This window comes from Electrophorus electricus, chromosome 8, assembly GCF_013358815.1.
Source record: "Electrophorus electricus isolate fEleEle1 chromosome 8, fEleEle1.pri, whole genome shotgun sequence".
Lineage (NCBI taxonomy): Eukaryota > Metazoa > Chordata > Actinopteri > Gymnotiformes > Gymnotidae > Electrophorus > Electrophorus electricus.
Genome location: NC_049542.1, coordinates 12,126,554 through 12,255,122, shown reverse-complemented (window position 1 = coordinate 12,255,122; position 128,569 = coordinate 12,126,554). Strand labels below are relative to the sequence as shown.

Sequence of the window (128,569 nt, the reverse complement as noted above, 5' to 3'; positions counted from 1 at the left end):
AGGTGTATTAAATAAATACAACAAAATCCTATAACAAAATAAATCCTTACAAAATCCTATCTTGTAGAGAGAAGTTTAGGTTTTCATAAAATTTGTGATTTCAGAATTACTCTCCATATCTTTTAATTTAATTTTGGGAACATGAAGTTTTTTTTGGGGGGGGGGGGGGGGGGGGGGTTGCAACAGTTTTGCACTTTGTGTGAAAATTGTAAGGCACTCATTTCAAAGCACTACTGTCCCTTTAGTTAGTTGCAACAAATTGTTCAAAATGTTGTCATGCTTCTTGCCCCTTTTAAATAAATCTATTAGCTATAAGCTTCAGGTACACCACAATTATTCATTGGCGTTTTAGGCTAAACAGGCATTAAATGCTTTGTAAATGAGAAGCTGTTACCCCTGATGTGTAGGTCATATGCAGGTTCTGCAGGTTATGTAACACCAGAATATTTCAGTGTTTTGGATTTTTAGGTCATGGAATGAAATATATCAATATACTTTATTTTAATGTCCCAATTTTATAACTTGCTAACAAAAAGTTAGACTAGATAAAAAGATATGTACATGAAGTGCAAGGTAGATACACTTACGGTAAGTACTGTTGAAGACTCTTCTCTGTTGCTAACAAGTGTACTGTGTTTTGTACATCATCCTTGTAGTGTAAAACCAGTCTTCTGATAGTGCTATGAATTAAAAAATAAGAAAAAATGGTCTTCCATGAACAAGAAACACACCCACCCAATAAATAAATAAATAAATATCAGTGTTTTACCTCCACATGGTGTATTATGGTTCTCTATCAAAACCATTGCTAATATCTAATAACCAGTATGGATAAGTTATCTGCATATTGGTTCACTCTAAGGTAATTAACTTTAATAAGTGCTCTTAAGAACTGTTGTTTCTGTACTATGATGAGACTGAAAGCCATACTGGAAAAATTCATTTAAGCTACTGGAATTGAGATAATTGTAGGAGGGGAATATTCAATTTCAAATATTCCTTCCTACTACTATCTCAATTGAGAAAGGTTAAATGAGTTATTCCAGTAGTTGGCTTTAGCCTATAGTTGTGTTTACGGCTGCTAATCAAGTTGTATACAACAACAGTGGTATGGAAAAAAGAAAATTGTTCATTGGCAGTATATTTGTGTCATTTGAGATTTATCATTATCCTGAAGCATAAGAATAAAGAAAACTCCTCAGCTACAAGCATAACTCCTAAATAGGCATCAGCATGATTACAACTTCCTAGCTTTTAGTTCCACACAAATGCACACTTCAGCTCAGAGCGTATGGATGCATTTACATGTCATTTGAGGGAGGTGAGTACAGTCTTCAAAGTCACATGTGCAAGGCAAAGTAAGTCTCAAGACTTAACCCTTGAGTCAAGACTCAAGTAATGCAACTTTGAGCTGCATTGTTAATGTATAAAATGTGTATTACAATTTTTTTTTAATTATATTATTACTATTATTATTATTTCTATAGCAAGCTGTTTAAATGTAGCATGCTGATGCTATCATTAAGTGTTTGAGTTATCTTATAGTAACATGGTTAACATTGATATTTATAGGCTTTTGGATATGGAAAATTTGTATTTTAAAAAAAACATGCAGATGTACATATAAGTAAATACAAACAAAGCTTACATATTTCTAAGTATATACAAAGCTTAATCTCAGTTTAGTTTACTTTCACTTCACAAAAAATGCTCAAAGATAATTAGTAGAGCTCAAGACAAAGCCACCCCTACAGCAAAAGACAAACAAATATCAGGAAGAAAGAAAGAAAAAGGAAATATCTTCAGTTAAAATTATGCTGTCTATTACCCTGCATAGAGAGTGATGTACTCTCTAAATAATATTTGGTACCAAGTGATTCTGTGGTCAGAAACTGAGCAGTGAGGAACAAGGGGCTAAAGGGTAATAGACAAATTGTTCATAACAACAAAGGAGGTGCATCCAAGTGTTGGCAAGAAAGAAAAGAAATCAAATTTAAAATGTGATAGTTATTTTTTAGTCCCTCTTAATCTTGGATCCAACACACTGGACTTACCGTACTGTTATGAGTAAATCATCCTGTACACCTTTACCTCTTTCCTCAACACTGATTTTATTGGCTGTCTCTTTGAAGCAATTCCAGTAGCCCTGGATTGCAATTCTGTATAATAACAAATTGGGGATTTAAGTATCAATGCTTTGATTTAATTATTGCAATCCAAAAACATCTATTAGGTTATATTGATCTTACCTGTTTGTTCTCAGCTGGTTATTTCTTACCATTCTTTCTGTTACTTCTCTGACTTTGTCCAAGTAGCTCAAAAATACTTGGGCTCCAAAATCCAACATTCGATCAATGTTCTCATAGTCTTTATCTGACATCCTGAAACACTCCACTCCTTGATAAAGATTCATATTATTCATTAAAATGATCACCCACGCATTAAAAAAAATGCACACATTTTTTCCTATTGCTAATCTTAAGTAAGTGCAATCAACACTAGCTCACTTGCTCATGTGTAATAAGTGTCTCTTAGGGGCAACCAATAAAGTGGTTATAGCAACTATATGTCGCAACATATCTAGTTACTTCCCTCTATATTCTTCTGCAGCATTAAATATTCAAAAGTGGCATTTAAGGTATGCCATACCCACTAGCATGTTCCACCCACTACACTGTATTTCATGTAAAATGTGTATTAAAATGTGTATATTTTATTTAAATATAAAATTAATGAGCATTATTCATGATTTTCTTAAAAGCAGAACCAAATGTCAAGATTATAATATGAACATAGCCTTTGTGATATACACTCTTAACCCTTTCTGGTCTCCACAAATTTAGAAAACAAAATTATGATTTAAGTCATTGAATCTCAGCTTTCCAATCACCAATTTTCAATCTGTAAACTGACAATATGTCATTGGCTAAAGAGTTTGCATTACAAAGCGGTTTCCATAGGTAATGATATGTTTGAGGGGGTGGCCTACTACACTCATAGAAGATGCCTGAGAAGAGATCATTGTAATTTCAGTTTTTATGCCATCAGTTTTATAGAGGTAAAATATTTTTTCAAAATATTCAAAGTTTTGTGACTTTTTCATATTTTTGCTGGGAACACCTATTAATTCTGTAAGAAATTATATACAAGCACTAACATTTTGACACAACATAGCTGAGGCAATGCTGACTGATGTTCTACGTTCAGTTTGTCAAACAGGCCAGTTACACACTTTTAACAGAAGTTGCATCCATGTAGATTTTTAATAGATCCTTTTAAGCTCTGTTTCATCTCGTTAGCTAAATGGTTAATAGTTTTACACTGACAAATGACAAAGTTATAAGACAACAGGTAGCTACACTATATGGACAAAAATATTGGGCAATCTACAGGAGTTTTATGATATCCCATTCTAACTCCACAGGCATTAATATTGAGTTGGTCTCCCCTTTGCAGCTATAAGAGCTTCCACTATTCTGGGAAGGTTTTCTACAGGATTTTGGATTGTGTCTGTGGGAACTGTTGCCCATTCATCCAGAAGAACATATGTGAGGTCAAACAATGATGCCAAAGGTTTTTGATGGGGTTGAGGTTAAGATGCTGTGCAGGCCATTCAATTTCTTCAACACCAAACTCACCCAACCATGCCTTCATGGACCTTGCTTTGTGCACTGTGGTACAGTCATGCTGGAACAGAAGGGTTTTCCCCAAACTGTTCCCACAAACTTAGAAGCATACAATTGTTGAAAATGTAAAGCATTAAAATTTCTTTTCACTGCAACGAAGGGGTCTAGGCCACCCCTGAAAAATAACCCCATAGTATCACTCCTCCACCAAACTTTACAATTGGTGGTTAAAGTTCTCCTGGTATTTGCCAAACCTACACTAATCCTTCAGAATACCAGATAGTGAAGCATGATTTCCACTGCACAATAGTCCAGTAGTGGCATGCTTTACACCACTCCACCCAACATTTGGCATTGTTCTTGGCGATGTTAGGCTTGCATGCCAATGTTTGGCCATGGAAACCCCTGCCAGAAGCTACTGGCACATAGTTTTTGTGCTGATGTTAATGCTAACTTGAGTCAGCAGATCGTTTGCAACTTTTACACACTATGTGCCTCAGCATTCAGTGATCCCACTCTGTAACTTTATGTGGTCTGCCACTTCATGGCTGAGTTGATGTGGTTATTAAATGCTTCCACAATAATACCACACAAAGATGATTACAGAATATTTACCAAGGAAGAAATTTTGCAAACTGACATTGTTGCCATGGTGTAATCCTATTACAATAACACACTCAAATTCAGTCATCTCTTTATGTACCTGTGGCAATAGTACTGAATTAAACACATGAATTCAATGATTAAGAGGTGTGTCCCAATACTTTTGTCCATATAGTGTAGGTTTGAACATGAACATGTGATGAAGCAACTATGCATCCAAACTTCTGTCGTGGTTCTCAAAGTGGTATCTTCAGTCACTATTTTTGTAAAGGGTTGGTCTGATTTATAAAATATTTCTCTAAGATTTGCATCTTTCTTGACCACCTTATTGCTAATTCAATGTTCAGTGCCACACTTTAAAATGAGGCTTTAACAGTTTTGCTAGAGGAATTCAAAATGTTTTAATATACATGTCTAATTTATTAAAAGATGATGAAATGTGCATTTATTATTTTGAGACAGCTGGAGGGTCAGTCCACCCCATGCTCCACTCCTACTAGTGGAGGAGGCACATGTATGCTAATATATTTTTAAATTATTTTAAAAGATTTTAAAATGTTTAAAAACTGTTTAGTGTGTCAGCCTCTTCATGGTGTATATGTGTTTTAGTTATGTAACAACGTTTGTGGCAATTACAATGATATTTTGACAATTTTTCAGTTCATTTTAAAACTTTGTTTAAATATGGGTTAAAGTGGATTTAAATATAAATATATATCATTTATATGATCTTAAAGAACTGATTCTGTTGATAAAAATGGTATGTATATATTGTCTCCGCAATGTACAATATTTACTCAAGAAGCTTTTTTTCTGCTTTGCCATCCTGTGCCAAAAGTGCAATGTTCTGCATAGACTGGAAATGGTTACATAAAATTTGTCTTTAAAGAATTCTGTCAATGGTAACACAACTCACCGCAAGACAGAAATGCAGCAAGGCTCACAACAACCAAGAGTTTCTTCATCCTGAAATAAGTGCAATGAAAACATAAAAACAACATTAGGTAAAAGGCAATATATTTTATAAGAACTCTACGTATATAACAACCAGTTTAAGAAATATCTTCAGATTACTTAAATTCTTCCTGTTCCAAACATTTATGTGATCACAGTGGAAACTACTGGCAGAGGACACTTGTGTTTATATACCTGAGAGAGAGAGAGAGAGAGAGAGAGAGAGAGAGAGAGAGAGAGAGAGAGAGAGAGAGAGAGAGAGAGAGAGAGAGAGAGAGAGAGAGAGAGAGACGTAAACAGCTGTCTGATAGGAGCATGGCCAAATACATGACTAAATAGCAAAAAAGATGCTGTGCAGACAGAATTGGTCTTTCCCAAGATGTGGACCCAGTCTGTGTGCAAAGGGTCAGATTATCTGGCCAAAACAAAGGTGCACTTTTACCAGTGCCCGTTACACAGTGCAATTCCAAAGAAATACTAAGAAAATGATAAATAAAATAATAATAAAATGATAAATGCCCATTCACTGTAAAGGATGTGACATGCTCTTTTCACCTCCTAACACACCTCCTTTACAGTTCCTAACTGGATGTAACTGCTCACATATCAAAAATAGCATCCACACCATGTTGCAATATTTCTTACTTTGATGACAGCTATTCTCCCTGTTGTCATCCTCATCATACTTTAAACAAATGACATTTTTGTTGATATATGTTCTGCTGTTATAAATGTCATGTCTGTTATGACTTTGCTGAACTGATCCCTTACAAAAAAAATTGTAATATCGCAGGAGTACCACACACAGGTGGCTTTCCCAGTAGTGAATAATGTTAGGAGTTTATGTACAATTTTAATTATGAGGTAATTTTAAGAATGCTAGTTTTGTGAGTGTTTCCCAAAATCCATCTTAATCTTAAATATTATGAACAGTTTTATGCAGTTATTTGTTGACTCTGCCTTGGCAACTGCTCTGGAATAGAACCGCAGTAGACAACCAATCTATTTACATTTTCTAATGATTAAACCACAAAAGTACCATTAAAATTTAATAATGAATAATGGATAATATGAAAAAACAATAGAAACATTATATTTGAAATTCCTACCTACTGCATTTCCAAAGCTTGTGGGAAAGAAATGACATGACTAAACTTGCCAACACGGCCCAGCAGCTTTCACTGGCAGATTTTCATTTTATCAGACCATCTATTTCCATGACAATTATGTTGCCCTCTCAACAAGGCAAGATACGTTTAGCCAAGTAACATTTATATTTACAGCATTTGGCAGACGCTCTTATCCAGAGTGACCTACAAAAATGCTGTCATTTACTCATAGAATACATCCTAGCCAGTACAGTAGGTTAGAGTCCAAGATACCAATGAACTAGAATGCTGTTGAAATACAGGGTTCAATGCTGATGCCTAAAAGTGCATAATACATAAGCTCTACCTCAGACAACAATCAGTGCAATAAACAATAAGTACTAGAGTTTCAGTTAGTCAACAAAGGAGCAGTCAACATCACTGCAATAAAAAATACCCAATAAGTAACAATAGTAAATGTGAATAGATGTTAATGACTTCTGGCTAAAGGATTTTTTCCTTCCACAGCCTAATACTACAAAGTGTAGGCAAAAAATATTTTATGAGTCTTATAGGAAAAGTACAATAAGAAATACAAACAGAAATTTCACATTTTTCATTGATAAATGAAATGGGATCCCTGATCAGGATACAGTTTCTTTCTTGGTCAGGTGTCCAGTACTGATGGTCCCAAACAGGTCTGGAGTTTTTTCTTGATATGATAAAAAAAATAAAATAAAAAAAAACATGTCTATTATTAAGAAAAAAATTCCAAATCTACAGTACTCTTCAATATGTTAACGTGGTAGAATTCATAATTGACGTCCCTTTGGCATCGACATCTTTCACAACAAATGCTACACCCTTGGCAGAAATGCTCTCCACAATAAAAGGAATTCAGCAAGGTTATTTTCTCCATCTCTTATTGTGGTCTTAAGAAATAAATAACACTTCACGAGCACAGATTGTGTAGTCTTTTTTGCTTTCTCTTATGGTTATCATACAGCTTTTGTTGCATTTTCTGTGCCTTTAACTTAACCCAGAGACTTTGTGTTCAATATCAGTTTAATCATTACATAGACTATCAATTAAATACAACTCTGTGGGACTATATGAAACATCCTAACCTTTTAATTTGAAATATTTCACTTCATTTAACTGTGGTGTTAACATTGATATGGTGTCATCTTCAGGATCTCTATTTTCAAGTATTTCTTTGTTCCATGGGACAGGTGTTTATAAACTCTGGCAAATAAGATGTCAGTGGAAGAATAAGGAATATGGTGTATGCGTGGTGAAACACTGATTAAAAGAATGTTCAGTATTCAGACAAATCAATGAGATAAAACAGTAATAAGATTAAAGATTATACCAAAATACCCATCTGCTTAGTAGTGTTGATGGCACACACCACCGCAGGTAGATGCAAACATTAATCACTATGGTTTTCATTTACATATTTTCTCAGTGCACATTTAATGTTTTAATGGTAAAAATGTACAGGATAAGAGAACAAATTAGAGTTTCAGGAAAATGTTCACATGCCTGGTACAAATCAGGCAGGTGACACAGATCAGGTACTGACAACTCAGGTTTATGTCCAGTAAACCTGTTACATAGCAAGTTGGCATGTTACAACTAACCTGCACTTATGCAGGAAATATGAACTTTAATCCCTTGCATTGCTCATGTTTTTGGAGACATGAAATACTGCTATTCCTACATGTTGTTGAATGTTGCACTTAGAAAAAAAGAGAATTATGCCTGGAGGATTTCATATGCACATTCAACAAGGAAAAATGTCTCAGAATCATTGGAATATTTTTATTATCTAAAGACTCAAACGGTCTGAAGTGTGCCCAGGCCCAGACCTTCTTTGTTGGGCATGCTTGTGTGACCTGGAGGGCCTGATAGTCTGGTGCTTTTATTATTTAAAGGGTTAAAAAGTCTGAATTTTGCCCAGACTTAAAGCTGCTTTGCTGGGCATGTGGTTGTGAGTCAGACCTGGAAGTGTGGTTCTTTTAACTAGCATGAAGGGTCAACTGGCATCAGTGAAAATCAGTTTGCATTTGATACTGAAAAAATCTATTTCACCAAATTAAACATGGAGGGGGAAAAAAGGGTGGCAAACGTGGAAAAAGCTCTGCTTTAAATAAAAAAAAATTACGAAAAAGCCAGCGAAGGAGAATATATTTTTGGAAATCAGCAAATATTGAATAATTGCTTCATGTAGTGTGAGGCATGGCCTTTGAACAGTGTATCGATTGTGGCTTGTGGAAGGCTGTCCCACTACAATTCTGGTTTTCATACCTATATCAATATGAAAAGCGGATTCAAATTGCAATTTGTACATTTACATGCTTGTTACTGTTCATATTAACATTCTTCTCCAGCAACCTCCAAGAGGTACTCCACAGGCAAGAAGAGGTTGCAGAATGTTTCACACCAAAGGAACCAAGAGCACGTTCTTCGAGATTGTGGTTAACTGAAAAGACTAAATTGGCAAGACAAAAACAATTATAAAAAACAAAGGCAAAGTATTAGTGCCATTCAGAATGCAAGTTAAATATATTTTGTTCAAACATTTTAGGATCTTTATTATGTTTGGTTCATCATAAATAAAAAGTGCATAGAAAAATTTTACAGGGTTCAAAATCTTTGTACAATTATATACATATGTGCTAAATAACAAGAGTTCATCATGCTAAATTTAGGGACTCAATCCTTACTCTTCATGTCAAGTAAACAAAACATTCTGTACAAAAGCACAAGGAGGGAGGACCTAAAGCCTATTGAAAGCAGAAAACAATTATAATCTGCAGTCATGTTGCATAAAATAAATGCTAGTGTAGAACCAAAGCAAACTTTGTAAATTTGTGCTACAGTTAATTTTATTATACTAGCTATCACTGGTCATAAGCCACTGAGGTAGTAGACCTGCGGAGGGTATGGTCAGATGTAAAGATATTTTTAAAAGAAAAACACATGGCTATAAAAAGCAGCTGTACATTCCTGTTTTATACTTTGACATTGCAATTACGGAAATTGGGTACAGCTGATAGGTTTCATACCTTATGACAAATGTAACTGAGTAATTCCCAAAGCACTGTAAAGAACATATAAAAACTAACGTTTAAGTGGGGATGGGACGGGACATTTAAAAATAATTTGCCCACAGCAGAACGTCAAGCACCTCCCATTTAAATACACAGAACTTAAATTCCTCACTATTATGGATACCCTTTGAATGGGCTAAAAAAAATTAAAATCTGTACAAGTACCCAGATGTAGTCATCCAAATTCTGGTGTCACAAACTGGCTCACAAACCACAGTCATCACAAGGGAAACAAAGCTGTTTAGAATTTAAAAAGCGCAGTGAAAATATTTCTGGTGCCTTCATTAGCACCTTTATTAAAAATGTTCAATGAAAAACTTCCAGTAACAGGTTATAATAATCTACTGCTCTGCAATAAAATACAGAGCAACACTGATAAGGTGCTAATGGAGGACTCTCAATCAATGAGCTCTTCCAAATCAGTAGCAAAAATACAAGAATGCTGTTGAATCATAATATTGAACTTACACTCAGGAGTACTATTGAACTTAGGAAGTGCACTACAGCTGGGAGCAGTCATTAAGTCAACTTCAGGAAATGTATGAGCAAAATATGTTTAATAATTATGCTGAAAAGGGGCTAGATAGCTAAGCAAGAACTAAATAAAAGGGCTGTGTTTTCAAAGGTTACTGATATTCTGTAAGAAAAATATTAAGCAGGACAAAGTGTGAACGGGAAACTAAACGTAAAAAGATTATTAAATTAAAAAACAAACAAAACCACCACCACACAAAAAAAACAAAAAAAACAAAAAAACCTGTCTTCATTTTTTAAATGATCGGCCAGATGTGCTGGTGCTTGGTCCAAAAAAAAAAAAAAAAGGGTTTCACAAACTAGGCAAATTTCAAAGTCATAAATGGGTGTTAATTTAAGCTAAAATGTTTCCTTTAATGCACAAATTCCTCCCTTATTTACTTATTTCCTATATTACCCCTGAGTACCTTCAATATCTATAATATGGATCCCCTCATTCAAGTTGTACATGTGAGAGAAGTAAGTACTCCTAGTTCAGGAAGCGCCTGCAACGTCTAGCTCCACAGTTACAGTGCAACTTGTTGCTGGCATCTTCAATGGGAAATTTGTAATCGTAAGTGAGCTCCTCTCCACGGTAGATCTTCCTCAGGGCAAATATGACAATGTGCTTCCGGCCTTCCACGTTAATGACTCGTGAATAACAGTTGGGCTCACAAGAGTGGTTAATAAAACGTGCTGCATTTCCATGCACGGTGGCATCCACCACATCAAAGTCGTCGATGCGGAACATGTAACAGCCAATACCCTTATTATTCATAAAGGGGGGGGAAAGAGAGAGAGAGAGAGAGAGAGAGAGAGAGAGAGAGATACAGACACATTAAGGGACAATTTTCAAAAAGGAGATGGCAAAAAGCATCCATCAACATGACAGAGATAAAGACAGAAGAACATAACAGGTCATTTTTCATACTGTCATTTAGAATCAAGTTTCAACATAATTATGGTGCTTTTGGCTAAATGAACACATTACACCATGCACTAAATATTTTTTAAAGAGACCGGGGGATCACCCTTGTTTAATTATTTATTAGGATGATTTAACATTATTAACAAAAAGGGTTAGTGACAAAGGTTGATGAGTAACAAAGGGTTAGTTAAAAAGATTAGCAGGATGAAAACACTGCTGACGAGCCACCGTATATAGCATACCTTACTGTCGTAATATTTCTCCCGCATGTCAGTAAGCACTGAACGAATGACATTACCAGCATACTCAATCACCATCTCTCCAGCTTCTATGTTCCTCTTGCAGAAAAGTCCACGTCCATGAATGGCAGATCTATGAACAAATGAAAAAAATATGAGGACAATACTTGGTCAGGAAACTTAGCAGGGATGCCATTTCAATTTATGTTACATAATTCATTGCATGACAAAATTAAAATATTTACTTCAAATCTATTGTCTATTTCAGAGTTGAGCAACCTGCATCTAATTTGGCTGCCTTACCTATAAACCCCAACAGCTTCTTTAGATGTTTTCTCAAGGTGTCGGAACCTCATTGCCATTGGTAACTCCATGCTGGTGGCACGTCTAAAGAGGTTTTGTAATTGAGAAAATATTTTTCTTGACATTACATTAAGTTCAGGTAAACAAAAATCTATTTGGCATTGCACTGACCACAGACGATTAGGCTTCAACAACATACTGACCTGCTAGATTTGAGCTTGACTTCGTCCTCATCTTCATCACATGGCCTGCTCTCTGGGAGCTGGCGGTGTTGAGAGGCCAGGAAGTTGAACATATCAAATGTGGATTTCCTGCAGGACATGAGACCAGTATCCCTTGTCATAAGCCTTGAACTTTCTGCACATGAAACATCTGCCCATACAAACAGAACAATAGCTCTGGCAATTATTGTAAAGAACAACAAACACCCAAGCTGGCCCAAGTTAATTCTGCCCTAGATGCTTTACTAACCATGCTTACGATCTTAAATTAATCAGCAATTTATCTATTAAAAACATTCCAACTATGTGCTCATACCGTGAATAGACTTCGGCGCGAGCACAGCCGCTAGGGTTTACTGGCAGCTCTTGCTCAGGTTTTTCATGTTGATGGAAACGGAACTGGTGCTTCTGGCACTGGGCAGCACCCTGCAGTTGTTCCAGCAGGAACAGTACAGCATCATGAACAACACCCAGCACCCTGGCTCCACTCATTCCTCCCAAAGGCAAGTGCTCAAGCTGACAGCCTGCCCGTGCCTCTTGGACACCATCCACCACCGCCTTCCATGCCACTAAGGAAGGAGACAATGACAAGAAGAGGAACACAGATATTTACATATCATTTGATCATGGTTCACTCTAAAATGTGCTGACGCAAGAAGATACTGACCCTCTATGCTGTCTGCCTCCACACTGAAGCCATCATCGCTAGTAATTTTGAAGAGCAGATGGGGCTGGTCGTATGTGGAACACCCATCCTGCTCTTGTTTAAAGGGTGATGGAGAGTCCTCATCTGAGCTCCAACCTGAGAAAAAAGATGAATATTTGATATCTCCTTTGCAGTAAAAGAACACTGCTTGTAAGCCACTGTGATCACAGAGGATAAAATTAGTCTGGAATCAATTCCAAGTTTTGTACTTGCAAATGTACTTGCAAAACTGCTCAGAGCCAAATAGAAATACTGAAAGTAGATTACAATACATATGCACATGTTATAAACATATGATACCTGCACAGGGCCCCCAGTCAGAGAGGTCACTGTTTCTGGAGCTGACCCATACATGGGTTTTGCCCTGACCACACTTTTCTCTTCCCTGGGGTTCATCAGGTTCACATTCCTTTGCACCAATTCTATAAAACAAAACAATGATGGGTTCTGTGTACATTAATGCAGTGTTTGTAGATGTGAGTGTTTGAGTGGCTAACCTTTTGCTCTCATATTCTTTGGGTTCATCAATCTTTGGTTCTTCCACATTTTCAACTTCATGTTGGTCATAGTCTAGCACCTCCTTAACAGTTGGGGCCTTAATGCGGACTTTATTGGCTCTACAGTTAAAAGAAATGATGACAGTTCATGGTTTGGATAGGTTCCACATACATCTGTTTAATGCCAATTCAGTTCATACCCATAGCCCAACTAACCTGTTGAGCTCATCCTGAACTGTCTGCTCTGTGAAGTCCGTCCTGGATTTTTTTACACCAGTTCGATCTGACACTGAGGACACTCTTTTGACCCTGACCTGAGACCTTGAATGGGACAGAATGTCAGGTTGATTCTGGTGATGCAATCTCAGAGACTGTTCAACCAATTCAGGAGAGTGGATCTTATTGAGGTATGGGTGAACCTGGTATTGGCATTGGCTCAGAACACCAGGGATTGCCATTTCCCGGTGACTTGCCATGGCTCTCTCAATTATAGACTGTGCCTCATCTCTTTGGCTCCTTTCTGATATTGAGGAGTCTAGCACAGAAACATTCTTGACTCTTACACCACTGGTTCTTCTCACAGCCACATTGCCACTGTTCATTCTTGCTTCTGAAGGTTTCTGAGGTAGCCTCCTGATTAAAATTTTACTTGAAGGTGCAGGTCCATTAGTATATGATACTACATGTGTGGTTGGACCTTGGCTGAGGCTTGCCTGTGGCACAGGTGCTACAATAACCCTTGGGATAGATCGTGATCCAAGGTTACGACTGTGAATGATCTGAGCAATCTGGCTAATTTGGGTGTAGGATGGTGAATTGGCAGTAGGCATCTGGTAAGTATTGGTCTGTGGGTCTTTTATTAAAATCTGACCAGAACGGTTAACAAGCAAAACTTGTGGGGTGGAGGCTGTGTCAGCCACACTTGGTTTTCTGGCAGGAGCAATGCGAATGGCAACAGTTCTGCTCCTTGTGGTATCCTTGGGAACAGTATCCAGACCATTAATTACAACCGAAGAACTGACAGCAGGGGTATTTTGTGCAAAAACTGAGGATGCCAATGAAGTAGAAGCCATGCTCACAGGCACAGATAAAGGAAATGATGTACCAGCAGGTAAAGTCATTCTGACTACCCTGTGCTGTGCTGTAGGCTGTGGGATAATAAAACTCCTTTGTGGGGGTAGACCTGAAGCAATTATTTGCACTTTTCCAACACTGTTAAAAGGAAGAGCTGATGTCTCTTTTACTGTAGGCTCTAGCAACTTGATCTGTTTTGGCACTTTTACATCCTGGTGTAACAAATCCAGTGACAAGGAATCACATGCATACATTATGCTGCCATCTTGAGCAGAGACAAAATTACCACTGGCAGGATCTAATAACACCTCATTTAAACCCTCTATTGGTTGATGGTCCATCAAAATGTCCTCATGTCTAGTAATAAGGTCACTGCTTGGGTCAAAGGCATGGGAAGAGGACATTGAATCTTGAATTTCTACTACAGGTTCCAGCTGCGATTCTTGCACCATTAAATCCTCCATAGACATATCTTCTTGTGAAGAGAATACTTCAGTAACAGAGTCAACAAGCATCTCCTCATTCTCTGGTAAAGGTTTTGACACCTGAAATTCCTGTATTTCACAACTTTGTTCTACCAAATCTGTTTCCAAAATGTCTGGCTCACTAACATCGTTTGTTAATTCTACCACAGACTCTGCTGTGCTAGTGCAAACTAGCTTGCTTCCATAGTTATTTTCCATGCAAGGGGTGATGCCTTTCAATGGCTCAGTATATTGTCTATTATAACTACTGACTAGTTCCTGAGTATCACCTCCACTGGCTTCGTCTGCATCACTTTCTGAATCATTGTCTGCTCCATCCAACTGAGAAATGGACTGTGAGGTAGGAAGGACAGTTAAACTTGTCTGTGGAGAGTCCCTGGCAGACTCACAAACCAGTACTGTGCGAGAGAAGTTAATGTAATGCCCAGAGTCCTCATCAGCTGAGTCTAACTCAATCTGCCCTTCAGGAGCTGCAAAGCCAGGACTGTCTTCAGGAGCTGCAAAGCCAGGACTGTCTTTTACACTAGAGTTGTATCTAGTGCTATCTGCACCTGGATCTTGTCTTTCACCTAGCAGGCTGTTCTCTCCAGATTGTGCTCCATATGCGACTTCAAGATCCCGTGTTACTGCTCCACTGCCATGTGGACCACTGTGCAAAGGGATGTCCTCATTCAGCAGAACTTCATCAAATTCCAGCTTTGCATTCAGCATGGAGCCTACTTCCACATCAGCATCTGCATCAAAGTGTGTGGAGAGCAACTCTTGATCCGAGGAAGGTGGTGCTGGGTCGTGATCAGCAATGACTGTAATCATGGACACACCCTCTTCTGGTATTCCTGCAGCATCCTCTGGCTCTAACGAGGCACAGAAATCTTGAGGTACCTCTGCAGTTTCATGTGGTGTAACTTTGAAATGTTGCTGAATCCTTGGGGAGTGGCATTGGGAGAGGAAAATGCTTGGGGGGGGATCTCCAGTGGCTCCTTGCCGAGGGGAATACGCTGAGGTAGCACCAGAGGGGGAGGAAGGAGGGCGCCCCCTGCGTCTAGGTGATGTGGAGCTCATGGGGTTCTCAGAAGCACCAAGTGGAGAAACAGGGGAACTAAATGGAAGTGATCTAGGATGAAGGGTTCCTCCTGATCGCAGATTCATTGGGCCCGAAGGAGAGGTATGGGGAGGAGAACCATTTCGGCTTCGAAGGGAAAGTCTCCTTGAACGGCGCGTCTCATCAAGGTCACAAATGGTCAGGATGTGATGAGAAGTAGAAGCTGCAGTGCCTGTGGAGGGGGAAAGCTGGTATCAAGCTCTGTGATATATACAGATATTCACGTGTTTTTAGAAGAAAATGTACCTGGAGAGGGCAGCGGTCGGAAAGTTCCACCAGCGGGTCTCCTGTTGTGTGTGTGGCCTGGAGTTTTACATCCTGCTCCTGTGTCCAATGTAATGTTAGGAGACAGGGTACCCTGGCACAGCTCAGTGGCAGGACCAGTCTTAGCAATGTCCACATCTAAGACAAATAACCTTAGTCACATTCAAATTTAAAAGGGAAGAGTCATCTTAGCTGTCCCCAGGTCTACTCATCTACCCTCAAAATATTTGTGCAGTCTTTGTGCAAAGATCCTGCTTTATTGGCTTAAAACTGTTGCCCATTCTTTTGACTGAATGATTACTGCAATATAATTTAATTCATTCCAATAAGCAAAGTTGCCAAAACATCTGCAAATGACATCAGGAAATAAGTACAAATTCTCTTAGATTTAAGAACATCTACTACAACCAACTGCATAAACCAAAACAGGACAGTTTAATCCACTTAGAAGTGTCTGATAGTGCAACTGAAAAGAAACACATCAAAAATTTATAGCAGTATTTACAGTTAAACAGTAAAACAGCAAAACTAACCTTCGTGTGGTTTTGGGCTGTGTGCAATGGTGCAGTTCTCCTCCTGGTTTTGAGCTGAATTCTGAGCACCCCTTGGTGATGATGGTCGCACGTCAGTCACTTTACAAGTGTACCGGCATCGTTTTCTTGGGTCAATTGTGCTCCAGTACCATCGAGTGCATCTTGAAAAAAAAGACCAAAAAGATGAGCCATCTTTGGCTCAGATTTATTACATACACTACAGAACTTATTACATAAGATGATGTTGCAGCTATGCATAAACAAATCCTCTAAACATCGAAAATGATTGGGAGAGACTTTAGACTGGATTTCTCAACTATAGATGAATACTTCATTTGCAAAATAATTTAGGATTTAAAATGGAATGGAAATACCATCCCCCTCCAATAAGCCAACTCAGTCAAAACTTCCAAATTTTTTATGTTTAATTTTACTTACTGGTAACCCACAGGATACAATTTCCCTGAATTTGCAGAGAACTCTGTCAGCACACCTAATTTGTGAATCTGTAGAGAGCCTGCATTGAAGAAACATACGGATGAGATGGTTGTCACAGCTGCAAATGGGCACAGTAAAATATGAAAACCACTACCTACTGCCAATTAAGTATGCATGTGTAGTATGTGTTCTTCAGTATGTCAATGAAGTCTTCAGTGCTTTACTCTAAATATAGTCTGGCGTACTCAAGGTTGTGCTTAATAAATCGAAAAGCTAGAGGGGAAAAAAGTGGTTAAAAAGATGCACATTATTAAGTGCGCATTATTTGCATCACTACACACTGGTTTACGTACCAATCATCATGTTGATGCACTCTGGTTCCAAGCCAGTTAGAAACTTTCTGCGAAGGTTAATACCCTCAAAGTCTACGTAAACCCGTCTCAAAACCTCGAAGCCATTCGTCGTCTACGAATGAGGAAAAAGCATGAAATTCTCAGAGCTCATTTGACAATGGCCAAGTTAGATATGAGGAACATAAATCGCATTTCAAATGAACCTTGTTGTTGATGAGGTCCCGGTGTTTGTAACAGTAGACCTTTTTATCACACTGAAAGACACAGTGGCTGGCGCGAGCACACATAAAGTGGTAGTTACTCTGACATGAAGAGAGACAACAGCCCACTGTTGCTCCTGTGTGACCACACCGCTCACATCGCTGTGAAGAAAAGAGGGTAGAAGTTAGTCTGAGGCAAGAGCATGCACTGCTTTGAGGCTGTATAGAGGAAATGAACTCATATGCATCCATTTACTTACGTACTGATTTTGAACTTTTGATATATTTAATGTCCTAAAAAAATAATGTTTAAGACTGGAGTTTTACATTGTGCCCTGTGTGAGCGAGAGGGGGAGAGACAAAAGTTTTTAACAAAACACTAAGTGCTACTTTGGAGAAGTTAGTGTAGTGTTCTGCTTATTGAAGTCCCATATTGCTTTATTAAAAGCAAATGTAAAATGTGTTGAGCAGAACTGTATACTACAGTACAGTAAGACAGAAGAGCCAGTAGTTTATGGATACACAGCTGCTATAGACAAGGCTATCCATGAGCCGCGAAGGAGAAAATCTGGACACAGCTAAATTAGAAGTACAAGAAAGTATTGTTCAATGTAAAAGAAGGAAGCTAGCCCATCATTACAGAAAGGAAGTCTTCGCATATAAAATGATATCTGAATTAAAATTATATCTAATTAATCAATGGATGGTGTAACCAGGAGAATTGAGAGAACATCAGAATCCAGTTGCTGTACTCACCTACTAACCAATTAATCATGTATAACAATGTTAGCAAAGGACTAGGTGTTTTGACTGTAACCTTTGAGATGCTTAATGCTTGCAGAGAATGCACTGAGTACTCTCCCAGATGTAACCTTAAAATATTCTTGGCAAACTCATTTTCCTTGACCCACTGGTTGTGGCTCTCTCGGAGAAACGCACTACAGCTGCGTTGGAAAGCTGTGTAAGCATTTGCAGCCTAGCCTTCACCAACCACTGGTTTGCCCAAACACACCTCTTAAATAATTACTTTTCCATGAATCAAAATAGTATTCACCATGAATCGCCCCCTGGCTACAGCACTGTGTACATGCAACAAGGCTCCTTTAATCTCCTGCACCTCTGCTGACCAAATGCAGCAGTTCACATGAGCCCACTCATTCTGTCCCAAGTACAACAGCCTGCCTGCCTCCTGTGAATACAACAAAAAGAGTGATAAGACAGCTGAATGCAGAAGGTACAACACTAAAGAAAGATCAACAGTCTTGTAGAGAGCCTGCATGGATGACAGACTTACACTGGGTTTGGCATCACCCTGCTGTTGGCAGAGAGAGCACTGTCTTTCATCTACACTGGGCAGAGTCATAGTCTGAGGATCTACAGTTCATTGGGACAAAAACAGAGCCATTAAAATAAAAGCTAAATTGTTAATCTCTGTCTGTCTATAGCAGGACTTGACAATGACTTAAGAGTCGATATCTGGGCATTTTTACCTAGTGCTTTTAAATAGTTTTCTTGGGTCTCTCTTGCCCTGGTAACACTGCGGTCCTGCCGCTCCAACCACTGTGCATAAGTGTGCTCATCAGAGGGTGGAATTATCGCCTCAGCAAGCATACCACTGTAGAGCAAGAGAGCACATTATTAGAGCAGGGATAGAATAAGCTCTCTCAGCAGTTATGCATGTGTTAAGTAATTATGGATTGGCACAGAAAAAGCACACACTAGTAAGCAGCCAGATAACAGATGCAAAATACAAAACAGTGTTAAATTATATAAGCATTTTATTTTCCAGTATCCTATTAGCTACATTAAAATACCCTGGGAACAACTAAATCTATTTTCAGCTTTATACATTTGATCACAGTACAACTGGCTACATGTCATAACGATGGAAGTTAGATGCTGTGTCTAGTGTAGTGCTCGACATCCAAAGTAAGAAAAGTGGTAAATCCAAGATATTTTCTGGCTATATTACATAATTCTGAGATTATGCAACAATCCTGAGATTGATGGGTCCAATGTTTTCAGGTCATGCCTAAAAGGAAGGGCCCATTCGATTTGGGACTGACAACACCACCAATTCTAGCATTAGACAAATTGTTGCAGGTTGTTTTGACACATTAAAAGTAAATACCTTGGGAATTCCTTCATAATGGGTTTCCACATTTTAGGGTCCTGACTGTCAAACCAACTGAAAGCTTGCTCCAGTAACTGCAAAGAAAATATACACACACACACACACACACACACATTCATTCAGAAAAAAAAAACCCCACAAACATTTTGTTCAAAACAGAAAATCCCAAATCACATCTAACATGCACAACTAACTGTGCAGGTCAACAGCAGTGTGGAGCTCTGACAATGCTATACAGAGCCTTTATCTACCCTCGATTATATAGTTCGGAACTTTGGCTTACCTTTACATATAAGGCCTTGGCTTGGGCTGTGGGCCTCTGACCCTCTGGAAGAGATGCTTCATCTTGAAGCCTCTTCATGAGCACCATCACCACATCTTCGTGAAATACTTTCTGTATAACAAAATCAGAATTATTGCTACTTCTGATAAATTAGTTGCAAATTAACAACTGCAGAAAATTCTTAAGATTCAAAACAATTAGTCTTATGACACAGGATGTGGTTGGTAGAAGAGACAGCAAAAAAACAGCATCACAGAAAATTAAGCCAGGATGTAAGACAAAATGAAAGTTCTAGACACATTAAATAAGATCACCGTAGTGATACATCTGTAGTTCCAAGTAACAGGAAACTTTAGAAAATTTTACTGTATTCTGTAGAGTGGTTAGTGTGTACACCTATGTTAGGTTTCCTAGGCTGCATGAGCATAGCTGAGCTCACTCACCAGTGACATGTACTGGCCTTCCTCAAGCTTTCTTCCCACAGCATGAAGATCACACACTGCCTTCCTGGCCTTTATACTCTCAGCATCAGGACATGCCTTGCCGTGTTTGAAAACATACAAAGTGAATTGTAATCAATGACAGAAGCCTGTTACACTGAGCTGTGGCTAAAGCAACATAAGAAGAGCTGAGACCTCCAAAGCAAACCTTGTCTTAAGGTCTATAAGCTGGTGAAGAACTTTACCTGTGAGCAGGTTTGCAGGTGGCAGGTAGCTGGGGAGGTCCGCAAGCCATTCATGACTTTCTCCAGTCCGGAGCGTAGCACGTCCTGCACCACATCCTGCCAGCCGCTGGGGAAACTCTTACTGCAGGCTGCACAGGAGAACACCAGACTCTTCCCCCGCAGCCTGCTCAGGATCTCATACAAGTCATCTTGGGGGAGGAAAAAGAGAGGGAGGGTGGGAGAGAGAGAGAAAATTTGCAAAGAGTTGGTTACTGCAGTAATTCTACAGGTGATATCAATCTGGTGCAAAAAAGTGCAAATAAAAACAAACGAAAACTGGTGAGACACCCTAACCTGTGAGCCCCTCACACTTGGGATGTACCCAGTGAGCACAGCGAGCACATTGCATCATCTTGCTGTCAAATTCATGCTCTTCATAGCACTTAAGACACACGATGCAGAAGTTACCTGCAGAACAAGGGGAAACAAACAATGACAACACACACACACACATACAGAGAAGAGTCAGGATATGCTGACAAAGCAAAGCTCTTCAGTATATCCCCAAAAACCTTTCAATATCTGGATTAAAAGTATGACCCACACAGCCGGCTGTAACCTACCTGCCAATATCACGCTCTCCATCTAAATGGAAAGTTTCACAAGCTTTTCTGCTCTACTCAAATGAACATGACTGCAAGGTAACAGCTCAAGCAAAAAAAAAAAAAAAGAGGAGGAGGATTCCTAACTTGGACATAAATGTGTCAAGCAGCAAGGCTCTTGTTTATTACTGCAGCCTGAGGCAGAACTAACCCTGGCTGTGGAGGCTGCTGCAGTCAGGGCAGAGATCCAGCTCATAGTTCCAGGCCAAGTCCCACGATTTCCCCGGTGTCACGCCGCAGCTCTTGCACCGAATACACAACATGCAGACCTACAAAGAAGCAATGTGCAAGATTAATTATGAAACATTCTAGGATACAAATCTTTGGAGCTCGTCTACACGACAGGTGTCAAATGTTGCTAATGATACTTTCTTTCTGTAAATAAGAGCAGAATTAGTCTGAATTCTAATGGACATATGCAAATGCATGTGTGGATGCATAACAGATTGCTAGAACCTTACCCATGGTGTACTGCACTTTATTGGTTTAGGATATGAGGGTCCTAGACAGGAGGGGTGGTAGCAGTACAAGCACCTTCTACACTGCAAAACCGGCTATGAAAAACAGAAAAGGACATGATGGGTCTGGGTTTTCTAAAATTACAACATTTAAGAAATCTATAAAAAGGGAATCGATATAAATCTGGATTCACTATTTAATACAATATTGTTAGTGTAAACTGCAGTTAGGCATTCCTTATGTACTATAGTATTTTAATCCTGGTCATATGGAAGATGAAACAGGGTGCGGGGAAATGGAGCAGATAGGCAGGGTTGTGTGAGTACCTTTCCCTGTTTGCTCTTGCGGCCACAGACGTGGCAGAATTTGCAGCGCCTGCAGCACCAGTTCTCCTTGTTGGTCTGCGGACGGTCGTCCAATGGAAGACAGAAGCGGTGGAAGGGCTCACAGCACATTTTACAGAAGATCATCTGAAAATCAGGAGGTAGGATAGTTTCGCTTTAGTTTCCCCTCATATGCTCAGGTTAATGTGGATTTTATGTTACCACAGATATTCCTTAAAGCTTTCACACATCAGTTATACACCCCCCAGCCTGAGTCAGACTGCATCCAAATAAATAGAACCACCAAACTAACAATGCACTGTGTACAAATGTAGTGATGTATTCTACTACAAACTTCAAGAAAAAGCGATCCAATAGAAACAACAAAAGTACTGAATGAAATGAAGGATAGGTTGTTTGTTACTCCAAGTAAAAAAACACGCAAGCTAAAAGGTGAGCGCTTCATTTACCGAACAATAAAGTTGTATGCACAATTTCTAATCAATTATATGCATTTGATTAATAACCCCAAATTTTTCATTAATATCTGCTCTTACATCATGGTGGCCTTTACTAGCGCAGAGCAGACACACATACTCGGCTGTCATTGGAACCGATGTGAGAATACTCAGCCCACCCATCGCCCAAACATTCTGAATGTTACAGTCCTCCTGAAAGCAAAAAAGTGACAGAAAGCATTCATCAGATTTGTTTAATTTTAAGGTTGAACAGGCTTTATTATGCTGCATGCCTCTTGCTAACCTTAAAGTCCACACGGATTTTGTGTGCCGCCTCTCGTGCCTGTGGCTCCCGTTGTGCAAAGCCGTTGGCCAGGGCGGCCAGGACACTAGGCGGTGTGTGCTCCACTGAGCTCTGAGAATGAGGAAGACAGGGGAGGTCAGTATGGGTTTGTCTCCGTGCTCCCCCCTTCTCTGCCTGCTCCCCTAGGTCCTCCTCCTCCTCCTGGTGCTTTTTCTCAGCGTCGAGCGGGCGCGCCATGGATGCCTCGGCCGCTCGCACCACGCTAAGTGGCAGCCTCTGTAAACGCAGCTGGAGCTTGAGCCGGAGCTTTAGAGACGGACTTCCTGCCGGGCCGGGGGGGTCACCGGGCATGGGGGCGTCACCGGGCTCCAGGGCCTGTGGGGGAGGGCAACGCTGAAGCTGGGAGAGGAGGAGAACAGGGGGGAAAGGGGAAGGAGCATTACAGGAGGACCGCAAAATGACCACAGGATACGTAGAGCAGGCGAGGAGGAAGAGGAGCAGGAGGAGGAGGTGCAGAGGGAGGCAGCATTGTCTCTGAAAGACGAGGGAACAGGACAGGTGAGCAGATGGAAAAGAGGAAAGAGTCCAAATATTCCAGAATTTAAGACAAACAGTTAAAGATGCCAAGCTAATATTACAAAGAGGGTTAGAGTGCAGCTGTGGAAAAAATATTATGGCTTTCAACAGACAACTTATGCCAAAAAAGCAAATTGGCTTATTCAAATTCAGAAAAATGTTTAAAATTCATGCTGGTGACAAATGTACTATCCAATTTTAAAATAATACAAAATATTTTTAAATGCAAATGACCTAAAAACATGACTTTACAGTTACTAGTTATTGGGATTTGTACAAAAGGCAAATAATTACTTAAATTCACAATAAGAATGTCCATTTCAATGACATTTTGAAAATACAAAACGCATTTAATTCAACTTCCAATACAAGCAAGGTAGCTGGATAATTTACTAGCTTGATGCCTTATGACAAATATATGCATGTTCAATTACACAATGTTCATTATATTCCTAATTCGCTTGCTTTGGCTACTTCATGGGTAAGAATTTGAACCTTCTAGGTACTGTGGTAAATCACAGCAACTATTTTTGAAATAAAAACTACAGCTTTGAAAAGTAATGTGCACAGTTTAAAAGTGGAAAAGGTGGTGCATGCATTAATGAAGAAAGCCCAAATCTGCTCCCATGTAACCAGAGACACAGAACAAAATTTCACATCACTCTAAATATATGAATATCAGGAATGTGACCATAAACATGCAAAATAAATGCTCAAACAAAACTGGCTTCAAATTAATTTATGTTTGCAATGTCTGGGATTCCCAAGAATCACTTCTTCACTGTCAGCACATTATTGCTCTGGTAGTAGAGGAGAGATTAAGGTGGGAGGGAGGTTAAGGTCGGACTGTCCAACACTGTTCCATTAATGTATACAATCTGACAGTATCAAATGACTAAACATTCCCTTCAAATGTACAATCTGCAAATTGAAGGCCATAGCCTAAGGTATAGAGTTAGTTTTCTGTAAAAACCAATGGCACCTGAATGTCGGAAGAAAAAAAATTTAATTCATAAAAATATTCAGAAGTGCAACACATTCAGATCAGATGTATATCTGATGTAAATCAGATTTTGTAATTGCAACATGAGAATTGCATTCACATAACTATGGTTACATAGATCCAGGTTTCTGAAGCTTATTATGCTAAGAAATTCAGAAAATTAAGACCTCACTACATTTATGCACTATTACAGGAAAATAATTCCATACTAAACAGTTCAATATAATTTTAATAAGAGGCTGAACTAAAGATTTTAACAATCAGAATCTAAACATGCAGCGCTATTAAAAGCACACTGTACTCTAAGGGCCATTCAGGCTTGGACAGTCCAACAGCAAAATGTGAAGAGCAAAGTTATATAAAGATCAAAACATTGTGTTAGTATATTATAAAGTGAGTCTTCAAGAGCAATTTCATCTCAAAATACCTTATCGATTCGACGACGGCCCCACAGTCCTCTTGTCAGACCTGGCCTCCGAGGTTTCACTGCATCTTCTTGAGCATCAGTAGGTGCAGTGCAATCTATCAGGAAAACAAAAAGAGTTGAGACCAGACACAAAGCACTCAGCAGATCGCAGCCATCCCAAAGTCAGAACCACCTTTATAGGAGAATGAACATTTAAGAATCAGCATGCACTGAGCAGAAACAAACCTGACATTAAAAATCAACTGCATTGTTATGAAGCAAACACACACTGGAACCTGACAACAGCAAATAATCTGACACATCAGATCAGAGTAATTAATGACAAAAGTATATTTTCAATCATAAGGGAAAAACAGCAGAACAGATGAATAGACAAGAAAATGATCACCTAGCAGTAAAGTTTTGGAGGAAAAAAAAAAAAAACAACAACAACCTCCTCACCTGTAAAACGGGTTACATTTCACACTGTTGAATTGCAATTTTTTGCTCAGATACAATTATTCTGACTTGGTGGTTCAGATAATTGTAATGGATCCATCAGGACAGAACTCTGCCCTGAGGGGATCAGAATTAGCTCTTCTCACTCACATGAGTTTTATGCTGTTACTTTTTACATGATGATGTGCAGGTGCTTTGAGAGGAGCCAGCAGTGTTACTAATGACCATGACATGCAATGTTGAAAAAATAAAATGTGCATATGTAATTAAAAGCTGTGTGTTGCCTTCACAGGCTGTCACAGGGTACCCATCCCCTTGCAATAATTTTTTTTTTTTTTAAACACTTAGATAAAAAAAAAATAATTCTCACAGGTAAAAAAACATTTAATTTAATTTGTGCCACTTAAGTCTGATTGAACCCATGGTGGCAAACATTTATGGCTGCCAATACAACTGGCTCTTACGTCTTTTGACTGCCAACAGCATTACATGAAACAAAACTAAATGTGGTATTACCCACCCAATAACTTACAGACCACTGTACATACCATAAAATGCTTAATCTATCACAGTAATGAAATACATAGCTCCCAAAAAGAGCCATTTGTTCACATTAAATATTGGAACTGAAATATATTTTCTTCTCATCTTTTGAGCTTCATAAAGCTAACTGCACAGTGCAGACATAACCCAAATCACTTAAGGGAAGAAAAATAAATATTTTTTTTTTAAAAACCACACACACAAAGGCACATTGGAGGGTATCACTGGGGAATTAGGGGAAGTTCTAGCACCTTAGGACATTTTCTTTGCACCAGGATAAAGGCTGAATGAGCATGTACAGTCTATTGTGTTAAACCTTTAATTTTCAATAACAAAAGATGTAGTCAAAAGTTCAAAACTCAAAATTAATTTTTTTATCTAGCAAATCAGGAATTTGGGTAGGAATCAACCAAAGCTTTAACAGACATTGCTGTTCTGGTCTGGTTTTTCAGTAACAGAAAACAATTAAAAACTCATACCATCGGCCTGATTACTTGGCACGATGTTGCTCTTTTCTTTTTCTGCCTCTTCGCTGGGTGCCTCTGTATCAGTGGAGTCAGATTCCAGCAGGTCGCTATAACATCTTGGCGTGACCTGCCGCCTCGGCTGCCTCCGGGTGGGACTTGGAGCATTCAAGGGGTCCTCAGCATGTGACCTGACCTCTCTTGAATCATCTTGCTCGCCCTCTTCCCCTCTGCCACCGGATGCGCAAACCGTTGCCACGCGCCGTCGCTTCATCTGAACTGCGGAAAAGAGAATTAGTCAAATAAAAAGCTCAAGTGGGGAGTGGGGTAGATAGCAGTATGCACACAGTATGAGAACTCTGGGAATATGGTGGTGAGGGGGTGATTGCAGCACATACAGTATGAGAAAGACCAATACAGACTTAAAAATACACAATCAACAACAGTTGACAATTGTCAATGAACATTTCAAATGAGATGCAACAACAGGAATGCAGGTTAAATAATTTTACAATTTTAGTTTTAGCTCATTTTATGTTGACAGTAGAACATTAGACAATCTGAAGGGGAAAAAGAAAATCAGGCTTTTCTGGATCCTCCTAATGCCATTTGCAAGAATCCAGCATGCCTGAATTAAAAACAGCCAATCAGAGCCAGGAGGAATGTCTGGCGGAGTAACAATCATTGCTAGTGCACCTTATAGACAGTATTTGCAAGAGGACTGTGTCTACTGTCCCCTAGTGGCTGGCTGCAGTACAACTTATCCCCAGTCAAGTAACAAGCAGACTACAAGCTTTCATTTAAAATTACACATCCAATATTTTTTTGGCAGGGGGGACGGGGGGTTTGTGTTCTGTCAATTCCATAAAATTCCTCTCACATCAATATCTCTCCAACTACCAAGTTTATCAAAACGTGGCTGAAGTATTTGGCATCAAATTTTAATTTGGGTTGAGTATTAAGACATTGTTATGCAACATTAAACAATATACTGTTTAGCTTAAAAATAGGCAATTATTAAATCTCTCATCTTGAAGGACTGAATATGGAAGCTGCAGTTAAGGTACTCCATGTAAGGTTACTTGTTAATGCTAAATGTCACTTATTTTGTTGCCAAGTCACCTAGATATTTTTATGACCAAGAAATTAAAAGTTTCATTCCAGAACAGTCGATGGAAATGAAGGCATATGTTTACATATGATTATGTATGATCAAGGCTCACTATCTAATGTACAAGAGAACATATTCTGTTTTGTTGTGTTTGCTCCAGGCATTCAGAAATAGTGGGTGTGCACTAGCCAATATGACCAAGTTTTTTGGGTGCAGATAGTATTCCACCTACAGCCTGGCATCAGTTCTGATCTACTGAACAAACTCACAAGATGGCAGTTCCCATTTCGACCATCTAGGTGGTTTCAAAAATTCACAATGGGAGTCAATGGACACACACCTTACATTCATATAAGTCTATGCAGGGCTCCAGCCTGCAGCTAAAATAGTCGCAATTGGAGTTTCAATACTTCAGGAATTAGCATGGCTTAGGTATAACAAAGCAGACTATGCACTGTGAATTCTGTTCAAAAGTAAGCAAAGATATAGCTGGGAAAACAGATTTCCTAAAAGGGAAGAATCATTTCGAAAAACAGACTGTGAAAATCGACAGTGAGATTCAAAGGCATAAAAACATGCAATTGCTTTATCAGAGTGCGCCAAATAGAACTCTTAGCCCACGCAGTTTCCAAGTGCATTCCATGAAAGAATTCAAAGAGCTTAATATAAAATTCAGTGCAGCCTACTTGAGTGCCAAATTCTCCTCCCAAGTCTTGTTAATGGAAAAAAAAATGAATTGGATATGTCCAAGACACATATTAATGACATGTTAATGACATGTGCCGAGTTCATAGGATGCATTGCAGGTGACGTCAAACCACAGACAAAGAAAGAAGCCCAGAAGGCTAATTAGATCACTGTAATTGCTGACTGTAGTACAAAAGTGTCCAGCAGGGATAATGTAATTTCTTATTGCAGATACATTTCTGGAGGTGTACCAGTAACCGGGCTTGTAGGTTTGGATGAACTTGAGACCAGTCATACTTACTGAATACTGAGCACAATTAAAAGCTTGTTTAAATGATGCCGACCAAACAAATCTTAACCGGTGGAAAAATGAATTCAGTGTATTTGGCACAAATGGGGCCAGTGTTAACATGGGTGCCACAGGTGAGATTAAAAAAAAAAAAAAAAAAAAAAAAAAAAACAACCTCATTTCAGTTTTCCCCACAAACTGGAACTAGCAATGCTGAACACTCAAATCTCTAGCAATGACTGAAAACAACTATGACTTACTAAAGCTGCTATGGAAAACATACCATTTTAGCCCCACATGCAAGCAGCAGCTGAGGGCAGTTGGTGTGGAGTTAAGGTGTAGCATACGCACACCTTCTGCATTGAAGACTCAGCAATGGTTGCCTTGCATTTTACGAGCACTTTCTGTATTTTTCCACTCAGATCACACCACAGGTCATGACCAGTATAGAGCTGTGCACCATTATATGGAACATCTTGCCACAACTTCCAAAAATACTGAAATTAGAGAAAGAGCACATCATATTGCACAGCAAATGGGAGAGCATGCTCTTTGTTGGATTTTGCCACTTTCACCATGTAAAATTAAGTCTTACATTTCAGGAAATTTTCCAATTTTGCATCAAGCACTGGTTGCTATTGTACTGTAACTAAAGTGGATGATGAGCAGACCACTGAGGAATGGAAAGCTGCACATTTATATGGCACACTGTTCTGGAATTAAAATTGGTTTTTTTGCTGTAGCACATCACGCAGACTGCTAAAAGACGAGGAAAGACAGCAAGTAGTATCTACATGGGTTTAACATTTCAGCATATTCAGAGAATATTTACATCGAGAGATCATGCTTGTTTTACCCATCTCTGCAGCTCAATATGAACATGATATTTCAGCACAGAATCAAAAATGCGCAATTCACTCAATGTCGCAACCTTGGAAGATTTGGTAAGGATCTGCACAGGGGGACCATCACAGTTTGATCCTGAACTCAGGGTTAAATACTTACAACAAGCAGAAGGAAAAGGAGACCAAACTTCACTAGATGGCCAAGTGACACTGACATTGTAATGGCCAGTTATACAGTTTCAGAGTCCGAGTCCACACTTATTTTAACTAAATGGATTTAAGATGAATGGTTCAAAAAGTAATCTATATGAATACAAAAAGAGGAATAAAAGGACCCCAATCAAGCATGTTGAGAGGCATCAATTACAAAGATGACCAGAGGTGAGATCTTAATAGTTTGCATATTATTTGGCACTTAAAAATAGCTATTGGTGCCAAATTTGTCTCTTTTAGCAGCCAGTCTCCTTAAGATGAATGTTTGTATGGAGCCCTGCTATGGTGCACATGCTTTCACTCAGCCATGCTCAATCAGTAAATGGCTTCAGCAGTTTCAAAAACAACAGCAGATAAACAACTATCAGTGAAAAAAATTCAAAATTGTCCATCTCTCCTTTGCCATGAACATCTCAAACAAAGACAAATAAACAGAAGATGACAAATGAAAAGCAAGCTAAAAATAAAGAATAAGAGATTAAAAAACATAGCCTGAGAAACTGAGGGTTTTTTCTGACATGGAAGGAGCTACAGGACCTAAAAAATTCAAAAACGAGGTCACATTTCTGCTTGATGGGTCAATACCCCTGCTTGATTTATTTTTTAATTTGATTTATGAAAACATTAACCACAAATCTTAGATGGTAAAGGTTAGCAACACGCTCGTGCATTTCTCATTTTGCTGTAATGTTACAGTGGGGCTTACAATAATATTCCACTTATTATAGTTTTTGTTGCACAATTGGTTGCAGCTGCACCTTAATTATATAAAAACAAGGTAGAAAAAGAAATAAAAAAATATTCCAAATTTTAATCACCAACTGTAGAAAACAAATTTGTGTTAGTCAAATAAGCACAACAAGCAATATTATCTGAAATGACCAGCTAAAGGACTGGTTTATGGATTTTTTTAATCAACCTGTTTTATATCAATCAATTTCTATCATAAAATCCTTGTGCTGTATTGTTTAATAAAATTCCACTGGAGCAACCAGGAACTTAGAACACATGGTTCCAGAATGGATTTAGGCGGTATCTAGGTACTACGTAATGATTTTCAATACCATTGAAAATGGATGCTTTCTATTAAACTGGAGAGGTTGCACTGAAGTAATGTAGCGCACAGCATGCACCACCAAAGGGCTATCTACTGGTTAAAAAGATGTTTACTGCCAGTGGTGGGGATAATGTTCCAGGACTAGTAAAGAAAAATGCCTCTGTCCCCGTTTGGGAGCATTTCTGGTTTCATACCAACGAAAGGTGAGCCAGCCATTCAAGATGAAACTGTGTCCACTGGTTGCCTTATGAATTAGTGGCTAAACTAGCATGTGAAACCTTCATTCACACCTCCAATAGCTGCTCAAAAGTGAAGCAATCATCAAAAAGTAACCCAGATACAGGATTTCTTGCCACAGCTGTCAAACCTATGATGAACCTATATGAACCAACCACAACAGCTGCTTTTTCTAGATTAACAAATGCCACAAAAATACAAAAAGGAAAACCAAAGATGGACAGTAGGTATATAGCAAAAGCTCACACACTACAGAGAAAGGGGCTTTCTGTGAGATGCTAAAAAACACTGGATCTTCAATGAGTTTCCTTGAAGAAAATCTCAACCTGTATAATAAAGTTTGAGAAGACGATAAATCACTTGTGTTGGAGGCAATTAACTATGGTTTAACAGCTGACGTGGACATCAGAGGACATGACCCCCATGTGTCTTTAAAAGCACACCATCACATTTTACTGGGAACTTGAATCAAAATGCCAGACTGCCACCATGACCCGCACATCATCTCCATTCAGCCCGCTGAACACCGCAGCAGTGTCACTGGCTCCTTCAAAAAGATGTGCTGAAACTATGACCTATGGAAGAAGAATTTTATTACCAGCACAAATACTGTTATATATCATACTCCAATGAAATGTCAGGAAGGTATGAAAAAAGTAATACCACCCAAGCCTGCTCAGAAATACATATTCAGTATTTGGCAGATGCTCTATTCCAGGGTTCTTTACACATTTATCAGTATGAAATCTTGCTCCCTGGAATCTAACACAATCTTGATGTGGCTAGCACCTCGGTCTACCATCTCTACCAGTCGTGATCCAGGAGGACATGCAACATATACAGAAATAGGCTTACTGTAATCCAGAGGTTCTAAATCCAGTCCAGGGGGATCCCTAAACAGTAGAGGGTTACTGATTTTACCTGGTTCATGTGTATAAGGAGCTAGAACAGAACAAAAGCCTAATCTGCATAGGGTTCTGCAAGGACTGTAAGGAAACTGATCTACTCCATTCTCTAGTCTGACAGGATGTTAGTGAATCTTTCTTCTCATGTACCGAAAGTAGATAAAAATGAATAGGCACTGTGCCAAAATAGGAACAGTTATTCAAGCGCCATCTTTTCTCTCCAGATTTCTTTAACAGCTGCAAAGATGTACATAGCCATACCTTTCATTCGTCTCATTTTGTTCTCCTCAATCCTTGAGCACTTCTTATAGCTGTAGAGCACAGAAACGAGTGGTAGTATTTAAGTAAAGCAAAAAAAGATCACAAAATAATTCACAAACTATAGGAGTATTATCTATTAATTACAAACAAAGAATAAAGCTGTCTTAAGAGTGTTGCATCAATCACTGTATAACGGTGGTCCTCAAACTAAAGCTTGCCCTTTCAGTTTAAGACAAATGACCTTCATTGCATACACATTCTGCTACGCATTAAAAATGCAGTTAACCCTGGCATCCCAAAAAACGCAGCTCTCATCAACTTACATGCAGCTCTGGCGTTTCTTATTGGGCCCTCCGTATTTTGGCTTGTCCAGACAAAAAACACACGTCCCACAGTCCTCTTCCCGACAGCAGCCCCTGCAGCGAAGGCAGCGTTGCTGCCGCAAGCCGAAAGCCTTACGCCTGTACACTGGTCTGTGTTCACCAGAGCCAGTGCTCTCAGGTTCTGAATGAGAACCAAGATCTGGATGGTGGAGAACAGAAAAAAAAAAAAAATCTAAATGACATTAACAAAGCAACACAATTAACAAATACTCCAGCTAGTAATACAGATGCACCTCAAGACCGAAAGCCTTGCAACTGATCCTTTAGTAAACCCTGCCCTAAGAACATAAGTGATCAACCTTACGATAGAGTTGGTTCCACAGTGCTGGACAAGTAGTTTTGGAATGAATGTCTGTTTATACATATATGTACAGACACACACAAAAACATCAAATCACTTATATCATAACTTTAAAGACGGAAAGTGGTGTCACATGCCTCACATTTTCTTAATGTGAAGTGTCTAAAAAGAATACTATGAAAAACTAGTATTCTAGTATATATAGTATTCAATACTATGTGCCAGTAAGTGCTCTAGCCCCCATAACTAAAAAATTTAATAATAATAATAATAATAATAATAATAATAATAATAATAACAGTAGACTTGTATAGAGCTTTCAGTAACCTAAAGATGCTTTCAAAATATAATATGATAATATAAGCCAACAAAAACAAAACACCAAAAAACCCAGAGCAAGCAAAGAGTCAACAGAAAACAGTATGGGAGGCTAAAAGCAGAGACAGAACTACAAAAACAGAGTGGATGAATTGGGGACAAAGACAAAAATGAAAGTAACAGATTAGACATGGGGCAGGTTGTCTGCAAGAAAAAAGAGAGGAGTTTTGAGATTTAATTTAAACGTAGAAAGGAATACAGTCTGACTTGTTGAGGGGGAAGGAATTCATAATGCAATGTGGTTGTTTTAATGTGAAAAGTAAGTCTAGTTTTTAATAATAGCTTCTCTCCCCATGTGTCATTGGTAGTCTAAACGCTTGATGGACACAGCAAAAAGTAACTAAAGGGTTAGAAATGAGTGAAGGGTCAATAATATTAATGAACAACAATATTTAGAGGAAATAATATGATTTATGGACATATGCATTTCATAGGCACAATGACATTTTTAACCAAAGGACCAGAGGGCAGGGTTTGAAGACTTGCAAATTAAGATTTGGGGTGATAAGTGGTTCACAGTACATGAATTAAAACAAACATTGGACAGCTATGAATAAAGCCAACATCCTGAAACTGAATGGCTACAAGTTCAGTTCACCCTAATTAATGAGGAAACTAAGCAGTCAGTGTACCCTCAGTGTCAGGCGAGGGTGTGATACCCTCTCTCTCATGAAGAGGCAGGGCACTGAGTCGGGGGATGTCATCAGGCACCATTGCACGGGGCTGGCCTAGTGCTACTGCAGCGGCTCGACATACATGTTTGATCCGTGGACCGCCAATCAGATGCCCCTACAGACAAAAGACGAGAACCAGCTTATGTAACATAATATGCCAGTACGATTTGTTTTTGAGGACCATGTCAAAAGGTATGAACATTTTCATTTAATATAAACAAGTAATAAAATATTTTACATAAATTAGACAACTGTATGTTTCCAGGGATGTCAAGCACACATGCAAGCATGTGCACTCATGTTACCTGAGGAGCTCCTTCCATGTTTGTCCGATTGCCCAGTCTCCTCCTCCTCATTCTCCTCTTCCTCATGACTGTAATGGCACCATCCCCAACTCTAATTGTACCAGACAACAGCTGAAAATAACAGAAATCACCATCACCCATTTTAACAGGACTACTAGAGAATTAACATTTTCAGTTACCTCTTCAACGGTATCTTGGTTCATTACTTAAACAAGCATAGTGGTTTGTTATTTAACCCATTTCATTTCCCAAACTTTCTTGAAAACTAGGACAAAATGTCAGAACAGAAAAATACAAACCATTTGTATAAAAAGTACAGCAAATAAGAGATAATAATGGTAAAGTTTTACGATTTATAGCATTTGGCAAACACCCTTATTCAGAGCAACTTACATACTTATCAGCTTGATGGCGCATGTGCACCCTGTGTGTGAGTCAAGCCCATAACTTAGCTCACCTTTCAGGCCAGCTACAAAAGCTACATGATGCTTACCTGACCTGACTTCAGCTGTTTCTGTTGGTCAATTTTAATCAGCTGCACCTTTGCTCTTTTCAGCAGGTGGAGCATCCTCTTGTTGGCACCAGAGAGGTTGATTTTGTGGATGGAACTACTTGGTTCCACCACCACCTGAGAATCTTTTGCATCCTGATTTTGCACATCAGAGCCCTCCAGGTTGGTACTCTCTGTACAGAGAAAAATTCATATAATCTACGGGCAAGCAGTGCTGCTAGAGGTGAATGCATCTAAAAAGGCTTCAAATTGCCAAACTAGACATCAAAAGAATTTATATCATGTGATTAAGTGTAAATATAATTTTGAAAAAGCTGCATTTGGATTAGTAAATCAAAAGAGATACAGATAGACAGACATGATCCTTACCAGTTCGTTGGGATGCATCTTTACCTCTGTCAATGGAGGCAAGTGCTGTCTGCCCAGCCATATCTCCGACATGTATAGCTAATTTGCGTATAACCCCTGGAGAATTCAAATCCTCCATCTTTATATCAGAGTTTTTCTCTCTTTTTGCATCTGGAGAAGCTGCAGGTTCCCCCGCAGCCTGGGCCTCTCCCTCAGGCTTCTCGCCATGGGCTCTGGAACGTGTGCTGGCCATCCTCTGTTCTCGCCTTTGAGCCAGGCTTGCTGTCAGCTTCTTCAGCCTCTCATAAATTTTAAGGTGGCTTGAATCGTAAGCAAGTCTCCCCTCCTTCTTTCGTGGAGCGTCTGAGGATGTACTGGGTTTTCCACACCGAGTCAGAGGCTTCGTTTTCCCAACACAGTTGCTCTCATCTTCGCCAATGTTACGCAGTCTTGTGCCCTTCCGTTTGCTTTTCAATTCCTCAGTTTGGGAGGAATCAGCTGCCTCTGATTCACAGCTGGACTCGTCTGGCTGGACTTCAGTTTGAACAGGCTTCTTTACAGGGAGCCCAGAGACAGCTTCGTCATCCATGAACCTTCTAGGCACCTTGATCACTCTGGATGGCCGAGCACCAACCACAGTGCTGTCCGTGAGACCTTCCTGACTCGCTTCCATCTGTCCTAGTGGCTGTTGCTCCTGGTCTTGACTCACCGGTGAATCCACAACTTCATAAGTGTAGTATACAAGACGCCGTCTTTTCCTGGGGATCTTCCCCAGTACCTGGGCCCGAGACTCACGCATTTTGCGAATCATCTCCTGCTCTGGTTTCCTCCGGTAGCCATACAAAGACTTGCGCCGCTTTAGCACGCGTGGAGAATTGTTTTTGGGTAAAGGTGGAAAACTGGCACTCGACGCTCCTGTGCTGCCATCAGGAGAAACTGTGTTTCCCTGTTCTGCCTCAATCCCCAGTTCAGGAGACACACCGGTCACCTTGTGGACCTTCTGTTTCCCAGTGGTTCTGGGAGAGACAGATGCAGCTTTGTCAGTAGTGACTAACATCTTGGACTTCCTGACCTGAGATTGGCGTGGAGCAGTGTTAGCACGTCTTCTATAGTTTTGTTCCAAAGGTTTCTTCAAATGTCTCTTTTCAGAAGCTTTCTCTCTTCCCTTGACCAGCGTTAAAGTCCACACAAATTTCCTCTGCTTCCTTTGACTCTCTGCTACATTGGTAGAATCTTGCCTCTCTGCCTCGCTTTCAGTTCCTGCACATGTCTCACCATTGTCGCCCAATTCATCCAACACCCAATCCTCCATGGCCCCATTTTCTTCTCTTGCTGAAAAGTTAATCCCTTCTTTCTTGTTGGGTGTTTTCTCTTCAACCCTGCATGAAGAAGTCTTTTTCACTTGTTGACTACCTAAAGCATTTTTCTTGATAACCTTTTTGGTGGTCAGTTTAACAACTTGTTTGGATCTCTTTGTGTTAAGGTTAGTTTTGAGACCTTTCCCGCCTTGCTTCTCAGGTTTCTCTGATGGACATGCACCATCCGTCTCTGTACTGGCCCTAACCTCTCTTTCTGAAATAGTGATTTTTCTGTCATTTGCAGGTGGATCGGGGGCCAGAGAAGGCTTTTCAGCCAACAGTAGTGAAGATGACTTAAGAGGACTGCCTAGTGAGGGACAGAGAGGAAAACATCAGCACTTTACCATCATGCCCCAGAGCACAAAATCAGTACGGGTTTCCAAATATCTCAGGGGGATTTTGAAACAATAAATTCAATAAGATACTGCAGATAGTCTTTTGAGCACAAAAATGACGACATGAATTGTCTAATTACACCAGGTAGATAAACTTCACAATGAACAATGTTATGCATTATTCCTTTATTAAATGGCTAGTTTATCATGAAAACCAAATAGAACACACAAATAGTTGTCACTTTAAGTGCTTATTATTACTGCCAATAAAGTCAGGGTTTCATTTTTCTGAAAACTAAATTACTATATCACAAATCACAGCCTTAATGTCCTATAAAATAATCTTGCAGTAATTAAGCCATGGAAATCTTTGTAAGTATTTACTCTGTGAAACGCCTTGTCCAGAGCGCAAGGACCACCGCCTGTCTGCCTGGAAGCCTGTGAAATCTCCCTCCTATAAAACAAATATTAATTCAGTGGCTATACGAATCCGTACACTTGTTTTGCAATACTAACATGCAGTACACCCTGTAACATTTACAATGGCAAAATGTAGTATGATCACATTAACCTGAACTATGACATTTGCACTGTCTTGTCAAACTCTGTTATACAAGTCAAGAACTGCTGTTTTAGAAAAGTATTTCCTGGCAATCAAATGTTTGGGTCATGGCTTTAAATGAAGATTTTTCGATCGTGTTGAACGACAGCATTTCATTAGCAAGGTATTCTGTAACTGCTAATATACATGCCTTCAATGTCCCTTATATATTTTGTGGATTTGGCAAAAGAACCTGTTACCGTTCGTTGCGACAGTGCTGCTGTGGCTTTGCCAGCAGTGACCATGTGGCTTTTTAAGGTTATTAGGCATCAGGATCTAGTAAATAGGCCAACTTGAGCATGAACACATTACCCAAATTACATTTTAATTAGAGAACAGCTTGATATTAACAACATGCTAAAAGAAATTAGCACAAGCACCGCAGCTGTATAAGTGAAGCGCAATAAGCTGCATGAAGTGATTGTTTATGTACAAAATATAACTAGCTGAGTGTCAAAAGATACTATGCTCTTGTATTTCCATGTATTTATCTGACAAAGGTACAAGCATAAAAGATTATAGCCTTAGCTTGGTAACTCTGACTGCAATAAAAGTTGTCTGTTACATGATACACTTAACATTAGCAGCACAGCTCTTCTGAGGGATGCAACTCATTTAAAAAATAATAATAATCTGACATGACAATGAACCTCTTCCTAAACAATTACCAGAGAACTATCCAGGAAAGAATACAGCAGTACACCAAAAGATCTCCATGGTAACTTAATCCATGAGTATTTTGTCAAAATGAAAAAACATTCAAGGAATGGTAATATGATGTTGGTTAAAACCCGACGGTTTTTTTTTTGTACGGTCATACACATAGTTTAACCCAAAACATACTCAGCTTCTTTACTGAGATGAGGTTTTTTTTACTCTTTGCATGATGGTTAACAGTGCATCAATGCACCCTAATTTACAATCTTAAATATTACATCGTCATGGCTACAATTATGGATGGAAAATGCACTGCTTTCAAAAAAAGCTTGGAGAACATCTGAGAAATTCATACTTCCTAAATCTCAAAAAAATTTAAACTCCCGTCTTTGTGTGACCAATGTTGGTTGCATTTGAATGAACTTGAACAATTTATGGGTTCATCTGATCAAGTATGGGACACTTGGAAAAAAGAGATGACATTAATAACTAAACACCTCCACTTATTTTGAAACTAGACAAAGATAGGAGGAAGCATTTCAATGCCTCTTTCAATATCTATACAGCAGATAGAATCAAGAACAAAAAATATGTCTTGAATGTAGATTTCTTTAATGGAGTGTTGGAGTTTAAAACAGTAATGTTATACATATACATTTTTATATGAAATTCTTTTTGATAAGCTGTTCCCATCGCACAGAATGCCATCCTTGTGCTTTTTTTAGAAATGGTTGTGCTTTTTTTAGAAATGGCTGGTTACGGATGATTTAATTCGTTTGATTAAGGGGAAACTGTTGTAGTTTTCTTCCATTTTATTGCTGCTACTTTGCGTACCCTTGGTTTTAAATTCCGACAGAAAAAATTTTGGAATTATCTTTGCATCAATAAAAAATTCCATTAAATGTCTAAAACAACCTCAAGCTATATTTAAAAGATGATAGCTAAATAAGACCCACTTAGTAATTGTGCAATTCATAATACAAATAGAGGATAGATTATTAAAGTAGTCATTACTTGCAGCCCTAATATTCATGACATTACAACAATAGCTTACAGTGAGAATGTTATAAAAAACAAACAATGTTATTCAAACTTGGCTCAATCCTGCAGTGGGATCAGCACAGATAGTGAAACGGATGCCAAAGGGTTGTCTCTATACACAAGACTGGCTCCAGAACTGAGCACTAACAGAGTTTTTTAAAAAAAAAAATTAAAAATCTTCACAAGGACACTTGTAATGAAGACTTCTTAGAAGCAACCAACCAGTGACAAAACCGCTCACAGCACTGTTATAAAGCCTCCCTCTTTGAGCATATTTGAAAAATTAGGTTACTCCAATTTATACTTTCTCTGCAACATACCAGAAAATTCAGAAAGGCTTCAAGCTAAAGCCTTCAAGCAGCTACAGAAAGTCCTCAAAATCACCATATGTATGCTACAGTGTAGCATATGGTGAACAGTCATTTAGTCACCCCTGCTCTGCCATTGTTTATTGCACATTAGCTATGCAGCTTTTCAGAATGACCTGAATACACCTGAATGTTATTTTCTTGCTTTCCTTCTCTCTGGATCCAGGAAGGCAGCAGACCAGGAGGTTTCACTCTTCTTTGCATAAACTAAATCAGACCAAAAAGGTGCTTCCTTTTCTCCCAGGCAAGGAGGTGCCAAGTATCAAGTGACAACTGTCCAATTGCTCAATTAATTGTTGCTATAATGTCTTTTGTATCTAACTGTATATGAAGACCTCACTCTGTAACCTTAAGTTGTGTCTTTCTGTAATTAAAAGTTACCTGCCTTAAAATCACCTCACCTGAACTGGCTTTTGCGTCCTACAATTGAACCATGTCTGTGCTGTATCTTGCCCAGAGATGGATATAGGGTAAAAAGGAAAAATGTGAAGGATTTAATATTTTAAAACACTTCAGGTAAATTCATGGGCCCATATAAATATCACTTCATAATAGCTTATTGTTATATGACTATCAATATGTAAGCAATGATACTGTCAATAATGTATGGAAGCTGGAAAAAACTATATTTTTAAATGTATACAAACAAATCAATCAATCAATCACCTTACAGAGCAATTGCCATAATGAGATACTGCAAACTTACTTTAGTAATTGTTTAAACCATGTCACTAACAACATTACTTGCCTTTCTCTATAAAAGCTGACAATGCATTTAGTACAGTTCAGCCCAGTAACTAATTTAGAAAAGTATTTCCTTTACTAAAAGTATTTTCCTTTACTAAAAACATTGCATACACTGGAGGTCAAAACAGTACAAACTGAAAGGGGCAAATCCCAGCTTCAATAAGATGCCCACACTGGATAGCATGGGGAACGGGAATTTTAATTAGGAGAGGTATCTACTGTGGTCTCTGAGCTTCTTAGTAGGATTCTAAGAAAACTAGAAAATTACAATACAAATGACAGTTAATACATTTTTACAATTAACAACTATAAAACCAATACATTGTTGTGACTCTAATAAACTGATCTTGAAATTTATTTCAAAATGACTGCAGTGAGACATACGGCATTTGCACAACAAGCCAGTGCTACATAGCTAAAAATGCACATTAAATAACTAAATTAAATAGTAAGTTTTACATTTTGAAATGTAACTTTTCAGTAAATGCAGTGTGTTGTCATTAGTGGCCACCATTTCTTGCTACAGCACTTTAATTTTTAAGACAAACAAGACGGAAAAAAAATCCTTATCAGTTTACAAATCAACATATATTAAAATACACTCAATCTAAACGGCATCTTTCCCTCCAATATCTAAGCAAATTTCCTACAACGGCCACTAGGCCGCACTGTTCATGAAAAAGTAACGCAAATGGTACTATATAATTACACATTATAGCCAATGTGTTTTCTCAACAATTACTTGGAAGTACTTGATATTTTAAATAACAAACAAGACAAATAGAGGTTTAAATACACTTAAATCAAACATTCTTTGCAATCGTCCACCATGATTTATTATTTATGACTTATTTATGATAAATTGCCCATTGTCCATTCTAATTGCTCATTCATTAAAAACCCACAATTTAAATAAATGTAAAACTAGATACATAGCAATAATATAAATAACGCTGTATGCACAGACACACACGACATCTCTAAGGCTGACCACAGGTCTCTTAAGCATTTTCATTTGTCCACATCGCACAGTCATCCAGACGTCTTAAGTCTGCACCAGTGTGATGCTGAGCAGAGAAGAGTCTATACACTGTGGCTTAACATTACAACAATATTGCATCAGTGCAACAGCATGACTGTGATGTCACAGTAGAGCTGACCCAGGATTTGGGTCCAAGTGGATGTGACAGTGAAAATACAGATTAGACTGAATCCTGAATGCTTGGCTTTACTAACATCAGTATGTATTGTAATTTACTACATCAAAAAAAATGAGAAACCTTTCAAAAAACTCATAACCATGTTTGTAATTTTTGAGATTGTTTTAGACTGTTTCCACTTCACATGCACAGCTAATAACTTGTAAATTGACACAGGGAACTCTGTCAATTTCCACTCATGAACATAAACCATAACTCCAGATTCCTACTATTGCCATAAATTTTAACCTTGAATTTCTCAAAAGATGTGCCAGGCCTAAACACTTGTTATATTAAATGTATAGCAAAGAGAGGGAGAAGCCAGGCAAAAATAATCTGTAACTTTTACTTCACGGGAGACAAGCAAGTCTTCCGAACTCGTTTCACATAGCTACAGCGACCATCAAAAGAACCTACCCATACGTAGGTAAAGCACAGGATCATTGAGCTTTACCAGTCTTAGAATAAATGCAAAACATTTCGCCAGGAAAAAGAAAAAAAAAAAACTTAAAAATAGATTTTACAATAAATTGGTGCATTCTATTAATTTATTAAGCTAACGTAAGGTTTAAAAAGTTGGAGCAGCCAGCACTATAAAAGTTAAGCAGCTAGTTAGCCTGGTCCATCGTCGATTGTATGTTTTTAAAGGGTAGTAAAGTTAGTTATTACCGTTAGCATTACATTTTGCGCGGACCTGACTAAATTAATCGTATCCAGACCCCGACTTTTGATTATCTAGTTACATAACGCTACAAACCTAGATAGCTCAGTGTTAAATCGCCACCTAATGATCCCAAAGCACGCTACTAGGACTACTAAACTAGGTTAACGTCTATAGCTAGCAGTCTAGAATACTAAAATAATCAAACAGGTTGCCGCTACTAGCCCTTAGTAAGTTGGTAATCGATGAATGATTAACAAAGCAACTTGAATTTCTAGCAAGCAAACGTGGTTGGGGTGATTGGCGTTATAACCTTATAACCCGCCAAGAGAGAACGAGAACCCGGCAAATCCACCCACGTCAGCTCTTTAAATGCTTGGCCCAAAATTGAGCCATCTTAGCTAGGTTAGCCAGTTAGCTATCTTGCAAGAAAATAGCCACCTAGATAAAATAGGTAATATTCAAAGCATTACGGAACGTTCCTGGTGTGCAATCCAGACTCCATGACAGTACCCTGCACGAAACGATACTGCATTTAACCCATTTCGGTTTACACGACAAAGGAACGGTTTGGCAACTAACCTCATCGCTCTCGCTTGTGCAAAAACCCGCCTCCCTCTGGCGCCTAAGTTTCTCAGCAAGCCCGAGTAAGCGCAGCAATGATGGGTCCTCTCTCAGCGTAGGCTCAATGTTGATGGGCCTTGGCCCTCTTGACCGAGTCACTATGTCCTCAACTCCCAGCCTACCAACTTTCAAACGTTTTTCCGTCTTCACTTGACTGCGAGATGTCCATGGCCGACCTGGAAAACGACAACGTACTGTGGCCGTCGTATTTGTGCCTGCAACGACAACCGAGGCTGATAATCCGCCTCCAGCTGCCGCCATTATTATCTAGCTACCACAACAACGACGGTGCTGCGCTTTGGGAGGAACAAGATGGAAAGGCGCGAGATTGCACGCGTAACGCTGAGCTTGACGGGAAATTGAGTTTGCGCAAGTCACGTTCTTAATTAAGACTACATTTGAGCCTGCGTTGTTCCTCAGCAGCATTGATGTGCTTCTCCCATTTTATGTTTATATATTATTTTATAGTTAGCATATATTTTCTGTATACTGCAAAGGGAGTGTGGCCTCTTTTTATTTTACGATGTAATCTATTACAGTACAGGACATCTCGTCTAGTTTCTTCAGTTCTAAAACGGTTAGCTTGTTTGTTTGATTTATTGGTTTGGTTGGTAACAAAAGCATCTAATTACCCTTATAGTGCAAATGTTTTAGTAAACGTAATTCCCTTCCAATTCACGTTTCCCTCAATTAATATAAACAAAGACGCTACGTGAAATTATCATTGTTGTTTATTATATATTGCATATGCTTGACCTCTGGGGGGGGCATTGCAACTGCAATAAAATAGAACGGAATAGTTGTCCCCAGTAAAATAGAAAGTCATGCTCATGCGTGATGGTATAAGATATTTACTCCGATAGAAGTTCATATTCTGAAGTGTTTATCAATTGTACTATCTGTGCTCATGTAGGACACGCTGAATGAAAATAAAAGTTGAAAATAAAAGTATAATGACATGGGAGTTAAATAAATAATTGCTTGATTTATATTTTGAAAACAGGTTATACAATATGAAAATTATGTCATATTGCAAAGATGCTGAAAAAGCTAAATAACAGCTAAAAAGCTGGGGAAAAAAGCTAAAAATGTAACAGTCAGATCTAACATAATTTACAAACTGTTTACAATAAACAATTAAATTTAAAAAAAAATAGTTTATTGCAACTATTATAATTTGTGCTTTCTCAGCCTAATTTTATTTATCTCATGTAATATCAATGATTGCAAAAGAGTGCTGGTTCAGCACAGACAAGTAAAGCAATTCCGGTCATGTCTACCACTTTGCAGTGTTCCAGACCATTCCAGACCGCATGTAACGCACCTGCTTGCACTGAAAATCATCTTGCAGTAGAACAGCTATATCTCTACCTGTCCTGTTCACTTGTGAGGCATTTATAAAAAAAAATATTTTTAAAAATTTGGTAGAGTTGATTCAGTTATGTCACAGTGCATGGAGCTCTATGCATGCACACACACTCACTTTTCCCAGTCCCAATCCCCTGATTATTGATTGCCTTCATAAGTCCCTCATTTGCCTTTTTTTCATCCTCTATTTAAGCCCGCTGGACTACTCACTACTCATCCAGTGCCAGGCATTGTTCCCTTGGTGCTGTGAACTAGACAGTGTGTTTACTCCTGCATCCCAGTGCCTTGAGGTGAACTGGCAGTGCTTTTGTTTTCTTACACTTTTTAGTTAACTCACTGGTGTGCTTTGAGTTTGCTTCATTATGGAGAATAAAGACACTTCAAACGTGCACTAGTGTCTTGCTTCCCCCTGCACCTGTCACAAAATATCACAATTGCACTACTACATTCATTTTCTATGTTTCTTTTAAAAGTATAAAATCAAATAAATGACTTACTATTAAATCATTAATCAAGAATTACTAATTTCTAAGAGATTTGATATTGAGAAGAGTTATTTCATGGAGCACGCCTGGCTCTAACAGTTGTGACTCACTGTAGATTAGAGGAATTAACTGTATTTGATGCATACACTCTTCTCACTGTTGCTGATAAGCACTGGAATGGTAGACAGGGTCCAGGCATGTTTTGGGAACAGATATGGATGTCATTATTACTGTAGCAGTGGGTAGCAACAAATATCAGGAAGTGCCTGCAACATTACAGGGACTGCAGCTATTAGAACTGCATGACAGTTGTACAGGAACCTCACGGAGAATTTCATTTTCCTACAGGTATTGCAAGGGACAGTGATGCCCAGATAAACACACCGAGGCAACTGTAGGAAACAGCAGAGAGAGATATCAAGTTGCAAAGCACAAGCAGTGTGGAAAAGACAGTAAGGAAATCAAAATATGAGAAATTCAGACTATATAATGTATTATAATATTTTTTATGTAATCGTTTACATAATGACCTTTTTTTTGTGAATTGAAATACTAATGTGACTGACTGCCTACATACCTAGGATGGCTAATGCTTCTAGGTAAAACGAGAACCATTAGTATAATAAAAATAAATAAATAAATAAAAAGTTTCACTTTTTTTTCGCTTAAAGAATTTGTCATCTTCTACAAAGTCCATTTATTGATCATAATAGCTTATAAAACCTCAGTATTCAAAAATTCTTTGCACAGTAGTATTTATCACCTGGTTTCAGCTAATGACTTGTTTTCAATACAACAATTAAACTGTCTTTGTAAAAATTTGTCTTAGGTCATTATACTTAAAGAAAAATAATCAGCCCTTTTAATTTAACAACTAGTGATTCACATTGCTGTTTCAAGAACCCAATCTTGTTTAAATCAGTAAGTAGAAAGACAATCACCCAGAAGACCCTCATGAAATTATTTCATCTCAAGCATTAATATCAATATCAATTAATGAGTCAAATAACACCTCTTTACATAGGTTTAATGGTCCATTAACCTTTTCGTAACCTAGGGTGTGATTTGTTGAAGTTTATTAGGAGTAATGTAATTGGAGTGCTGCTCTTAACCATGGTTCTTGTTTCCCATGACTTTTAACTAACCTATTAGCCATACAGACTATGACCTCAATGGTGCCTTGATGTGTGCTGAAGATAATGTCTTCTGCCTTTTGTGATTCTGCACCACATAAAGAGACTTGTTAGAGGTCAGAGCTTACTAGCATTTCACTCTTCCTTCTGCTTTCTTTGACTTTTTGAGTTCAATTACCTAATTTCACAGACCTACCAGATTCTTCAGCTGGACTCCAGAATCTGATGTGTATCCATGGGTTCAGTCATTTTACCTTTACACTGTAGCTGTTGCTAGAATTACTTTTTAGGGTCACTGGAGCCTCACTTCCTTCATCCAGTTTTGTCAGGTTTCATTGGTTCTTTGTGGGGTAAATTGGTTTCCCTCATCTCGTGACAGACTGGTGTATAGAAATTAGTATTTTGACAATTCAGTCTCCAATTGTTCCAACTGCTGGCCTATATACTCTGGCCAGGCCTAAGGGATTGGTATTTGTCTCTGAATTCTTGAGCAACTCCTAGTCATCAGGCTAAGGGGTAATGCAGGTACACAATTCAGTCCAGTGTCCTGGAATCTTTTTGCCAGTTTGGCAAACAAACATATGTTTTCCACAGAAATGTAAATATATTAACAAAATATATTTACATTTGTGTGGAAAAAATATGTCTGACTGTCCCATTTGCTCTCTCCAACCAGTCCTGCTAATTGTGGGAGGTACACACAGGAGAGCTTGTCTTTATTACCGGGTTGTTTTGTCAGACAAAATGGCTGCCATTGTTCAAGCATACCATTTTGGGTATTCCAAATCTCAGGATAATCTGCCTTGCTAAGCATTTGGTGACTGTCTGTACATCACTGAGGCTGGATGGAAAGGTTTAAATCCATCTAGTGAATGTCTACCAACACAAGGCAGTATCTTTTCCCCTCCTTTCTTTCTGTCATGTCAATGAAGTCCATCTAGATATGTTCAAATGGGCATGACGGGCTGGAATATGGCCTGTTTTGGGCTGAAAAGTCTTTTGCATATTGTACTTTCTGCAAATACTGACAACTAAATTGAATATGGTTCATGGAACTTTATTAACAATGTTCACACAAGATGATACAGCAAGTTGGATGTTGATAACAGTTCAGGTATTTGTGCGAAACACTCATTTCTCTTAAATAATAATGTAAGGTAAGGTAAAGGGGAGCAGTGTTTTAAGAAGACACTGCAGAGAAAGAAGGAAAAGAAGTTTACACCCGGGCTTGCTGTTTCTGCTGGAACTGTGCAATCCTGCTCTCCATAATGGGACGGAAGTGACGGATCAAGCCCTGTGGGGCAGCACAGAGGGAGATTGAGTTCAGACCATATGCCATAAACTTCCCATTTAAAGGAAGGTGTGAAATACAAAATGTTGTGTTTCAGGTTCCTAAAGTGTCATCTGCCATGCCATACCTGTACTGGCCATGCAGCTCCATCACCCAGAGCACAGATGGTGTGGCCCTCGATCTGTTTACTGAGTTCCCAGATCATGTCAATCTCTGCTTCCCGTGCATCTCCCTTAACAAAGCGCCACATCATATTATTCATCCAGTCCACGCCTGAAGAGAAGGAAAAATCAGGGGGTTAGGGGAAACAGAATTTGAAATTTAGACCCAAAGGAATTTTAGTAAATCCAGCTGAAGTTAAAATGACTGGTTTTCACTAGGACTCTGTATTTTGGCAACATCAGTTTCAATATATTTATTTAACATATAAAGTATAACCAGAAGACAAAGAGAACAACCTGCTGCCATCTACACAAACTGTTCTGCTCAACTGCCTGTTAACTCATGGATTTACCCATTTTTATTTACAGCACTTCGCAGACGACCTTATCCAGAGCGACTTACAAAAGTGCTTTGTAGTTTCTATCAAATACACATCCTGATGTGACTATAAACAGGTCAGTGTTAAGAATACTATCAAGTTAATGCCATGGCTAAAGTGGAAAACACAGTAAAATATTTCTTTAAGATCAAATTTAAGCGCTTAGCGACTCAGTGATGAAGTCAGTCTTCCGTCTTCATTTGAAGACAGTCAGTAACTGAGCTGTATGGACAGCCATTCCACCACCTGGGTGTCAGGACAGACAACAGTCTTGATACATCTCTTCTTTACCACCATGCAAACATGTCAGTCCAGCTAAAATGTTCCAAGGAGTGTAATTTACCGAAGATCTGTTGGTCAGCCCTCATCTCCAATCTTACAAGGAGAGCTTATAAGCACTTATTGAGGAAAGACAACCTGTCCCCCCAGCTTCCTGATGAACTACTACAGACGGATAGTGGAGAGCATTCTAAACTGTAGCATCATGGTGTGGTATGGCAGATCCACAGCCACCAAACAAGTCTCTACACGAAGTAGTGAAGACTGCTCAGTTCATCACTGTAAGCAATTTCCCAACTGAACAAGGCACCTATAGCTAAAGACATCTGAAGAAAGCAATTGGCATTGCCCATTGTCCTTGTGATAAGTCTGTACGATCTGCTAGCATATGGAAAATTATTCTGGAGCATTCAGTCCAGGAAGAGCATTTTCCTGCAGGCTATCAAGCCGTTCACACCGCAAAAACTGCAGACAGTCAACCTCCCACTCTCTAAGAATATTCTTATTTAGACTTGCTAATGGCCTTGAATTGTCTCTCAACGGTGTACTGTATGCCCAGTGTCTCAGGTGCGTGATATGTAATGTCCTGCATTTAGTGTTTTGCATTATATTTTTTTGCTGCGCCTAAATATTTGCACCAAAGGCCAGCTAAATTACATCTCATCTCATTATACTGTACACACCTGTGGAAATGTAGAATAAAACTAAACTGAAGTGATTCAGCTTTGTGGGATATCCCTTATGTTTCTATGGATTAATGTATAAAGCAACCTGAAAATGCTACTCATATAAACATGAATGGGTAACTATTATGATATTCAGACTGTCAAAGGAAAATTTCCAATGTAATGTTCACTATTTTGATTCAGAAGTAATTAATTAGATGAGTGTAAATAGAAACTTCTGATAGAGATGAAGATGAAAGTAATGCTGTAACAAGACAACAATATAATATATACCAGAACAAATAAATACATGCAGCCTTTTAAAGCGATTAGGCCTATGCGCCATGAGTGCAATGTGCAACGTTCATGATGTGCAATTCCCTCACCTTCCCTGCAGGGGGTGCACTGGCCACAACTCTCATGTTTATAGAATTCAATCAAGCGTGCAATGGCTCTAATTACGTCTGTCTGTGAAAAAAATGAGATTTTATTTATTTAGTAAATTAACAGATTTTCAGAACCTGAAAATTTCTTAATCACACACCCTGGTTGCAAATTCCACTTTGTCCTGTTTTTAACCTCCATGCACTAATAAAAGTAGTTTGCACATAGTCATTTTACATAAACTCTTTGAATTTTGCATATTACCATGATTGTGTAAGTACTCTTTGTTGAATAATCCCCATCTTACTGGTTAATACCTTAAACCGTATAAATTAATGATCAAAAATGTGCTCCATGGCCATAACCGCAACAATACAACTAGCAGGAAGTTTGCGAGATTCAATATGGTAAACCAGGTTAATAACTAGATATACAATGCATGTGATAATGATAAGAAATCATTAATGAAGTGGTAGTACAATAAATAAAATTAACACTTGAAACTGATGTCCTTCACATTATTAGTTAAATGATTAAATTGGCTTTAGTGCATAGCAGTCTTTGATTCCAACATATATACCCAAATGCTAATAATCAGGGTCCTATATTTCCACTACAAGGACAGTAATAAATCATATCTCTATATGGGAATGTCTTACCCCTTCCCCAAAACAAAAGGGCTGAGACTTAAGGCTTTAGAGGGAACCTTCTGACCCCATTATTCTTCTGCATCTTACAGCAGCTGCTGTGTCCATAGCTATTTAATTCAGCCATGCAAAGCAATGATTGATTTCATTAGTAAGGTACTATCTGATCATGAAGGAGTGTTCATTACTGAATTCAGATCCTTTAGGGCACAGAAAGTATTAACAGCTGGAGAAACTTTTATTAATGTTATATTTGCCTTTAACAATAACCACTTACTGATTTGTCCATTACTATGAGGGCTGCAGTGCCCAGGCCAGACTGAGCCTGAATGAGGGCATCAAAGTCCATCATGACGTCTTCACACACATGACGAGGGATGAGAGGTGTGGAAGACCCTCCAGGAATCACACACAAGAGGTTCTCCCAACCCCCACGAACACCACCTACAAGAGAAGTTAAGACTTCTCTATTAAAGTGATACTGGAGTTGAACATGTAACAAAAAACTGTCAGCCTGATAGACAGACCTTTAGCATACGCTATTGGTAAAGGATGTTCAGAAGAAAGGGCAGAGGAAGAGCATACCTGCATGCCTCTCGATTAGCTCTTTCATGGGAATAGACATCTCCTCCTCCACGGTGCAGGGGTGATTCACGTGGCCCGAGATGTTGAAGAGCTTTGTACCAGAGTTCCTCTCCCTACCAAAACTGGCAAACCACGTGCCACCTCGACGGCAGATGGTTGGCGCCACAGATACTGTCTCTACATTGGCGACTGTTGTTGGGCAACCGAACACACCTGCAAGCAGACAAGTTTTCCCCTTACACATTCAGTTTCACAGAGACAACAACTATAGTTTACCAGCTAATTACAGCCGAACATTATACAAAAGTCAAACCTAAAATGGCTTGCTAAAGTCACCTTGTACAATTCAGGCATTTAATCTCTTTTGTGGAATGTCTTACCCACGTCAGCAGGGAATGGGGGCTTTAGACGTGGCTTTCCCTGTTTGCCCTCAATGGACTCAATCAGAGCAGTCTCCTCCCCACAGATATAAGCCCCAGCTCCACGTACCACAAACACATCAAAGTCATAGCCTGAGCCACAGGCATTCTTGCCAATTAGTCCTGCCCCATACGCTTCATTAATGGCCACCTGGGAGAGGGGAGTCACACAGGCACAACAGTTTATCACTCATTAGTACTACAACTTAAATTCACCAAGGTTCCAAGGTCTGCTGAACTACTTTTACCAAAATATCATAAAAGATGTTCAGGGTTAATTTCCTAGTGGACTTGCAGTGTGCCTCATTGTTCTAAGTAAGAATGCGCAAAACACAGCACAAGTAGGGCTATGCATATCTTCCAGTGACTTAAGAATGTAAACTTTTTCTACAGATAACAGCCCCTCAATTTAACAAGATCAAATGTCCTTAAACCATTTACATTTCTGCTAACCATCTCACCTGAAGGTTGGAAGATTCATTGTAGAACTCTCCTCGGATGTAAATATAGGCAGCACGCGCTCCCATGGCCCTGCCAGCAACCAGGCACCCCTCCACCAGCTTGTGAGGGTCATGACGCATGATCTCCCTATCTTTACAGGTGCCAGGCTCTCCCTCATCAGCATTCACCACAAGATACTTAGGCCTGAGCAGAGAGAAAGAATAAGAACTGAGAAAGAATAAGAATTGAGAAATTGTGTCTCTGAGCAAGACATTGACCAATAATCCTAAACATATCCAAAACCTTGGACATGTTACATCACAATGATTCTGATGGTATTGGTGGCATGTGTTGATATTAAACCAGTGTAACAGTCTATGCATATTAGATGGAATCCCCCTTCCACCTTATTTCACATAACATCTTCCATTATTTACTTGGAAGTGTTACAAAGCCAGATGACTACAGTCATTCTGACAAGAACTTCATTTGGTGACAGATATTAATAATCAGCAGTTGCAGTGCAAAACTGAAGAAGCTGAAGGGGTCAGAGCTTCAAAAAGATAACAGAGCCACAAGGATGCTCCCAAACACTACTGTTTCAGACCTGCCATCACTGGGCTTGTTCATGAAGCCCCACTTCATCCCTGTGGGGAAGCCAGCTCCTCCTCTACCACGCAGGCCTGACACTTTAATCTCATTCAGGATCCAGTCTACTCCCTTGTCCAGGATCTCCTTGGTCTTATACCAGTCGCCACGACTCAGCGCACCTTTCAGCCTGTAACACAACTGAGACGCTCAGCAAATCCATTTACATATCAGACTAATAAGGATTCTTAACACCCAAGTTCATTGCATATACCCTATGCAAAACTGTCATGTTTAGGCAATCCAAACCTGTATATCTAAAAGCTACAACCCTGAAATACTGTTAAAACTTATTAAAGAACAATCAAATTCAAAGTCATTGTACAGCATTTAATGACACTGGATCTTGTTGTACAAGAAGGAATTTTAAGAAATTATCAAAAAGTATACAGCACCTCCAGTCATGTCGTCCATACAAATTAGTAAAAATTCTGTCCTGGTCAGAAAGAGGTCCAAACTTTGTCTTCTTGGGTTGATCCTAAGTGACACAGTAAACTTGTTTGGGTATGTTCTAAAACTATTGTCAACAGTAACTACCTACACCTTAATGTTTGACAGTTAAAGATACCTGCTGAGCAGTGCTGTTGTGGCGCACCAAGGCCATGCAGCTACTTGTAGTGATTGAGGTAGAGGCGGCGGCGGCAGCACGAGCAGTTCCAGAAGCAACAGCGGGGAAACGAAATGCCCCGGTGCTGAGCACCCGGCTCAGGACAGGACAACCAACACAAGATAACATGTTTTTTTTTCCCCTGTCAAAGGTAGAGGACAAAAGTTCTTCAGTCAGTTCCATAACGCATACATACTTCACTACTATAAATTTCAAAACATGTCTTCCATCTAAATCTCATTTTCAATCAACACTGAGCTACGCTTAAACTCATGAATAATAGCAAGCAATGTTTAGTGAAATTCACCAAAGCTACTAAACTAGCTAGTTAACTAGGTTAGTTCATTAATCTAGGATTACTTTTGTAGAGGGACATTTTTATTCACGTTATGTCACGAATTTTCCCGATGGACTATTGTTTTAAATTAGATTGGATACCTAATTTGAATGACGTGTAAAACACTAAAAAGGACAGGTAGCTTGCTAGACAGGTTACCCATCTTAAAATAGCTAGCTAACCGCTATATAGTTTGTTGGATATCGACAATTTCATAGCAAATTAAGCATTTAAGCATCATAGCATTTAACATCTTGTGCATTTAATGTAATCTGGGTGAATGAAAATGGTCCTAATTAAAAGGAAGACATATATCCTTTCTATCTAAAACAAAACCTCACGAAATGAAATTACTGCAAATTCGGCTAGCTCTAAGATAGAGAACTGAAAACAAAACAGTCTGTCAGAGCTGACTTGCTATCTGAACCCTTGACGTTACTGCAAATGTTAGATAGGACAGCTTTTCAAAAGCTTGGCTAGCTAACGCTAGCTAACTGCCTGGCAGGCTAGCAGGCAAATCCACCCTGCAAAACAAAAACAAGACAGTTAGGTTAGCTAACTAGCTAACGTAGTCCACACTCATTAACACATCCGAAATAGCTAGCTAGAAAACAAACTAGTAATATCTAGTCAGCTACTATAGTTAGTTAATGTAACTAGGACAGGCAGGATTAGTAGCTAAATAGACAAGCCTGGCAATGACCTCTACAATCACATCACTGACATAGAGACGCATCCACCCAGATGATAACTCCTTTCACTGGATTGTACTATTTGCATTAACTGTTTGCCATTCGGAATACACAGTAAGTACAGTAAAAATAAATAAATAAATCAAAATACTAATAAACACGCAAGCCACAACTCTTTACCGTCGTTTGTGCCCCGGATCTCTGATTACAAAACGCTAATCGGAAAAGCCATGCTGACCCGGAAACACATACCGTCAGCGCTTCTTCGATAGTGACTGCAAGCAGTAAAATCACAACATAGACTGCCACTTATCTAATAATTGTGATGTAAAATATTGGGAGTTAATCAAACATTAAAAAAAATCCCAGTCTACCTAACTGTCCCCAGAATGCGAATGCCATTGTATGTCTACTTGCATTATTTGTCTGTTTGTCTACAACTGTTTACCACCTAAATTATCTCTACTTGCTTTCTTGAGCTAAGGTCTCTGACCCTCGCATGCATATATGAACGAACACACTTGTCAGACAAATGAAAACGGGAAAGAAATTATCCACTGTAATTAAGTAAAAAAGAATCAGAAGAAAAACAAACATGTCACGTACATGACATCTTAATACGCATCATTTTAAAAGGAATGCCTAGAAAACAAGTGAAAAGTTATAGGCCAATACTATAAAATTCTTATCTGAAATTTTAGAAACATTTGAACTGTGTAGACTGTTAGAACAGTTGTATATGTGTACTCTGCTTACCATTGTGAATCAGTTTACATGAGGTTAAAGGAAACTTCTTAAATTTTTTTTTTTTTTTTTTTTTTGGTGGTGGTGATGGTGGTGTGTGTGTGTGTGTGTGTGTGTGTGTGTGTGTGTGTGTGTGTGTGTGTGTGTGTGTGTGTGTGTGTGTGTGTGTGTGTGTGTGTGTGTTTCATTTTGTTTGGTTTGTTTGTTTTGTTTGGGGGGTGTACCCTGAAGTATATTTTTATTTTTACCCAATTAGATAATACTGAAAGACATTACTTAACTTTACTTATTATCTTTTTTTACATAATAGATCTAAGACAGGGGTGCCCAAGACTGCTCCTGGTAATCTACCGCTATGTAGAGTTTAGTTGCAATGCTAAAGTGATAACACAGTACTTTGGTACCCTCTTAATATTAGAGCCAGGTGTGCTAGATTAGGGTTGGAAATACACTCTGCAGAGTAGTAGATCTCCAGTACCAGACCTGGCCAAGCCTGCTGTAAGATATTGGTAGTGGGCCCATCTGGCTAAAAATGCATAACACAATTATTTTAACCAGATTAAATGTGTGCTTTGAAGCAGTTGTTTTCCCCAGTGATATTTGAGATGCATTACAGAAGGACAATTGATATACAACATAAAAAATATTTTTGATATATTATATGTTTTGGATTTTTTTCCCCCTCAATAGGTGTCTCGTAAAACATCAGTCAATCAGTTAGTTCAATTTTAGGAAGCTTTATGGCTTTGGACAGGTCTGCAGACTATAACTACTTAATGAATTTTTAAAAATAGCCAATGAAAACATTGTGCCAATGTATGTGTGTGTGTGTTCAGGCTCAAAGAGAGCATGCCTCTTTTATCACACTGAACACACACTCAATGCTATGTTGTAAGACATCATGTATTAAAACACACACACACACACACACACACACACACACACACACACACACACACACACACACACACACACACACACACACACACACACACACACACCTTAGACCACATCAAGAATCAGGTATGGCTATGTATTTGAATATGTCATATCGCACGATTCCTCAGCACACTTCAATACCCAGCAGGCTGTTCGATACCCAACCCAGGACTCAACCAATCATGAACGACATGTCAGATCATCATCACCCGAATATTGAAATCACATGTATATCATTTAGGAACAGGTATATACGCTGGTCTACAACTTCATCACGTTGTGAAGTATTGCCTCTAGATTTCTATGCATACCTAGGGTTATTTTGGCCTTCTGTGAACCAATCCCTGACTTTGTATTCCCCGTTTCTGATTCTTGCCTGCCCCTTTTGGATACTGCTGCCTGGATTTTTGGATGGTCTTTCTAGTTTTTTGACACAGACTGTTTTCCCTACATTCGAGCTACTCCATTCCTTGCCCATTTTTGTTTTGTGACATTTTCTACTACATGTTACTTCAATAAAGCCCTGTCTTTTATCTGCAAGCATCTGGTTTTTGCCTAGCCCGTTACAGAATGATTAATATACCTAAGAAGAAAAATATGAAAATAACAATTTTGCCAGCAGTCAGTGAATAGAGCCAAAATGGCACAAATAAATATAATGTCTTATTCAAAATAATTGCACTTGCTTACACCTTATGTAATTAACTACATTAATATATATCTTGTACCCTAGAAATTGACTATAGCAATGTTGCAAACTATTATGCAAAAGTTAAAGTGTGGGAACTGAATTGGCCTTAATGCTGATATATGCTTCTAGAGTTATTTATGGCTATGAGAGCCATATGTATTAATTTACATTATCTCCCATAAGGAATAAATAGAACATTAGAGTATTTTATTAGTACATGGTACAGTAGTGTATCTGACATTCTTAACAAATTGACCGGCCAGTGTTTTCACTGTTTGTGTATTCCCTTTACATATCCATACAATGGAATGAAGCATGACCCTGAAAAGTTCCTGTCCCTATGACCAGTTATCTGGAAAGGCAGGTTTAACTACTCTAATCTGTGATTATATGATTCACATGCTGTAATACCAGTGTAATTATTTAAGCTCTTTAAAGCAGGAATTAATGCACAAGTTGTATGTGTATGCTGTATTCTCAGAACAAGAAACAACTGGTGCTGCCAACCATAATTGCCTGTAGAGCAACCAAAATTTATAATGTGATCAAATTTGAATTATAACCTCAAAAAGTACACATGCCCAAATTGTGGACTGTTATTTTAAAGACAATGCATAACAGCTAGACATGGTTGTATTTAGTTGGAAAAGGCCAATTAAATGCATTGTCAAAAAATGTTCACCTGCCAGTGACCCTGTGACTTTAATACTGTATGTGCTTGGCTTACACTGGGTGAGTTTATTTGCATAATGAAAGGGTAAGGTGAAATTCAATCTCTATGTGTAAGCAAAACAGCAGGCACACATAAATTTAAAAGCCATATGTAATTGCCATTAGGAAACTGCACCGTTTGTTATCTGATCATAGAAATGGACGTATTGTTTACATTTTAATACCATGTATAAAAAAGTTCTAAAATACAAACACTGTAAATGGACATCAAGCCATACCCTTCAGGTCAGTAAAGTCTTCAAGTAACTGGCACCAAGAATGTGGTGCTTTAAGGGTCCACTGGATTTTATTAATAATGAGCTGTCATACCATGGAGCAAACAGTTAACATTGTGGGGGGAAAAAAGGACAGTCAACATGATAGAACAGCATTCTCAAGGCATTGCCTAAAGTTCTTGAGTGCAAGATTTGTCCTTCTTTATATAGTAAGCTGTGATGGAGAATCAAGATCCCATAAACAGCCATTGTCATTACTCTGATCATTTGTGTCTACTCATAATGATGTTGAGTTTGATTTGGGTGTTTGCTCCATATGGGCCAGATGTTCTATGGCAACACTCTCAAAAGCCCTCCTCATGATGGGATGCTCTTCCAGAACCTCATTAAAGCTGTCAACACTGAGAGAGTAGAGTCTGCAGTAGGTGTCTGCCTTCACAGTGGCTGTGCGGCACCCATGGGTCAGCAAGCATATCTCTAAAAAGAGGAAAGACTCTGGCACAAGCTGTTCCCTATCAAGGATCATTTCATCATATTTTGGGACTATTTTTCATGTGTGAAGAAAAGATAAAGAAAAGTCATATGAAGACTGTATGCTTACCACCAAAGTAACAGCCATCGCTGAGAATCTTCTCCTTCATGTCTGATGTGACAATGGTGACAAAGCCATGCTGTATGAAGTACATCTTACGTCCCAGTGTGCCTTCACGAATAATTATGTCACCTGGAAGGAAGACCTCAAAGCGTAGCTTGGTCAGGAGGACGGTGACGAAATGCGGGTCAGCATTGCTAAACAGCGGCATGTTCGCCACCAGTCCACGACAGTTGTAGCTCACTATGTCCTAATGGGAAGGCATAGAATGTAGATTTGAATAATTTCAATGTTTTGTAGTGTCCACCAATGTATTTATTTATATGCTGAAGAGTTTTAAGTGGCCTGATGAACTAATGAAACATTAAAAAATACATTTATGGAGCAACTGGAATGGTGTTGCAAAATTACAAGTAGCATAGCAGAGTTTGTGGAAACAAGATGCAAAAGAATGCCAAGAGAAGCAACTCAAGAAAGTTATAGGTAAAGTAGAAAAGAAAGATAGGAAGTTTAACATGATACTCATGTAAAAAAATTCTAATACCTTTAGTACTAGTACTAATAGTTATATTGTTTTATATTGTTACTAATAAAATAACAGTATAATCAAGTAGACTCCCCATCCACTAAGAACCAACTAGAACACAAGTAACAAAGGGTCATCTCAGCAATATACCAGTATAGTGGAAGTATAAGTTATTTCCTCTTAGGTTTCAGAGTTGGATCTTAACAATATTATTGGTACTTTCACACTGCAATTTATTATTTTTCTCAATTTGTATGTTTGTGGACTACTTTAAAAAATGGTTATGCTCAATAGACAAAGGTATAACCAACAGACTAGCCATTTGGGTGATAAAGGCAAAAAATATAGTAACCATCCACTTCTGCCAAATCCCCAAGGACTAATATAACTAATACATTGCTTTGGAAACCAGGAAATGGAAACAAACAACAAGACCTCTTTAAGCTGGTCACTGAGTTCTCCCAGGATACTCTCCTCATCAAACATCTTCCCCTGGAAACGGTGTTCATAATAGTCATGGATTCTCTGTCTCATATCAGCAGGAAGCTTATGAAAGGACATGTACTGCTCCACTTGCTTATACTGTAACAGAAATGACAAACAAATATACAAACAAATACTTAATTTTAGAGATGAAGAGCAGAAAACTATAAAATATATCATGGAGGACACATAAGATATCCAACAACCTTCCTAAGTTTTTCTATTTATCCAGTTAGCTAGTTAGAGTAGCCAAAACAGGTCAACAAAGAAGACCAGAGCTACAATGTTACATGAGAAGCAACACAGATGAATCTGCATCACAGTAATGCCACAGGTACCTTCTCTTGGTATTGCCGATGGGAGGCATCCAGTGACTGGATCAGGTTGGTGGCATGGCCGAGAAACATAGCATAACAAGTGGCACCTGTGATCATGCTGATCATGGTGAGCCAGACATCGGTTAGTCTCTCAGGAGCTTGGGCACCATATCCAATGCACAGCATGTGGCTCATAGCCATGAAGAGGGCATAAGAGTACTGTACATCCCAGGTTGCATTCTGTCAGAAGATAATAGTACAAAGAGAATGAAGTTCAAAAAAGGAAAATGCCATTAAGTCCCAAAGAAAAAACAAGCTGAAAGGAATTGTGATCTTTATACCAGGAGGAACATTAAAAACAGGCTGTGTAACATACCACTAGTAACTAGTTAGTAAATGCTACATACAGTATATAATGAAGAACATCTTCACTATCTACAACCACTCTTAACCTCCTCACCACCATGTTGTTTTTGGAAACCCAGCAGTTTGAGGGGAAATCCTGCAGCATAGGCACCAAGAACTGAAGACAGCCATCCCAGTGACACAGCAAAAGCATTATGCCAATCAAATTCACTATCCGAATCACTGCACTTGCCAGGTCATATGTCATGTGGAACATCTGAGGAATAGGAGTTAGAGGAGGATCAAAAAAAGGTGTTTTCCCTGTTGTAGAGTATTAAAATCCCTCCTTAACATCCAATTGTGAATTTCATGTCTGAGTCCAGTTTATACTGAATAGATGTACTTCTACTTATTGTCTTTCTATTGCCAGCATAATCACTCTATTCATGCATCCTAGTACTATTTTCTTACAAATCTTCTTAAATCTTAATCTAAAAGGGACCTCTACTGCCACATTTTCATCTTTGGTCTAGATCAGTATATAGATGTATGGTCATAATCACCGAAATATTTTAAAGGAATTGGAACAAATTGTGTAACTAGCCTGCCATATGTAAAGTTAATTAGGTCTGTTATTTTGTATTTCATGACATATAGTAATGTTAGTAGTTGATCATTATATACTTTGTTTATAATCTTTGCTATGTAAAGCACATTTAAGATTTTGGCTTCAAAAACTGTAACGTGGTCTATAGTGTCTGCCACTCTCTTCCTTTTAGTGCATCTCTTTCCTACCACTTGTCTTTGTCTCTCACCTCTTCCCACTGGTGTATGTAGCGAATAAGCCTGGATAGACGGAGTAGTCTGAGCAGGCTTAGGATCTTGGTGAAACGGACAATCCGCAATGCTCTGGCAGTGCGGTACACTTCTGCAGACTCTATCCGAGCCTCAAGGTCAACTGCCAGAAAAATGTAATCCACTGGGATGGAAGAGATGAAATCCACAAGAAACCAGCCCTGCAGGTATCGGCATCGAATCACTTGTGGATCCAGTATAATATGGGTGTTGTCACCCTCCAAGATCCCTGTGCGGAAGTTCAAGATCAGGTCAATCAGGAAAAGTGTATCTGAAGCCATGTTGAAGACCATCCATGGCAGCGTGTTCTGATCATCAGAGAAGGTAATGCCCCATGGTAGGATGACCAGGTTGCACATCATCAGAAAGAGCATTATCAGGTCCCAGTAGAAACTAGAGATTAAGAAACAAGATATGTTTAATTTTAAGAAATTGTCATTATTCTTTTTATCAGTTAAGTAGTCAAGAAGCATTGGTACATATTGCTATATTTCCTGGTTTTCACATTTAGCTTTCTTTTTCTTCCTTGAGTACATTTCTTGGCCCATATCACCATTTAGAAGACTGATACTGATGTTCACACATACAAGAAATATCCCCATTTAGCATAATCAGGCCAAATAACCTAATTTGGGTGAATGGTAAATACTTGCGAATGGCTGGATGTGCACTTACTCAAACTGTATTTATTGAGAATATTGAGAATTCAGTTCAAACAGATAAAAATATGGAAGGTATGTATCAAGGGATAGACATTCTTATAAATCTCTACACATTAATGCCAGACCAATAAATATGACCACTAGTACTCAGTGAAAGGAACTCTTCTATTGAAACACACTCTACCAGCAACAGATAAGTAGGGCAATTCATTAAAGACATATTGAGCCAATGACATTTCACTGTAGAAATGAGTGGAAATGGAATCTAATCTCACCATCTGTTCTGGCCAACACTGCTTGACATTACTCTCAAAAAATGGTGACAAATAGTAAAATCGCTCCCCATGTTTAGCACTCATCAAATATTCATCACCCTTAGACACTGCCCATAATTAGCAGAACTATTAGAGTTAGTATACTACAGCCTTCTTCTAAGTAGTGGGCAGTTGTAATTTCCCAGAACTTTTCACAATGTCAGAGTCCTAAATTCCCTTATAGACTTATTTTGCCCTGTAAGAGGCCTTGTAGCTATATTGTTTAATATTTATACTTACAATTTTACTCTTTCTGGGAAAAATGGATGGTGGTATCTTCTAGTAATGTTTGATTATGTTGACACAATATTGAAGGGCAAAAAAACCCAATTATATCAAGTTGACATCCAGTATTCAGATGTCTTGTGGAAACCTAAGCCTTGGTCTCAGCTCAGCACACATGAAAGAAGGTGAGTTTTCATCTGGATCTTCTTACCTGCGGAGTACTTTTTGTCTGCCAGTGGTTTGAGGTTTCCTCCTATGGTAATTTTTTCCAAAGTTGTGTCAATCAACACGGGCCTCTTTGCCACCGGTGACCATGCCCCTAAACCTGACCACTATGCACACAGTCTAATTACATTTGTCATCCCCCAGCAGCTATCTGACTCACATGAGAACAGTCGGCATCCAGCAAAGAGGTAAGACTTAGCATTTCAGGCTTGCTAGGGTTTGTTCTCACTCTCTGTGCACAAATTAAGCTATATGATTATTTCCTTTTCTGAATTTTACTTGTCACTCAAACTGATATTTACCCACAGAACTTAATGATTACTACCCTTACAAAGACAACATAAAGAAGATTCAACTTAGGACCATGATCTCCAAATGTGGAGATTGCATTCTACCAACAAAACTTTGCAAATTGCAATTAGACTAGGAAACATATATAGAGATATATTTGGTTTTCAAAGATTTTCAAAGATTTCAACGCTTTCAGTTTTTATATTGAAAATTTCACCTGTGACATTGTAGAAATCTGGATACCCCAAGCCCATTTTGCCCTAAATCTTGCTGAAAATGTCAGACCTAAACAGACATGCACATTGTAGTTAGTAAACTTAGTAAACTAGTCAGATATACATTCAGGTTCTTCCTTGTGATGACTGACAATGACTGACAATCATTAACAATGACCACACAATCCTAGCTCCCAAAATCAAACTAAATAAAATTACATTTTTTTATGAGTTTTTTTTTAAAACCCTTTTTAATGTTTGTATTTGTTAGTTATTTATGTCGTTTCGTATCTTAAATATCTTTAGTCACAATACTACCCATTGCACCACAATGCACAATAATCAGTTTATTTTTCATTATTTATTGGAGTAAGTTATTGAAAGATCTTCATCTGCTATCAAAACTGAATCACAGGTTCTAGCTTCACATAGCTCTCTCTAATTAATTTTAACAATGCTACAATGTTTGATCAGTGAATAAATGTATTAGGCATTGTAACACACACTGCTGGCCAAGTATGGCACTCATTTTTTTGTGATCAAAACATTCAAGCATCAGTCTCCATTTTCTTTTTTTTCTTTTTTGGTAGGATTATTACATAAAGAATAAGAAGCCTCATTAGACAGATGGCTGTTTATATCTGTTATATAGTCCTGAACTCATTGCCACCACAAAGCTACCTTGATCTCCAGCTTTTACCACTAAGCCAACATTACACTACAAAGCTTTCAGCATTGCACACTCATCCCCTGCTCAATTATTTGGACAGACGTTGCTTACCATCTTGTAGTATGTTACAACAGTAGGATTTATGTTTCAGTTGGGAAGGAACACACATCTCTTTAATGTTTTAATCCTTTTGCAGAAAAAAAAAATCAGATATAATCAATCTTACACTAAGTTAACTCAGTGGACTGCTGAACAAGAAACATCAGAATTGTTTGAGTTTCCATTTGTTCTTTGTTTTATGATGAAAATATGATACACAAATCTACAACAAACACCATAACACATTGTATCAGGGGTTAAAAGACACATTGTGTCAGGCTATTGTCTAAGAATGCGGACCTTTTCATTCAGAGCAATTAGTACCAATTCACTAATGTGAAAGTCACCAGATGTAAGTCAATACAAACACTAGCTTCAAATATAAACAATTAGGTGGATACATTAACAATATTCTTTTAGAAGATCATTTACAAGGCCAGTCAGATCAAGCATCTAAAATTAAACTTCTGAAATCAAGCTTCCTTGCCAGCTTCTATGCAATTTCCTCAGAACACAAAATTTGAGAAAACACTTGATGTGTGTGCTTATCAAAGAAGGCATTCAACATACGTTCATGTATAGTACACAGTAAAAATTATTGTATATCGCTTATATAACCTTCTGTGAATTACATTATCTATTTACTGTGAGGGATTATATGAGGGCAGTGTCACGAATGGCCACCCTCCTCACGTCCCTATCATGGTTTCCCTGTCTTCCTGCACTCCCTGGTTCCATGCCTTAATTTTGTTTTCTCCGCCCCTGTCTGTTCCTTTATTCTACTCCTTGTTTTAGTTTCCATTGTTCCAATGTTCACCTGTATCTGTTTAGTGTCTGATTGTCTTGCTTATTTAAACCCTGTGGTTTTGTCTGCTGGTTGTTGGTTATTGTGGTAAGTAATGTTCTTTTGTCAGGTCTGGTTTATACTCGTGCTACTGTCGTGTGTTACTTTACTCCTTTGCCTCTGTTTGTTTTACTGTTTGTGTTTCCTCATTTAATAAACCACCTCCTGCATTTGCGTTCTACTTCTGCCTGTTGCTGGTGGGATCGTAACAGGCAGAGTGTTTTATGTATGGTCATTAATGCTGATTGTGATGTGTTGCCTCTTATCTTCAAAGATCAAACTATTAGTTATTATACATAAATTCCAAAGATGGTCACTTTCAAAGTGATTGGCCTGTCGTGAAAGATTGCAAACCATGGTATGCATGACAATTTAATAATCCAGTTCTGCAGATGAATCTTCATGCTTTAAAGATTAAGATGCTCCTCTTTAAAGATGGCAGAGTGTTGTAAGATTAAAGTGTCCACTTATTCATTTGTAAAATACACATGTGTAAAAAGTGCCATCTGCACCAGTCTCAGCAGGTCACAGGTATGTTTTATTTGCAGTAAACATGTAGTTGTACTTGCAAATTTTACTGTAAAACATTTGCTAGCAAGAGTTGAAGTAGATACAGGCTTTGTCTCCATATAATAGTGGTTTTAAAAGGTTATACCTTTGGTCATGGAAAAATGTCTTTCTGGCTAATGCAAAAATCTAGTCTGAGTAAAGACAGTCTCTTCTAGAATGTGAATCTGGGCATCTGGACTAAGTGAAAAGATTGTTCCCAATTACCCCTCTCTCCAGTTCTAAACACAAACCCACATTTACCTCTATACTTCCTACATCCTCTATACACTACAATAATTCTGACCACATGGCATCAACTTTACATCCTAAGGACTCGATGGATCTTTTCTACTATTGGTGCCCATATATTGCACTATTAGCCTCATTGACTCATGGTAACCCTGAGAGAAGAAATTGGTAACTTCACACCCGTAGTAGTGTTTTTCAGTGAAGATTGGGAAGCCCAGTAGTGAATGTGTTTCAAGGGCTTAATTCAAGGCCCTTGGGAAAACCACTTGGTACAATTGCAATTTGATTGATGTATACATATTTTTTTATTTCTAGGCATATTGCTATTATAATTAGCTGTTTGTATTCCTTTACTGATGTGGAACACCATCAATAACAATACTGAATGCTTGCTTTCCACAATTAATTGCAGCCATTTGAAGTTCTTGTAAGATTGCAACTTTTTTTAAAAAACAAAGTCCCATATTTCCTCAAGTTTTTCCTAAATTACTTACCGAAAATTACTGTATGGATGTATGATCCAGACCCCAAAAGACTTGACTCTCTGCTGCTCAGCTGCAACTCCTTTGGTGCTTCCAAACATGCGCAGGGAAAACTTGTTCACCCCTGGCTGTAGCATTGAGCTCAGCTGCCTCTGGAGGTATGTAGATTGATCCTGAGAGTCAAACTCTTCAAAGCCCATGGTTAACGTGCCCTCACAGTGCCCAGCTGCTTCGAGCATGGTTTTGCCGAGGCAGGAGCCTGTGTTCATGCTGGTACTCAAGTTCAGTCCGTCAGCTCCTGACGGCATCCCTAGAGGTTTGGAGTTGAGTGCGGCTGGAGAGCCAGTCCTGTCGCTGTAGTTAATGAGGGAGAGCAGCTTCAGGCTCAGATCCCTGGTTCACTCCCCATGCATGGATGACAAGCAGAACTTGCCAAGCTGCCTGGAGTCACCATTTGGGGCAGAACGGTCCTGTTTACCTGCTGCTTCAGCTGGTCCAATACCATCCGTCATATTACAGTTATATTATAAAACTTTTAAAAGCTGTATATGTATATAAAATGTCATAAATATACAAAGTGGTCAATAATAACTGCTCCTAAAATAAGCAAAATGTATAGCTTCCTAAGTGAAAAGACACCTAGAACTTCGTCCATCCTGCACGTCTATCATTCCTCTTGCGTGTTGAGAAGCCAAACTTCATGTTCGAAAAAGGGCTTTTTCAATGAGGAAAAAAATCCCGGAACCAGAAGCGAGAACACTTGCGAGAAAGTTTATACTGGAAAACATTTACTTAAATTGAAAGGTAATTTAGGTTAATAAATTGTTGTCTATTTTAAAGGAACATATTATTTTGCTTGACCTAAATGAAGAGCATTGTAATTTCGCGAAAACCGTAGTTCCCTCAAAATAGTAATTACATTTTAAGAGTACCTTAAAGTTGTGCATCCGTGGCTTGCGATAATGAATGGTGAAAGCTGTGTAATCGGCTTGCTTGCAGTCGGTGCTTACATCTCCCTCTCCTCTTATGCCCGAGAGGGCGTACGTACCGAAAATATTCTATTCTATGCCACATGCTGATAGGCACAAAAACGAAGAATAGCCTAACATTACATTATAAATCGCTTCGATCAGCGTTCGGCTGCATGAACTTAATATGACGTGGGTGTCTAGTCGACGATCGAATGCACAGGTCCGCACACGGGGGAGTCTAGTTTCAATAGTCATCTAGTCTCTATAAAGCGCCAGGTGTCTTGTTCCCGTGTCCGAGCATGAGTCAGATGCTTTGAATAAGAGGAAAGGATGACTTTAATTAAGGACACGACTTTGTTGCTATGCGTTCTAGATCGCGAAACATTTTGTCAGCAGAACCGAAAAAAAAGGAACAGCCAAGGTACCTATGAAATAGGTCTTCTGATTTTAGCAGATAACATTTTTTAATGTTATTGAAGCAATGTAAAACGTAAAATGTTAGTACTAATATATGCTTTGACATTTGCAACCAAAAAGGATTTTAAAATCTTTAAAATAATAAAGGATTAAATAAACGGCAAAATGTTTAATATTATTTACTTCTGTGATAAGAATACATATGAACTAGAGGAGGTTACCAATTTCGCTTGTGGGTGTGGAGTTTTCTTCTTACCCACTGGTTCTGATTTGGAGTGACTAATAGCCTACCAGAAATTTACATGTAGATTATATCAAGTACTTTAAGGGTCAGCAGTCATGCTGAACCAGTGACCATGCCTTCGATCACTAGGCTACAGTGCATTTTTTTTTTATAGAAGCATGTTTCTTCCATCAGTATCACATTATTAAGGTTACATTTTGGCTTGTGCATCCAGCATTTGTAAATTAGACTTACTGACTTGCATGGAATAAAAAAATTAGAACTACCTAAATTTTTCCATCCATTGTAATAAACAAGTTAACCTAGTTTACATATATTCTTCAAATATTAAAACCAAAGGAATTTATTTATTTTCTCTCAGCACCTCTCTGAAGATGTTGGGCCCAGACTGTTTTGATAGATTTGATAGCACTAATGCATATAGCATCTCTTTTTGCAATATTCAAATAAGCACAAATTAAACAAAGCACCAAAAAAAATGTATCAAGATGCAAGTGTGCATGTGTCCTGAAGATCTGATGAATGCAATATTGTATACAAGATCTCTTAGACTAATAATAATAATAAGAAGAACAACAACAATAATAATAAAATTTTTATGAGTTGAAAGCAACAATAGGCAAAATTTTAGTACATGTCCTTCTGCACCTATAAGGAATAAAATATAACTTATTTAACGTATATATTTTATTTTACATATCTGTTTTATTGTTGAACAAACAGACTTTGATATTATTGCTGTAACAAAAGCCTGCCAGGATCAACAGTACTGATACTTCCGTATCAATATCCCCAAACACAGATAGCCAAATGACATGCATTTTACTTCTGCACCTTGGCAGCTTACTGCTAGGCAGTGAACAGTAACATCACTTATTCTGGGCCAAAGATAAGTAAAGTAATCTTACCCAGAGACCACTGGTGTTGATGCAGGTTTTCTTTCCAAACAAGCAGGAGCATACTTGATTCCACTTGTTAGTTGTCATTAGTCATTACTAGTATCCAGTGTGCTCCTGCTTGGAAAGAAATCCTACAGGCACACTTGCCCATTGCAAGATATAACACCGGCCCCAGTTCTAAGGTATTTTTGTAATGGAGAAATTCCCATATGTCACATTCAAGTTTATTCCTTTCACTGAATGTGAGACAGGGCTATACTACATATTACAGTGTAACAGTTTAGCTATACTACATGCTACAGTGTAACAGTGGATTGGAACTACAGTCTCACACCTCAGTTCAGGAGAAGTCACTGAAATAATTTCCCTGGAAACAAAACAAAAAAGCAATGTAATGAAGAAAGATGCAGAAAAGATAAGAGTTAGGGTTAGGGTACTTGGGGGTGGAGGGTGGTTAATCATAGATTAACATAATAAATAAAAAAATAAATATATTCACAGTTTAACAGTATAACAGGCCCATGCCCTGGAGCCTTATAAAAGGTTAGGAAAAAGCATTTCACTGTTTCATTTTATTATACGTGTCAATCTTGTGAAAGACACAATCTTCTCACACACTTATACACACACACCCCACATAAAAGGAGAAAAGGTTTATGGTGGCTTTGTTGTTTTGCATCAACATCTGCCCCTTTTGCTAAGAGACAAGAAATATATGTGGGAACAGGAAGGATCCATGGGGGAGATGGTCATGGGGTGGGTGGGCGTAAACACATTAACGGTTAAAAGCATAAGAAAAAGGTCAATCACTGTTAGCTATTTCTACATGCAGCAGGCAAAATGGGAGAAATAGGAGAATTTAGACCAGAGAAACAGGAGAATTATAAACAAGAGAAGTTAGAACACCAAGTAAAGGCAATAAAAATGGAAAGTCTCCTAGTAGGGATTATATATGGAAAGGAAAGGCGATACACAGTGAGTTTTATTTGTGTGTGTGTGTGTGTGTGTGTGTGTGTGTATCTCTCTCTCTCTCTCTCTCTCTCTCTCTCTATATATATATATATATATATATATATATATAGAGAGAGAGAGAGAGAGAGAGAGAGAGAGAGAGAGAAAGAGAGAGAGAGAGTGCCCTTCACTTAATGTCATGGAAAAATTATATAACAACACTGCATTCCGGATGCAATAGTTTTCAGTTCCTTCACCTTGATTTTGGGTTTTTTTTAGCATAATTTTAATTTGCATTCATTTGCAAAATGTTTTGCTTTCCCTCCCAAATGATCTGCTTTCCTTAAACATAAAGGCTGTTTGCCTAAGGAGTTCTGTACTTCAGCTAACATTAATGTAATCTGATATATCAAAGGTGATTTACCATAATTTATGAAAATGTAGAGTTCCAAAATGGAAGTGAATAAGAATTCCCTTTGTGTGATTCTCTTTTCCACAGCCCTGATGCTGTTGTTTGTAATGCTTGCCTGATTTTATGTTCCCCAGAGAAGCATTCTCAATAACACATTGTCTAAAAATTTTGCCTTCAGTAAATGTCTTTATAACCTACATCCTTACGTCATGATGCAAGCTCCTCTCCAAGTGTTTCCTCTTATTTCTGGATGTAAGTGTGACGTTGGCACGGGGGGAGCAAGAAACGAATGCATCTGAGGAGAGTCTTTATTCTTCATGATAAGGAAAAAGAGCATGGCGTCGGGTTGGCTATCACAAAATGAACCAGATAGACAAAAGCAATAAAACAAACATGCTGGCAGTAAGGCTCGTGGTGCAGGACAGAGCGAGCTACTCTGAAGCAGCGTCTTCCAAAGCGTTGCTGGTGAGCAGTGCGCAGCACAGGAGGAAAGCACCTGTGGGTTTTATACAGAGAGGACAAATAAGGTGTTTGTGATTTGGAATCGGGTGATTGGTGATTTGGAGCAGGGCCAATGCGGTGGGCGTGACTCTCCTGCACACTGTGATTAGGAGTAAGGATTATGTAAAGATTTCTGTGTTTCTCTAACCCCCAAACTCTCGCAGAGTAGCAGCTGTTTGCCTTTGATTGAAGGATACTCTGTTACAAATAACTAAATATTCTCTGAGAATGTTTGCTTTTCAAATATATATTTTTCTGGTCATTTTTTGCTGGTAACTTGTATCAGTAGACAGAAGAGAAAGTCCATACTATTCCAGTCCACTATAGGTGACAATACATAAAACATTTAAAAACAATAATATTGAGGGGGAATAGAAATAAAATGATCATACTTCCCTACAATCGGGGTTGTGATTTAAAAAAATATTTTTTTTAAACAAACAAACAAAAAAAACAACCAAACAAAATACAACCGATGCCGCACATTAAAGGCAGATGTGTCTTTACTGTTAGGGACCCACGGAGCTTGCCTCCACCAGATATCGCTGTGGAGCAGGGCATGGCATGTTCAATAAATAATTCAGTGCAAGTAGTAAATGTTTTTCTTCATAAGTAAGATTATTGCTAACTAACTGACTTATTTGCTACATAAGATATTGGTAGCATTATACAATATTGGTAGCAAATTATATCTTCCTGCATCTGTTGTGAAAAGGCCAGACGATAACGAGGATAACGGGGTTGTCCAGTAGAAAACACCACGATATACTCTGTCAGTGATCATGAGATAAAAAATAATACGGTTGCATAGGTCTAGACGTTTATTGGCTGCGTTGCTTTCACAGCCAGTGGCTTTATACTTAATTATTAGTATTAGTGTATGTTAGCGAGTATTTGTGTATAACTTATTTATTTAACAAAACACAAATTTGTTTGGTTTTAAAAATACTGCTTTATGAAATCTTCTCTGAATGTGCGCGACAACCATCCATTGAAGCTCGGCTATACCTGGAAACTGAATGTAAAATTGAAAATTCAGAAATGCCGCCTAAATCAGATGACAGGGCGGTCTAACTAAAAACAACTGCTTTGAGTGTATTTGTGTTTGAGTAAGGAATTGGCTGTGGTCGAAATAGCCTACTCCGTACTACTTGCGAACTGATTGGGCTGTAAAATCACTCTGCTGTATGCAGTATGCAACCAAAATAAAACTGGTTAATATAATGATAGGCTTATTTTCATTTTGCAATCTACAGACGTTATTCAAAAATTCTTAAATTCCTGTGAGCATTAGAACATACAGGAGTCAGAACTAAAATGCTTTACTGTTAAAGAGATAATTAGTCAAGCTAAGGAAATCAATTCTATAAGTAATGGCTAAAAAGTATTATTTATGTCAACTGCCAAATGTATTAAATTATTCTAACACAATGGCAGTACAAGTGTACAGAATGTATGTGAATTATCATTTGGTCTGTGCTCATCACATGACTTTGTGAACTAAGAAGTTTCCATATTTTATAGCAATGCATATATCCTTATTTAGTATAGTCCAGATTTGTGAGCATACTTGATATATCAGTAATATAAACAGTAAACAGACAGACCACAATCAGTACGGGTGGGCAACTGTGTCTCATCCACCCGCACCCTCAGCACTGGAGTTCCTCAGGGTTGTGTCCTAAGCCCCCTGCTCTACTCACTGTACACCTACGACTGCGGAGCCACTTCCAGCTCCACCATCATTGTCAAGTTTGCTGATGATACCATTGTCATGGGCCTGATCTCAGACAACGATGAGATGGCCTACCTGGAGGAGATTAAACACCTGGAAAACTGGTGCCAGGGAAATAATCTCCTCCTAAAGGTCAGCAAGACAAAGGAGCTGATAGTGGACTGCAGCAAGAAGCAGGAGCGGTACTACCAGCCTGTGAGAATCAGTGGATCCACGGTGAAGAGAGTAGACAGTTTCAGGTACCTTGGAGTTCACATCTTGCAGGACCTGTCCTGGTCCCACCACACCAACTCCCTGGCAAAGAAGGCTCGTCAGCTTCTTTACCACCTCAGACACCTAAGAGACTTCAGACTGCCCTCCAAGGTACTGCGGAACTTCTACACCTGCACTATTGAGAGCATCCTCACGGGGAACATCACACTCTGGTTTGGGAACAGCACTAAGCAGGACAGACAAGCACTCCAGAGTGTGATGCGTTCAGCAGAGCGCATCACTCATACGGAACTTCCTGACCTGCAGACCATCTATTACAAGGGGAAGGACCCCACCCATCCTAACAATAGGCTCTTCTATCTGTTGAGGTCAGGGAAGCACTTTCGCTCCCTGAAGACTCCCAGAGAGACTGAAGAGGAGCTTCTTCCCACAGACCATTCGGGCCCTGAATCAGGGCAACTGATAAACTGTGGGGACCACCACCACCACGTGACTGTAAATCTGTACATTTGTAAAATGGAATTGTACATTGTGTACATACACATATATTCATATATACATTGTACATTGTGTATATATACATATTATACATATATTGTACCTACATTGTTATATATTTTTTGTATTTTTGTATATACATATTTCCTTATGCACCCCTGTTTCTTTCCTCAGTTTGGACAGAGCACTCACAAAACCATTTCACTGCAAGTTATACCATGTATGACTATGTACATGATAAATAAACCAAACTTGAAACTTGAATATACCAGATCCATAGCTAAATTCAGAACCTGGAAAGTGAGGACAAAAAATTCTGTTTAAGATTAAATTAAATGTGATCAAGTGAAGGAATTAAGTGAAATAAATTAGATTTCAGTCCATATAATACAATTCATTTCAACACTAAATTTAGCAGATTTTTTATACATGCACAAACTAGGCTGACATAACTGCAAACTGCTTTTGTAATTACAGCACATCACTTACAGTTAATTATATTGTACAGAATGCAAGCACATGGAAATTATTGCATGCCTTCAATATTATTATAAATTCATTGAAGCATTTGTCAGTTTTCTTTATACAAAGTTTAAACTTATTCCCATGGTGAAGGCATGTTATTAAATTAAGCTTTAAAGGAGTTTCTTCATGGTGTTTCATCAAAACATCAGTTAACATTTTTCCAGATTGGCAAAGATCAGCAGATTCTTACACAAAACCCAAATCTGAACAGCAGCATACTTCAAAACAAGAGAATCTTTACATACCTGCATTTACATACCTGCATTTCTAAGACATTGACATGCCATCCAAGGAGTGTTGTCTTCTTGCTCAGAAAGCTATGCCTCTTTGACTCTTAGTTGTGTTGCTTCAGCTTGCATGTTTTTAAACATAGCTCCCCTCCCAATTAACCCCTCCAATCACAAAACGACATAATACTTTGTAATCTTGTTAGTAACCATGGGGAATTCCAAATGTACGTGACAGTGGAAAAGGTATTATTACTTTATTTCACAAACACCAGCCAAAATATATATAGATAGACCTTTAATGCATTAATACCATTAGTTTTAGTTTTCAGCAATACTTTTCAACAATACCTGAGAATACTGATGCAGAATTAGTCATGATTCGCCACTGCCCCATTCAAATTTCAGCTCTACATAATCCAGTTGCATTTGACTTTAACATGACAGACTGCTTAAGGAGTGAAATCTGTTCTTTAAACAGATGGAGGTGGTGAGCAGGGGAATAGGTAAGGGAGGGTGATATGCTGGAAGTGTTAGGGAAAGGCCTGCAGAGGTTGGTACATGGGGTATGATGCACTGACAGGGTAATTTATATCCTCTAACAACGGGTGCTACCTTAGAAACAGAATATCCTTGCACCCTCTTATCCTTCCTCCACATAATATCCATTCATGCTTCTTTCTATAGGCCTTAATGGCTGTCATATTAATGTTAACTTCATATTATTGCCATTTTCTACTTCCAACAACAGAACAAAACAAAACAAATCCTACTCTAAAAAATCTTTGAAATTTGCGAGTGAAAAGAATGAGTGATTCATTCAGTGTCACAACCTAAAGGATGAGATATGTTATGCTTTAGATTTTAAGAAGAATTTTATGTTAATATATATCTCCAGATTTAGGTTTTGTTTCTGCAAGCATGCTTGGTTCTGGCTCAGACAACTGGCATCAGCATCAGAACGGTGTAACATACTGAGTGGCAAAGAGTAAATAAAGCTTCGTGAATGCTTTTGCATTGCTTTTGCATGTAAAGGCTAGTTACATGTTGAGCATTAAGACCATTACACCAAACACTGTTAGGCCAGAAAAAAAAATGTTTTCTATTTATAAAATTGGTTTCTTTTATACATTATTGATGAAAGAGCAAATATGAAGAAGCCTGTCCAAAGACTGTCATGTAACTCTATGCCTTCATAAAGGGAAAGTGAAAAGAGGGGATAGAAAAAGAACAAAAGAGGAAAGAATGTCACAGTACCAGCTGTCAATAAAACATATTTACAATTTTAATGCAAAATGTTTAATGTTTAATTTTAATGTGAAACTTTAATGTGGGCCTTTATGATTTATATGCAGCCTTGGTTAAAGGAATAATTCAGAAAAAAAAAAATCATTTACACAATTAACCCCAAATGAATTCAGCCAAGACATGCCCAGAGTCCAAGAATGTACTTTTCTGGTTTTTCAGTGAAGCTGAGATTAACACAGCAAACAAGTAAGGTAAACAAGTTTATACCCCACGAATTAGCATCATGCAAACACTATGCTGAAATCACCATACATTTGCCTCAAACCGCAAAATCTTGACCCAAGACATGTATTGGCAGATAGACTTTATTTAGGGTGTTCAAGTTCAGTGTTCAACTTCAATTATCTTAAAATCTGACTTTCAGATGATACTGAATAGACATTGATTGGATTAGGTCTGTTAGATTAGGGTTGGAACTACATTTTGCAGGACAGTAGATCTCTAACAGCTCAACTTTGTATGTATATATGCTTGCATATATTCAATAATTTGTCTATTACAAACACCTTCCAGTTAACTGGACACAGTTATGATAGTTACAACATAGTGGGTGTTGCAGTGGAAGAAGCATGCAGGCATGCACTGCTCTTTTTATCTTTCTGAACCATTCTAGTCTGGTTTCCATCCTTTCCATAGCACAGAAAGTGTGCTGGTTAAGGTCATTAAAGATATTCTCCTGTCTGCAGATGGGGGTGCAGGTAGTATCCACATCCTACTTGACCTAAGCCTTTGACATTGTATGTCATGCCATTCTCCTGTCAAGACTCTGTAAACTTGACATTGATGGCTCTGTCCTGGACTGGTTCACCATCTGCCTGAGAGAAAGTAATTTATCACTCTCTCTCGTCACTTAAGGGGTTCCAGAAGGCTCAGTCCTGGGACCCAGGGACATCCCTAAAAATAGCCCCCCAGAAGAACTGCAAAAATGAAAAAGAACCATCCAATAACACCATCCCTAAATGCTGCATTTTTTAATGCAAAGGTTGTTTTTATTTTGATTTTTAATTAATGTTACATTAGCATTCGTTCATCAGTTGCTCTGCTATAGCTTAATGTTATATTCACTAGCATGTAAATGTGATTTCATTTTGGACAATTGTAACAGATATCCAAATTATGTATTATCCAAATAATGTATTATTTTGTAATGTTGAAGATATAGTCATCAGTAACATTCTCTTACACAGAGAACCTCTGTCCCGCAAATAGTGGGACACAAACTGTTTTAGATTTTAGCAAAGCAGTGCAGAGCGATCAATATTGGTGTCACAGATTGCCCAAATATTAAAATTAAAATATTCCCCCAGTTCAAAATATGGGTGTTATTCTCAACACAACTCTTTCATTTGATGACCATGTTTCCACTATCGTTAAAACATTTTTCACCTATGCAATATTGCTAAAATCCACCCATGTCTCTCAATCTGCTGCTGAATCTTGGACTACTGAATCTCTCCTTGCTGGCATTAACTCTTTTCTCCTTCACAAGCTTCAGATGGTTCAGACCTCTGCTGCCCATCTTCTCACCCAGTTGCACCAACATATTACACCTATTCTCCAAAATCTTAATGATTTTCAAAATCATCCTTCTCACATAAAAACTCAGTCATTTCACACCACCTTGTCGGTCTGATCATCTTCACTACAAACCCACTTGCTTTCTCAGGTCTTCAAATGTTATGCTCTTCAGTGTGCTTACATCCAACCTTCATAGCGTTAGTGATCAAGCATTTTCAAGATTTGCTCTAGGCCTCTTGGACTCTTTTCTATGCAAAGCACCCTACTTCTCTCCAAATTTAAATCCATCCTGAAGACATACCTTTTCCCGTAGCCTTTGACTTTCCACCAGCCTAACTTATCTTCTTGTCTTATCTAACTTGACTTTCCACTCTTTACATGCCTTAATATTGTTATTCCTATATTATTCTTTTGACCGTTTGTCTGACGCTCCATGTACTGCATATTTGTAATTGTAAACATATTTGGGTTCTTCAAAAGCACTATATAAATCCTATGTATTATGTTAAATAACAGCACTAAAGCACTACCTACATGTTGACCAATAGGCTGGAGAGAGACAGTTAAGAACACCAACACTGCGCAGAGATACTCTCTCAGATGCCCCTATAAGTACTAATGTTCTCCCTTTAAAATAATTTTCCAACTCAGAGCAAGGTTGAGAATATGATGAATCTTATCTTGACCAAATTCTACTTTTGTTCTGCTTGCCTACAACAGACTAAAAATGATCAGATTGGAGTATTCCGACAACCACTACCAACAGATATGACAGCCAGTTATATCTGCTCATGCAAGGTGTACCTCTAGAGATGTTTTTGAGTGGTTTTGTATACTAGTCCAAAAACTAAAATTACTATCCCCACTACTGCAAGAAGTACATGCCAATTGTATGCAAACAAGATACTGCAAAACTGCATGTGAACAATTTGCTAAATGAGAGATCAGTCACGCAATGGTATACAAAAGCTAATTCATTGTAAAGCATGATGCCTAATGGAAAATGTAGAACTGTTTTAATTGGGAAACTTTATAGCTTCTTGTTGAGAGCAAATGAGAAGTCAAAAGAAAAAGGGGAAACTGAAAATTAGACCTTCAAAAACTGTATATGTAAAAAAGGCGGGTAGGGAAAGGATAACTAATCCTCATTAAGTCTAAAAACACAGGTCTTTTTTATAGATTACCCTCTGAGGTATGCAAGACAAGCTGCAAAATAAGTCAACTAAAACAATGTCTAAAAGAAAAACACAAATCTCATTTGATGCCTGTATAGCTGCCACAACTTCAATAAACATCAGGCACATGGACAGAGCCTTTATTCTATACAGTCATAGATACATATATTTATATGTACAGATTTACACAGTTTACTTCATACAAAACACAGACTGAATTAATGCTGAGTTAGATGTGAAAATAAATACTGTAAACCTGTGCTGGCAAGAATGACAGGGACACAAAAGCTCTGTGCTTGAGAACATGGACAAAAATCTTGAACATTATACCAACACAAGAGCATGTGTATGCATGTCTCAGCCTTGCTAAAACATGTGAGACAAAGATTTCAAAAAGTGTCTTTCAAAAAAAAGGAACTACACAGTAAAACTGTAGCTCCTGGAGAGACAGTTGAAACATCTTGTACGAAGAGGAGTGCTTGTCTAAAAGGCAAGTGAAGGAAGGTTATTTGGCCTCAGTGATGGGCTGATAGCTGGAAGAACTGAGCTTATTCTGATGGTATGGCAATGTAATCTAGCATGGCAGAATGGAACCAAGGTGCTCAATTTGGGGCCCTGGATACATCTGAAATTCAATACATTCCAAAGAAAGAAAGGGGAAAAAAAGGGGGGGGGGGGGAACACCACCATAAACCTCGTTTTTTGTTTTGCTACAACAAATATGCTCCAGGACATGATTCTCTTGACCACTTTGCTCTTTTGTCCAGTCATATATGCAAGTATAGACCGGACTTTTCTCAGTTTTGCCATGGACTTTGCACCTTCTATATTGGGTAAAATTCCTCCCAATTTGTCCTTGGTCTGTGGAAGACTATGCTTGAGATTGAGACATTTCTTCAGATTCCTAAATTCTCATAAGGATTGGATCTTATGGTACTCCTACCCAAAAATTGTACATTGAGTTGTCGTTACTCGGGATGTACATGTAAATAAATAAAGCAGTACTGCATCTGATCTGCAAAATAACTAAGCAGCTCCACTTTAAGACAAAACAAGCCCTCATTGCATGACCCACATCATTTTTCATGTAAGAATTCAGTTGATAGAGCAGTGCAACCCTATAACCCAGCCTTTCATAAAAGTACTTGGGTCAACGAGTTTGCTTTAAAATAAAGAAATGTTTCACCAGGTTAATACCAAACTTGGCATACAAGCTCAGTTCCACCCTAAATCTCAGCACCTATTCCATGAGAGCTAAAGGTTTTTTGGCGCAAAACGAAGGCAGATGGGGTCCAACGTCACCGGCTAATGTCACGGTTGCCCTCCCAGCTCTTGCCTGGAGGCTGATCATTAGCATTGATTGGGCTCTGAAAGAAGGGGTGTCTGAGGGCCACAGCCAGAGTGATGCGTTTAGATGGCTCATACTCTAACATGGCCTCGATCAGGTCAAACAGCTGGTGATGCTCCTCAGCCTCTGACAGGATATACCGCTGAAAGACAGATGGAACAAAGGGTGAGATGGAAACCAAGGACTACACAAGACAATCTACGCTGCACATATAGTAACCGTCTCTCACCCGCAAGGGTTTGCAGTTCTCTCTAACATATCGTCCTGCTGAGGAATTTTCATCCCAGTCCAGTCGCCCACGGTAGAAGTACTTCTGTTTTCTGTTAGAGCAGGAATTCCAAATGAATCATTAATAAAGCTTCAAGATTTGATTTTTAGAACACCAGGAAGAATGCAGACTATATGTATATGGGTCAGCATCAGTGTAAAGTTTTTTGGAGGTGGGAAAAACTTGGCCAGCCTACCTGGTTTTGCGGATCATCCTGGATGGAACAGGGCCCAATATTCTCTCCATCATTGCTAAGTGTTCCCGATTGTCATGAGTCTGCAAAAGAGAAGAGTAAATGGAGAAATCACACTCAAGCCACAAACTGAATAAAATTCTGAAATCTGAGCACAAGATCTGGACACAATGATATACATCATTTTGAGTGGACAATACCATACTTTCCTCCCAGTCTTTACATAGTTAACACAGTTTGAATATGTGTGGGTAGGTGTTCTAGTCAGCGTGAGAATTAGTGAGAGCATCTGTGACCTTAGAGCAAATGGCAAATGTTGGCTTTAGAGTGGGCATGCACACATGCATGCTAATGACCCTTGATCAACTCATGGTTAACCTCTTTAGATGAAAATAAACTGTGTACCTTCTACCATTACATGGAAGTAGAGAATATGGAGGAGTGTGTGTGTGTGTACACGTGAGTGTGTATGGGGAAAGAGAATACAGAAAAGCAGCAGATCAGTGCTGTGTACCTGGAAGAGTGTGAAACCAAGGTAGTACTCAAAGAGAATGCAGCCAATGCTCCACACATCACAAGGCTGACTCCAGCCCAACTCTGCATGGAAACACAAAATATACATACCAATATACAGTCCATCCTATACTGTGATTACCACTTATATTTACAGTAAAAAATCAAGAATATTCTGAGCAAGAGTTTTTTGACTTCTATCCAAGTCCTTTAGAGAACGCACTCCAAGTTCATTAAAATGTAGTAAATCAACCTGACCGTTTCACACTGCAGCCAATTAGGCCTTTTAACAAATCTGTTACACACACCCACACCAGAAGATTCCAGGTGAGTAACTGCAGTGTACTGTAGTAAAAGATGCAGATATAATCAAACCTGTAGTGAAGTTCACTAGGTTGTCAGAGTAACTGGACATTTCCAAGGTCCTTAATCAGCTGTGCAAGCAAAGTGCTTCACACACACACGCTTCTAGAGAAGGGCAACTGACTACAATTTTTAAATCTCTCTACACATTTTATTACAGTACACTTTCATTTGCAGTAATCACACAGTCCTGAATGAAACAAATTAATTAAAAGGATTACTGTAGTGGGGTGACACCTGCCTCTTATTTCCTTTAAAAATGTGTGTCCCAAATTGTGGATGTTTTCTACACCATGACAGCTAGTATAGACAGAGCTCAATCAGGTAAAAAGAAATTGCTAGCAAAGGACTGAAATTTGATGAGCCTCAATACAGTCTATAACAATCAAAATATGGTTCTGATACTGATCATTTCGATTAGGACAGGGTCATCCATAGTAAAATATACAAGATAGGACAAAACCTTTTTTTCTCTGAAAAAGATGAAGCATAGCATTGGAGTTAATTACACTCTCAATAAAGAAGCTCTACTTAAAACAGAAACAAACAGACCAAGCCTTACCTACTCTAGGACTAGCTTCTAAACACTTGAAAGATAGATAGAGAGAGCTAGAGAAAGAGATATCTAGAGAGATAGAGAGATAGCGAGATAGCTAGCTAGATAGATAAAAAACAAAATCAAACCAAACTAGTTTTTGGGAAAAGAGCCACCCTGTGACAAATAGCATGGCACTAAAACATGACGTCATTACCTACTGCTCCAGAAAGATCCCTTTAGCTGTGACCTGAAGTCTTGTTTTTAAACTTACTAATATTGTAGTTGTGAAAAAGACAATCTCAAAAGAAGAAAATCTCTCAAGCTCTCCCAAGATCCCTCTGATCTCATCAGCCTCCATGCCACCCCTTGAGCTCCAAAATAGATAGTTTTAGTTGTCCCATATTCTACACTGAGATCAAAAGATGACCAGACCTTGTCTGACTGCTCAAAAGCTTTGGAGGTTTGCTGTTTTTATTTAAAATGACCCACCACAATAAACATTCTTAAGTCTTTTTTTTTTAGTAAATTTGCATGTGCATAAATCAAGTTGTTTATGGAAGCTGAGGGAAAGTGTCTTCCACAATTATTATATTGCTCTGTGCATTTCATGAAGATAACCAGATGCCCGATTTTACCACGATGACTAAATTCAATCCCTGATTCAACACCAATTCAGCATAGGAAAGTCAGATCTAAGATTTTGAGAGACCCAGATTGCTTATAGAGTAATATATATATATATATATATATATGTGTGTGAACACAGACACTGACCTAGAATGACCTCAGGTGCACGATAATGTCTCGTGGAGACGATTGTGCTGTGATGCTCATGGTCGAATGTGGCGCTACCGAAATCCACTACTCTAACTGCCGTACTCTTCACTGTGCGCTCCTCTCTCTTCTGAGACACAAACATTAAAATTTAAAAACAATAAATCAACTTTTCTAGTAGTACACGTCTTAGATATTGTTTACAATCAAACAAAAGAAAACTATAACTTGCTTGTCTGTACTTGTTACTTTCTTACCTTTTCTATATTGTATGTTATAGTGAAGTCAGAGTTGACAAAGAGGATGTTTTCTGGTTTCAAGTCTGTATGGGTCAACTTGTGATCATGTAGAACTGCAGGTATAAATTAAATGTTATATATGTACAAAGAGCACCGTGAAAGCTCAATCTCCTCAGAAATGTTCAGGCAGGTAGTATAAAAAATGTTATACACAAACTCACACTACTGCTGGCATCAATAAGAATATTAGTTGATGCAGATGCAAATAAATATTTTCATAGAGTACTATATAATTCATTTGCAACTCCATATTTTACTGAAGTACTCACATTTCACAGCAAGGCAGATTTGGTAAGCCATGTGCCGGACCTGACTGATGGAGTAGGGCAGGTAGTTGTTTTCCTTCAGGAAGTCAAAGGTGCTGAGAGCCAATAGCTCAAAACTGAGACACATGTGCCCATGGTAGTCAAACCAGTCAAACATCCGAACACAAAGACTGAAGGGGGGGGAAAGGGGATGTGGTTCAAACAGGATGAAGAAAACCATTAATGGATGAAATAGGCTTTGTGGGGTAATTTATTAAATTATTGTTTGGTCACAGACACTTCAGTTATAGACACTTTCCTACTTTCCTTCTCTGCCACACACACAATTTTTTTTAAAATGGCTTGTTCAATGTCATTCGCATTGAACAAAATGTCATATGACATTTGTTCCAGTCGCCTCACTTTTTATTTTCGGGGTCTCTCTCATTGATCCTCTCCAATACATTGATCTCCAGTCGCGCGGCTTCCTTGTACTTTTCAACATTTTTAATGATCTTCAAAGCAACGTGAGCTCCACCCCTTGATGAAAAGAGAAGGGCAATGTGATTAAAAGTCCACACAAAATTAACCATATGTCCATAATCTAACCTTACCCGATTGACCTTACAAATGAGTAAAGACGTTTCAGGATAACCCAACAGTTGTGCATATTTTACTGCAACATGCCTCTTTGGGATGGTACAAGGAAGCATTATTACTAGAACAGGTTCTTTGCTTAGATGCTTTTTGTGACAAACCCAAGGTGGGTTAGGGATTACAGAATGAAGCTTCAGCCAGCCCCATGACCTAAATCCTACTGAAAATCTGAGGGTGGGCTATAGAGGAGAGTTCACAAAAAAGAACTAGGACTCCATATGACATACAGAGATTGCATGTTGTATGATCTCAGACCTCTTATTCCATGCTTTCACATCTCATTAAGCATTAAAGAAGACTCAGTACCTTCATCTTGAAAAAGGAATGTGCACAAGTACTAATAGCAGGGATACCAAGAGCAAAATGAAAAATTACTCTAGATATCTTTTTTTTCTGATCACAGTAAGGCCATAATTTTAATACTACTGAGCATAAAAAAATAAACAAAATTTGTTTAAATAATATTCATAAGGCTAAAGCAGTGTTATTATTATTATATTTATGATTAATCAGTTGAGATTAAAGAACCAAGGTATTTTTTTTTAAATGCCCAAATGTTTGCAAGCAGTTTGGCAGTGTGTTATGACAGCAGGAATTTACCTGCGATGGTCGATGCACTCCATCACTCTCCCAAATGTGCCCTCCCCCAAAGTGCCAACAATTTCATCTGAGAGGAGGACAGAGGGGAAAAAAAAGAGATAAAGAGAGAGAGAGAAAAGGGGACAAAGGAAGAGTATTTAGAAAGGGAACATAGGGGCATTGCATCCTTAAGGCACGCGGTAAATGTTCTAGCATTTTTGGCAGTGGTCCTCTATTTGCATTGGTCATTACAAATTAGCCTAAAATGGACAATCATCAATTCCGCAGATCTTCAACACAATAAAATAACAAACCAACAAAAAGTCTGAAAAATAAATGCAAGAAATCTCTTTCCAGCCCTGAAAAGACTAATAAGGCTACTCAACAGAGCAACAAAGACGCCCCCATGTTGAGGAATTGCTGTGAATGTGCTGGGGCCAAGTTTTAAATAAATAAATAAATAAATAAATAAATAAATAAAAAGGACAGTGAGAGACACCTGATCTCTCTCACCCCCCACCCTCAAACTAACTGATTACCCATCGCTGTCTTAATTAATGTAAGCAAAATCTGCTTAAACGCGAAACCCAGTATTATGCGGTTAATCTGAGAAAGGCTCACTGAATAGAAAAGGACCTTAAAAGGATTTTAAAGACAAGTATATGAAAACCTGTCAACCCTGAACTTTTATACATCTTTGTGATGCATCTGGACACCACTACCATGACCCCATCAACATTCAAAAAGAAAACAGCTAAAATAAATAAACAAACCAAAAATAATAAAACACATTCATTGCACCCTTCAACATTCTGGTCTATTCTGACAACAGCAGAGCGCATTCTATAATGGCATCATCACAACCATCGTCATCAGCATGACCTCTTGCCCTCCCATGTCTGAGAATGTCTGCTCTGTGCTGGAACTAATAGGGAGAAAGGTTACGATATAGGAGTAGAGGAGTAGTAGTAGTGGCAGTGTGTACATCTCTCTTGCAGGACGTCGCCACTCCGACAGATCAGATGACCCTCCTCGTCGTCCCTCACACACAGCGCCCGCGTCCCGCTGTCACTCCGCTGCTTTCGGCCCCCGCCAGGGTCACAGGTGAGAGGTCACAGCACGACCGCAGAGGGAGGAGAGGGGGGTGGGCGGAGAGGGGAGAGCGGAGGGGGGCAGCCGTAGCCACGGTGACGGAGAGAAGCAGTGTTGTAGGTAGGTTTGGTGATCATGGGGCGATTCGTATGACACCACGTGAGGAGATATATATAACGATAGGGATATAGTGCAAGGGAACAAGTCAAAGATCACATTTCGTCCCTCTTTTCCTGCTTTTTAAATGCACTCCCCCTCAACCCTCTGCCTAGCGACCCTGACGAAAGTCACATCAACCTGCATCATAAACATTAACTCATACAACAATACACTTCAGCAGAAACACTGGTCACTCAGAGCCATCAAATTAAACACTTTGAAACAAATTGCACTACCCAGTGAAGAAAAAATGAAAGCAAATGATGAAGGGAAAATCTAAGCATGTTCAACAAATATCAAGTATACTACACACTGTTTCTCTTTCAACTATAAGTTGACTAGAGAAAAATGAGTGTGTTGATAGAAAAAGTGGTTTTGATTAAACAATACTTCTAAATGAACCAAGAATATCTATCTGCAAATACTGAATAAAGATAAAAAATAATTAAAATTTTAAATATGAAGTTAGACCAGGACTAAAACGCACTGGATCCAAGGACTAAAAGTAGGAACAAGCATTAGCCTCTCTAGTTACTATCACACAAAAATTAACAAAATAAATCAAAAAAGAAAAAAAAAAAAACCCCAAAAAAGCCAAAAACAAAACAAAAACAAAGGAGTTCATACTTACCAATTCCAGGGGCTATGAAGAAGAAAAGGTTATATAGAAAAAAAAGTAAAAAAATAAAAACAAAAAACAAAAAACCACCAACCAACCCCACCCCCATCCCACCCCCCGCAAAAAAAACCGAGAAACAAAGCAAGAGCTAAACAGACGGAGACAGGTGAATAGAGAGAGCGAGGATCAAAGAGCGAGTCTCCGGTTGGGAAGTACTCACCGAGGAGGATGGGCTAAAGGACCTGGTTCTACGCCGCCTTCGTTTGTGCTTACGCCTGCTGCCTTTCTGCCGGCGCGAGTCTCCACGGTCCCGCTCATGTGCGCGGCGGTAGTCATAGCTGGGCGAAGCGTCATGAGAGTAGTAGTCATCCAGAGTAACGCGCTCCCGCTCTCTGCTGTGGTCCTGTCGCCGGTAGCTCTCACAATAACGTCTGTTGTACGGACGTCGGTCTGGAGAACGGTTGTCATAACTGGGCAGGAAAGAATCAAGCATAAATATTAACAGACTCCTCTACGCAGATTTAGAGAAGTACTTAAAAATATATAAATAAATCTGAAAACTAAATGTAATTATCTGAAGAGGCTGTAAATAAGCTCCATAATTATGCATTTTTTCTCTCATATGAATGCACCTGCTTACCTCCTGGAGCGTGCGTATCCACCCTCCTGCCGGTGTGCTCGTCCCCGCCTCTCTCGGTCGCTGCTGGAGGAGAAGGAAGGCGAGCGGCGGTGTCGCTGCTTCCTACCTCGCATTCGGTCTCGCTCACGATGCCGTTCCTGATAGCTGCTGCGGCTTACCCGCTCTGTGGACAGGTACCGCCTGGAGTAAGGCATCTGGAGGGATACAAGACCAAATCTGAGACATTGTGCTTATGGTTGTAGTTACTGACCAAAAGATAACTGTACTTTGTTGTTTGCATGCCTGACTGACAAACGCATTTCAGAGCAACTGACACAGAATCTAAAATCAGTGCTCATTACAAAATCTAATATTCCAATAAATCATATACAACTTAAAAAGTATCTTACAAGTAATTTCATGACTTGGATCATTTCAAATCTTACATCACAGATGTAGACAAGGGAATAAGACTAAGATCACACAGTACCAGCTTCACAAGGAACTGCACAATAGTGACAGGAAACTCCAAGATCCAACCCTTGTCAAAGGCATGATCTGACACTAAGGCATTTTAAAGAATTTGACTGGAAGGCATGTCTGGAAAAATCCACATTAGGGACGTCCAATGTTATGGTCATACACGTCGGTGACGGGTTTAGTCTCAGCCAACTTGTGTGAATTTTAAGTTATTATTGAAATTGAGAATAATTTGAGAGCATATTTTACAAATACGTTATATGTTCTCATTTGACATTTGTTGAACGAATAAAATTAACGTTATTTGTTTAAGCCATGTTGATGCTTCCACCATCCCATTTCATTAAAAGTATTTTAAAAAACAAAAAAAAACCAACAAAAAAACGGTACTGACCCCTTCAAATTACTGAATTTAGTGCATGGCTTCACACTGTCGCATTATACATTAGTAATGTAATGTTAGCAAGCTAAAGGCATAAAACTATAAATCGTGTGAAATATTAGGCGCTAGACCACATAACTATATTTGTGGATTTGAATGTAGCTAACTGGCAGCTGTTAGGTAGTGATCTCTACCTAACGTTAGCTAAATAGCTATTCTGCAAACGTTAGCTGAGCGGCTAGCACTAATTAGTTCTAAATTACCAGCGTAACGTTACCATAAAACAGTTCCGCTACAATTCTATAGGTGTTTTATATATACATATACACACACACACACACGCACGCACGCACGCACGCAAGCATACATACATACATACATACACAGTTATAACCTCCTAACAACCATCACATCTGCTCACTTTAGGTGGACGACTAGCTAAGATAAGATAGCTGGATTTCGAGAAATATTTAACGTTAGCTACCTAGCTACACAACGATCTTACGCCGACAGAAATTTAAAACTTTAATGTATCTAGCAAGTTCCTTCACGGCAGAATAATTATCGCTAATAAACTAGTGGCGGTTAGCTAGCTAGCTAGCTAGCGTAGCTACTTGATACGAACCAGACTTCTAATTATGTAGCTAAAACTAAACACGAATGACAACTCAGTTATTTGTTTTGCCAGCTAGCCGACGATCTAACGTTAACCTGTTAGCGAAGTGCCTGTTTAGCCATCCATCCACCCACGTAAATGTGAGCTTCTTCCAGTCGCCATCTTGACGGCAATCGGGGTTCGCTAGTAGAAGAGGGTTTGCAAACGATTGCTAGTTAGGATAGGTAGCTAGCAAACTACATGTTACAAACGAGGAACGTTGTTGCCTTATATGAAACCATATACATTCGTCATCAGAAAAACGGCTCATTCCCATACCGTTTTAGCAGCGAGGCCTGTGCGTTTGTCCCAAAGAAAATCCGTGTTGGCGCTTCAGCTCTCAATTCCTCTCTGCCCAAATTTCAGTGAACGAACGACTAGCAAAGCCTCCTCCCCTTCTTCTGCTGGACTGCGCACGTCCATGCAGCGTAATGAACTTTAGATTTCACTCTCCACTCAAGTTACAGCTATAGAACATTTCAGGAAGTATGCCTTGATCCGATCCTCTCTTCTAGTGACAAGATATTTTGGCACATTTTCACAAAATTAAATGACAATTTAATGAAAAACAGTTTACTTTAATGAAACGTAGTTTTATTAACAAACAGCACATTAAGACAATGAACAAAATTTAATGTCCTAGCAATAGTGCTCGTATGTGTTACAATCTAACTAACAAAGTTTATGCTGAGGGTAAATCACTCAGAACCAATCAACTAGTTTGTGAACAACATATCTACAGGACACAAACTAGGCATTCAAATCCCTAGTGGTTTTGGTCCAGCAGTTTGCTGGTGTGATATACATTTGAAACAGAGTACTCCATTCTGAGATTTATTGATTTCTTTTCCTCAAGCAGAAAGCCCTCAGAGTAGCCTCCCTGTGCACTCATCTGAGCCACAGCAGCAGAGCAGCACCTTTCCTTCCACGCTGCCCACCTCATAGCTATAGTCCCATGTGAGCTCCGTGCCAGCCTTGATACGCCTGCAAGAGGTGGTAGAGGGGTCAAAGTTAGTGGATTCATGAATGAATCTTTTCAGAAATGTCTCATGTCCTTGAATGTGAGAAGGCGGTGTAAAATGGGGGGCCCCTCACTTGCTGGTGAAGAATGCAACCCAAGGGAAGCGGAGGTCATGCGTGTCCACAAACACATTCTGAACAAACAAGTTAGGACTGCAGCTATGCTGTGGAGATAGGGAGACAGGGCAATGAGTGGGCAAAGAAAATGCAGAGGGCACGCATGTTTAAGGACGTGTGCTGTTCTACAAATTAAACATCTGCAACATTCCCATAAACAGGTTCTCAATGTTTTCTTAGCAAATTCACATGACAAATTCACCGTTATTAGCATTTCACTGATACATCTAAAAACCTTTTAACGGCAGTAAATTTTAGGTTCACTTGTTTCCAAAAATCTGCTTGAAGGATTTTAAACTGATCCATCATGTGGGTTCCAAAAAGGAAACCGTAAACTTGATTTTTTAAATATTTATTTTTCTATGTAGGTTATTTGTACTCATTGTTTGAGCATTTTGCAAGTCATGGTCTGCACTCCTACAAAAGGTTCCAAGTTTTGCTTTGCTAATTTTTGGAGGTTAATTTATGGACCACTAGTGTAGCCTTGCATGTATAGTTGGCACATCCAAATGCAATAACATTGTAAGGCCAGTTGTATTTAGAAGTTAACCGTTATGTTCAGGCATAGGCTAACAATGTTTTGCTATAATGCGTTACAAAAAATAAACATAGCAACAAAACTGGTCATATTAAGAATTATATTCATATATGCACAATAATTTGGGCAGTGATTATATATTTAATGAACAAACAGTATTACTGACAAGTTTCTCTCTTCCTTTATCAGAAGCAAGATGTTCTGATCAGCTGCTCTTGGCTGGTCATAGGTCTTGGCTAAGCCTCAAAGGTGACAGACATATCTGCTGTCTCCACTTTTAAAGTGAGACTGAAAAAAAAAATTCTGGTTTGCTTTTTGAACTGTTTAGTTTTGGTTGAGTGTGCTTTTATGTAGAAACTGATGTTATACAATAAGTTTTATGAATTTACTGCATACACAGCACTTTGGCTTTAAATGTGTTACAAAAATAAATACTCAAATTATGCTTTTTTTTGGACAAATATTATTTTCATTAATATTACCAACAACACTTACTCCACTGATGCCAGTGACAGTGTACACAAGTTACATAATAGTTGATCTACACGTCACTGTGGTACGCTTTTTGCACACCTTGTTTCCCTGTAAACTCAAATTTCTGGTTATGCTAGTGTGGTTGACAACTACTCCCTCAATCACCTCTCTCTGCTACACCTTCGTCACAACCTAGGCTCCACCTCTGCACACACATTTCCAATCCCCTAATTGTTTTATATATATATATATATATATATATATATATATATATATATATATATATATATATATATATATATATATACACACACACACACACACACACACACACACACACTACAAGGGTTGCAAACCATTGAAGATGGTCTCAAAGTGCATGTACGCTTCACTTTATGAAAAAAACTGTACTCATCCATTCCACATTTCCCCATATAGAAAAGCAGCTGATTTGTACCCCCATACCAGCACGAAATTCAGCTTCTTCCTTTTCAAAATGAGGTGGCAACAGACTTCCTACTCTCTCTGTTTCTCTGATGTCTCCCTTTTTCTCACATTGATGTAGCGTGCTATGTTGCCTTCCTGCTTGGCATTGATAAGGTAGCAGGCCTTCTCTCCACTGAACAGGCTTCGAGTGTTCTTGACGCATGTGCTCCTCTTCCCCTGCTGGGTGGGAACCTTCCTGTGAATGGACTTGATGGCAAAAGGACGCGTGGATTTCCTTGCAAACCCCATCGCACTATGTCCTGGGCATGAGGGAGGACACATTGAGGGACAGCAAATTCAGACTTATGAGTGCCATAACCACATAATATATAAGAGAAGAACAGCAATGAAGTCAGACCCTTTTTTCTCATCTGTTTGGCCATGAACGATGTCACCTCTGTCTGGTCCCCTGAGAATTTGGGGATTGGCTTTGGAGATTTGGGGATAGATTGATTGGTCTCAAGCAGCATGTCCTCAAATGCTGTGAAGGTTTGAAGCAACAAAACATACCAGTAATTTGGTCCACGTTCTATTAATTCTTATTCCATGTATACAATAATTTTAATTATATATAAAATGTGATCATCCCCTGCTTTTTCATTTTACCAGTTCCCTTTTTCTTCTTCTGTTGGTTTGTTTTTTCCTTTTCTAAGAAAACATGGAAGAGAAAGCAAACTGATTCCAGTGGAAGAACCAAATATGTTAAATGTTTCTGCATTTTCTGCAATAGCACACTTACATAGATTCAAATACATGCATACACATACACTACCTTCACCACTGCTAGAATCAGAATCTCTTCTGAACTTAGCATGTTTCTTTAATGCTCCTGTTGTCATCGTCAAAAGAGTCTTCTTATCACTCTCTCCCTCTTTGTCAGAGCAATAGGCTTCGCTTTCGTAACCTTCCTTTAGTTTCTCTACTCCTTCAATGAAGTCCAGGTTAGCCAGGAACTCATTGCCAGACAAGGCATTATCCATGCTCACCATTTCATCCGTGACTATTTTACCTGTGGAGAAGAAATGCGTAGGTGTCTATAAATCAGTTCTGCTGTTGACTGGGTACGTTTACACATCTCTAATTGCTTGAAAAATTATGGTCAGGCATATATTTATAGCTTATATATATCAGAATTGTTAGAAGATAAGTAAAATCAACTTGTGAAAAGGTTATCAGGTCAAAAACACTAGGTACAAAGTTACTCAGATTAAAGACCTGCAGTATAATTCTTTAATTCTTGACTTTTTCCACATAAGACTTTGCATACACCATATTTTTTATTGTGTAAGAGTACTGGTTTAGTAAAAGGAGTGACTTGCTCTTATAGTACTGTGTAATTCATTAATAATATCTTTAATAAAACTAAAATCCTTAATACTTCTACTAGTCCAAAAAAAATCTAAGCTATGAAATTCAGCTATTGTATTAAACATGATTAATGAATTTCATGGTTAATGAATTTAGATCCCTCACACCTGTGAAAATGCACACAAATGTCCCTTTGGCGAGGTCATCCAGGCAGCGGATGCCCCATCCTTTGTGTTGAGTCATAAAGACCTCTAGACGCAGCTGCAGACCGTGCTGCACCAGCCTGTTGCAGCACATCCATGGGTCACAGCGACACAGAGGGTTACACTCATACACCCTGCAAAGAGACACCACAAATACAGACAATAGTGCTGACAGATTACACTGCCCAGGCATCCTGTGCATGCGGAAGAGGAAATCCACAGACAGGTGAGAAAGCAGCCCTCACCCACTCGGCAGGTCTCTGGTCAGCCGTTTATGCAGATATCCGGCATTGGCATCCACAGGGCCACCCGTGAACAGTGATGTGGCTTCTATAGTTAGCTGGTGACAGGAGCACGTTGACCTGTGTCACATGACCAATGGGAGAACCACACTAGATTTGGACATAAACTCATTTCTAAGCTCATCAACTCAAATGCTCACATGCCATCTAGCCCAGCACATACACTAGAATCCTGATAAAACACAATCTGGCACACAGTGTTCACACAGACCTGTCTCGGCAGCCGTCCATACAGTCACAACCCATCATGAAGTCAAGACTGGTGTTGATGAAGACACCAGGGCCAGGTGTCCTGTGTCTGGTGTAGGTCACAAGGGGCAGAGGGGTGGAGTCAACTTCATTAACACAGGGGACAGGTATCACCTCTTTCCCTTCTGAGATGTCCGGAAGCATCAGGTGGGGCCGGCAGGTCATGGAGGAGGGGAGCAGGGCCCGTCTCACCAGCACAAAAGGGTCCAAGCAGAACATGTCCAGGAAAAGGAAGTCGCAACGTGACTCAAACAGGAAGTCCTGCACCTCTTCCATATTGCTCATGCTCCGTCCGCACGAAGAGCGGTAAAAAACATCGAAGGACACCTGGAGAGAGAGCAGGGAGACTGTGATGAGGACTTGTAATACTCTGGGAAAGCAAAAACATAAAAAAGGAATTATTAGTAAAATCATCTTTTCACAGTCCAAAGACCAAATTGCCCATTTAAACTTTAGAAGTACAAAGTAACATTGCTAAAAGTGCAAATCAAAGAATCACCTAAGAAGGAATCTGCTGGATTTTAAGGTTTTCTGTGGTGACATGGGAGGAAAATATGCGGAGTTGTGCTGTGTGGCGTATTTCACTTCTAAAGTGTTAAACATCCACAAAGTGATATACAGTGTGTTTGAATATATAAAACTGAATAGGTTATGAATAGGTTAAATGTGCACATCACATTACAGATCACAAGAAAAAGCTTTTTAGTCAAAACAATTTTATTAAATCACCAAGATTACAAATTCTTAATTCTTTAGAGTGAATACACACATACGGTCAAATTCAAATAGTAGTCTAAATGTGACATGCATAAACAGGAAAGAAAAGAAAACAAATATATACATATATGCACACACATATCTACTCTCAATACATATTGTGCACGAAGATAAAAAGGTTGGGCTGCAAATGGGATGAAAGTGTGCATTCTGTCCTTCCTGGCAGCCCACCTCTAAACAGGTCCGATCTCTGCAGCATCTCTCTTGTCAATGTGAAGGTAGCAGTGCCATTCCTCATTTGAGACTTGGCATAGCTTGGAAAAAGCTCTGAGTGTTCCTTCTTAGACTAACCACCTTAGATGGATGAAACACTAGAAAAGCTTTGAAGAGCTCCAAGCAGGGGTTCCTCTCCATCACAGCCTGTAGCCTTGCAGAGCAGCCATAACTTCCTTGAGATGAGAGCTGGGAACTCACTCTTCCTCATTCAGATCCAGTCCTCAGCAACCTGCCATGTGGCCATACTCAAACAACATCTGGAGGTCATCTAGTTGACTATGGATGGTGACAGTGGATGGGTTGAATATCTCTTCCAGTTTGGTGAGGGTAGTCAGCATCTCTGCACAATGTTGAACAAAGAAGATGGCCTGGGCCTTGAGCTCATCTCCAGTAGCTCTCATGAGTCCCAAAAAGCCTCGGTGGACAGTGGAAAGGTTGGCATTTAAAGGGCCCACATACTCTGCAACATTCTTGAGAAACTCAATTCATGAACCCTATTTGAACAAGACTGCAAACATTGGCATGACAGGAGACAAGCCCAATGCTTGCATGTAGTCCCACAGCACCAAACAGTGCTGAGTTGCCTTGCAGAACACCCATTCCTTCATGAGGCCAAAATGTGCCAAACAGATTAGTGTTAGGAAATAGTCCATGAAGAATAGTGTTTAAAGTTTTTTTCTTGTAATTTGCCAAATCTGTGATAAAAGTCCATAGATCACTGAAACTGATGTTGTAATTGTTAAGAGACTGTGGTAAATATTTTCAAGAAAAACAATATCTGCTGCCAGAGATGGCTTTCTAGTATGTTGCAGAAGAACAGCAAGGACACAATTATCTGTTGTCTTATCTAAATCAACACAGATAGACTTCCTCTCCTCTGCACACTTGACATCCTCAACATAGTCAGGGAGCAGTTTACCAGGTGAGCCGGAACGGAGTATTTGTAGTAATTCTGCAAAAAAAGCAGCCAGCCTTGGGAATTTCTTCAGTGCAGTATCTGCCTCAACAAAAGCCCTGTTGAAATCCAATACAAACTCCTTCCTCTCAGCAATGGATGGGGTCTTGGAGAAGTAAAAGGTATCAGTCTGAGTCCTGAGTTGTACTGGACAATAAAGAAAAAAATGTCAAGAAAAACACATTAAAATCAAATAACCATGCAAACAAATTCACACAAATGTTCCTAATATCACAAGTAACATTTCACTAAGCAAAGTTTTTGCAGTAATCATCAATTTAAGGAGTCATTACTATACATTAGCAGAAGTATTTTTGTACATACATAGAAAATATATACATAGAATATATATATATATTTATCTGCATATATATATTTTTCTCTATGCACCCGTTTCTCTTCCTCAGTTTGGACACAGCACTCTCCACCATTTCACTGCGCGTTATACTGTGTATGACTATGTATGTGACAATAAACCGAACTTGAACTTGAAGTAGTAAAGAATAGTTCTATTAGACAATCCTCATTTTGTCTTAAATAATACAGCTAACTTGCAAAAATCCTGCAGACTGTCTCACAAAGCATATTAAAGGTTTCTTCCTCATGCTCTAGGGAGATTTTCCTTGCCACTGTTGCCCTTGGCTTGCTCACTTGGGGCTTGGACTCGGACATTTATAAAGCTGCTTTGTGACAACTGTTGTAAAAAGCATTATACAAAATAAATTGAGAGATAAGTAATTCGCTAGCCACACCATCTGTAAAGTGACTGACACTCCCTTATTTCTTAATCATAAATGAAAACACATTTGGAACACATTTAAAATGAATTCGGTATATTAGCCAGTGAAGATAGTGCTTACCTAAATCACTTTGCCATTTTTGCACTTGAGCGACTTCAGAGGTTCCAGCAGCAGCCATCTCTTCAGGTAATCCACCAAGTGCCGACAAACTTTACAAAATAACACTCCCTCATACTCATAAAAGTAATTAGAAAATTACTACGCTCTGTCCCTCACAAATATCCATGGAGATAAATGTGGTTTCCTCCTTTGCAATCCAATTTAAATCTAATTTTAAACATGTTGTCAAGTGAGCTACCAAGCTTATACTGAGGCTTTTTATTTACCTCAGAATGAACACCTCTTATGTAAGCACGGCAGTGACAGCTTCATTCAAATTCAGCAGAATTTTTGTTGGAATTCTGCCGATGGAGATTCTATTCATGCCTGCTAAATCACTCACCTTGCCCTCCAGGCGTTTTCTAGCCGTCATACGGCGAAAGCCGTAGAGCAGAGGGATAAGCAGTGGGTTCTTGCCACGGTGCTCGTCCTTCCTCATTGGCCTTGTGTGATTCAGACAGGCTGGGCAGCAGCGGTGAGGCACATACTTCAGGCGGGCCTCAAAAGCAAGGGCTTGGCTAGTCTGGAGGTCCTCCTCAGTAGCAGGACGTTTAGTACTGAGAGACAGGACCAACTTTTTTTAAACTCTCATTTTCAGTTGTTGCCAGTTCCGAGTTTGAGAAAATAAGGGGCAATACATGCTTCCTTGGTGACTTATGCCTGTCAGCCAGCTCTAATTTGTACACAGACAACATTTACCCATGACACAATGCTGAGTCAAACTAAAACATGCAAGCATAAAAACCTACCCCGTTTTAGGTGAACAGGTGGCTGCAGGTTCTGTAGGTTGGCTGGCTTTCGATACGGAGACCACTGGTATGGTGGATGTAGACAAATTAATTCGATGGAGTGTGACCGTAGGTTGTGAAATAGGTATGGCTGCCTTTGCTATAAGTGATGAAGATGTGACTGTGGCAACAGCGTGGGGCACACTTTGAGAAGCAGACGGTTTTAACACAACTGTAGTTGAAGGTTGTATTGAGGTGGCAGCTGTAGTAGTAGGTAAATTGTTCCTCTGAATAAATCGACCTGAATGATGGACAAGATGAGAGAAGGAGAAAAAAAAAAGAAGAGTGTTAATAAACACAGTTTCTCTCTCTGCCATGAGACAGATAAACACGCATAGACAACCTTGGTTTGAAGACTGTTCCTTTTTCTTCTCAGCCATTTTCTTCTTAATTCTTTGAATGTGCTCTAGTCTATTTGAGCCTTTATATAACCACTCCTTTTCCTCATTTTTCTGAAACAAGAGACACAAAACAGTCAAACACACAGAGGTAGATTTACATTGACACTGTATCTCATTTGGCAGAGCAAGTAGAGCAAGCTACTAGCAACAGCAAGGTCATGGGTTCAATTACCATGGAGTACAGTGTCATACTGATAAATATTGAAGTCCCTTTGAATAAGTCCCTTTGAGTGCCAATTTTAAAAAGGGGAAAAAATGCTTACTCATGAGAAAGCCTCACAGTCTAACTCCATATAAAAGCAGTACGAAAACTAGGCCTTGGAGGCGCTCCCACCTTGTAGCAGACTTGGATCAAGCTGCAATCCACCTGGGTGATAGTGCAGGATTCCAACTTGCCCTCACACTCTGCCTTGCTCTCCTGCCCCAGTTGCACCACCACAAAGATGGGGTTCGGATACGCCTGCAAATATTCTTCCACCTGCATGCGGCATGCCTTGTCCTCTATGTCTTCACAAACATTCTTCACTGTAGGAGAAGAGAAGGTGAGTGGAACTGAGCCACATGGCAAGAGAGCAGTCAATACAGTTAGATCATTGCGAGAGTGAGTTGCCAGGTATAGGAAGATTAGATATAGAATAAGAAAATGAGAGGGAGTCTGTGTGTGTGTGTGTGTGTGTGTGTGTTCCCCTCCTTACGAGGTGTGCAGACCAGATGGAGGTCAGGCAGGGCCACGTATGCTGGACGGCCATCATCAAAAAACACCAGGAACCTAAACACATCAACGACAGACATGTACCAGAGGTATTGGCTTTAATTTTTAAAAAAGTAGTGTTAAATAGCACTGACACATGGAAAGCATACAAATGAGAAACAATCTTGGTACAGTACTAGAGGTTAGAAACAGTCAGCCTCTATTTCAGGCTGTGATCAATAAGAATTCAGTCTACAAGATATACAACATATACAGAACACACAAAAACACACCTCATACGGTTCTTGCGATCGGGCATCTCCGTCACTACAGCAGCATGAAGCCAAGACTGGTGTTCCTCTTTATAGCAGGCCACAACTCGGCAACCCACAAAAAGATCTTTCAGCATAGGTGAGCCAACATATGCCAAATGATGACCAGATAATACACTCTTCCCTTTACCCTGCTCAAACTGGACCTTATACCTCTGTCCAGTCTCTGACAGAACAAAAAAAAAAAAAAGGCAAAATTTGTCCAAATGTCAGACTCAGGTCCAGCAAAAACATTAAAAAGATCAGTCAGCAATAAGCTAAATCAGCTACAAGGAAAAAGGTGGTTTATATTTTGAGCGGTTAAAAGGTGCCTTAATGTTTCTATAACACTGTTGATTGTCTCTCAATTTATGACATATGCCTTCAATTAGTCTTAAAAATAACTCTGATTTTAACCTTCATGAAGGCCTGTGTGCCAAAACATATTTGGTGAGAAGGTTCAGTTTTTCACTGAAGAATTGTTGCAGGCTTTATTTGTTGTACTTTCAATGAATTTTACCTGTTGTTCTGATCTCTACAATTGTTCCTAGATGCCATGTTTTAGTCCTGCGCTTTCCAAGAATGCTCATGTTAACCTTCAGCTCCACCTTTTGCTGAATATGGGTAGATACACAGCATGTGACAGATGATGCCTTAGAGACTAAAAAGACAGATGATGGAAAAGAACAAAGAGTCTCAGTTATTCGGTATTAAAATAAAGAGGAATGTACAAATAAATGCAGAGGATAAAAATTAAAGTAACGACAAAGTCAGTAGGAACCAGAGGAAGAAATGATATCCCACCTCCAGTAGAGTGTGGAGATATAGAAGAAGTCAAAGTACTTGCGACTGATTGGGAAGCCTTGGGCAAAGATTTGGCATCTGCCTCAGCATGCTGAGGGCTGGCCGTAGTGATGGAGGTAGTTTCTTTAGTTTTGGATGCTGGGATGGAGCTCGCAGTCTTGTTGAGCTTACCCTTACTCTTTTCAGAGGGTGTGGCTTTTTTAGATGTCTTAGAGGGTGTTGGAGTACTGCAAGATACTGAGGTTGAAAAGTTGTTGCCAAGTTTAGGATTGCTCTTAGCCTGTTCTATGACTGTGGTTTTACCAACGTGTGCACTTGAGCTTTTGATACCAGAGGTGAGTGTTGCATTTATTAAGATCTTTTCTGATGATCCAGGGGTAAAAGCTGATGTTGCTGCTGGTGTAGAAGGTATGGTAGAGGCAACAGTCTGTGCTGATGCATCAATATCTTGTTTTCTACAAGCAGATGCTTCACTGGCTGAAGTTTCAAGATGTTCTGTTCCATTTATGACTGCACAAGCTGTGATCAGTGGAGGGGTATCCATAATTTCATTTGTAGAAGGGTTTGTGGGATGGGAGGGAGAGCTTCTGATTTGGAGTGTTAAGGCAGGTAAGTCACTGGTTGAGGACATACAACTAATGTTTACAGGGGAATCTCTAGTCTTGATGGTTTCTAAAGAATCAATAGATAGTTCTGGAGTTCTAGAAGGGCTAGGTTCCCTGTTCATTTGTGACGCATCGGTGAACTGCCTAAAGAATTCAGCAATGTTTTTATAGGGTGTAGAGGTTGTGGTTAGATTCATGGTGGTCGTAGGGACAGTCTCAGGTTTTTTAACTTTAGAATCTAAGACCTCTACAGAAGATTGAATTCTTGTAGACTGTTCCTGAATATGAGAGAAATGGAGAACAGAGGAAATAGCATGGAGAAAAAGACATTTTAGCAGAAGCAACTATGAGTTTTGCAACAAGTTTTGGAGTTCCAAATTACATCTTCTCACCTTTGATTCATCCTCCAATGATTCTGGTACAGTAGCTAAAATGATGGATGCAGATAAATTCTGATGTCAGAAAGCGAGAGATACTTATATTTTAAGAAATTACAAAAACGAAATGCCTCCCTTTATCCTTAACATCAACATATCACCCATATTGACAAAGACAAATTGAAAACTGAAATCCATTGTATACTGTCAGAGCTGTCTGTTATCAGATTGTGAGGACATTACATAAACCATATTTGGAGGTGGTCAATGATGGATTTGGACCACATTCAACACAGATGTCTATCAGAGATTAACCTGAATGCTGCGTGTTGCATGGGAAAGAATGCTAAATATTATGTATCAGTGAAACATAGTGACAGGAATATGTATAGTGCTAAATGCAAACCAACAAATATAACTTTAATTTTTAACATGCTGCAAAACTTTGCTATTGAAATATGGGGGCAAAAACATCTCTTACCACCAAGATCAATGACCACATAATCATCATCCTCATCACTTTCAACCTCTACATCATGGTCTTCATCCTCAATCTGAATGACAATCTCGGTTGACTTGGCCCCTTCATCTTCTTCTGAGTCTGTGTCTCGATACTCTAATCCCAGCATTCCATACAGCCCCTTCATCACAGACTCGCACTCGAGGACTGACCTGATTTAAAATAAAATGACACTGGATTATGGTGTCACTACATAACTCATCACGGATACAAATAAAGATTATATACTGCCACACAGTTTCACACTGAAAGCTTTACAGCAATAGGCTCTACAGTGATAGCAAGCTTTTTAATGACAGTGGTGTGTCCAGGATTTTAGACATGGGGTTGCAAATAGGGAAAGAACACACAAAAAAGTGGCACCTTCTAATTATTACAACTAAAGCAGAATTTGTAGGATATCTTGCAGAACAATGAATGGCCACAATATGACAATGTGTTGGCCTCATACAAATTGTACTGTTTCTAATAACTGATCACATCATGGCACATTTGATCTCTATCACAACTGGCTCTGTGGCCCTTGCTCACTCAAATCCCAAATTTCCCCTAAATACACGTGTCCTGAATCTTACTACACCTTTCTCTCAATCCACTTCAGCCTCCGCTACATCGTCTATTTCATACACCTTTTCCTACACTTCAATCTATACCAATACAGGCCAACTGTTCCTACACTTCATCCACCTTGTCATTTACCCCATCTGAGGAATGAATAGAAATCTGGACGCACCCTTGCAGCACATAAAACCTAAGTAATTTCTGCCTCAAACTGATGAGAAAACACTTTTTAAAATCTTCTTTCAATGAGAACACCAATGTGATCATACTCTTGGAGTCATGTTTACATCTGTGCTTTAATTTGACAGCAAGATCTGTGCAGAACCTGCTTTGTAGCATGTACTATTTGTATCTGATGCCAATTGGAAGCCATGAATTCTATTCTTTATGCTAATGCACCGAGCCACTTCTGCAAAGATCCTAATTGTGACTTGCAAAAAAAAAAACAAACAAACCACACACTACAGACTGAAATACTTTACATTCTGTATTTCTTTCTTACTCAGACATACAGGCATGCCCAAATATACAACACTGTGTCAGACTGAGAGCCTTGCATTGGAAATAATAAAAATAGTTATTTTGGTCCAGTTATTTTCCCAGTGTTGATCCCTCCAGTTCAGGAGAGTGCTAATATGTTGGGGGTTCCCTTCCAAACCTTGGGGGCCAAAAACAATATGTTCTAGAGAACAGATAAAGTTAAATATAGAAATAAAGTTTTATATTTTATAAATAGTAATAAATTCTACAACCCTTCCTTCAGTTTAGGGCAACATATGTTGCAGAAGCACCACTCATGTTCGGATGAGGCAAACCCCCGTTGCTTTATTCCAAATACCACACTGTATTGAATCAAACATCCAAGTGCAGTGCACCTTCTTAAATGGCGATACTTTAAAACTTGCTACAGTGCTTTTACTACAATAATCTCTTACCTCAAGTAGTTCATCAAGTTGTTCAGTGGATTATACTGAGACTGAATGTAGGGTCACACAGAAAAATCAGCTTTTTATAAATTCATGTTACTCTTGTGCACTTTTGGAACAGTGTGTCTCCCAGCAGTCTGAATAGGTGTTGTTTATAGTTGTCTGTTTCTGACACACATGCTCACCAGAAATTGTCTAGAAGGAACACTAGACCTGACAGTTCCCCCTAATGAGGACAAAAACAATTCCATATGTCTCAGCCATCACAATGTCCTTTAGAGTACCCATTAAATAATGAAAAGTAAGGGCCGATTTCCTATGAACAGACTTATTCTGGCAATTTATACCCAGAGGTCCTGGAGTGTTTACAATGGTCCTTGATTTACACACCATGCTTAAGTTAGTGTCATTACTTACACAATTCAACTAAATTATGACTAAAGAAACACATTCAACAAAGTGAAAACTGCCAGACCTTAGAGTTCTTACCAGGCAACTGGCTCTGTGATCAAATGCATAAATATCCTCTGAGCAAGCATTCTGACCTAGGATCAGTTATCTTTTAATGTTGTTGTTACTTTTTCTGTCCTGTCAAACACAATCACACAAGAGCCTTGACATAAGGTAGCGCCAGCAGAGCGCACTCACTCGCAGGCATTGCTGTACAGCAGGCGGGTGTAGGTGGCCTCCCTCTCCTTCTGCTTCACCCACTCCTCCACCTGTGCAAGCTGCGCACGCCTCCGAGCCACTCGTTCATCCTTCTCCACCTCCGTGCACACCCAGTGCCGTAGCTGTTCCTCTGCTATGTCCACCTCCTCTTCTTCCTCTTCAATCTTCATCGCTGTACTGTCACAGAGGAAATGCATAAACATGTATAGATTAGCCACAGGCTGTAAAATCTGCCAGCTCAAGGCCCATATACCACATTTTTTTCTATTTTTCTTCATGTCCACTTACAACATTTCTGTGGATTTATGTTCCAAAAAAAAGTCCTAAGAAATTTTTACATGACCATTACCCAACCTCTCTTTATCACTTCAAATTAAACAAGATGTTTAAATTACTGAGCCTTTAAGACAGATATAAGATAATTGAGCTCTATTCACATTGCCTGCAATGTTCCTTATTCAAAAGTCACACAGAAATGAAACATGCCTAAGATCTGCAATGTAAAATTAGGCAGGGCTAAACTTTTCTTGACATGGAGAGTTTTTTTAATGAGTTTGTTGTCATGACATCAGAGAAACAGCAATTTCAAAAACAGCTGTTTTTGCATCTTATATTCCATCATGGAATATATTATACTCAAATCACCAAGAGTGGAAGAGAAAAACAGAAAAAGGTTTTTACTGAATACCACCAAAGAGCATACAATAAATTAGTTGCCTTAGGAACAACTAACTACCCTGAAGCTGGAGTCCATTTTTACCTTTATTCTTTTACTGTGCCACAATCCTCCCCACGCCTCGTTTTCTCTGGACTGCATGTGAGAAACCACCATTATTTATTACTTTTAATTCAAATGGGGCCCTCGCACACCATTATTCGTAACATTCATAAAGTAAAGAAAAATCTTCCACATTGGCTCAAATTTTGAAATCTCCTAATATGCTTGAAACATTAGGAATGTGCATTATTAATATGAAAGTAAAGTGTCATCCAATTACAAAAGGATACTCCGATAGAAAAAAATCTGATGGCTACATAGCTACGTAACGCTGTAAATAAAAGCAGAAGAGAAGGTAGCTATGGTTATCTATCTAACAAAAGCGCTATCTGAACTAGCTTGCTCAGTAATGCATTCATCATGCTGAGGAATTCTTTCAAGAGAAAAACATTTCCGCTGTTAGAAAGATCGTATATATCTTTCGACCGCCTACATGCGCAGTTCTTTATCTATGCAACGAAGCGATAGCTATCCCAGCTAGCTGTTAGCTATCCTAGTCACTAGGATAAAGTTAACTAAAGAAAACTGTGTTACTGATGACCCATATAACGTTGGCTAGGCTAGGGAGCTGCTCTCACTAATCGGTTGCCCAACCGCATTGTAAATATCACGAAAAGTAAAATGTCTTCCTAGACAGCTAGTTAGATAACGCTAAGTAGGTTCACCTTGGGAAAGCGCTTCAGAGTATTCCCCCACAATATGCTATGTAATCGCCAAATCCATCGTGATGCTTGTTACACTCATTCACAATATGGAGCCCATACAAAAAACGTAATTTAGCTATAGCACAAGGCATAGTAAGGTAACTAGCTAAGTAGTCCCACGTTTTGCTATGGGCGCGCTACTGACTCCATCATAGCCGCTTTCGGGTTCAGAAAAAAATAGGACCTTAGTTAGCTACCTCCCAGTGGCACTTTGACCAAAATCCAGATCAATGAACAAATCAGCCTCAATTTTGTATCATAAGCACATTCAAACATTATTTACGTACTGTGAAATATTTAAAAAGTACCTTAAATAATGAGATGGTAGCTAGTTACATCATCTGAAATTGGCAATAAACATCCAACGCTCTGAACGAAATAGGAGGAAGTGAAATGGACGGTGTACGCCGTACAGAAACCACGTGACTACGAGAGTTGCTTCGGTAATAGACATAGTCGGTAATTGTCCATTTTTACCCAAACGTACCGCCATTCGACAAACGTAAACATTAGAATGAGATTCGATTTTTAGATCTCCAAAACACCTAGCGCATAAGCACTTGGTGATAAAGCATATAATTAATAATGAAGCATGAAATGCGATTAGTTTTTGATAAAAAACAAAAACCCGAAACATGACTTGTTCTAGTCCATTGGTTTTGGCTTTTTTTTAAAACTGGAGAAATAATCATTAGTATATAAGGGTATATAAATTATACCGTTTAGATAGGCCTAATGTTACTGTGTTTGTGTGATTTAATAATTTTTTTTAGCAAAATAAAGCCATCAGTTTTAGGAACAGCTCACTAACTGGGCTAGAAGAGTCTAGCTGCTGTCCTCTTCTGTGAGGCCGGTAACAGTCTGAGACTCGCCTCACCCGTGGGGACAGGAATGCTACATTTAACTTTGTCTTTGGTCCTTTAAATTTACCCCTAAATGGGCATATCTGCAAATAAAAAAAAGCCTCTGTTAGAAACTGGTTCAAAATGACCAGTACTTCAGGTTCGATCTCCTCTAAGTTACCCTCTGCCCTCCATCCTCTGTAGCTGGATCTGGGGAGGTTAAGAGACACTGACACCAGGCTTGTGAATCAAGAGAGTTCCACTTTATTGAGATATTGTCCTATATCTAGTATCTAAATCTACAGGATGATGGGGAAAAGTGAGGCATGTTCTAAGGGTCTACGTAGAAGGGACAGAAGCAAGGTTAGTAAAGATTAGATGTTCTATACATGCCTGAGCCACGAGCCGTTCCCGTGCGAGCCACGAGCCGTTCCTGTACGAGCCATGAGCCACTCTTGTGCGTAGAGAAAGACAGGGAGAGAGAAAGAGAAAGGGAGGGGTAAAGTACACAAGAAGAGGGAGTGGAAAACCTCAGGTAACCAGCTCGGGGTCAAGCATGTCATATCTGATAAGCAGAGACCTTGAGATGGGTGCCTGAGGACAGAAATGCTCCAGTGTCTAACAGCCTCTGTGCACCATACCATCCGCAGACCAATGATTTGCTGGAAGGAATGAATGCAGTAATACAGAAATATAACATGCATGTTGATATTTGACTGGTCCTGATTAATTTGTTAGTCATTCCTTTCATACTGACTACAAATTCATACAGACTGAAAAAGAATTGACATTTGTGTATTTTATAGTCAAGTGCCCATACTTGCCCATACTTTCAAAGGACATTCTATCCTAAAGCTTCAGAACACCATAGTACCTTTTGTAATATGAATATAATTAGTTGTTTGTTTTATCCTATTCAATCTCTTTGCAAACTTGTTAAAAATAAGGTCTAAGAATGGGTAAAACACCTTGATGCTGAATCATGTTTCAAGTTTCAAGTTTCAAGTTTGGTTTATTTGTCACATACATAGTCATACACAGTATAACTCGCAGTGAAATGGTTGAGAGAGCTCTGTCCAAACATCATTTGGGGTCCATACACAGAAACAGATGACTGTAAAGTACTCTCCATACTTAATACATTTTCCTGAAAGAGGTCTGCAACCCAGAGGTCCTTGAGCACTATCAGGTGCATTTTTTATCTTTTCAGCAGCAAATTGAGATACAGAAGAAGAAGAAAAATCCTCCCTGCATTCAGTGTGGAGGGCTGGGTATGGACTCTGAATGTGAGATATCAGCAAATAAAAGGTGCCAAATTGGAACCACATGATCATTATACTGTCATGACCCTGGAGCAAAAAATAAATGCTGACCTGAAAGATGACAGTGCCATTATCATCCCTAAAACTGACATTGATCATTTATACCATCATTATGAGGAAACTCCTTGCATCCTCTAGAATCTGCCGAAAGTCTCAGACGTCAAAAAAGAATTCACCATTATATCATCACCCAACATTTCAATCTGTTTAGCCTCCCGTGTTTACAGTCAGCCTGCCAGTTTCATTGGTTTCCTTGTCTTCCATGAAAACAGCAGCCACCATGCCAGCAGAAGTTGTCAGTACAGCAGCATCAAAATCAGGTATAGGACAGACATATCAATGTTTATAGTTGTGCTAAAATAATATTTAAAAAGAAAAATGTTAAAAAAACTTTATGTATAAGATCTAGATTGCTTAAACATGATGAACCACCAGATCCAAATTGAAGGAATTCATATAGATTAGTTTGTGATTGATTCTGATTCTGTTTTATTTTACCTTTGAGCCGTTATACTTTTTGGAATATCTCTGTAAATATTATGTGAGGCAGGCATCAAGGTCAAGAGATGATAACGTGCTCTGGACTGGGGCCTCTCAGACCTCCTCTACCTCTCCCTCTCTATCCCCCTCCCTTCTTCCCTCCTTCTCTCTCTCTCTCTCTCTCTCTCTCTCTCTCTCTTTCTCCCTCCCTTCTCTTCTCCTACTGTCTCCTGCTTCTTACCTTTGATCACACTCCTGTGTTATTTAACCAACTGCCTGATGTTACACTAGTACCCTTCTTTCTGCCTAAGTAAAAACTGACCTGAAGTTTCTCCATGTGTGAAAATAAACACAGAGATTCTAAAGATCAACACAGTTTCCTGATCCTTCATTGTGGAATTTCTAACAATTTGATGCCAAGACCTGGAATGCAATTAGGACTGCATAGAGGAATATTTGGGTATAATCTGAAAATAAATTTACAATAGCCAAGACAGCTGTTTCCCCAGGGATATGGCTTTCATTAACTTCTACCCATTTGTTATGTCATATATTATGTACTTGGGATTTTTTATTTTTTTTTAGTTGTTCTTCATGCTGTGGTGTTAGAATTTGTTTTTCAGGTTACCCATACGAGGACGCATCAAGAACCAGTGAGCTGTCGTGATGACATCATCACAACAACGGATGACCTGATTGCTTAAAGGGATAATTAACCTCCTGATAAAGATCTGTGTCACGAATGTATAGGCCCGTGGTGTCTTGCTCAGTAGAACCCTCATGTGCCACGGTAGACGCTGCTCTGTAAGGCTCTGTTTTGGTACAATTACTGCCTGTGGTAGACTCTTTTTAAGATTTGGGTGTTGAAGTTGACTGTCCTCTTTTCTGTCCCTGGTTCTTTAAATAGGGCCTTATGAGTTAGTACTTGCTGTCCAGCTAGGCGCCTAGATAGAGCCTTTGATGTGTACTCGATCTTTAGAGGCTTTATGCACAGGGCCTCCAGTAGTTACATGAAATGCTTCTGCATTAGCAGCATTCAGTTGTTACAGCCAGTGTCAAAAAACACCACTGAGAGACATATGCAGATATTTGATTGTCTGAAATGTTGAGGGGTTTTTTTTAAATTTCTTATTGTTTGGAGTCATAGGGGTGGGTGCCATGTTCTTTCTGCTTTCTTATTGTATTTTTGTTTTTGTGATAAGGAGTTGAGGGAAGAGTGATTGTATTTTATTTTATTTTGTTTTAGGGAAGGTAATGACTGAATGCACTCTAGTAGCTTTTTTTTGTTTGCTTGTTGTATTGGCATAAAGCTCACCCTGAAGAAACACACCTGTTTAGGGTTAGTTTATGCTGTATTTAGTATGTGTTTTGTTCCCGTATAACAAGAAAACCAACAATACATTACTGAAAATCCCATACTGAGTGTGTCTCCATCTTGTTTTTACACCTTTTTTTGTGGACCTAGATTTGGAACTCTTGAAAGGTGCCAGTAATAGGGTTATAACACTTATTAATTTTCTTCACCTTGCATCTTTAGGAATTCTGAAGAGATCATCCATATCTTCCTTTTTCACTGGGGAATATGAAATGACACATATTTACATTTATGTAATTTAGCTGATGCTTTTTATCCAAAGCAACTTACAATTATGAGCAGTTGAAGGGATAAGGGCCTTGCTCAGGGGCCCAACAGTGTCAATAGTGGAGCTTGAACCAGCAACCTTCAAATTACAAGTAAAGTACCTTTACCACTGCACAACACATCTGTCAGCATATGGAAAATCAGTGATCACACAAATTAAATGAGACAAACACACTGTAACGCTGAGCTATTGTGGGGCGAATGCAAATGGTGAGATGCGCGAGATTTATACAGGGCAATGAAAACAGAAATCCATAAAGTCAGAAAACCAGTCCTGGATCGATTTACGAGTAGCATCAACAAAACAGAACGAAAATAAATGATGACGAAAAGTAAAGCAAAGCACGAAAATCGAAGGGATAAACGGACATGATAACATCGAGAAACTATATGGAACGTGCTACAGGTAAACAGCTAACTACGTGAAACATAGAACACAGACTGTATGAACATGAAAACGACTAGAGAACAGAACAATGGCTTATACAACGACTAGTCACAAAACATAGAAAACACAGGGATTAAATATACAGGAAAACGAGGAACAGGTAGAACTCATAAAGGGTGAAAACAGAACCAGGGAAAGCAAAACAAAACAAAGACGCGAGGGCGATAACCTAGCAGAGCACGATGCTTACGGAGGGGAATCAAAACACACGTTGACTTTCAGGTAATGACTATTAAAATAGCGTCATGCCTAGAAATGACTACGCACTAACTTGGTATAAAAAGTGGGAAAACTGAATGGTCATATATAAAAGAACTTAACCGCCACTGCAAATTATGGTTTTTTTTTTGTGATGTCATATATAATACTGTGTTCACTTAACCGCCACTGTAAATTATGTTTTTTTTGTGATGTCATATATAATACTGTGTTCGCTTAACCGCCACTGTAAATTATGGGTTTTTTTTTTGTGATGTCATATATAATACTGTGTTCCAGTGATGTCATATTAATTCTAATCTTTATAAGTGCTTGGAACCTCTTAATAGTTCGTGAAATTTACTAACAATTTAGTTTGAAATGCAGTCGCTTAAGTTGGGAATTGGGATGGGTCAAACTCATAATGAGCAGGTCGTCCAGAAGCTCAGACGTAGCAGGGAGGTGAAGAAAGTCTGGACAGCGAGCAAAAAGCGTTGGAGCAGCTATCCGATGCTCGCTCTGGTGTTCCTGCAGATGGCAGCATTCTTCACTTGTTGCACAAGTGCAACACAAGTGAAAAGAATGAAGCCCGAACTCTCATGAAGGATTTCTCAACTTGGATAAACATAAAAAAGCAGATGTCCTTAGCTAAAAAAAACCGGTCTTAACCATGGTAAGATTATCAGATGATCTACATTGTTTCAGCCGATGAGGGAGCTTAACGATTGGTCATAATACTGTTGTTATTGATGATGATTATCTGTAGAGAAAAGCATAGAGGCTTGAGGCTCTGGCTTCAGAAGTGGCACTACATATGAAATCTAAGCCTTGTCTGACCACGTAGTACTTCACATTTATTTGCACATTTCTGCCCTAGCTTGTACCTGCCAATATACTTATTTATTTTACTTTATCATTCTACAGCGGCATCTCCCAACTGTTGCAGTCAACACTCTTAACAATTGAGGTCGACAGATTCAAGCATGTAACTATATGAATTAATTAACTTGAGTTAATTCAACTTGGTTACTCTTTTAATTAATTACAGTAACACATTCAGTTTATTATAGTCAAATGCCTGTTTAGATAACCTATGGTAACTAAAGCAGGTTCTATGTGAGCTTATTAAATTACAGTTTCAGCTGTCTGTACTAACAAAATCTTTAAAGAAGACGTGAGCACATTTTGTGCATTTTAATTAGACAGCCCATGTAAATCATTGACTACTACTAGTTATCACAGACCCCATTAAAAATGAATTTCAGTGGTATATGTAAAACCCCATACAAATATGAATACTTAATCTGCATAACCACTAAAGAAAAGCTTGTAATGTGTCAGAACAGTGACCATATATTAGTCAACATGATGATACACATTGCTATCCTAGCTATTGTCAGTTTCAAGAAGGACAGATTTTACAAACCACATGCTTAAACATGAAAAAGTGCATCAAGAATATTTGGCACAGTCTATCCCAGCACATCAAGAAAACCTGCCACCCAGCCACAATCTCTTGTGGATAGTCAGGAACCTGCACTAAAATGTAAACCTCTTAAAACAAAGCTGGAAGTAGTGAAATGTCGCTAGTCTTAGGCAGATGCCTTTGAGGCAATGGAGCTCTCATCTAGCAAGAAACTACCTCCGCACAACCGACTGATTCATGATTACTTGTTTTTTGAAGCATTAACAAGTCATGAATATGACTATTCATGCATAAATTGTGGCTTTCATCCTCCAGTAGTGACTATGGACCTACATAAATAGGCCATTTTCAGTATTCCAGGTAAACAGACAAGATGTTACCACTTGTACTAGTACTAAAAATGTTAATGAATTTTTGCTTAAGGTCTTAAATGTTATGATTACCTTTCACAGTTGGTGAAGTGTCTAATCAAGCAGATTACAGTGGGACTGTTGATATCCAATTACTTTTGGGAGGCCATTTCTTTAGAGACTTATTTCTCATGGGTTCATCAAAAGTAAAGCATGCCTTATCATTAAGTACCTGCAGTGGTATTAATGAGTAAATTATGTGCAACCTATGTTCAACTGGGCTTAGTTTTGTGTTTTGTCTTATGTATTAGGTGAGAAGTATCCCTTTGTTGTCCAACCAACATTTGATGTTTGGGCACCATGGACCAGAAAATCCTGTATAGTACTGAACACTGAATGGCAGAAGGTAGACTATCCAGTCCACACAACTGAAAAGGCAGATTTTGATGTAACAGAGGACAGGAAGTAATGAGGAATAATGAAAATGAGGTAAGTGTGATGATTTATATGTGTATATTTTTAAAGAGAAATATTGTTTTGGAAAAAAACTGTTGTTGAAATTCTTGACAAAATTAAAAAGTAGGAGCTCATACGATAAAATCTTTGTGAACTTACTTGATGCACCCCAGACATTCTCAAAGTTGTATTGTTGTTTAGCAATTCAAATAGATTTCTTAAAGCAGATACTCAACATTCCTTTAATTTCAGTGGGGTGGGCCAGTTATGTGGACATTGTGCTTTTTTGGGACAACTTACCAAATGTAACCATTTATGATTTTGCTAGAAGTCTGGCAACACATGTGAATCTAAGGCGACCAACTGTATTGCAATTTTCTCCACATGAGGGAAGGTTGCTTAGCCCAAAAAAGGAAAATATTTCTCTTGCCAAGAAAGGAAATGTCAAAGTTAATATGCCATGGTTAAATGAACCCAAAAAAGCCTCCAAACATGGGGCACCCCATTACAGGAAGCTCTGAACATTATGCACTTTGACACACTGCACCAGTCCAGCAACAAAAACCCAAAGGATATTCAAAGGAGAATAGCTCTGGTGACAGAACTGGCTGTTAACAGGTTAACAGCCAGGTAGATTGCCAAAATAGAAAAAAGAAAAATCAGTTTCACAACATGATAACTCAAAGTTCCCAGATTTTTCGTATTAGAAATTTAGTTCACCACAACTGTCCACTACTTGTGGACAGTTTCTCCTACAGTTTCAGTCTAGTGCTGGGCAACTTTGGACAAAGAGGAGTACTGACACATGGTAATGTATCATCCTTTTGACACATTCATTCATTAGAGTAAATACCAATTCTACTGAACTAGTAACTTGAGTGTCCATTAAGGTTCCTTTACATTTCAGCATGGCTTACACAGATAAGATTTAATATGTCTTTTTACAAACATTGGCATGACAGAAACAATTATGGACAGGACTGATGGTGAATCAGTAGTGACCACCCAGTTTAGGGGGAGATACATTTCTAATGTCTCCAGTGGAATATGTTCTACTCTCAAATAATTGAGTAGTTATAGAGAAATCTGCCCCAGCAGCAGTGACAATGTGTGTTTGCTTGCATGTACAATTCTTTAGCAGTTACCCCTTCAGCAGGTTCTGTGACTGTGCCTCTGGCAGCTCCCCTCCACGTTCCTCCAACAACTCCTATGGTATGCATACCACTCTAACTCTGACCTTGTTGGTGAATAGGAAAGACTTTTACTCTGGTCATAAAGTATAAGCTAGACCTTTGACTTTTAAGGTGCTAATTCTGATTGAATATTTTTCTCATTTTAATTTGTTTATGATTTGAGATGATCAAAGTCTGATTGTAACTCTAATATATACTCTGCCTCCGATGCAGGAGTCAGCAATTGCAAGATATCTAACCATTGCTATGCTATGGGTTGACAGAAATTGGACGCTGTTCCATGAGCATGTAACAGAACTGAGATTTTTGTCTATGACTAAGGAGGACTGCCAGAAAGCCCTCAGTAATGTCTTGCAGTGAAATGACCCAGTGGCCAAAGGACCCTTTGTTTATTTTTTAATTCAGAGAGGATTTTGAGCTGGTTTTGCAAGTTTGTCATGATAAGCAGAAGCTCCAGGTCAACAGCATGGTTACTGTTGTGGAGGTCCATTCTCCCCATATTGCCTGAGGCACTGACACTTAACTTCAGTGCCCCTCACCACACACTGGCTGAGATTTTGTTTCAGACTGTCCTTTATATGTTGATGAACAACTGAATAATTATTAATCAACACAATTTACTTTTTTAACTCAAGGAATTGTTAGTCCGTTATGTCTGTCAGTAATATATCTTTGTGTTTAAAGCAGCATTGTTGTCTGTTTCTTGTTCTAGTGAATCAGTAGTTCTATTGTTGGTTTTGTTGTTTTTGGGTTTTTTTCTCAATACAGCAGTTTGTATGTAGTCCACATCATGCTGAAAATAAAACAGTAATTAACATTGTTGTACGTTTAAAAATTACTTAAGACTATTGAGTGTTTCCATGTTCTCTTGAATAGATATGAAGTGATATTTCATCCGTATCTTGCCACGCACAATCCAGGTAATAATGAAGGGAGCATTTCCAAGCCTTTTTCTAAGCCACTGTTTTCTAATTCTGGTCCTGTAATACACCATGGCCTGCATTATTTTTTTAAATTTTTTTTTCACCCCTGTTCTATCACACCTATTCCAACTGATTTGTGGAAACTAAGATGCATTTTCCAATTAAAACACTCCTGATCTCTTTTGTGGCAGGTGTTTCTGATAAATAGGTCAAAGAGTGCAGGTACAAGGCAGGTGGACCTAATGAAGTACAAGAACATACCAGTACAAACATCAAACTTATGACAATTAACATGTATTTAGATATACCCATGTAAAATAAATCTAGCCTTTACAAAAGCACAGATGTTACTGCAATGAATCAAGAATTATGAGCAAGCTATTTGAGATTTGTTCACCTCAGGCAAAACGGGGTCAGCTCAATGACTTCAACTATCAAATGATAAAGGAGTCAAATGAGGAAATGTATTTTACATTTTTATTAAGACGTTTTCTCAACGAAATATTGAAAGGAAATTCGAAAAGCCAACAAATTTCAGACTATGATCTCAAATCCAACTTTACAGAAGTGGTTGTGACTTGCCTTCGCTTGAGTCGTACCAATGTACTACCCAATGTACCCATTAAAATTTCACAAATGAAATTTATAAGACTAACACTTTTAGTCTCAGTCACAATCACAGTAAAAAAGACAGCGAACATGACCGACATGAGAAATAGCAAAAGCTTGGTAAGATGTGGCGGCTCGCTTGCTGGTCCTTACTGGCTAACCTACGTGAGGTTGAGAGGACATGTCATACGTTCGGTAATGCAGACTCTATCGATCACGACAGACCCGGACCACCGATCCGCTCAGCTCCAGCTTCACGGTCAAAACTGGGAACAATATCCGATCCGAAAAGCAGCTAAAGTCCTCATCTTCTTGCCTTTGCGCAGGAACAACTAAACTCCCTAGCAACCTACCTATCTTCGTCGCCGGCAACCCTACAAAGTTGTGAGCGATACGCTGCATGCCGTCTTGATTTTGATGACTGTAGTCGTTGGCGTGTCGCTCCCTTTTTATAACGGAAGCGTCAAAGGGGAAGTGGAGTAACTCAGAGCAGATTTTCTTGTCTTGGCTGTGTCTGATATGGAAGGTGACTCACAATCCTTCAGTATGCAATGAGCTACACAGCTGGACAAGGAAAAGAGTAGACGTTATAGAAAGCGGAAGTACTTTGAATTCATAGTGCCGCTTTTAAATCAATATGCCTGGCCTTTGTAAATACGGACAGAACGAGAGGGGAGCACTGTGAATGCAATGTGCCAGTGCATATGGCATCTTCCTTATATAAAGTGACAGGAGACACCGACGTAAACAGCTGCCACTACTAGGCTCTAGTAGCCTAACAAAGAATCTGTGTCCACTCTACGTCAGGTGGATTACCAGGTGGATTCATTGAGCTAACCGGTCCTTTTCCTTATGTTTCGCTGCAGGAGAACTTTACCCTGGAAATAATTCAGGGTGGAAACAATGTGTGCTACAATGTCTGAATTTCTGAAAGGAGTGATGTGCACTCTAGTGAGGAGAAATATAAGGAAGAAGGTAAGGTAAGGAATATTACCACTCATAACATTTATTCGGTAATGCCCGTCTGTAAACTCAAGTCTGCATAAACTCGAGTAACTTATTTAAATACATAACCATTGACTTATTTTACTCATGTTGTCTTTAAATACAGGAGGATCTGAACGTTACACAATCCAGTGAGGCAATGGATTATAAGGAAGAAGGCGAGGTAAGGAACATTGCCACTGATAACATTTATTCAGAAATGTCTGGCTGTAAACTCAAGTCTACATAAACTTGAGTAACTTATTTAAATACACAACCATAAACTTTTTTTTTACCCAGGTTGTCTTTAAATACAGGAGGATCCGAATGTTGTAATGTCCAGTGAGCCAATGGATTATGAGGATCAAGGACATGCACAGAGCGTATAATATCGCCATTAAGATAGCAAGTCAATTACACTAGTAATAACTAGAAATGTAGCTATGTATGGATTTTTCTGTATGGATGTGTAGCCTACATTACCTAAGTAATAAACAGAAGACTTTGAATTCTGTCAGTAAGATATTCAGTTTGAAACACATGAGTTGTTGATGAGAACAATGTGAAAAATATTTTTTACAAAGGGGACAAATGTTGACATTACATGATTTAAGAGTTTCTTTGTGCAGTGATGCATCATGTAGCAGATTATCAAAAAAGTGGGAAGCTTTTAAAAATGCTTACATCTATACTCACAGCTGTATAGCTTATTTAAAATGCTTATTGTGTTACTTTCTACAGCTACTGTCTATTACATACTGTAGTTTTTCTACACTCACTGAAAATAATCATGTAAATAAAATCAATCAAAAGTTGGTATTACTCAAATTCGCAATTTAAGAGCTGCTGCTTTTACTTAAGGTAACTTCTAAACACTTCAATTAATTCAATTAATTAAAACAAGTAAAAACAAATTACTGCCAATTAATTTCAGATTTGTAATACTTTACTAATGAGGTTGTCCTACTCTAAGCCCCATTTTACTAATGTGCAGGGTCAGGGGTAGCTCAGTGGTTAAGGTACTTGATTTGTAATTGGAAGGTTGCTTGATCAAGCCCCACCACTGCCAAATTGCAACTGTTGGGCCCCTGAGGAAGGCCTAACAGTCATAACTGTAAGTTGCTTTGGATAAAAGTGTCAGATAAATGTAAAATGACCAGATTTTGAGGTGGAAATATTGTAGTCAGATGTTGTTGTGCTTTGTAATATTGATTTAATAACAATGTCAGACTAAAATATATACTAATAAAAGTCACTGATCAAGCAAGATTGGTGGTTTATTTCGTCAATGCTAGATTACATCTCAAAAGATACCAACTTAAGTTGCCATCTCTAGAGGTTCCATTATCTGTTTAATTCAAGACCCTTTATATTAGAGGTTTTAACTTAATGTTTAATTGTCGTCCATGTAACTAGAGATATCACTAAGGTCACTCTGATATTCTGACACTAGTTCATTATGCATGTATGTCATAGCTGGTTTTTCTGTTTAACTTTCAGATAGCATTCTGATCATATGTCTAGTTGACTTAGTTGACTTAATCTTAAATATTACCTTAATCTCTCTTTTCCTCACATATTATGTGAGAAAAAGTTAAAAAATATGAATGTACAGTGGTGAAATATTAAACTAACAGGTGTCCATGTCAGCATACAAGTCAGTTAGTCAAAGGTGGAGGTGAGCATAAATGCAGAGTGGTGCAACTGCTTATCATTTTGTCATTATTGTCATTATCAGAGAAAGAAATGTAAAGCATATAAGGTAAGGGTTCAACAATATCACAATAGAGATTTGCAAAAAAAGACAACATATTAAAAATCGCTCTCATGCAGCTTCAGGACAGTTCATTTTCTTATAGGAGAAGGGGAAAACCTTCATAATTTACATTGGAAGTTTAATAATGTGTGTAAAAACACATTTATTCATTTATATATATTTTTTTTAATTAATAAAGGTCAGTTGGTAATCCTCAAATACAGTTGTTTTAGATATTTCCTTCTCTTAGCCTCAAATACCAGGATTGATCAAGTAAAGATAACCTTTAAAGGAAAAAAACTGTAAGTCTATTACTATCATAGTTGCCTTAGCCAGACAGCATAGCATATAGTAATAGTAACTTACTATAGTAATAGTGTAGTAAGGTAGAATCAGTCATGGCTCAAGATATCGGTCAGCTGTCTAAGATGTATTACACTGATAGCTGCTTGATTACTTGTTTCTGCCTTTCTGTTCTGAATACTTCATTGTGATAGTTCTGAAGGATTGATTTAAAAACCTCTTGTGTTGTGCATTTTTAATAACTTACCTGGGAAAGTAGGATGTGTGAGCATCAAGTTTTGATGATCCTTTACAGTGCTTTCTGCTCAGCCTTGTTGCAAATTGATTGTACATCCACTTCTGTGATTTGCCTGAGATAAAGAACACTTTAATGCCCAAAGACAATTCCATAGTTAACTCTTAATGGGTCAGATACAGTATTTTTTCCTCAGTGTCTTAAGTTTTTTATAGCTGGCTCATGTAAGTGGACTAGTAAGTCTTACTATGATAAAAAAAAAAAAGCTGGGAACAGCAATGATGTTTTTCTATCCTGTTAGAAAGAAGAAATATTTACCTTTGACCACAAGAATCCATTTTTTTCTCACCGATTCATTAATATTTATCAGGTGATTTGGTCATCTGCTTTATAATATACTGAGGGATGCTCTAATTATTTTATATTATTGTTGCTTTCTTAGGACAGTGTACTCATGAGTGATTTTTTTCCTAAGATGATGCAAAAATGTAAAACATCCATACAGTGGTGTGAAAAAGTGTTAGCCCCCTTCCTGATATATTTTTTTGCAAGTTTGTCACACTTAAATGCTTCAAATTATCAAACAAATTTAAATATTAGACAAAGATAACACAAGTAAACACAAAATGCAGTTTTTAAATGAAGGTTTTTATTATTAATGGGGGGAAAAATCCAAACCTCCATGGCCCTGTGTGAAAAAGTGATTGCCCCCTAAACCTAATAACTGGTTGGGCCATCCTTAGCAGCAACAATTGCAAACAAGCATTTGCGATAACTGGCAATGAATCTTTGACAGTGCTGTGGAGGAATATTGGCCCACTCTTCTTTGCAGAATTGTTGTAATTCAACTACATTGGAGCATTTTCGAGCATGAACTGCCTTTTTAAGGTCATGCCACAGCATCTCAGTCACATTCAGGTCAGGACTTTGGAATTGCTGGTGTGTTTTGAAACATCGTCCTGCTGCAGAACCCAAGTGCGCATCCTTCTGAGGTCACGAACAGATGGCCAGACATTCTCCTTCAGGATTTTTTGGTAGACAGCAGAATTCATGGTTCCATGCACCACAGCCAGTCTTCCAGGTCCTGAAGCAGCAAAACAGCCCCAGACTATCACACTACTACCACCATATTGTACTGTTGGTATGATGTTCCTTTTTTGAAATGCTGTCTTACTTTTACGCCAGATGTAATGGGACATACACCTTCCAAAAAGTTCAACTTTTGTCTCGACAGTTCACAGAGTATTTTCCCAAAAGTCTTGGGGATCATCAAGATGTTTTCTGGCAAAACTGAAACGAGCCTTTATGTTCTTTTTGCTCAGCACTGGTTTTCATCTTGGAACTCTGCTGTGCAGGCCATTTTTGCCCAGTTTCTTTCTTATGGTGGAGTCATGAACACTGACCTTAACTGAGGCAAATGAGGCCTGCAGTTCTTTGGATGTTGTTGTGAGGTCTTTTGTGACCCCTTGAATGAGTCGTCACTGCACTCTTGGGGTAATTTTGGTTGGCTGGCCACTCCTGGGAAGGTTCACCACTGTTCCATGTTTTTGCCATTTGTGGATGATGCCTCTCACTGTGGTTTGCTGGAGTTGCAAAGCTTTAGAAATGGCTTTATAACCTTTTCCAGACTGATAGATCTCAATTACTTTGTATCTCATTTGTTCCTGAATTCCTTTGGATTGCAGCAGGATGTTTAGCTTTTGATGATCTTTTGGTCTACTTCACTTTGTCAGGCAGGTCCTTTTTAAGTGATTTCTTGATTGAGAACAGGCGTGGCAGTAATCAGGCCTGGGTGTGGCTAGAGAAATCTAACTCAGCTTTCCAAAGATGTGATAAACCACAGTTTTATGTTTTTTATGTTTTAATGCAAAAAAAAAAAAAAAAAAAGATATCAGGAAGGGGGCATACACTTTTTCACACCACTGTATGTATTATATATGTTTACTTATAATTAGCTCCACTTACCATATACAGTCATAATCTACTGTGTTTTTGTTGTTGTCACCTGAGGCTAGCTGTTGTTTTTAGAGCTTGGACTATGGACTTCTAAATTTTAACTAAACCAAACAACCTTTTTAATTTTATACCTTTTTGGTCACAACAGTTTTTCTCTGTGGCTTTGCATTGCAAAATGGAAAATAATATTTTGTCTATTTTTGTTTTTAGTGTTTGTCTTAAGGTGTGACCTTAATCATTTAAAAAATGGCACGAGAGTGTACTCTGAAATTTGTGTTTAAGGAATTAGGGGTGTGTGACATGTTCTGGAGAAAGTGTTTAAGGGGATGGTAATTAGAGTGAAATACAGTTACATTTTTTTCACCAGTTGCAACAGAAACCTGAACTTGGATTACTGAGAAATGTTCAGATAAAAACAACAACAAACATATTGCCTAACATACCCATGTACTATGGCCTTAATATACTGGTGAACTGTATGTACTTTTAATCCAAAGCAACTTTAAAAATTCTAAATTTACTCTTAGTACTTCTTAAGAGCTCTGTACATTTTTATAATAAATGAAATCTGGATATTCACTAGAAAAAATATCAACATCTATAATCTAAAATTACATGCTCATATCTCATGAATGAAATCCTTATTTTAATAACATCTATTGTGCAGATTTTTTTTTACTACAGTCCAAGTTTTATTGTTTCATTTTCATTTGTTCTTTACAATCCATATAGATATGAGACTTACAAACACATCATAAATTCTTTGACATAGCAAGAATGTTTATTTAGTACAGAGACATCCATCACAGTTAATAAAAGTTAACCTAATGTTCAGGACATTGTAGATCACTCTGCAAAAAAAGACACTTAAAAATAAATATAATTCATGTGATTTAATTAAAACATATATCTGGCACTGAACATACCTATGAAGCCATAAAAGGACAATAGATTACGAGCAATATAATAAACTCAATAACCTTACTTATATATTACATAGTCATGAAAAAGAACTGTTAATATTACTTCTACATGCTGATATGAATTCATATGCTACTATGCTGCCTGACCCTCCTCATCATCCACCTGACCTGAGCCAGCTTTGATTAGAGGAGCTTTCAGTGACATCATTGCTTGTATATTCAGGAAGGCTTCACAGTCTAGGGGGAAGTTGTTCCTCTGAAATCAACATGATCAGAGTTTAGATTAACTCTCGGAAAATGGACCGTAAGGACTAAGACCAGATCTACAGCACCTAATAGTATTACTCTAATTAATCAGGCCATTGAATCAGCATTCAATGCAATCATATTAGCGTGAGTATTTGTCCGACCTCTAGACAACCCTTTTCTATTTCTTCCTTCCATTCTAGCTCAATCACTCACTCTCGCTCTCTTCTTTTTTCTTTTTTTTTTTTAGCTAACTCAGGGGGTTGGTGCAGAAAAATAAAGAGACAAATATAAATGTACCTGCAAAAACTCTAAGAAACTCACATTGAGAGACAGACGCAGGAGGCCGCCTTCCCCTTGGCCTCCAACCAAAGACAAGAACATGTGAAGAGACTGTTTGGTGAGTTTATTACCTGCATGAACAGCAAGGGAGTCCATTAATACCAAAGCCCTCACAGATATATGAAGCGTGAGCTATGTTTGACTGACCCGACAGGTTGAGAGAGATGAGGGCGGTGTTGCCTGGATGAATGACTTTCCCCTCAACATGCCGTACATCAGGATCTAGCAGAGGGCTCAATGTCTCCACCACCTCTTCTGACTTACCCAAACATAAAGACAGGGCTTTATCTGCCAAACAACCTGGGCTGTTCACATTAGCACAATGTATCTGCGATCCCTTATTCAAGAAATACAGTACCCCTTGCCTGAAACTCACAGATCACAGTTACCTGCACCTTTTTTACTAAGGACTGTATTCACTCGCTTCTCTAAATGTTTCACAATAACTCATGGCATGCTCCCTAAACCATGTACTGTTGCCATTTACAACAGCTGAACAAATCATGGACAGATAGAAATATGTAACTTGATGTGCCAAATTATGTAAATGTTAATGTAGATAGGAACATACCTTTTGTACAGAACTGCTCTTTTCCTATTAGGAGGAAGATGTTTATCCATAGTGCGTTAAGAAGACAATATTAACAACATGCCTCATTAATCAGACAGTGTCTCCCATTAACATTTTTTAAAATATATTTTGTAAATAATTGAAGTAACAGAGGAAATGACAGGACTTCCTGCTTTTTCTCCTGAAACTTTCTCCTCAGGATTTCTTACCTCCTGCTCAGTCACTGATGGATGTTTGTCCTTCCCACCTGACTTCCCTCCTCGGCCACGTGCTATCTTAGTGTCAGAGGCTGTGAATAAGAGCAAATGTTTAAAAAGAAAAAGAAAACATATTTTCTAGTGTTTCTGTAAGCAAACTACAAGACCAGTCATAAGTTTGGGCCGGACTGGATGTATATTTTCTACTTTCTAAAATGTAGAAAATATAAAAAATAATCAAAGAGTAGGTGTGTCCAAACTTTTAACTGGTGTTATATATAGCAAGCCAAAGAAAACCAAGTGTTGGTTTCTAACTTATCTCAATAATAAGGATCTTAATTTTTAACTAGATCCTGGCAAGACTCAAATTATACATACAAAATAAATCCCAGTAAAATAAAAACACAATCCACTGTCTTGTCAGTGTACCAGTCAACAACCAAATCTAGATCTCTAGGATAGGATATGATCAATCTCTAAACTTTGGTGCAATTTATCAAAACCGTTGCCCAATGATAATGTCAGGATTTTAATGATAACATAATGTTATTTCTATTAGAGTACATGAGTACATGAAATTGGCAGCTGACAATCCCAGTATTTTTCTAAGCAGAGTCTTAGAGGACTTGCCAATACTGGCCTAGCCCAGCTCCCAGCACGTCTGAATGGATGTGACCCAAAGACTGTGTTCATAGTGCAGGTGTGCTGCAAGCTGGCATACAATAAGTGCAGGTTCTTGGAGACTGGATTGGAAAAGTCTAGTCAAACTGTTCCAGACAAGGTGCAGCTCTGGCTGAGGTCCATGATAGGTGCAACTGAGATGCAGTGGAGCTCACAGTGGTGGTGTTGTGTCCCACTACCTTTTTTGGTCATCTTGTGTTCCTCTTTCTTTGCTGCAGTGGCCCCTGTCTGACCTGCTGCTGGCTTCTCATCCCTTTTGGGGGCGTCCTATAAGGGTCAGTTAATATGACACTGCTACACACCAAATCAGCAGTACATTACATTCTTCACTAGCTCAGCTAAAGGTACAATAATGTATTACAAAACCATTCTACATATTTTTAGGATATTCAGATTTCAGGACATATTACTTTTTTTAAAAAAATAAACAGACTGGAAGCAAGAGTTTTACAGTAGAAGGATCACCGTTGTTTAAGGCATAACTTACAATGGCCACTTCAAACAGTCTGGCAATAGAGTTAAGAGCTCACTAGACAGGCAGACAGGCAGTAAGTTGGAATAGGAAGCAGGTACCTTCTTTTTGGAGGAACTTTTAGACACCTTACTGGTGTTGCACTCTATTGAAGAGTTGCTGGGGATGGAGAGAGGATGCTCACCTGTAGAGTCTGTACCAACCCCTTGAGATGGCTAAAAAGAGGATAGCAAAAGAGAGAAAGAAAGAAAGAAAGAAAGAAAGAAAGAAAGAAAGAAAGAAAGAAAGAAAGAGTGATTGAGCTGGAATGGAAGGAAGAAATAGAAAAGTGTTGTCTGGAAGACAGACATCTAGTCAGGCTAATGTGACCATGTACTGAAATGCAACTGACACGAAAATGACAGCTACTGCATGTAAACTTGGGTTTAAGAAGTAATGAAAGAAGTATAAGAAGTCATATGGATCACCACCAGTTGGTCCCTCATAATCAACTGCCTCCTTCTCTCAACTATTTCTTCATGTGTCAGTGCAAAGGGGCCAAGCACCTGGAGATCACGACAGAGAGACTTGGTGAGAGTGAAGGAAAACAACAGACAGTATCTACTTATCTAAAGTTTGAAAATCCCATGACCTGGTGTAGCAAGAAGGCGGAATGGTTCCCCCTTTTAATTTTTACTTCATGGTGCTGTCACAAAGAATTTATCCTAACCACTGTTGCCTTTGACTATCTCTAAAGACAGATTTTTGTAAAGCTGTTTTGTGCTAATGTCTGTTGTACAAAGAACGACACAAATAAAAATGAACTGAACTGAATCTTCTTGCTTTGTATGTGTTGACATAGTTCCCCACAAGATATTTAAAAGGTATGCAAAAAATATTCTCAATATTTGCATTTTACCGTAATCTCAACTGTACATAGGCCAAGACAAATTTTGAGTTTGTCTGGTTTTCCAACAGATTAATGAGTCAGTTGAAGTTAACAAATCAATGTGCACCAATTAGCTATATGCAAAGTGCATTATGAAACAGTCACATAATGGCTTTAAAGCAAAAGCTTTATAGAGTTAAGTGCAGCAACAAAGTAGTCACCCACCCTCCTCATGGAGGTCTACCTTTCTTATGTGAACCGTAATCTAACAAATTTGATCTAATTAAGCAATGTCTTCAGAATACCTTGTGGATATCAGCTTGAAGGTAGAGATCTGGGGGGAGATTTAGTGACCTCTGTTTTTTAAATCTTTTTTTTTTTTTTTCTTTTTTTGGGCCTACCAGTTACAGATCTTTCCTGCTGTCCAACAGCTACCAAACTGGGTGGGTGACTAGGTGTTTCTCTGTGTTTAAAGTGTTTAACCAATGACCACATCTTTTTCAGTAGCTGCCTATATAATGTCATAGGATGGCTGGATACGCTTGGAAGAAGGTCGCCAGCTGTGTGTATGTGAACTAACAGACACTGTCATTTGGCTAACATGACTGCATCGATGGGGATGCACTGAGAGCCCAAGCTGAGTCCTCTTGCACTCTCATCCACAGCGAACCCTGAAAACTCATGTCCTAGCTGTAGATCTCATCCCCATACCCTGTAAAACAACTGTTGAGTCTATACAACTATTCATGCAAACTGCAATTTCTGTAGAGGCAAGGAGATTCAAAGGTGCACCTCGGCCAAGTGGGCTGCCCCTGAGTCTCCTACGTGATTGTTGGCGAGAGAGAGGCACAATAAAGAACGGTTGAGGCGTAGGCCCTGAAAAAAATTAAGAAATGCAAAGTAGTTAACTAGAAGGCAGGTAATCAAACTACTGGATGTTTGCAGGAGAAGACAGAAACTATTATTTATGTTCAGACTTCTGTTTACTTTTAAAACTTGTTTTATGTACAAGAAAACTACAAAAATAAAAAAGCAGAAAAGATTTAACTATTATGATTGTATAGAAGCCATAACATCAAACCTCCTTTTACATTAAATTGTGCAGTGGAAAATAAAAGCCAGTATTTGTAATGTTCTTATGTAAACCTTTGGAAAACTGACAGAAATGCAGCCATTATGGTGTATTGTGAATTATGCTGATTTCAGCACCTGTGCAATATGAATGGCGCCTGCATCACCAATAGAGTTGAAGGCCATGTTGAGTGAAAGTAGATTCCTGTTGGTAGAGTGTACCGTAGAGAGGGCTGAACCGATCAGACGTGCTCCCTCCTCTTCTATACGATTGTTGCGTAATGATAAGTGGGTTACCCTGGGAGCAGCAGAGTACAATTTTTGCATACTTCAAAAAAAAGGATCTGTATGGCTCAAAAGAAGAGCAGCACAAATAGATAAGCCCTTGTTCATTCATATGAAATCATGTGACCACTTTTTAAGATGTGGGTTTATTATTTACAGCAGACTGCAGTATGTAATGACTTACAAACTGTCCTCTCCCAATAAGATATAGTAGGCCTGTCCTGGAATTGGGTTTCCATCCAAAATGACTGTCCTGGCATAAACACAGCAAGATCACACATTTTAAAGTGAAGAGCTGTGCCCATAAAGTTTTAAAAACATGCATTAATAATATAATGAAGGACATTTGGTCTTTAGGTTTTCTTTCTCGATTAATATCTTCAGAACTACAGAACCAGTAAAACAAGGCTGAGTTTAATGACTGTATATGCATAATCCATTTACATCTGTATAAATTATCTATAAACAGATAATAATAAGTGATTATTAAAGATAATTATGTTTTGTTATACATATTGTAATTTTCAAGTATGTGCAGCAACATACACCATAAAACACCAAAATAAATTTCCAGGAAGCAAGGAGCACATCATTGAATGAACACATACATCACCCTGTTTCAGTTACCTGAGGTTTGAGCACAAAGTGATGGTATTCTTTAGGGAGGTCAAAGTGCGATCAGTTAGTCTGGCCCGCCACATCCTATGAAACACATCCGCACATCATTCATAACATATTTACCACAAGAGTGTTGATTAAATAGCACAGCTGGTAGAACGATTTTGTCTTTGGCCCATATTGCATAACTCACTCTAGACTCTGTAGATTACTGAGGGATGGCAAGATCTTACTCAACACTCGAGCCATAACTTCATCCACCATCCACCCTAGACAGGAATGGAAATCATAGAACTTGATGTTTTGAGGCTCTCCCTCATAAAAGAGGTCTTTAACCTCAAGCAGACAGTGTGCTGTCTTCATAAATGTTTCATTTGAAGATTGTGAATTACCATGCTGAAATTGCCAATTTGACATGGAACGCATCTATTTGCTAGCCATTGTGTTCAGGCCAAAGCAGCAATCAGTGTAGTTTAAGGGCCAGATCTGATTTAGTTATTGACAATTGTGTACCAATAACAAGGCATGTAAAAAGGAGCTGCTTATATGGTTTTTAAAAAGATTTTTAAAGATTATAGGAATATAAGACTTGTATATTGGCCTTGTGCTTGTATGGTCAAATGAGGGTGGCTCTGTACTCTGATAAAATACAGCAGCTATGGCTTTTAGATGGTTAAATGCAAACAAACACACACCATAGAGTTCCAATACTTCACTACCATATCGCTCATAGTGATGAAATACAGGCACAGACCTTTGTAAGTGCTATTCCCTGGGTAAGTGGTATGCCATGTATGATAATACAAGCCTCTTAAACAGGCCTATAACCAGGGTAACAACCCTCTGTTTGTGGTGTAAGTGCATAACATGAGTTAACTGTCTTACCAGACACCCTGACTTTTTTTACAGTCCGGGAGTCCCCATTCTCCTTCTCTATCTGAAGGTATGGTTCTCGGCACCATGTTGTCACAGGACTTCCCGAGGAGATCTGAGTTGGACTACCCTCTAAATAGATAAGTGGATTGTTATTTTAACATATTATTTTTAACACCTTAGCCTATATTCTTGTTAGTTTCTGCATAATAAAGAGAACAGCAAGATATTAATGAATTATGTAACAAAAATACACAGAACACTGTAAGGGACAGTGAAAAGCTCAGAGAAGCTGAATTTAATTTTAAATTTAATCATTTTAATTCATTTAATTTTAGTGTAACAGTGATTAAAATGTGACTTGGTTCGTGAACTAGCCTATCCTTTAAGCAGAATTTTATCTCAATATGGCATAAGAAAGTGTAAGAAAAGCTAAGGAGCAGCTGTATATACCCATTGCTCCCCTGTCTGTAGATGGTGATGGTGATGCTGCTGTTGGCTGTCTCAGCTTCACAGTTGGGATTTCACTCACACCAGCTAAGGCACACAACTCTGGGAAATCCAGCTCCAAAATGCCTGAGCACTGGTAGTCATCTTTGAAGAGTGAGCATAAGCTTGGCTGAATATGATGATGATACTGAAGCAGGACAAGGTCAAATGTGTTGCCATTAGAAAAAAAGCAGGAAGCTGTCTATTTACCTGTGGTTTGGACTGAGCCTTTGTCTTGTAAATTCAGTCCTAAATAACAATGACATACGTGGCATACGGAAAAACAGCCTCATGCTATATATTTAATAATGCTCTAAATATAGTATCCTGTTACAGTTGTAATCAACAGTCAAATAACTATATTACACGTAAAAGAGTCCTAAAGATTTAGCCAAAATCCAGAGTCGAAGACTTTTTAAAAGCTATTTTAAGCTATTTCAACCAACCTCCGATCTTTGTAATCTCTTCCTCGAATCCAGAACTTCCTTTTTCCTTACTGACCTTTTCCGATCGTTTTTTCATTATTTGACAGTTGTGATTTCTAATGCATAAGAAACAAGTTTTTATACATACTTGCTTAAATTTGACAACCAAAAGACATAAAGACGCTGCCTAGCTAGTTTGAGCTTACAATGCCTCAGATGCACGACGTTTAACTGTTAAAGTCACTAGCTATAACGAGTTATTTTGATTATTTGTATATAACTAATTTTACTTATCTGGGTAGGTACAAGCTCAGTGAACGAGGTTCCTGTGCGTCTGTTACCATAGCAACAGCAACAGACTTTGTCCCGCTCTTCTTGCGTGTTGGCGCCCCCCCACTGCCAAGTACTGACTTTCCCTAAGCAGTGAGGCAGCTACAAGACGATGGCGTCATCAGCATACTGCGTTAGGAAAAGGACGGATACCAAGAGCGTTATTTTTGGTTTTTACTGGCTTAGAATACTTCGTATGCACTTGCGATGTTCAATGGTTTTTCAAACATATTATTTTTACTAAAATCAACATTCTGTAGAAGTTTACATCGGAAAATTAGTGAAGTCTAGTTCACCAATTTTTGTATTTATAGGCCTGTATATACATTTCAAGTAGAATTTAAGATCATGTAAAGAAATTCTGGTTGACGGAGACACTTCTGACCTGTTGTTATTGAGCAGTGTTTATGGATAATTCAAATAATGGTACACAATATAAATGTTCTATTCAATAGTTAAAATTCACTTTATTTGCAGATGTATTAATTGACTATCCATACAATTAAAATATGCTTTGACTGTATACCTTCAGTATCAATAGTTATGACCTAGTAAGGAACTATCACATGATTCTTGGCTAAATGTATGAGCAACAGGCAGGTATATTCACAACAATGTAGTGCTTTTTATTAAAAAACAAACAAACAAACAAAAAAACCCAAATAGAATATAAAACAAAAAAGTAAAAACCAACAGCATTTTCATGACTTTAGAATCATAATTACAAACTTTTAACCAGAGTGGAAGAAGTTTTGACAAACTGTACACAACACAAAATGTCTGTCAGTCTGTCCATATACAATGCTTGCATGTTATTTTTGTGATTGTCTAAAAATAACTAAACAAATCACACAAAAACACACAAATACAAGAAATACAAGCATCATAATTATGACCGCTATCACAAAAAAAACGGAACCATTTTTTTCCAATTTGAAGGAAAAAAAGAAAGAGATTAAGAATATGATATTCAGCTGACAGGTTCTTTTTTCTTTCCATCATTTTCCAAAATATTATTTTTACATTTTTATGTTGGTTTGTTTTTTTAGTGTTCAACACTCTGCAGCAAGAAAGAAGGAGTAGCTTTTTTCTGTTTCCCCCTTCAGAAGTAATAATAATTATAATAACATTAAAATTAATAATTACAATGACAGTTGTCAGGTCTGGGGTCACTGTGATATCCTGAATTCCTTCCACAAAGTCCATCTGACCATCATTTTATATTATTTCAGGTTTTGGGCTATATGATTTCAGCTGCTTTCTTCTGTCATTGACTTTAGAAATTTCTGTAACGTTCGTCAGCCACTTTCTCCTCCAGCCTCAAGCTTAAAAGGACAATCATATCAATACAAATGGCATAATAATAATAGTAATCATAATAATACATATAGGGTTGAATCCTGTACAATACAATACACAAAATCCATTATCAAGATATTGCTTTTGGAGACATCTCTCACATATTCCCGTCTGTATATATACATAGCTTGGCACTATACATCTACCTCTCTGTCAGTTTTTATCCCTCTCTTACTCTCCCTGTCTCTTCTCTCAATCCATCTAAGGGGCAGGGATATCGCTGTCTGAAATAGCTGATTGGGGTGGGGTTGGGGTGGTCAAAAAAGCTCATCACAATTGGTTTATAAACATCCATGGCAACCTGAAACATGATAAAATAAAAATAATTTGTCTAAGTCCTGTCCCTCCAGCCTATCAAACTATCATTGAATATTTGACATCACAGGCTTTTTATCTTATCAATTTTGTTAACTGCCTTCAAGCCCTTAATTGATTTATTTTAATCTTTCAGATCTTTACAGCACCCCCCATACATACAAACACACACACACACAGGCACACACAAAGGTCAAGACCATGGCAATCTAAGGCATTACAGCTGACATCAGTGCACCCACTCTGGTTGGAAAACCTGTTCAGCTGGTGAATCAAGCACTCAAAAACTGGGTAGGGCTGCATACACCACTCTCTCTGATTTCAAAAACAGAAGATAACTATCAATCTTTTTCTCATATCCAACAGTCCCGAGCTTGCAAAATATGGAACCCCTTCCCCCACCCATCCTGCTCCATTCCTAAAGTAATTACAGTATGACAGAAAACAAACAAGCAAAAGATAATTATACTTATTTTGATTTTACCACACAGCATTCTTCAATACTGTGGTGAGTGTTAGTGTCTCATCCATACATCTCCGGGAGCAAATGATGTCCATGTTTGTTTTTAAAAAAAGAAAGAAAAAAAAGTGCAGTTAGCTGATGCTCTTTCTCCTCCACTCCTCCCTCTCTCCACTCCTCCCTCTCTCTTCAGTCCACGAGCAGTGCCTGTGTGCGCTACACTGCACCTTCTATGTTGCTCCACTTTCTCTTCCTTTTAGTTCTCTGTAAATGTGGGCTACGTGGCAGTCTTTCCCACTACTGACCACCAAGGGGCACCAGTCTCTTAAATCTGAGTCCAAATCCAACCCCTGCCCTATTAATCCAGAGGCCTCCAACTATATATAGTACCGTGCGCCACCTGAAAAACATTGACCTCTGGAGACGCTTAAAAACTGAAAGACCGTTAGACGACACTTCAGTCATAGTTCATACATGAAAGTGAATTTCAAGGCTTAAATATTTTTTTCTTCAGTTTAAAGCGCTTGGAGTACAATTTTCCTATGTTTATTTGACACTTGAGTCTTTGCATCATACAAGGTGATATCACAATTTATTCATCGCTGGCAAAACCTCATGGCCTGTGCACTTAAGCTATGCTAGTCTCTCTTTTTAAGTTCCTCTACAAAGAGTGCAAGCAGGAGAACAGGTGTATGAAAGGGAGGGACTTCACCCCACGACTCTCCTCTATCATACTTTCATTCCTCTTTCACTGTTATGTCTGCTCCTGGGTCTCTCTTACATTTGTTTAATAATTTTTTTAATCACTTTTTTTTTTTTTTTTGCTGTGCAAGAAAGAGGAGAATTTGCTTGCCCACAAGGCAGCGGAAATGACATCACTTCCTGCTCACAAAGTCACTCAGTCCGAGAGTCCGTCTGCGTAGTCGTCGGCCTGAGCCCTCCTCCAGAAGATAAGTCACGTCTATAGCTGAGAGAGAGATGGAAGACAGCTTTAGACTGCTGAAAGACCATGGAAAGTGCTGTTTGGTGTTCCAAAGCCCAGTGCTCTACACAACACCAACACAACACAACACAAACTCAACTACCTGAACTAACGTAAGTAGCTGAAATAATTTAATACTCATGCTTGTTGGAGCAAAAAACATACAACAAACAGAGTAATGGAAAATAGGGGGGAAAAAAGCTAAATTCTACATTCTACACCAGGCGTGTCCAACTCTGGACCTTGGATACTGTCCTATAGAGTGTAGCTCTAGCACATCTGGCTGTAATACATAATTGCTACTGAAGGCCCTGATGATCTGAATCAGGTGTGTTAGATTAGGACTGGAACTGAAGTACAGAGCAGCAGATCTCCTATGCTGGGGCACCCCTGCTCCACAACCTCTCTCTGCCTCTGCTTCAATCTTTTAAACTCTATCTCTCTCTTCCACACTCTCTCTCACCATTTTTGCTGGGTGCCCGGTGCAGCAGATCCAGCAGTATCTTGTTCAGTCGCTCTCTCTGCGCCTCCCTCCGGCCCAGGACAGAAGAGTGCAGGGGTGAAGACGAAAGCGACGAGGAGGAGCGGGGCTCCGACATCTCTGGGCCTCGGACACACTCAGCCGAGCCCTCCTCCACTTCCCTCCTCTCCTCCTCCTCTTCCACCTCCTCTTCCTCTTCCTCCTCCTCCTCTCTGGCTCTTCGCTCCTGTGATGGCTCCAGCGGACCCAGGGCCGAGGAGGAGTCCTCACGGGCTCGCTCCACGACTCCTTCTGCGTCTCTTCCTCCTGTTCCTCCTCCTCCCACGTCTCTTGAGAAGGCAATGGACAGCTGGTCACATGGTCCATTGGGTGCATTGTCTTCCTCGCAAGCCACAGCCCCTTTGGAACGCTCGCTCTTCCAAGCCGAGCGGCCACCATTCCTCTTGTAATTATCTGGCACATAGTGAGGCTGTCAGAAAGAAATGATAGGTGGACATGAAAGATTAGGTGCTTGTGTTAACAAGGTTGGTATAGATGGG

General features: G+C 38.7%; 7 protein-coding genes and 1 long non-coding RNA gene across 19 annotated transcripts in view; 1 reads left to right on the top strand and 7 right to left on the bottom strand.

Annotated features, from left to right (window-relative positions):
- Positions 1 to 8,848: 8,848 nt before the first annotated feature.
- kmt2ba (lysine (K)-specific methyltransferase 2Ba) lies at positions 8,849 to 42,338 on the bottom strand. The gene is made up of 37 exons (XM_035529173.1): positions 42,036 to 42,338; positions 36,564 to 36,633; positions 34,508 to 36,151; positions 34,121 to 34,311; positions 33,628 to 33,738; positions 33,281 to 33,437; positions 31,910 to 32,108; positions 31,587 to 31,636; positions 25,997 to 26,260; positions 24,537 to 24,631; positions 22,531 to 22,641; positions 22,326 to 22,439; positions 21,772 to 21,915; positions 21,448 to 21,540; positions 21,138 to 21,255; positions 20,679 to 20,792; positions 20,346 to 20,533; positions 20,104 to 20,199; positions 19,661 to 19,771; positions 19,375 to 19,451; positions 18,734 to 18,858; positions 18,538 to 18,617; positions 18,298 to 18,432; positions 17,247 to 17,405; positions 17,044 to 17,155; positions 16,691 to 16,769; positions 16,253 to 16,413; positions 15,702 to 15,857; positions 13,011 to 15,627; positions 12,795 to 12,914; positions 12,598 to 12,719; positions 12,259 to 12,393; positions 11,908 to 12,160; positions 11,574 to 11,681; positions 11,371 to 11,454; positions 11,071 to 11,200; positions 8,849 to 10,666 (listed from the first exon to the last, which is right to left on the bottom strand). The coding sequence occupies exons 1-37, from the start codon at positions 42,336 to 42,338 to the stop codon at positions 10,391 to 10,393; spliced, it is 9,102 nt and encodes a 3,033-aa protein (XP_035385066.1). The 3' UTR covers positions 8,849 to 10,390.
- Positions 42,339 to 46,104: 3,766 nt separating this feature from the next.
- On the bottom strand, positions 46,105 to 52,857 carry ndufv1 (NADH:ubiquinone oxidoreductase core subunit V1). Of its 3 annotated transcripts, none has more exons than XM_027002341.2 (11): positions 52,780 to 52,857; positions 51,532 to 51,712; positions 51,359 to 51,441; positions 50,923 to 51,093; positions 50,336 to 50,519; positions 49,836 to 50,025; positions 49,456 to 49,668; positions 49,148 to 49,314; positions 48,226 to 48,307; positions 46,482 to 46,627; positions 46,105 to 46,357 (listed from the first exon to the last, which is right to left on the bottom strand). In XM_027002341.2, the coding sequence occupies exons 2-11, from the start codon at positions 51,697 to 51,699 to the stop codon at positions 46,280 to 46,282; spliced, it is 1,482 nt and encodes a 493-aa protein (XP_026858142.2). In that variant the 5' UTR covers positions 51,700 to 51,712; positions 52,780 to 52,857; the 3' UTR covers positions 46,105 to 46,279. The 3 variants fall into 3 exon arrangements, with proteins under 3 accessions (XP_026858142.2, XP_026858141.2, XP_026858140.2); XM_027002340.2 differs by lacking the exon at positions 52,780 to 52,857 and adding an exon at positions 52,632 to 52,764; XM_027002339.2 differs by lacking the exon at positions 52,780 to 52,857 and adding an exon at positions 52,611 to 52,634.
- A 3,254-nt stretch (positions 52,858 to 56,111) lies between these two features.
- On the bottom strand, positions 56,112 to 64,063 carry hcn3 (hyperpolarization activated cyclic nucleotide-gated potassium channel 3). Its single transcript, XM_027002326.2, has 7 exons — positions 63,876 to 64,063; positions 58,999 to 59,431; positions 58,299 to 58,460; positions 57,860 to 58,078; positions 57,474 to 57,620; positions 56,522 to 56,762; positions 56,112 to 56,397 (listed from the first exon to the last, which is right to left on the bottom strand). The coding sequence occupies exons 1-7, from the start codon at positions 64,061 to 64,063 to the stop codon at positions 56,198 to 56,200; spliced, it is 1,590 nt and encodes a 529-aa protein (XP_026858127.2). The 3' UTR covers positions 56,112 to 56,197.
- Positions 64,064 to 75,536: 11,473 nt separating this feature from the next.
- clk2a (CDC-like kinase 2a) lies at positions 75,537 to 85,633 on the bottom strand. 3 transcript variants are annotated; one of them, XM_027002303.2, is made up of 13 exons: positions 85,520 to 85,633; positions 83,745 to 83,938; positions 83,325 to 83,574; positions 82,220 to 82,313; positions 81,256 to 81,322; positions 80,422 to 80,538; positions 80,023 to 80,189; positions 79,712 to 79,806; positions 79,455 to 79,584; positions 77,781 to 77,863; positions 77,270 to 77,349; positions 77,035 to 77,125; positions 75,537 to 76,947 (listed from the first exon to the last, which is right to left on the bottom strand). In XM_027002303.2, the coding sequence occupies exons 2-13, from the start codon at positions 83,936 to 83,938 to the stop codon at positions 76,756 to 76,758; spliced, it is 1,560 nt and encodes a 519-aa protein (XP_026858104.1). In that variant the 5' UTR covers positions 85,520 to 85,633; the 3' UTR covers positions 75,537 to 76,755. The 3 variants fall into 3 exon arrangements, with proteins under 3 accessions (XP_026858104.1, XP_026858105.1, XP_026858106.1); XM_027002304.2 differs by having other exon boundaries at positions 82,220 to 82,310; positions 85,520 to 85,632; XM_027002305.2 differs by lacking the exons at positions 82,220 to 82,313; positions 83,745 to 83,938; positions 85,520 to 85,633 and having other exon boundaries at positions 83,325 to 83,410.
- A 179-nt stretch (positions 85,634 to 85,812) lies between these two features.
- On the bottom strand, positions 85,813 to 101,309 carry setdb1a (SET domain bifurcated histone lysine methyltransferase 1a). 4 transcript variants are annotated; one of them, XM_027002302.2, is made up of 22 exons: positions 101,228 to 101,275; positions 100,198 to 100,248; positions 99,417 to 99,614; positions 97,243 to 97,433; positions 96,777 to 96,811; positions 95,780 to 96,662; positions 95,496 to 95,636; positions 94,958 to 95,162; positions 94,669 to 94,742; positions 94,308 to 94,498; positions 93,916 to 94,024; positions 93,534 to 93,813; positions 93,128 to 93,341; positions 89,900 to 90,264; positions 89,632 to 89,748; positions 89,351 to 89,520; positions 88,648 to 88,884; positions 88,482 to 88,523; positions 88,234 to 88,356; positions 87,945 to 88,135; positions 86,336 to 86,424; positions 85,813 to 86,224 (listed from the first exon to the last, which is right to left on the bottom strand). In XM_027002302.2, the coding sequence occupies exons 3-22, from the start codon at positions 99,605 to 99,607 to the stop codon at positions 86,107 to 86,109; spliced, it is 3,966 nt and encodes a 1,321-aa protein (XP_026858103.2). In that variant the 5' UTR covers positions 99,608 to 99,614; positions 100,198 to 100,248; positions 101,228 to 101,275; the 3' UTR covers positions 85,813 to 86,106. The 4 variants fall into 4 exon arrangements, 3 of the variants coding, with proteins under 3 accessions (XP_026858103.2, XP_026858102.2, XP_035385040.1); XM_027002301.2 differs by lacking the exon at positions 100,198 to 100,248 and having other exon boundaries at positions 101,228 to 101,309; XM_035529147.1 differs by lacking the exons at positions 100,198 to 100,248; positions 101,228 to 101,275 and adding an exon at positions 99,726 to 99,782.
- Positions 101,310 to 111,045: 9,736 nt separating this feature from the next.
- Positions 111,046 to 112,863, top strand: LOC113572622. 2 transcript variants are annotated; one of them, XR_003410140.2, is made up of 4 exons: positions 111,046 to 111,192; positions 111,675 to 111,783; positions 111,920 to 111,976; positions 112,093 to 112,863. It is a non-coding gene; the product is annotated as an uncharacterized LOC113572622 (long non-coding RNA). The 2 variants fall into 2 exon arrangements; XR_003410139.2 differs by having other exon boundaries at positions 111,046 to 111,783.
- A 3,902-nt stretch (positions 112,864 to 116,765) lies between these two features.
- lrrc71 (leucine rich repeat containing 71) lies at positions 116,766 to 124,369 on the bottom strand. 2 transcript variants are annotated; one of them, XM_027002333.2, is made up of 17 exons: positions 124,125 to 124,369; positions 123,889 to 123,927; positions 123,643 to 123,783; positions 123,202 to 123,321; positions 122,510 to 122,585; positions 122,326 to 122,400; positions 121,883 to 121,951; positions 121,552 to 121,711; positions 121,135 to 121,218; positions 119,942 to 120,019; positions 119,576 to 119,689; positions 119,182 to 119,269; positions 118,334 to 118,413; positions 118,125 to 118,148; positions 117,701 to 117,812; positions 117,512 to 117,624; positions 116,766 to 117,221 (listed from the first exon to the last, which is right to left on the bottom strand). In XM_027002333.2, the coding sequence occupies exons 1-17, from the start codon at positions 124,198 to 124,200 to the stop codon at positions 117,099 to 117,101; spliced, it is 1,572 nt and encodes a 523-aa protein (XP_026858134.2). In that variant the 5' UTR covers positions 124,201 to 124,369; the 3' UTR covers positions 116,766 to 117,098. The 2 variants fall into 2 exon arrangements, with proteins under 2 accessions (XP_026858134.2, XP_026858135.2); XM_027002334.2 differs by having other exon boundaries at positions 117,536 to 117,624.
- Positions 124,370 to 125,036: 667 nt separating this feature from the next.
- Positions 125,037 to 128,569, bottom strand: part of ash1l (ash1 (absent, small, or homeotic)-like (Drosophila)) — a 33,067-nt gene continuing 29,534 nt past the window's right edge. For all 3 annotated transcript variants that reach the window (XM_027002336.2, XM_027002335.2, XM_027002337.2), the window contains 2 exons: positions 128,013 to 128,499; positions 125,037 to 127,534 (listed from right to left, as the gene is read on the bottom strand). In XM_027002336.2, the coding sequence (XP_026858137.2) occupies positions 127,443 to 127,534; positions 128,013 to 128,499 (579 nt within the window). In that variant the 3' untranslated portion in view covers positions 125,037 to 127,442. The remainder of the gene's footprint in view (positions 127,535 to 128,012; positions 128,500 to 128,569) is intronic.

Excerpts from the sequence above, each read along its gene's own strand:
- kmt2ba (XM_035529173.1), bottom strand. The coding sequence starts at position 42,338 with ATGGCGGCAGCTGGAGGCGGATTATCAGCCTCGGTTGTCGTTGCAGGC. Across the intron at positions 19,772-20,103 it reads AAGGCCAGTACATGTCACTG|AAAGTATTTCACGAAGATGT; the intron begins GTGAGTGAGCTC and ends TTTGTTATACAG. Across the intron at positions 16,770-17,043 it reads GTGCATCAACATGATGATTG|GCTCTCTACAGATTCACAAA; the intron begins GTACGTAAACCA and ends TCTTCAATGCAG.
- ndufv1 (XM_027002340.2), bottom strand. The coding sequence starts at position 52,687 with ATGCAAATAGTACAATCCAGTGAAAGGAGTTATCATCTGGGTGGATGC. Across the intron at positions 51,713-52,631 it reads CTGGGTGGATGCGTCTCTAT|GGGAAAAAAAAACATGTTAT; the intron begins GTCAGTGATGTG and ends TACCTTTGACAG. Across the intron at positions 51,094-51,358 it reads TATGGACGACATGACTGGAG|GCTGAAAGGTGCGCTGAGTC; the intron begins GTGCTGTATACT and ends GTTGTGTTACAG.
- hcn3 (XM_027002326.2), bottom strand. The coding sequence starts at position 64,063 with ATGGGCTTTGAAGAGTTTGACTCTCAGGATCAATCTACATACCTCCAG. Across the intron at positions 58,461-58,998 it reads ACATACACCAGTGGGAAGAG|ATGTTCCACATGACATATGA; the intron begins GTGAGAGACAAA and ends CCTATTCCTCAG. Across the intron at positions 58,079-58,298 it reads TTTCCAAAAACAACATGGTG|AATGCAACCTGGGATGTACA; the intron begins GTGAGGAGGTTA and ends ATCTTCTGACAG.
- clk2a (XM_027002303.2), bottom strand. The coding sequence starts at position 83,938 with ATGCCTTACTCCAGGCGGTACCTGTCCACAGAGCGGGTAAGCCGCAGC. Across the intron at positions 82,314-83,324 it reads CCTTTAGCCCATCCTCCTCG|CAGCGGAGTGACAGCGGGAC; the intron begins GTGAGTACTTCC and ends GGGGGCCGAAAG. Across the intron at positions 77,126-77,269 it reads AGGATGATCCGCAAAACCAG|AAAACAGAAGTACTTCTACC; the intron begins GTAGGCTGGCCA and ends CTGCTCTAACAG.
- setdb1a (XM_035529147.1), bottom strand. Across the intron at positions 94,025-94,307 it reads TGATCCAAGTCTGCTACAAG|AAAAATGAGGAAAAGGAGTG; the intron begins GTGGGAGCGCCT and ends CTCTTGTTTCAG. Across the intron at positions 93,814-93,915 it reads GGAACAGTCTTCAAACCAAG|GTCGATTTATTCAGAGGAAC; the intron begins GTTGTCTATGCG and ends TCCATCATTCAG.
- lrrc71 (XM_027002333.2), bottom strand. The coding sequence starts at position 124,200 with ATGAAAAAACGATCGGAAAAGGTCAGTAAGGAAAAAGGAAGTTCTGGA. Across the intron at positions 122,401-122,509 it reads AGTAATCTACAGAGTCTAGA|GATGTGGCGGGCCAGACTAA; the intron begins GTGAGTTATGCA and ends TGTGTTTCATAG. Across the intron at positions 119,690-119,941 it reads TTATGAGGGACCAACTGGTG|CCATCTCAAGGGGTTGGTAC; the intron begins GTGATCCATATG and ends TCCTCTTTTTAG.